This window comes from Pseudorasbora parva, chromosome 2, assembly GCF_024679245.1.
Source record: "Pseudorasbora parva isolate DD20220531a chromosome 2, ASM2467924v1, whole genome shotgun sequence".
NCBI classification, from domain to species: domain Eukaryota; kingdom Metazoa; phylum Chordata; class Actinopteri; order Cypriniformes; family Gobionidae; genus Pseudorasbora; species Pseudorasbora parva.
The window spans coordinates 45,059,465-45,176,442 of NC_090173.1; the positions used below are offsets into that span (position 1 = coordinate 45,059,465).

At 38.3% G+C, this 116,978-nt stretch overlaps 5 protein-coding genes across 10 annotated transcripts; 1 reads left to right on the top strand and 4 right to left on the bottom strand.

The window, feature by feature from the left end:
- Positions 1 to 4,221: 4,221 nt before the first annotated feature.
- nr5a5 (nuclear receptor subfamily 5, group A, member 5) lies at positions 4,222 to 12,883 on the top strand. The gene is made up of 7 exons (XM_067421589.1): positions 4,222 to 4,452; positions 5,064 to 5,179; positions 5,279 to 5,420; positions 6,606 to 7,342; positions 11,694 to 11,813; positions 12,094 to 12,241; positions 12,322 to 12,883. The coding sequence occupies exons 1-7, from the start codon at positions 4,353 to 4,355 to the stop codon at positions 12,567 to 12,569; spliced, it is 1,611 nt and encodes a 536-aa protein (XP_067277690.1). The 5' UTR covers positions 4,222 to 4,352; the 3' UTR covers positions 12,570 to 12,883.
- Positions 12,884 to 13,731: 848 nt separating this feature from the next.
- Positions 13,732 to 67,281, bottom strand: camsap3 (calmodulin regulated spectrin-associated protein family, member 3). 5 transcript variants are annotated; one of them, XM_067421566.1, is made up of 18 exons: positions 66,780 to 67,281; positions 42,662 to 42,927; positions 27,846 to 27,986; positions 27,122 to 27,208; positions 26,850 to 26,882; positions 25,436 to 25,574; positions 25,219 to 25,358; positions 23,237 to 23,330; positions 23,072 to 23,102; positions 22,876 to 22,940; positions 22,631 to 22,667; positions 20,519 to 22,550; positions 20,319 to 20,443; positions 19,548 to 19,831; positions 19,367 to 19,460; positions 19,164 to 19,276; positions 18,719 to 18,837; positions 13,732 to 15,985 (listed from the first exon to the last, which is right to left on the bottom strand). In XM_067421566.1, exons 1-18 carry the CDS (start codon positions 66,910 to 66,912, stop codon positions 15,683 to 15,685), a joined length of 4,236 nt encoding a protein of 1,411 aa, XP_067277667.1. In that variant the 5' UTR covers positions 66,913 to 67,281; the 3' UTR covers positions 13,732 to 15,682. The 5 variants fall into 5 exon arrangements, with proteins under 5 accessions (XP_067277667.1, XP_067277651.1, XP_067277646.1 ...); XM_067421550.1 differs by having other exon boundaries at positions 20,319 to 20,440; positions 22,631 to 22,703; XM_067421545.1 differs by having other exon boundaries at positions 22,631 to 22,703.
- Positions 67,282 to 68,466: 1,185 nt separating this feature from the next.
- On the bottom strand, positions 68,467 to 84,169 carry xab2 (XPA binding protein 2). The gene is made up of 19 exons (XM_067429008.1): positions 84,018 to 84,169; positions 83,487 to 83,635; positions 83,265 to 83,388; positions 82,946 to 83,143; positions 80,483 to 80,617; positions 77,983 to 78,147; positions 77,370 to 77,514; positions 77,141 to 77,292; positions 76,915 to 77,034; positions 76,698 to 76,829; positions 75,099 to 75,230; positions 74,881 to 74,994; positions 74,559 to 74,721; positions 74,212 to 74,402; positions 74,001 to 74,123; positions 73,739 to 73,910; positions 69,159 to 69,285; positions 68,901 to 69,007; positions 68,467 to 68,778 (listed from the first exon to the last, which is right to left on the bottom strand). Exons 1-19 carry the CDS (start codon positions 84,057 to 84,059, stop codon positions 68,717 to 68,719), a joined length of 2,553 nt encoding a protein of 850 aa, XP_067285109.1. The 5' UTR covers positions 84,060 to 84,169; the 3' UTR covers positions 68,467 to 68,716.
- Positions 84,170 to 84,803: 634 nt separating this feature from the next.
- LOC137054459 (uncharacterized) lies at positions 84,804 to 96,314 on the bottom strand. Of its 2 annotated transcripts, XM_067429010.1 has the most exons (11): positions 94,511 to 96,314; positions 94,227 to 94,350; positions 92,511 to 92,686; positions 92,011 to 92,187; positions 91,788 to 91,908; positions 91,541 to 91,701; positions 90,384 to 90,536; positions 88,789 to 88,930; positions 88,383 to 88,693; positions 88,229 to 88,267; positions 84,804 to 85,428 (listed from the first exon to the last, which is right to left on the bottom strand). In XM_067429010.1, exons 1-11 carry the CDS (start codon positions 94,535 to 94,537, stop codon positions 85,033 to 85,035), a joined length of 1,827 nt encoding a protein of 608 aa, XP_067285111.1. In that variant the 5' UTR covers positions 94,538 to 96,314; the 3' UTR covers positions 84,804 to 85,032. The 2 variants fall into 2 exon arrangements, with proteins under 2 accessions (XP_067285111.1, XP_067285110.1); XM_067429009.1 differs by lacking the exon at positions 94,511 to 96,314 and having other exon boundaries at positions 94,227 to 94,501.
- A 644-nt stretch (positions 96,315 to 96,958) lies between these two features.
- Positions 96,959 to 115,701, bottom strand: stxbp2 (syntaxin binding protein 2). The gene is made up of 19 exons (XM_067421621.1): positions 115,596 to 115,701; positions 114,746 to 114,795; positions 114,573 to 114,654; positions 114,286 to 114,362; positions 114,080 to 114,155; positions 113,834 to 113,937; positions 112,845 to 112,999; positions 112,676 to 112,760; positions 111,925 to 112,055; positions 111,722 to 111,829; positions 111,589 to 111,646; positions 108,703 to 108,768; positions 108,526 to 108,606; positions 104,844 to 104,985; positions 104,644 to 104,750; positions 102,762 to 102,860; positions 102,593 to 102,681; positions 98,095 to 98,252; positions 96,959 to 97,859 (listed from the first exon to the last, which is right to left on the bottom strand). Exons 1-19 carry the CDS (start codon positions 115,630 to 115,632, stop codon positions 97,786 to 97,788), a joined length of 1,779 nt encoding a protein of 592 aa, XP_067277722.1. The 5' UTR covers positions 115,633 to 115,701; the 3' UTR covers positions 96,959 to 97,785.
- Positions 115,702 to 116,978: the final 1,277 nt, after the last annotated feature.

A 116,978-nucleotide genomic window follows, 5' to 3' on the forward strand; every position in this document is an offset into this window, starting at 1 on the left:
GTATGTTGCAGTTATTATGATAGATAATAGTGAAATATGTGGAACAATCCAGCTATTAGAAAAAGCAATAAAAAGAATGGCATTTTCTATTGCACACATTTTTTGTTTTATAAACACTTTTGTAGGCCTATAAAAATTTCGTCCAATCATTGCATTTGGTTCGATACAATATCCATACCTACCTTTCAACTTTATTTCCATACCTCGCACCATCATGCACAGACATCACACGTCAGAGCATTTCATGAGGTTATGCAGAGTTTTAGACATTGGCCCCATCCGAAATTACTTCTCTACAGTAAGCGGAAAACATTGTGTGACAAGAGAAGTATGTCCGATTCACAGGCTGAATCGGAAACCGCCCTCTCAACCCTCATTCACTATTCCCTATAGTCCACTAATGTAGTTCACTTGAAGGAGTGAATAAAAACGAGTTAATGAATTCAGACAGTGCATTGTGGGATAGAATGAGTGCACTCAATAATGTCCACTATGGTTTTGGACACCACTACAAATGGATGTGCCTTCAAATGGTTCCCCATTTAAGGATATTGGGGGCGATTTCGAAAAGGATGCCTACTCTTCCGGCGAGATTCTTACATATGCATATAATATTACACGTTACAATCCCATGACAGCAGGCCCTTGGAAAGGATTTGTGAAAGTCAGTGAAGCGATGCAAATGAAGCTGATAGGCCACATGATAATGACAACACGGTGGATGCAGAGCTGTTGAAAAATGGATGTAGCACGTCCAGATTACATTCATACGGGACATTCTAAAATGCTTAACGTGAAAAACGCTTAACGTGGCTTAATGCACTAAGACAGTGTTAAAAACACACCAAACTCAGGAAATATCATATTAATGAAGTATACTATGCACAAAAAATCAGATGAGCCCACAATATGAACTATATATATGCTATATATGCTATATAGAACTATATAATATATATATATATATATATATATATATATATATATATATATATATATATATATATATATGTCAAATAAAGTTTGACATTTAAAAAATATGTAGATAAAAATGGGACAAATAATTGCATAATAATATAGTCATAATAGTAAATTATTAAAGAAAATTTAATTTAATTTTTGAATTTCAGAACATTTTTGTCAGTAAAGTGGTTACTGGTTCAAAATGACTGCTTAAAGAGACCAAAAAAATTGCACCAAAAAATTTAAAATCTGTCAATTTACTCACCCTCAAGTTGTTCCAAACCTGTATGCATTTCTGGTATGTTGAATTCCTACCATGGAAGGAAATGGTGCCCCCAAAGCAGCCTGGTTACAACATTTCTTCAAAATATCTTCTTTTGTGTTCAGCAGAACAAATAAACTCATACAGGTTTGGAACATCATGATGGAGAGTAAATGATGACATAATTTTTATTTTTGGGTGAGCCATCCCTTTAAAGTGCACCAATATAGGCTACTAAAGAGTTCTTTAGAAATAAATAAAATAATCAAATATAAAATACTATAAAATGTGTTCTGTTGCAAGCTTGCATAGGCCTACTTGATTCCATGTTTATTGTTGAGCTGTTGTCATTGTTAAATTGTCACTCTTATCACTACTATCACTCTTTAAATGCCAAGTTCATAAATGATTTTCAAAAACTGATTCAAAACTGATTTGAAAAAAAGCTTACACACAAAATAACTTATTTTCAATATAAAAAGTGATTGTGCATGATTATGCAGCATTATGGCTTTACAATCAAAAATTATGGTTATAATGGAAGTCAATGGGGCAAAAACAGCCACGAACAGTAAAAGAGGGAGAAACAAAAACTGATCCTGTACAAAAACTAACAAAGCATCAAATCTAAAGTTGTTACTAATCTTTGACATGCTCAATAATGTGATAAGAGGTAAAAAAAAAAAAAATCCAGTCCACAATCATTTTTTATATTGAAAATAAGTAATTTTGTGTGCATGTTGTGTTTTTTTCCAAATCAGTTTTGAAAATTATTTATGAACTTGACAAGTAAAGAGTATTTTGTTTTATTATTATTATGGTACTAGATTGGGCCGAAAAGCCTCATAAATTAATAATCGCATTCATTCCTAAACTATGGTGCATTTCCATACTCAGTAATAAATAATACACTATATAATCTGGGCAAACCTGGTGGGATGTCCCCACCAAAGCTGAGACCAAACCTACGCCCTTGGAAGTAGCCTAATTACTTATTCAAAATACCTACTCAAGAGTAGGCCATGTGATTTCAGATACAGTCACAGAGTCCCATAGAGAAACCACAGCTAACTTTTACTTTTACCTCCTGAACCAAAACAAGCAGTTCATGCTGTGTCCCCTCCATACATTAACCGTATTTCGAGATGGCTAACAATGACATTATAGCTTATCCAGCAGGCTTGTGCACAATTCAGAATTTCAGAACTGTCTCCATTCAATTCATGATAACATGTAAACAATAACATTTTTGGAATTGAAGGATGCTGGATCAACGGTGTTTGGAAAGTTGATGGATGATGAAAGTAAATGGATGATTCAGCTGCTGACAGCTGGCGCGATCTTCTGGCGAGACGCAGGAATTAATTTCCCGCAGACCAACCGTAACAGTGTATTGAGGGTAATGGTGGCGAGTTTAAGCCTCGAAGCATTGAAGCTTTTCAGCTAAATGGTTCACAAAAGGGTTCATTTATCAAGGCTTAATTTGTTCACAATACCTGGTGGTCAAAGAGTGTAAAAAAGCAGCTACATAGATGACCTGATACCGTCTCATTTAAAGGGGTGATGAATTGAGAAATCAACTTTCCTTTTAGCGTTTGATATATAAAAAGTCTTGCTAATATAAGAATATCTAGTAAGTTTGAGAGCTGAAAACTTCCTTGTTAGTCAAAGAAAAGCTTTTATAAACACCAGGCCCAGAAAACGACTGTGTGCACATCTTGACGTCATTGTTAAACACCGCCTCTACAGAATAATAAGCGGCAATAAACATGCCGAAGCTATTGCGCTGTTCCTGGTTGTGGAATAACACAGTCTCTGCATAAGCTAGAGTATGGCTGAGTATGGCTCTTCATAATATACTGACATAAAATACTGAGTATGGCTCTTCATAATATTAGGAAGTTCCAGCTCACGTGGGGAAGACATGTGCGCGTGTTCGCACATTTCACTGCGGAATCGTTTGTAAAAGTTTTGTTTCAGGTCGAGCTGGATTTGCAGACATAGAGATTAAAACAATACTTTGACTTCTACATTGGATCCGACAGGAATAGTGCAATGTGACTGATGTGAGTAAACTGTTGTTTTTATATTTAATAGTAGTCCCGGGGCTGTGTGTTTTTCAGACAGGCTACGAAAACGTAAGCCCGTCGGCAGGCCGGTGAATCTCAGTGAAATAATATTCTTTCTTTTTTTTTATCTGGGTGTGCGCACGGTTGGTGCTTACATCCACCGATCGGCCGGGCCATGTAATACAAAAATTATATACCAATCAGTCGCGGGTGGATGAGAAATAAATCATTGTGTGTGTTTGATAAAGACATTTACGAGAGAATGTGTGATCGAGAGAATCATTCTGGTTGCCGCTTTAAAAACAATCCCTCCCTCATGTGAACTGAACTGACAGGGGAGCAGAAGCTCATTAAATATGCAAATCTTATCTAATCCTAGCCGTGGGCGTTTTTACTTCCAAGTTTCCAGTGTGTCACGCCCATCAAAACCAGTGTAGAAAATAGCCTATTACTTACTAGTTATGATGTTTTTGAATGTAAAAAAAACAAACTTTATTACTTGACCTCAGACAACATTATAAAAAAAAATTAAAAGCCAGTTCATGACACCTTTAATACTTTAATGTTTAACACATCCTCAGACTTATGCGTTTCTATGTCAATGCCATCAACTCTGAAACGAATCGGCAGCAGTCAGACTCAGGTGGTACATCTACAGCTCTGTCAGTTGTTTATGTTCATTATTATTGTAATGTTATGTGCTTTGAGATATGAGGTAGTTTAACATGAACTTATTTTAGGAATGGATGGCCATGATTTATTTTAGCATCAGTTCTGTTTGTGGTTATTTTCATATGGTGAGTGTGTGCCCTTCCACATATTCTGCTCCTGCAATGCTCAAGCACCTTTTCAGCATGAATGAGGTTTTGCTTGTTGGGAAGGTGTGACAGACTAAGGTTTATTACCCTCAGCATGGAGCAAAGTCCGACTGAGGGCCTTTACACAGCACCATCTCTGAGACAGCCTGTGTCTGTGCCTGTTTTCCTCCCTGTCCCGGAGGGCCGTACAGTTATGAATGACTGCTTACGGTGACCCATGCCGCCCCTCTCCTATGGACCATGAACATCTCAAACTATCCCCTGGATTACCCCCAGCCTACTGCCTTCCACTCTGTTGGTTACACACAGGACCTTGCGTCACAAGAGGGACCGTCAACATGTAAGTAGAGCTCCGGATCCGAGACACTTTAATATGGCTTTAGCGACTGCTAAAAGGGTAGAGTAAATGTTTAAAGTCACTGACTAATTCACATTTCCATAAGAATCAATTGTTTAGGCATACAGAAAATCATGACATGCGATTTGATCGTGTTGTATAGTTTAGTCATGTTTAGTACATATTGATGACCTGAATCATTTAAGTGAAGTTTTTTAATGCTTTTATTCAACAGATAATTTCTTTAACAAATCTAAAAAAAATAAAACCTTTAGTCAGAGTACTCTTCAGAAGTCAGTTTATTTCTTTTGACTGCTGAAAATGTTAAAGTATAAGGATTATGTAAGCCCTATATGTCAGCGTTTAATCAATGGGGTGATAAGAGACAAGGACTATTTGAGATATAATAGACTGCCTAACAGATTTATCAGATAGACCGGTCATAAAACTGTTCAACCTTACACCCTACTCGTGGACAATATCCATACGGTAGGCTTCTTGATTTCCATTTGCTTTTTCCAGAAGGTGACAAGTAAGACTTGCATTTGTTTTAAGTGGACAAAGGGACCATTAACACTGCCACTGGCATTCACAATTGATGTGATATCCTATAGCTCAGGAATTAAAGCCAGACCCAGACAGTAGGACAACTCGAGAAGAGGGCTGTCCTGTGTGTGGTGACAGGGTGTCAGGATATCACTATGGTCTACTCACTTGCGAGAGCTGTAAGGTAAGGGCAACAGCAAGACTGAGACAAGTACGCAGCTTTTTGTTAATAACCTCCACACTCTTATCAATCTTAAGTAGTAAAGACAAATATTCTCGCCAGGGCTTTTTTAAGCGCTCTGTACAGAACAACAAGCGGTATACGTGTGCAGAGGCACAGAGTTGCCCCATGGACCCGGCACAGAGAAAACGATGTCCCTCCTGCCGATTTCAGAAATGTCTAGCTGTTGGCATGAAGAAAGAAGGTATGGCTGCAAACCCACACAATGATAGTGCATGATCATAAAGTTATGTATATAACGTATTCTTTCAAGTCCTTAGATGTTTAAGTATAAAATGCAGTTACTGTCTCTGATGTATGGAACGATATTCATGGGTAGCTATTCAAGATAACTGATCCTGTTTCCACTTATCTTTGACACCATAAACCACTGCAACAGCAATCTTTGATGACCTAGTAAAGGTACAAATGTGAATACAAGCAAAAAAGTTTAATTATGTAACTTTATAGGTCAGTATCTTTATGTAATGTCAATATTGCTTTACGTTTTTTTTTAAAGAGTCAGTTTTGTCATTTAGAGCAAGTGTTTCCCAACCCTCTTCCTGGAGGTACAACAACAGTCCACATTTTAGATGTCTCACTTATCTGACCCATTCATTTATGGTTTAGGAGTCTCCACTAATGAGCTGAGTTGAATTAGGTGTGTTTGATTAGGAACATTTGGAAAAGTGTGTACTGTTAGGAGGCTTTTTACACGAAAACTGAAAACGCGTGTTTTGTACGTTCATTTCCACAACAACAGCATTTTGGGGGCCTTAAAACGCAAACATTTTGAGAATAGTGTTCAAAGTGCACGAATTTGAAAATCTCCATGTCAGCTAAAAAAGCTTTTGTGAAAATGATGTCATGTGCATGCGTATTATGTGTTCAGTCTATAGGAGTGTTTTTTTTTTTTTACAAAGATCAACTGGCCATGAATAATACAGCAATTTTAGTCATTTTCACAGCTCTGTGTGACTGTGAACGGGGACCCTTTTTGACAACGCTATAGTCAGTATGCAAATAAATGTGAAGGAGAACGGTACGTTTACGGTACCTCAGGCTCAGTGTGCCTCCAGGAACAGGGATGGGAAACATTTACTGTCTCATTTCAAAGGGTGTGCCTTTCGGAGGTCACATTTGACGGCCACATACGTCCTTTTAGAAAATTAACCATTACATCCCAGAGACCAAAATTACAGTAATTTATACCTCACAAGGAATACCTTGTGACCTCTTTAAAGATGTACGCGGTCGACAAATGCGACCTCCGGAGGGCAAAGCCTTCAAAATGAGACCGCTACTGATTTTGAACTCTGAGAATTTAGAGTAGCTGTAAACTCTTGAAAATCATGATGTGTTTATTTATATGTGAAATCACTTGTCACAGCTGTACGCGCTGACAGAATGAGAGGTGGGCGAAACAGGTTTGGACCTCTATACCGACGGGACAGGCAACTGAAAGAGCAAAGAGGGACCTTTCACCAGGCAAACATTGCCCCCTACAGGATCAAAATTGAGGGACCACAAGCGTTGGTACCTGCTGTGTCTCATGATTTTCATGTCATCAACCCCTCCCCTGCTTCTCTCAGCTCTGATAATTACCACCCACCTCAGCCCTTTCATCCCAGTATGAGCCAGTCTGAGTTTCCTATGCTGCTGGACTGCACCATGCCCAGAGACCGGACTCTGTCTGATCCATCCTTACCTTTTCACACACTGTGCTATCCAGGCTACCACACATACCCTACTGACTACAGTCCTGCTTCTGTGACGCCCCCTGCTCCAATCTCTCCAAATGTTCTCTGCACACCTGCACCTACACCCACTACGGCACTCACACCAACCTCAACTCCAAGTTCAACCCCGACTCCAGCACAGAGCTTGACACCCACCTCAACCTCAACCCCAACTCCTAGTTCTTGCTTCCTAAATCAGCTCCTTCAAGCAGAACCAGATGAGAAGCAGCTCTGTATGCGGGTGTTAGCAAGCCTCCAAAGAGAACAAGCCTGCCGAGGAAAACATGACCGTCTCAACACTTTCAGCATCATGTGCAAAATGGCTGACCAGACTTTGTTTGGACTGGTGGAGTGGGCAAGGAACAGCACACTGTTTAAGGAGCTTAAGGTAGAAGAGTTTGCAAATGATCACACTTTTCCTTGAACATCATTTTTCACGTAGCCCCTGTTTACAACTGGTATTAAGATACGTTTTGGTTGATTGGATCAGAAGTGGATGATGATACAGGTGCAGAGGTGTCAAGTAACGAAGTACAAATACTTCGTTACCTTACTTAAGTAGAAATTTTGGGTATCTATACTTTACTGGAGTAATTATTTTTCTGCCTACTTTTTACTTCTACTCCTTACATTTTCACGCAATTATCTGTACTTTCTACTCCTTACTTTTTAAAAATAGCCTCGTTACTCCTCCGTGTTGTTTAAAAAAAAAAACTATGCAGATAAAATCGCGTCATCCGGATAGTGTGAATTTGATTGTGGTTGGATGAGAAGTGTAAACATATACCATTCCAACACCCTATTGGTTACTACGTGATCCATCGCGCCTGCACGATTCAAAGCACAAATCACACACGGTGTTGCCAGATTGGGCGGGTTCCAGCGGACCAGCACGCACTTTCAGTCAGTCAGCGATCAGCAGCAGACGCGCTCATTCATGACAGCCAGGTTTTTAGCGCGATAACTCGTCGTAGATGTATATTCGTGATCGCTATGCTAAAGTGGCATACATACAGTATATATATATAAGTACACAAGCCGTTTCTACAGTAAGGAGTGGGAGAGTGAACAAACTCTCAAACGTGGATTACACCTGTGACTCGAAGACTCTTTATAAATATAATCCTGATTCCTGTCCATCATAATATACACACTCAGGACATCTGCAACTAGCAACCCCAACAGCTGCTGAAAGAGGTTTGAATCAATGATTAATCAGTTTTGACTGGACTAAGTGCGTGTTCTATGAACATCACAAGGGTAACGTTACTGTAGTTTTGTCAGAGCAAAGCTAAGCGCATTGATGTTATTTTTTTGTCGGCGGATTATTGTACAGTATCAATGAATTACGCATTTTGGCAGTGGTGTGTTTTAATGTGTGAAATGCCTGTGAAATGCCTGTTAATTATGTGCTTTTTCCATTCTCTTATATTGGGCACTGTTTGCACTTAAAGTGGCTTCTTCAATAAAATATCATCCCATTATTTTGGCAGTTTTGGTGACCTTTGAGCCCTGCACAGGCCCTGCACAATCCTTCTCATGGCACACTCCTGCAGTCATTAAAATAGTTCAGCTTTGTTTGTAATGTCCAAGTAGTTTATATTTCGTTTAGTTTCTTTCTTTTTTTAAGTTAATTTAGAAAAATGTTTGGATAATTTTTTTTTTTTTTTTTTTTTTTAAAGTGACAATCAAGCAGTCAGCGGCCGACAGTGGGTATGAGGTTAGGGGTGTAAAAAAAGTCAGGGCCCGTAGTGCTCTAAAGCGTCGACTCAATCTGGCAACACTGATCACACATGTAGCCTACATTTACATTCCAATAAAGGTTATTGATAACATTACTTATAGGCAACTAGTCATCATATCTTCCGCTTCAGGAAACATGTTAATGCTCAGCAGTACACATATGGTATATGTCCATTGTACTAAAATGCATTCATTTTCAATGGGTATATATGCGGCTGAAACAGGTAGCCAGTGCCTTCCAAATTTTTTTAACATTAACATTTTAATATAACATTATAGTCATTATGGCCTTTAGAAAAATGTTTTTTTGAGGAGGTGGGGTAGTGCACTATAGGCCCCTGTGGTGTGGCCTAAGCTTTTGTCTTTAATGGCATTTTCTTCCTTACATTACTTTTACTTTTATACTTTAAGTAGTTTTGAAAACCAGTACTTTTAAACTTTTACTTAAGTAAAAAGCTTGACTTGATACTTCAACTTCTACAGAAGTATTTTTAAACCCTAGTATCTATACTTCCACTTGAGTAATGTATGCGAGTACTTTTGACACCTCTGTACAGGTGTAAATGGGGTCTAAAACGTTTCCCGCTTGTCTACTTTCGACTACTTTAAGAATGCATTCGAACGGATTGCTTTCGTAGTGTAGAAGCTCATGTGGTAGAATCTGTTCAAACAGCCGCAAAAGACCGCCTATTCTCTGTCTACTGACCTAATGCGTAAAGATTATGGGAAGTGCACTAGACAGACGTGCTTTAAACTTTGTCGGCTGAAGGTCCAAGTTTGATTTGAAGACAAAAATAACAAGTACAATGTTCTCACCAATCCTGATCTCTTACACACACTCACAGCATTCAGTATGGTCTTGCACCTGTTATAGGAGAAAAGAACGCTGATGCTCTCCGTACATTTTTCTGTAGTCTCATGGTGCATTTATGCGTAAATAATGTGAGTTTATTTAGTCATTTAGATTAAAAGATCTGAAAAAGCCCATACATTTACCCGCCCATAGACCCTTCCCTCAAAGAAATCAGAGCAGAAGTGGTCAATAGAGATGGATTAAAACTGATCTGATCAACCAAAACGCATCTTAATATAAGGTGTAAACAGGGCCAAAGAAACCACCCCTGCCCCCAACTCACAAAACTATCCATACCATAATTCTAAAACCACAGGGAAATTGTTGAATGATAAGAATGGTATACATCTCTAACCCCAACTCTGATTCATTGTTAGGAATATTTTTCCAGAAGCAAAAAAAAGCTGTTTCCACCAAAATTACCCTGGAAAAATTTGTACCAGGAACCCCAGACCTGTTGCTGTCTGCTTTTCTATTGTGGTTGAAAGTACCATGAAGATTAGGCAAAATTACTGTGTAACGTAAGCCTGAGCGCGACTTTCCAGTTTCTGCTGGATTTCGTCCACTGAATATAAGCTTAAAGGGGTACTTCAGCGCAGGGAAGATGAATCTGTATTTAAACTGGGTCATTAATGTAGTAGAAATGTGAAATTATTTTTAAATTTAGTGCTTTCTAGACTGAGAAAAGACTCATGGGGATGAAAGACTACAATTCCCAGAATTGTACAACCCTACAAGGCCACTCACAAAGCCACCAACTAGATTACTGAATCACTGATCACTTTCCCACGGCGACCGCATTCATTTTCATAAAATCAGTTTAGTTAGAGAAAAAACACTACAATTAAAAACTGAACGTGTCTGTTCAATGTGTGGTTTAGCTGCTGGGAGTCTCACAGCCCAAAACGCTGCAGGAGTCAAATATATTGACAGTCATGGATGAGCTCGTGATAAGAGCTGAGGTAAACGCATCAGCGGCATAGATTCACAGTGCATGTTCAGTCTGCTGCGTTTTCAGTTCATGCCTTTGAAAGCTAGCCTGACAAGCCAGACCCACATCAAGATGTTTGGTCTGGAAACTCACCATAGACAGGGCTCAATCCGAGGAGCGGGACGGTTGTCTTTCAAACTCCCTCTGCACGCGATAGGATAGCGCTACACCAACCAGAGCAACGAAGGTGAAGCAGAGCTCGCTGACTGATTTAAACATTCCCCGGTCGGCTAAACTCCGAACACATCTTCCCTTTTTAAGAATGACTTCAGTGCCGTTCTTTGTCCTTTTCTCAGAGAAACGCTTAACTCCAAGTCTTCCAGAGTCGCGGTCAGAGCTGATTCGAAAGACCTCCGCCGTTCGCCAGTTTCTGTGATTACTAGAAGCAAGCAAACGCAACTCGGCCGTCGTCATTATGGCCCCGCCCGCCGACTCTATACACGATGTGATTGGGCCGTCCAGATTTTGAGGAACACAGCTCAGAATGGTATTGAGAGTTCCTAGACACTTGCGGGCAAATTAAATTTGCTGCCGCTAGGGTGCGTCTAGATTTCTAGGCTATTTGAAAGCTTAACTTTCATAGGAATTAGTTTGAGAAGTTGAAAGACTAACTTTGCTTTGCTGGCTTCACCATTTAAACATGAGTGCCTGCCTGAGGCTGCAGCTGTGAGTGTGATCTCCATCCCCCACGCGAGTTGAAAACATGCGGAAATGGCTCCCTCTGCTGGCTGTAGTCTTTAGCCTCTGGCCAACAATTCCTCTGGCGCAAATTGATGATATTTGCGTCATGAGAGGAATTTTTCCAGAAATAAAATGCATAAATCTCTTGTCTCAGGGGAATATGAGGGGGAAGCACAATCATTTGAATATACTCCAGGGTTTCTACTGATACAAAGCCATATGCTAATCGCTGAAGTAACCCTTTAATAAAGCCCAAACATCATTGTCGGTGCATTGGTCATACTTTTTTAAACTCACTGGTGAAAATCGTCTACTAGCATCCCATGCTTGGGACTGGTGTCCAGAACAACATACTTGCTTGTATTTTCAGCATTGATGAGGTTAACCTTTGTAACGCTTTCATACGGCTATGTCCGCCAATTTTCTACGTATGGCTACTGCTACATAACTAGAGTACCGGATCTCTTGCAGGTGGAAGATCAAATGGTACTACTGCAAAGCTGCTGGAGTGAGCTTCTTATTCTGGACCACTTATGCAGGCAGGTGGCTAATGGAAGAGATGGCAGCATCAGTCTGATTACTGGACAACAGGTAAGAACACCTCTTTTACTGCACCAGTGTTACTCAACCCTGTTACTGGAGGCACACCAACAGTTCACATGATGGATATATCTTATCTGGCCTGTCTATTTTAGGTCTTGGAGTCTCTAACATACTGATCAGTTGAATCAGGAATTAGGAATCAGGAAGAGTTGAAAAATGTGTGCTGTTAGTGTACCTCCCTGAACAGGGTTGAGAAGAACAACACCCTAGTTACCCAGTTTAATAAACGTTTAGGAGTATTTCAACTGACTTGTTTTTAACGTACCAGATAGAGGTATCGACCATCCTCAGTCAGGCTGGAGTAACTCTCAGTAGTTTAGTATCCAGAGCCCAGGACCTTGTATCCAAGCTTAGATCACTGCAACTGGACAGAGAGGAGTTTGTGTGTCTCAAATATCTGGTTCTCTTCAATCCAGGTGGGTTTCTTTTCATTCCCAAATGTTGAATCTAAACAATTCCTGTTGGACCAGAGCTGTAAGGGTCATGTGTTTTGCAGATGTTAAATCAGTACTGGACCGAAGACAGGTAGAACAAACTCAAGAGCGCGTAAACAGGGCTTTGATGGACCACACTATGCAAACCCACCCAGGTCACTCTGACAAGTTCGGACAGCTGCTGCTCCGTCTGCCAGAGGTGCGCAGCATCAGCCTTCAAGTCGAGGAATATCTGTATCAGCGCCACCTGCTGGGAGATCTGCCCTGCAACTCACTGCTGACCGAAATGCTTCATGCCAAGCACACATGAGACACACAAGCACACATGAGACACAATCAAAACAAAGCTTGTTAGTGGAAATGCTTTTTCGTATTTGACCTGTGGCGTTTAATCCTTTTGAGCTTTGAATAAGTCCAGATGCTGGTTTATTTCACCACTGGATGGCATGACATAATAAACAAAAGGAACAATTACTAATTTCTGGTATTATGGGTGTATAAGATGTACACACAAACATTTTTAAATACTCACTACAGTTATGGATAATGTCTGGTCAGAAGAAAAAAGACGCATTGAAAGAGACAAGATTGAGTTTCAAATTAAAGCGTGTCTGTATACATTAATATGGTCTGATATTATGAGTATTGTTTCTAGAATGCAGCTAAAGAAGGTTAAAGCACATGAAGCTCATCAAGAACATGTCCGGGTCATATTTCAGTCCCTTGAGAGAAAAAAAAATCAAATTTTAATGACAATTAAGATTCCAGAATTACTTTAAAGCTACACTGTGTAACTTTTTTAGTTTATTCTTAGCTAAAAACACTTAGTTCTTTCAAAAATATATGTGCTCATTAATGTATATTTACTTCTTTCAAGTATTCTCGTAAGTTTATAATATACCATTGAAAATACATACAGGTGAGGGGTTTGAATGCCAGTCGCCATGTTGCTCCTCCATCTTGAAAGTACATTAGCCAATACCCATAAATTCAAGCTTCGCCTTTCGCATTTTAACATTCGATGGCACCGTGGCAAATGTGAAGAGGGGGATTCCCATGTTAATCTTGGACTAAATCGGCCACCGTAGGAGTTAAAACGAAATCAAAATTGAGAGGAACAGAAACTATTATTCACTGGATGGTCTTTTTACCGCTAGATGGGGGAAATATCACAGTGTAGCTTAAATGATAATTCATTTAAATCTTTCAAGAATAATGAAAATGTACTTTTTTTTGGTGGTGGTAAAATATGACAGAGACTGTTTGTAAGTTAACATTTGCTCTCTTTCAAAGATGCATTTTTTGAACGGGAACAGTGTGAACTGGGCAAGAAACCATGGACATGCAATGGAACATTCTTAATTTAAAAGTAAAAAATAAAATTTATATTAAAAAAATGGCAACACAAGCTGATAAAATGTATATAATTGATAGAACTTAAGTAAAATCAATGATGATGAGAAATAATTGAGTACTTAAAAATTATTTTATTTTTCTAAATCCTGTCATTTGGATTTGATTCATAATCAAAGAATTTGGGCGAAAACAAAATCTACCAACATGAACATGGAAACAGTCAAAGGAAAACACAAAACATCAATGTGCTTTCTGGAATGAACAAGTGAATCACCACATTTGCCAGAACATAAATAATAAAAATCTGAAACTAAACAGAAAACTCTAGCTCATCCTTACCCAAATAAATACACCTTAGGTGACCTAACATTCTACAGAATTGCACAGAATCCATTTACATTAAACCATCATGTTTCACCCAACAGTCAAACACATGCAAACCTACACACAGATACACATCTCCCATTCATTTGACACAGAGACATGTAAATCAACCGTTTCAAAAATGATTTGTTGCTCTTTACAAAAATATGTACATCTTTACGGCAAAGTACTTCATCTGATTCTCCAAAGACAGGAGAGAGTGGTCGTTTTAGTGCTTTGATGAAGAGAAAGACTAAATGCCCCTTTTATATAAAAAGACAACTCAAGCCATTCACGAAATTAATAAGGCCAAGTTAGACAGTTCGAAGATTATCATATTCATAGAAACAACATAACCGCTTAAGGCTACAGACACCTGGCTGCTTATCTGCCTTTTATCACTTTCTGTTAGTGTTTGTTTTATATCACTATCTGTTGGTGTTCACTACGTGTATATCACTATTTGCTGCTGCATGTCAGCCAAACAATAGCACTTGTTCACTCAGCTCTGGGTACGCAAGTAAGAGTTGATATCAGATTTGCGTTTATTGTTTCTCGCCATCTGTCTCTTTCTGTCCCCCGTCCCGTTCACACACTCATTCATACCAACACATCCAGCTCTAGTAGTGAAGCAGCAGTGTAGCTTATTCATTGCTTACAAATCTCCACAATATACAAATCATTGTCAAAAACGAAAGAATCAGCAATAAACAGCATTCAAATATACAGTATATTAAATTAGCCTTATTTTTTTTTTCTTGCATCATTTTTGCAGTTACAGCTTAACAGAGTAAAAAGATTTCCTCAATTATTTTTTTGAGCATCATTAATGGAAATCAACAGCATGTTCTGGCATTTTTTTGCACTTTCATTCATTCTTAATTAAAGCAAATGGGATGGAAAATATTTGAGTCTTTAACATGCTCTCCTGAGTTCCTAAAGCTTGAGTAATCCAGTTAGATGAGGTTTGAAGCAGGAAGAAAACAAACATCCAGGTGTCTACGACTGAATTTAGGAAGGAATGAAAAGGCAGTTTTATTAGAGAGCAAGATGGACTCGAAACGGACAACAGTGCCCCTTTGTAATGTTCTACATTCAGTCCGGTAAGACTGAGAGGCTGATGGCGATAAACAGACGGTAAGAAGGCTTGTGTTGGTTTGTGCCCTACATTCATCAAAGAGCAAAGATCCGTTATCATCCGGGGAATCCTTATAACTATCATAGGATCCAGTTCATGGAGTAAAGAAGGGAAGGAGCTGGAGGACAGTAACATTTCTGAGGATCTTTTTCTTTCTATTGTGGGGGACATTCATTTTACTTGAATGACGAGACTGGAAGGTTCATCAAAAGTTTTAACATTGAAATGCCAAGAATCATTTCCCTACAATCTTAGAAAATCAATCAGGCCCTTCTCTTTGAAATATGACTTTTGAGTTCACTTGCGTTGCCTGAAGAAAAGGGCAATGGAGATTTCTGAATAGATATTTGTAACTTGACCTGTAGTTACACAGAGAGGCTTTGCACAGTCATTAGCTATACACCTCTGAGGGCACTTTATTTAAGGATTATCTGTATTAGGGCTTCTTTGTTATCCAACTCTTTCTCCTGGCATATACTCCAATGTACCCCACTGCACTGCCAGAGAAGGGACAGCATCCGTGGTGACATGGCCAGCTCAGGCATAGTTGCATTTCCAAAAAGGCTTTATTTTGGGGTCCCAAGCTTCTTTGGGGTTCCTGGGCGCTTGCGCTCCCATAGGTGGCCTGGAATGGTGAAGGCATCCACACTCATGGACATAGTCTTGGACGGGAGGGCCGTGAACTGCTTGCGGTCCGAGCTGTACTTGTAGATCGACTCCACCATATTGGGACTGATGATCCGCGGGCCAATACCTGTGAGCCGAACCATCTCCTCCGTCTCGGGGTTCATGGTATAAACCGCTCGGAACTGACAGCTGGTGTCCCGGAACAGGATGAGAAAATGGTTTGCAGAACTTTTCTCTAATTCCTTTCTCAGACAAGAAATAACCACAAAAGAACACAATGTGAGACCATTACATAATGCATTCAAATGCATCATGCAAATGTGCGATGGCAGTCGGCTTTGAATCATGAAAACCCAGAGTGCACTAAAGATGTTAAAGGGGTCATATAATGCCATTTTTGTACAAGTTAATATGATTCTTTAGTGTCTATATAAAACCTTTGTAACATGCTTTAATTAAAAATTCTTATTAGTATTGTAAGAAAACTAATTTTACCTGATCAAAAACAGCTATTTTTTTAGCAAGCCATTTCAGTGCATGTGTCTTTAATGCTAATGAGCTTTGCTCACCCCGCCCCTCTGTTCTGTGCTGTGTTTTCCCATAACACACGTGGGGTGTTGCCTTGATAACAGTGGAGGGTATATTTTGGAGAACAAATGTCAACGGGAGTCTCTGAGGACACATCTGTGCAACCGTATCAATTTGAACCGGAGTCGGACCCGGAACAAGATTACAGCTCGAACGAAAATCAACAATTAAGGCTCGAACAGAATGTTTCTGAATGGTTGGTTACTAAACTTAATGTCACTTTGATCTATCTTTGTATGTACTGGCAGGGATGAATGAATATTAGATGCAGTTCAGGGTAGGATAAAACTAATCTCTGTGATGAAGAATGCTACGTGTTTACTGTTGTATACGTTAGGTCAATGTTAGAGCTAATGTCAATAAAACTATTTTTTTTGTTAATTTTGGCTTGCCAGTGATGCGTAACATTATCTATGCAGTGTAATAACTGTTACAATACGATTTTTTTTTACAGTAAAAAACACCGTTGTAAACCATCTACATAGGCCTCTCGCAATAGTCAATAAATCAATTAATCGCACATTTTAAAAAATGAGCTCGATAATTTTTCTGCCTGCGATAATTTCCATTTGCATGCTTGTTTGTTTTCCTCGTCTCTCTTGCTGACGGCGCCTTGTCCATTTGGGAGGTTTATACTCGACGCGCAGCTGAGTGATGAGACATCATGCTCAGCCAGAATAAGATTCGCACGAACTCGAGCTTCTTCGGTTGCGGAGCCACACGCAAAGTTACAAAATTTGACATGCAAACCGCCAAGCAAAATAGGGTCTCGCTCACTCAGCGTTGACATAATTTTTGCCGCATGCACCCTCGCGCTCATGTGGACGCGTCGAGAATAAACAAAGAGCTGCACTGAAGTTGGCAGTTTGATAAATGCTAGGTAATGCTTCAGTTAAATCTTTATGTGCTAATAAGCACATAATTTCTGTAGAGATAGCAACACACAATCTCCTTTGTTTGTGCCATTAATGTCTTTTCTCTTGCTGTATCAAAATTTCATCTTGCTTTCCTCAGAGATAGTCAAGTTCAGTTTGTGCATGATTACATTATATTATTATTATTTTATACTGCATCCTAAATTGTGGATAATTAAGCTATATATCATATGCTGAATTACATTTTTTGGAATGTTAATGATTAAAAGAAAAAAACAACATCAAGAACCATACAGAACCGAAAACTGTGACCCTTAAACCGCGATACGAGCCGAACCGTGGGTTTTGTGAACCATGTCACCCCTAATATGCACCTAAAACACAATCATCTGTTGCAGTTTTCATCCATTTTATTTATTGGATATGGTATTTATTCAAGTGCATTTTTTATAAACAGACTGAGATTGCCTTTTGGTTGTTTTGTTCGTTTATTGTGGATATTTAAAATGTTTTTTTGTTATCAGTGTTAAATAGTATTTAGAAATAAAAGTTTATTGATCTTTGATAAGGTGTACCTGCATTATTATGCCATTATCATTATTTTAGATGAAAATGGTCTAAGAACGACAATATTATCATTTATCGCAATAATTTCTTGGCCAATTTATTGTCCAGCAAAATGTGTTATCGTGACAGGCCAACATCTACATTAAGCTTAGTGCAGTGTTACCACGTCCACGTTAACTTAAAAACCAGCGTACACAGTTTGTAATAACACAATAACCATAACACGTTATTCATTATAAACGTGAGATTATGAATTATATTGAGAACGTCATACATAGAAAGCATGCCGTAATGCAAATTAACTTAACCTGTGTAAACTTTAGCCGCATTCATAGTGAAGAATGCAAGCGATTCAAATGTTACACTCACTTCTTCTGGAGGTGCAACAGAAACACGAATAGTTGGTACCGATCTTTTTTCAGGAGCAGCTTCTTAGCCAAACCTGCTTTATACTGACCCTTGGTTATAAAGCAGTCTGGTGAGAAATGCTCCGCGGTTTGCTCAAACATGAAAGCATTGGCGCTGATCGGGGGGAATATTCCATTCAAAAACAAAACTCAGCCACTGTATCTTCAGTGGTTTGGATTTAGGAACATCAAACTGACTGCTGTGTTCATTATGACACCCTTAGATGCCATTCTGCTCTAGCGTATCAACAATGGTGGACTATGATGATGACAGCTCGCTCGGGGCGGGACAGTGTTGAAACGCTGCTGTCAATCAACAATCGTAGGAGAGGCATCCGACCGTGTGGTGTCACACAGTCGAGCGGCTTGATTTGAAACAGAGGAAAACGTATAAGGAAATAAAATAAAAAAACACTGGATGGATTTTTATCATTATAGGATGGTTGTGTACAGGCACTGCCAACACACATTTCCATACAATCAACTTGTAAAAGTGCATGTACCATTATATGACCCCTTTAACTGAAAGGTTACTCACCTCTACAATCTTGTTTTTCTGTGGTTCGTTGACCTTTCCGGCCAAACAACAGCGTGAGATGGCATTATGGATAATGAACTTATTGGACTTGAAGCTTGGCTCCTTGTAGAGTTTAGGTCCTGAAACAGAAATGTCATTGCTTAAGATACAAATGCTTGATTTGTGAACATGACAAACAGATGCTTCAACAAGAGAAAGCAAGTTCTTTATCACATGACCTAATCTAAACAACCTTAAAACTCAAAATACCCTGATGTTCTTTCAATAGTGTCTCGCAAACCACAATGTTGCAGGATTTGAGGTGTCATTTATTTTTAAACCGTGTGCCACAGGTGACTCACCAAATTCAATACTTAAGGTTGTTTAAATACTTAACCCCAAGTATTAGCAATAGCCTTAAAGTACCTCTTATAATACTGCAAATCATATAATCTTTCTAGTTTACCAGTGTATTCTGGGATGGAACATGGAGACGAAATAGTAGACGCATTTTCCCAGTCCCCATTCTGTGCAGCGAAACGGCCTGGAGATAGCAGTCTGGATGGTGAATGAGAACGACTGTGGAAAGGAATAAATGTTCAGAAATTAGGTCACAAAGAAAGAGCAGGGGTTCTCGACAGAATATATATATATACAGGTCAGATTTACCTTGGAGATTTTCTGACAGTCAGCGTCCCACTGTCATTAGCCATAGAGGACAGATTCATTGTTGAATGTGAGTAAACTTTATTTAATCTAGAACCTGAAATAGAAAAGAGTTGACATGATATATGGCTTTACTTCAGAATCAGTGGAGAGGAAATAAGCTTCTAGATGACCAATGACTTGCCCATAAACCCTTTGGCAGGGCTGCGGGATAGGTCAGAGTCGTCTCTGAACACTGTTTTGGGCCTCTGCTTCTTGACGCCTCTGACAGTAGTGGGTTTCTGACGCAGGACTTTATCCAGATCCTCCATTATTTTCAGCTGATGCCGCCGTTCATATTCCTGGCGGGTGAAGTCTCCACGCCGCTGAGGAGTGCCATCTGGCGGAGGGGTGCGGGGAGGTGGAGGGGTAGAAGGAGTTTTGGGTCTCTCCTCTCCTCTACGGGACTCATCCACTGAAGAAGACTTGCTGTTACACATGGAGAGAGCATTGACAAAGGTAAAATGTTGCAAAGGGATTATATTTGTTATTTTGTTGCCTAAACAAAACTTACCACCATACTGCTAGTGTGTGGTGGTCTGAAATTTTCTATGCAGTTGCTAAGGCGCTACTAAGGTTATACAAGTTTATTCTGGGTTGTTGCTAGGAAATCACTAACTAAAGTAAAAAGAAACAACCTCAAGTATCTATGATGTGCTGCTTAAAGTTGCAACACTGTTATAACTAAGGATTTTCTTAAATTTTTTATTTCAGCTTGGCCTTGTCTCCACATATGCCCCTTTAAATGTAAGGTTTTATCATCTGACAAGGCTAATCTCTTAGAAAGTAAAAGCAAATATAAATAAAGTATTTTAAGAAGTGTCGGGGAAAAAAGTATCTCAATAAGTGTAGATTTGTGGTATCATTCATACCAGACATCATGGTCACTTTCCAAAGCTTTGTTTTTAAGCCTCACCTTGCTTCCCTCTCTTTTTCTTGCTCCTGTCTTCGTCTCTTTATCTCTTCTGCTCTCTTTTGTTGTTTCTCAAGTAATGCAGCTCTCCTCTTCTCCATCTCATCCTCAGGTCGAGCTTCATCCTGCTACACAGTTATATACATGTAAATGAATGCCACACTTAACATCTAAACACATTTTTTATTTGATTCTCCGCTAACCTTGAAGAAGAATCCAACTCCACCCCTCATTTCTGGCTCTGTTTGATCACTCATTGAGTCTGAAAATATATCTTGGCTCTGATCTGCCTCTTCTCCCTCTAATGCTTTGAGAGTAGACAGGGAAATCTCGATAAGGCTACTGCGCTTTCCGTTGAAAGCCTCTGCAGGAATGTCACTCTCAAAAGAGCACTCGGAAGGAGCTCCTGAGCTACTGCCCACACCCTGGCGCTCCTTTTGGGGGAGAACCTGTGACGATCCACCCTCCAAATCCATACTGAAGATTGTATGGTCCTCACTAGAACCAGTGTCTGAGAAGTTGTCCTCTGGTCTGGACAGGGATGAAGCTGAGCGTGACTCACTGGGTGTACCTATGCTAAAAGTGGATGAGTTTTGATCCCTGCATTGCCACGGAGACACTCTTCGTAAGTGAGGAATGTTTTCCACACTTTGAGGGGCAGTTATGACTCGTGTGGAAACGGGTACCTTGGGTTCTGCAGGTCGAGGCAGTTTGGGGCTCTTCGGAGGTGCAGACTGTGCCCTACGGTGGGACGCAGGTGATTTTGGGGGAACAGTTTGACTTGAAATCTTGCGAGATGGGGAAGGAGAAGAGGAGGTAGAGGGCAAGTCACGAGTAGACTCCCTTGACAAACGAGAAGGAGCAGTTGTTGAGGGTTTGGAGCTAGGTGGGATGACCCAAGATTGGTTGTTAGGAGCTGCCTTCTTCTTCATCAGCTGGTTCTGCTGTTCGGAGAGGCGCTGCATATCATTTTGGAGAGAATTGAGAGCAGCACTTAGTTTAGACACAGCGTTGTTGTAATCACCCAGTGGGGCTGTGCCTTTCCCTCCAGGATTTCCAACTCCAGATTTGTCTTTATCTATTGAATTCTCCTGTTGGACAGTGGGCTTGACATTTCCCTCTTCTTCTATTGAGGGCCTCTTTTTCAACTGTTCCTCCTGTTGTTCGTCCTGCTGCTCCTCTCTCTCCAAGTGTGCTAGTTTCTCCTCCAGCGCCAAACGGCTGAGGTCATCTTCTACGGAGGAGGTTCCAGCCTCCCCTTGATGTCCATCCTCCCCATCCTCCTGCTCCTTCTTTAACTGTAGGAAGGCACTTTTTCCCAGCCGCTGCCGGTGTTTGGCAAATATGGCTTCTATACGCTTCTTCTGAGCTTCAATGGCCTTCCGTTTCTCCTCCAGCCTCGCTCCCAGCTCTGACATTTCAGTGCTGAGAGCAGGACTCTTACTAGGACTCTCCTCTGATTTCTTGGCCCATGTAGTCATTTGTGATGCCTGTGGCTCATTGGTTTGTACCTGCTCTGGAACCAGTTTCTTTTTCCTTTCAGCAAAATTGGTCATCTTCACTCCACTATCCGGTGTCGCTTCACCACGTGATCGAGTTATCCGAGGGCCCGAGGCAGGTGTGGCAGGGGTGGAGTGGGTTTTTGGAAAATCTTCAGAAGCATCCGAATCGACGCTTCCATCTCTTAACACGGAGTCGTCATCTCTGGATCCTTCCGAGGGGTGTCTGATGCGGCTGGGCTCTGATGGGACACCTGAGGATCGGTGGTAGAGCATTCCTGAGCGAGATGGGGCTGAAGAGCTGAGAGTCCCTGGGCTGCCATTGTGTCTAGTGTGTGCTGGATCATCTGGTGAATGCAGGAAGAACCCATCTGGTGCCCCATCAGGGTGAAGACGAGGTTCCATCTTCTCTTCATTGTGGATGATCTGCAGTGCCTCTTCAATTGTTGGTAGCTCTCCTGTTTCACTCTCATCAATGCCGTTCTCCTCAGCCAGCATAGGACGAGTCCGAGTGGTCCAAGAAGCTCTTTGAGGGCCATTGGGCCCAGAGGGCTTACTCAGGAAGTGGCTGAGGTCTTCAGGAGGTGTGTAGGGGACACGTGTCATGGATTGACCAGTAGGGTTGAGATTGTCTGAACTGACAGATCGAGTTATAACAGGGTTCCCCATCACAATGTCCACATCACTGTCCAGACCAAAAGGTATACTGAAGGACACGGCAGAGGACAGTGGACGGCTGAAGAGTTGAAATGAAAAACGATTAATTCCACCAGAAAGTATAAAGTAAAATGCATAAACGACACTGAGGTACCTTACCTAAGAGGTTTCTTAGTCCATGTTCGTCCTGCTGCCTCTACATGAGACATTGAGGTAGACTGAGTCAGAGATCCTGATCATAGAGACAGCACAAACACACACATGACTGGATGACAAATACAACATACAAACACAGACCATGCGTTTGCTGCACAAGAATAAACTGCGTGTACACATTTACAATACAAAGAATGGAACAGACACATAATGGTAGCTGATGACTCGGGACACAGCGTTTTCCTCACCTGTTGCTGCAGTCACATGGGAAGAGATGGGCAGGAAAGGCTTTTTGAAGATAGAGGGAGAACCACTGGTACATAAAGAACAAAAAAACATTTTAAGGCATTGATTTGATAAAGGTGCATTTAGGTGATCATTTTTAAAAACATTGACAATCATTATAAAATTTCATCGGGTATAATTTTGAAAAACTTGTAATACCTGTTGCCATTATTGGTCCTTCCAGATGTGTCTACAAAAATAGAACAGTACTTTATCTTACACATCCTTTTTAAACAGACCTAGAATTTTTTTCAACAGACCTAGAATCTAGAAGCTATAGGAACATAAAACATTATTTCATTGAGATTCAAGACATACACTTACCAGTCAGCTCTGTGTCCTGCAGGGGCTGAACAAACTCTGGCTTTGAGACTTCAAACCAATACAAGAGCTCTGCCAGAAAGCTCAGTATGTTTGTCTAGAAAGAGAGAGAGAGAAAAAAAACACTGCATATAAAATACCTCGGGAATGAAGACTTTGAAATTAGCATGAGTCGTCTCATCTAGTCTATCTGCTTTGTCTTTGAACATTAATGGGGGTGTTGAACCAAATTTTCTTGAGTGAATCCTAATTTGCATACCATCTATCCTACATTAAATGGCTTTAAAACTTCATAATCATAAGGTGCAAACAGTAGTTCAAAGGTACTTTCACTTGTATGTTGTTTTGCTCCCTCGTTAATCTTCTTGGTTATTAATTAATCCCGCCCTGTTTCTGCTCTAGTTAATTATCTCTCCCAATGTATTTAAACTCTTAGTTCCCTCAGTTCTTTGTTCGATCTGTGCGTTTGTGTGTAGTGGTTGTTTTCACAAGTGTTTCTATGCAATCTCCGGAGTATTCTTAAGCCGGGTGCACACACACATTTTGCCCACAATTTGGCCATCTGAGACAAATTTTGCAAATCCTAAAAGATTCCTCTGATCCTAGGCTAAAATCTGACATCTTTGATCTTTAGTTTGACATGTTCACCGGCAGCCGATAAATGACCACTTCGATTCAATTTTACTTAATTTCTGGCAGTGTCAAAAAATTTGGCGCACAATCCTGCAGTGTGACTTCTCCTACGACGACCGTCAAATATCACGGTTTTTCAAGACGAACTATGACCAAAACGAGAGCTAGAAATTTCTTTGTAGCCAGCATTCCAGTGTAATGCAGCTCACTGTCATCAAACGTGTCATTCATTGATTATATAAAACTCCGGACGAGTTTCCTTGCGTGCATCCGTTTTCGCGCGCCATCACTATCGTACAGTCTGACATTAATGACAACTGAGATCTTACAGTGGGACATGGCTTACATCAGGGATCATGTTCGTACAGTCTGAGAAGGAAAATTTGCAAAGGACTTTGAAAAAGAAAAAAAAAACGCACAGTGTGCAGGACCCATTCGTTTAAAGGGTTACTTCAGCGATTTAGCCTATGGCTTTGTTCAAAATTAAAAAATAATTTCACATTTCTACTACATTAATGACCCAGGTTAAATACAAAGCTTAATACTATATCACTGAAGTAACCCTTTAGGTGTTAATAAAAATTCAGTAATATTCTCTGCGTTGTGCGTTCTCTACAACCACACGTGATAGGTGCTTGACTGTACTGTTTCTGGTGGGCTTCTTCAGCACATTTTAGTGTGCCACTGAGAAAAATTATAAAACATTTGTGGATATAACGGCTTAAATGGTAAATGGACTGCATTTACGTATATAGCACTTTACATCTTGCCTCACATTCACCCATTCACTCACTCATTCGAACACTGACGGCGGTGCCAGACATGCAAGTCGCCATCCAGCTGGGGTTGGGTGTCTCAACACTTAGGGTGCATCTGAATCAGCTCCCTAGTTCAGTAGGAAGGGCACTAAACAGGGAATCAGCCCATTGACTTATGTCCTGATCAGTGCCCTGACTACTGAAGTAGGCAGCTGATTAAGATGCACACACTTTGTCAGGTGGAACCGGGGACCGCCCCAAACCTCACTCATCAGGAATGGTCATTGTTACTGCTTGGCCAAAAGACTAAACTAACATTGTCTGATTTACCATTGCATTATATTATATTATATTATATTATATTATATTATATTATATTATATTATATTATATTATATTATATTATATTATTAACTACTAACATGCTTAATTGTGCAGCGCTACACATTTTTTAGTGCACTAGCCAACTACATTCTTAAAAGCACATACTATAAAATAGTAAGCACAGTAATTTTTTCCCCCTTATTCTACTAATTGTACTACACTATTTAGAGTCCCTCTCCTCTTTATGTTTTAATTTAGTTTTCTTTATACCTTTAATTTTTCTGGGCTGTAGAGTAAATCTTCCAACACTAGAGGGCAGCAGCTCTTCAAACAGCTGTCACAGAACTCTCGAATCAGCTGTAGGTTGTACAGGCTGTCAGCCACAGACATGGAGTCCTTCATACATACATCTGAAAAGACAAGGAACTAAAATAAATGTCTTACTCATCTATTCAGTGACAGATGCAGAGTTAAGATGTGACCGTACCCTCTAATCTAAGTAAACCGGGACAGTAATGGTGAATAACAGCAGCAATGGCACATCCGTTTGAGAGATCCTTCACTTCATTCACCACAGGAAAACAAGGTTTGAGCTTAGACTGCATCCTGTCCTTCCTGTACCGGATCTGAACAAGAAAAATAATATTTGGTTAAACTGCAATAATGGAGAAAGTGCTATGTTTCTTGTTCAAAATTGTTATTGTGAAATGGTTCATTTTTCATTGGCAGTGCATTTGTTAAACAGTAACAGAACACTATTACAAATCTGTTGTCATACCCAAGATACAAACACTAAATTAAAAACACATACAAATGATAAATCAATCAGAGATAGCAATAAATGTTTCAAAGAAAAAAAAGCAGCCAAAAAATAAAAAATAAACCCTGAAAGAATCCATGCAAACAGTGCATGAAGAAAAAATGTAGCAAGAGGGAACAGCAAGGACGTTGTTAATGGGAAGTGGGACAGCAAACACTCAAGAGACTTAGTCTTCAACAGGTCAAAGCAAAGAACAGAGGCAGCTGTGTGAACAGCCAACACCTGATACATCAAGACCTTTTCCACTTGATACACACAACATACGCTAGCAGATAAGTGCACTAATATCACAAAGACACTTACACTATATTTACTTAAAGCTACACTGTGTAACATTTTTAGTTTATTCTTAGCTAAAAACACTTTGTTCTTTCAAAAATATATGTGCTCATTAATGTAAATTTACTTCTTTCAAGTAATAAAGTATTCTCGTAAGTTTATAATAGTCTGTTGAAAATACATACGGGTGAGGGGTTCGAATGCCGGTCGCCATGTTGCCCCTCCATCTTGAAAGTACATTAGGCAAAGAGGGACATACCCGTAAATTCAAGCTTGGACTAAATCGGCCACCGTAGGAGTTAAAACAAAATCGGAATTGAGAGGAACAGAAACTAATATTCACTGGATTGTCATATATCTTTACACCGCTAGATGGGAGAAATATCACACAGTGTAGCTTTAACCACCAAATACTACGGTATCCTAACCTACAATTTACACGTCATGCCATGTTTATACCTGGTTTATTTTTTTAAATGAATATGATGATGCAGGATGTTAAGACAACTGATGCAACTCTTTTATCTGGTAATAATCTGATAATAAATAATACTGTCTTTGACTTTGCGCTTCAACCAGTATCTGACATTATTATAATGTGTAATTTCTGTCCCATGTTATAAGGTGAGGATCCTAAAATTGAGACCTGATTTAAGGCAATTGCCAAAACAGGTCATAGGATTAAAATTCCATCTACATAACCTTTGCAGTCAGCAGGGGGCGAAATAGACAGCATTATATGGATTTAGGACAGGAAAATGGAGGAAAGTAGGGTGGAATGGAAGACAAGAGAGAGACTTACAGGAACAAGCTTCCAGTACCAGCGGGTGGGACACTGTCAGAAAGGAGTGAAGGAACATGAGAAGAGAAAGAGGCAGGAGGAGAAGTAAGAAGAAGCCAGCGGCTAGGATAGGTATTTAGACAGCAGAGTAGACCTTGTGGGAAAAGACAGTGCTGCTAAGGAAATGAGTGACCATTTTTGTAGAGGTGTAGAGGGTCAAGTTATTGTACACATGTGCCCTTTGAGCTTTTTGTGTGAACAAGTCTCAATGTTTGTTTATGAGTGTTTCTTACCGAAGGCTGAACAGGCTGCGGTTCAGTACTAGGCTGAGACGCGTCATTTTGTGTACCTTCTGTTTGTTCCTTCAATTTTTGATTCAGCTACACAAAAGCAAAACAAAAAACACCTCATGACATTGAAATGACATCAAAAGTAAAACTCAAAAGTAGTCCATGTGAATTTATTTGCTGAAGACCACACCCACAGAGTCTTTTGTGATGGTGTGCCACAGACTTCTATTTTAGGACCAATAATATTGTGTACTGTATTATTATGGGTTAGCATGTACATGTAAACAGGCAAGTATAAATATTATAGGTATAGCTCAATCCAAATAAATATTCTGCTATTTATTTTATGTTGCACTAAACCGGTTTGATTTTCTTTCCACTATTTTCAACAGAATATTCAAGGTGCTTTTCCATGCAATGAAAGTGAATGGAGACGGAGATGGTATAATAGAAGTTGTCAATGTGACAAGTTTTCTGAAGCAATGTGATAGCTTAGCTGACATTTATTACTTAAAACCATCATTTGTGCTCCACGGAAATCAGTCATAGAGATTTGGAACAAGAGTGTGAGTAACTGATAAGTAAATGATGAGGGTACACGTTTTTACTATTTTTTTAAACATTGTAAATGATAGTTTTTAGATTGGTCTGTGGGCTTCTGTGAGTGTGTATGAGAGTCGTTTGAGCTACAAGAAATCTTGTGGCTATGGTTCTTTTCAAGACTCACCGTGTTAACCCAATAAAGCAGGGCTCTGTCCCAGGTTGCATCTGTACCCAGCAGCTCCGATCCGCCGCTCGCCAAGACTGTGCTCACCGTCTCCATGGCACCCACTGCCATTAAGGCATCTATCAACTCCAAGTGGGCACTCTGAATGAATCAGAGGAAACAAACAGGACTGTCAGTCAGAGCACGGAGAAAACCCAGCTGTCATTACATACAGTGGTCTAATGCACTTAATGTAATAATGCTGTCTAGTAACATTCGGAACAGCTCAAAAAAACAAGGCCTTTACTGAAGAGATAAGATGAACGTTTTTTTTTTTTCTGCACAAGAGTGGGTGACACTCAAGATAGAGATACAGTACACAAATTGAATGACTCAGAGCAAAAGAAAAAGTAAAGTGCCATGATTTACATGCATGTGCATTGTGTTGTGCTGTTGAATGTTGAAGCACTGTGCAATTAAGCAGCAAGAACTGGATCAATATTCCGAACTGACTTCCTGTTGTTGTTTTCTTTCCTTTAGTGTTGCAGCAGTATTGTGCCCCTCCCTCCCTCCATCTCTCATTGATATATTGCAGTATGACTCATGTATGTCAGACTTAAGGATACAGGGCAGCTCTGCAGAACAGCTCAATACAGACTGCAAATCCAAACTCCAGCATTCCACATTTGTGTTGCATCAGTGCAAGTGTGTGTGTGTGTGTGTGTGTGTGTGTGTGTGTGTGTGTGTGTGTTGCGGTTTCTCAATGTGAGTGAGCAAAGAAAGGTCACAACAAGGGAACATACTGCTACTTTGGTACCAAATTGTTAATAAAAGGCATATGTACTTGTACCAAAAAAAGACTGACTGGTAAGCAGCTGTCTATCAATCTATCTTTTAAAATATTTAGAACTGACTTATCATCTTTGTCCGCCGTAGTTTACAGTTTCCAACGTCTGGGATGTTGTAATAGATAACCTACAGCGGACACAGATGATGAGTGCTGTTCATCCCCCGGACGCTCGCACCCAAGCACATTAAATACAACCCAACCACATTATCAGCTCAGTCAGGAGAGCACCTTAGCTGAGATAAGACGGTTAAGCCATTAACTACTCTCTCCACTTCAACTACCCATGGTCCAACCTCCTTAGAGTCAGTCTGGTCAATAGGAAATGTACAGGTGACTTGCACAAAATTAGGGTCATATTTTGTATAATAATAATAATAATAATAATAATAATAATAATACAATGTATAAATAGTAACATTTATGCTGAGTTAAATAAACAAAATTATTTTTTTCTTCACACTACATTTATAAACCTAAAGCTTAATTTTGATAAATTATTAATTTGCTATAAATTATGAATTTGTCAGACAGATAGAAGTCAGATAGAGACAGTATAATATAATATACATATTATAATCATACTATATTTTATAATTTATTTAGATTCTGGATAAATATGACCTGGGCTTTGTGACATTCATCCATATAGCGTCACAATGAACACACAATGTCACTAGGGTTGATCTGTTAAGAATAGGGGACATTTGAATCAATATGAGAGAACACTTTCCATAGTCAAAATCAGCCAGAGGGTGAGTTTTTACAATAAAGATAGGACTTTTTTCAAGGACAAAACTAACAGATTTCCTCGTAGTATATGACCGAGACAAACAAGGCCAAAGCCAATCATTCACTATCAAGCTGGAGCAACGGCAGACGTTTTCTGAATGATATTTGACTTCTTTTCATGCTTTTTAAGATGAAAACAAAAGACTTTGACAAAAATCAATAGAACACAGTGCCTTCGACAGTTGTGTTATCAATTGCTGTTTCGTGAACATAAACACCCTCACCTGAATGTCTTCAGTGCCTTTTTTTCCATATTGGCCACGCTTAGTCTGCTATAATCATTAACTCTCAAACCGTCAAAGAGGCCAGAGGAACACATTCCCTTATGCGGGCCGCCCCTCTAACATACATGGCTAATGCTAATATGTCCTAGCCAGTGTCTTCCCTTTACACGCAATACAGGCAGCCACCCATTAATGCGTTTATCCTGTCCAGTACAGCGCTGCATGGTGGTGTGTTTCCGAGCGTGAACTGAAGTGCTGACCTCTGCAGAGTGCCGAGGGAGGAGCAGCCCTGTCGGAGAGCATTTATGCCTCGGCTTCCAGTGACTGGCTCAGCCAGGGGGCCCATGTTTGTGAGGATAAGCCACAGTGGGAGGGTTTCAGACGATATCTGTGCCAGTTTAAGAACAGATGTTTTGGTGCACAGCAAAACGGGACGATGACAGAGTTGTCTTTTTAGTGGTGATAAAAGAGCCAGAGATAATTTTGAAACGTATAAATTAGCAACATGCCGAGGGCACAACAAAAGCACTGTTTGGTAGGATGGAAGCAACAGGGATAGAAACTTGTATTTAAACTAGTTTCAAAAGTTTGGGAAAAGTAAGACTTTATTTATTTATTTATTTATTTTCAGCAAGGATGGTGAATTAAATTGATCAAAATGGCACTAAGACATTTCTAATGTTACAAAATATTTCTATTTCAAATAAATGCTGCTCTTTTGAACTTTCTATTCATCCAATATTTCAACATTGAAAATAAAAATAATTTTCCCTTAAGATATTAGAATGATTTCAGAAAAATCATACGACACTGAAGACTGGAGATACATATACAACAAATACTATTAATACTGTTAACAATAATAATATAAATATTATAAACCGTAATAATAAATTGTACAATACTTTAGTATTTTTGATCAAATTAAGAATATAAGCACTTCTTTCAAAAACATTCAAAAACCTTACCAACCTCAAACGTTTGAACAGCGCAATATTTATTGTATATTTTGGCTAATTTGACAATGAAAAATAGCTGGAAATATGAGTGCCCCACAAAATTCCACGCAAAATAAGTGAAAAAAGTGTTTCTGCAGTTTCTGTTTGATTAGTTAGAAACAACAGACTGCACTGCAGAGGTCACAAGCTCTGCTCTGTTATGTGGTACAGTAATTATACTGTGGAGGGAGTGGAGAGCAGTTCACGACAAAAGAGAGGAATGAAAGCGAGAGGAGACGGGGGGGGGGGGGGGGGGGGGCTTGGATTTCCCGTCCCGACACTCCAGGACTCGCTAAGCCGAATCACAAGTTTCCCTAATGAGAGGGGAGCAGGACCAACAGTAGAACACAGAGCACAACCAGCCTGCCAAATCACCATAACAACCAGTGTGACCCATAATGCACCTCACCACAGCTTTGAGCACTGAGACTGGAGATCCTGAGGTAACACAACAGCTACTCTTAATGACATTCTGCTGTCACCACAAACCCGGGCAGTCCTGTCACAACCGCCAAAATACTCCAATGGAAAGGAAAGCAAAACAAAGTTCACTGTAGTTATTAAAACCATGGGGGAAAATGGATTCTTATTCTAACCCCCAGCCCTCTGTGTCCCACAAACAGTAGGATGAGAGAGCCAGGGGTGCAGCAGGGGGGATTTGCAGGAAGCCCTGCAGCCTCGGATGATATAAACTCATTCTCCAAGCACAGACATGTAAACAAACACACGCTGTATACTGAAAACATTTCTAATGTGGAAATCAAATGTGTTATTAATAAAACCAAGGAGTGGAACACCACAAAGCAATAGTGAATGCTGCAGTCTCACAGTTGTAGAGGAACTACATGAAGTAGACGGCAAAAATCTGACTTCCAAATTCCTCCGATCAGTTCAGGGTACGCAAACTCAAGACATTTATTACATTTCTTATTTCCCCTCGAAAACCTCAAACAAACAAAACAGCAGAAAAAAGTCTGAGGTTTTCATCTAACTACATATATGCAGCACGTGTATCAACAGAATATAGATTTACCGATTATAAACTGTGAGCAATTTGTGGGACAAAATAAATAAATAAATTACAAAATAAAATAAAATGCACCTCTCAGATCAGCTCAACAACATAACTGAGAGGTGGCATGTCTGGTTGATAATATTCAGATGGATGATGACGCCGAGTCTGGATCACAGATTATCACTAATCTTCACAGATCTTTATCCTATGGGGGCTGGGCTCTGCTCTGCACCGCATCTGAATGGAAAATGTCAAACCTGCAGAGAGGTGAACAGCTAACCAGGAGGTCAGAACAATGTGTCTCCAGATGTTCCTTCCTAATTCAAGAGATTATGTCTTCTCTGTTCCCTACCAAAAAAAAATGCTTTCGTATCAAATTGAGTCGCATTTAGCTGTATAGTGCTTCATAAAATACAGATTGTCAAAGAAGCTTCACATCAATAAACAAGAAAATAAGTTTTGCAAAACTAACTATGAATGATATCAATTTCAACATTAAAGCAGCTCTACAGAAGACAAGTGTCATAATTCAGCTCAAATTAGGTCAAAGTTGATTCAATTCAGTTCAATAAATATACAAGAGTATTGAACATCTACCATATCCAAATACCATTGTATTTACAAGGTACCTGGAGTAAACCAAGGTATTATCATGGTGCAAGTCCAAAAATACCATCTAAGTGCATTGCTTTGCCCTTGTCCTATAGAATGCATCATCATCAAATGAGCATCAGGTTTTATTTAGCACTACTTTCTATGCAGGGAGTATGCTGATTTGTTGAGTTTATAATATATAGTCATTGCTAAACATACTAGCTGCTCCAAAGCTATTTACTAGCCATGGCACACACTGCTGTGCCTCCATCCTAATACTACATCATGACCCACTTTCATCATGCTGCTACAGCATCCAGCCAACCGCCCCCACAGCCAGGACTGGGAAGCGCACCACAAGCAGCCAGACAGCACCAGATGAGCCCAGAGCGTCGGCACTGCTCACCAAGCGCATCATGACACCAGCAGGGGACCTGCAGCCGGGAGCCCCAGACAGAGGCAGCAGGGCGCTAAACGTTCACCTGCCTCCAGCACCATGCGATATTAAGCATCCTCAGCACTCAGAGATGGCTCTGTTTGAGAAACAAATATGCAGAATTTAAACCGGGTATAACGGGGGCGAGACTAAGCAAGAACTGGGTCACTGCGGAGAATGGTACAAAAATAAAAATGATGCACCATGACTTGTAGGGCTGTTATCAGGGTCTCTCTTTGCTACATTTGCCAAAAGTTGCAGTCTTTCTAAGCTCTTGCAAAGTCTGTCCACTGTCATTACAAATCAGTGCATCCACAAGCAATTTAAGCTACAAAGCAAAACATTAAATATAACAAAAATATAATAATAAGATTGTAACAAAACAGCTGCAATTTTAAAGGTGGGGGGGGGGGGGTGAAACACTCAGTTTTAGTCAATCTCATGTCAATCTTGAGTACCTATAGAGTAGTCTTGCATCCTTCATATCTCCGAAAAGTCTTTAGTTTTATTATATTTATAAAAGAAATATGGGCTGTACCGAGTCTTTCCGGAAAAAACCGAGCGCCTGGAGGCGTATCGTGTGGGCGGAGCTAAAGAATGACAAGCGCGAACAAAGCGGTGACGTCCTCAAGCGTGGAGAAACCCATCGCTATCTCGGGCTAATACAGATAATGATCCACAATCAAATCTGAGGCAGAAATAAATTGAACAGGAAAAACAGCAACATCAGGATGTCCGTCTCTGTGGTATGTACTGTATTTAGTGGCCTTTGTGTGTCTTTACTCGCATTTTATGAGGACATGATTCGGTTTATGGACTATTGTATGCGACTAGACCTTAGAGGTAGCAAGCAAAACGGTTTTGCACGTCAGACTAGTGTAAAGTTATACAGAGAACAACAATGGAGTAACCGTTAGCGCATTTGAATGACGAAGCACGCGATCGTGTCGTTTACTGATGTTTACTCATGCGACGAGCCAACAGCAGACATTTGAAGCCGTTTTACTCACCAGCTGCTTCCAAAGCAGGACCGAACCTTTATCGCTGAGACCGCTCCGTCAAAAACACACATCTTTGGTATGATTTGGTGAAGTCCTGACAGCAGTGGCGTGTAAATCTACTTTGAGACGCGACTGAAACGATGTTGTGAAGCTTCCCGTCATTTCTGCGTTCAAATCGGTTCAAATGCAGCGCTGCCTTCCTGGAATGCTGTGCTGAAGCGTTGAAGTCGCTCGACGTCACCCATAGGAATAAAGTGGAGCGCGGCGCGCAACATAAGTCTTCACGGAGGACAGGATCTGCACCTGAGAGCAGTGTTTACGGCCGTGCATTTCCTCTCTCGTTCTAGTCACGTGTGTGCGCACCCTACCGGGAGAAGAGCCCGTACGGCCCATACAAGGACCTTCCGATCTATTAATGTCAAGCCGACCCATACTCGAAAAAAACTCTCCGAAACTTGTGAGAAACCGGAAGGAGTATTTTTGACCCAGAAATACTCTATCAAACGTCCAACATTAGTTTTGAAACTTTGTCTATGTTTAGGATGGGAATCCAAGTCTTTAAAGGTGTAAAAAGCTCAGTATGCATGAAACAGCATTTCACCCCCCCTTTAACTAATCGGGTCAAACAAACGGGTTTACAACTTAAATAAATTATTGCACTAAATGCAATTTACACAGAACTTTTTTTTACATGTATATTTTCTTGATCAGGCCCACAAAAAAAATTCACAACCTGTAAATACCTGAAAACAAAATTTGTAGTAAACATCAATATATTGGTAGATTTAGGAACTGACAGAGAAATATCAGACAACTGTAATATCACCTGTCTGATATACAGATCCATCACTAATCGTGGCATTTATATTTGACAACACTGGGGTCTCTTACATAGTTTATTTTGGTTAAATCTTTGAAAGAGGAACTCTACAGTTAATGTAAAAAGCTCAAAGATAATCAAACACTCTAATGATATCCATTAAAGCCTTTCCAGCTGTGAGAGGGACCCTATCTGTGCTACATCAGTACAGGGACTGCTGTCTTTTTCTAGCTATTGTTTTAAGGCCTGATCCCTCGACCCTGCCGCTATTTGTCATCTCCTCCTCTGTGTCTCTCCGCCCACCCCAGCGAGCGGGGGGGATAGCATGCTGTCTTTCAATAACTGTCCTGTCCCTTACAGCTGGATCCAATCAGGGGAATTGCAGGAGAGGGGGAGATGCTTTATGTGCTATAATCCCAGGAAATCAAGCATAAACAAGAGTCACCCCTCCCCAGAAACCCCTTCACCTCCAGAAAACATCCCCCAGTGCTGCAATGAAACCATCCCTTTGCATCCTGATCCATGAAGGTGAATTGATTGTGACTTTTGACCATTGATCTTAACTGGTGGACTGTAGTCACCCAGAGCTCTCACTAGGGGGGTGAAAGGTGGTGATGATTATAGGGGCCCCCTACTGCTCAGAGGGCCCACTAAATCCAGTAGTAAAGCTATATATTCCCTTACTCTTATGAATCATAGTATATACATTTGAATGAATGATCATTCAATGAAAACCACAAAAACATGCAATTAAGTTAAAGACGTTTTGCAAATTTCTTGTCTCTCTCCCCTCCCTAAAAATGGTTTAGTCCGATGGTTATTATTTCAGCACAGTCAGCGACAAATAGCAAAGGAACACAATAAAACCGCAAGTCCCACCCGAGCTAGTGTACAGAACCAATTGATTCGAGGCTGCTCCGAGAACAGGTGAAGTTAGAAGTAAAGTTACAGTTGAAGTGAGACTGAAAATGTGATGAAAAGGAGAGGGAGACCTGCCCTGGAGAACTGCTAACTTGGTATATCAAACCGTTCTTTAAAGGGGTCATATAATGCATTTTTGTACAAGTTAATATGATTCTTTAGTGTATAATTGAAAACTTTGTAGTATACTTTAATTTAAAAATGTACATTAGTTTTGTAAGAAAACACTAATTTTACCTGGTCAAAAACAGCTCATTTTTCAGCAAACCATTTCAGTGCATACAACTTTAATGCTAATGAGCTTTACTCACCCGCCCCACATGTGGGGTGTTGCTTTGACAGTGGAGGGTAGACTGGAGAACAAATGTCAACGGGAGTCTCTGAGGACACATCTTTGCAACCTTATCAATTTGAACCGGAGTCAGACCCGGAACAAGATGACAGCCCCAACGAAATTCGACAATTAAATTAGACTACGTAAACCCACACTGAGAGCCGGGCTGCAGTGCCTATGTTTGCCTGTCGTTGCGTCATATGACGCGTTCTCTGGGAAAAGGCGGGTTTTTGGAGCGTAGCTTAGAACAGGCACTTTTTTTTCTTAATTTCTGCCCGTGGGTGTTGTAAAACATATGTATTCTTATGTATGTCTTTTTAAATTTACATTTTCATACAATATTCTGTATAAATTAAGTTATAAAATTAAATTGAAAAATGGCCTTTAAGCTTAGTGCAGATTTACCACGTCCACGTTAACTTTAAAACCAGCATACACAGTTTGTAATAACACAATAACCATAACGGGTTGTTCATTATAAATGTGGGATTATGAATTATATTGAGAAAGTCACACAAGGAAAGCATGCCGTAATGTAAGTTAACTTACCCTGTAAACTTTAGACATATTCATCGTGAAGAATGCAAGCGATTCAAATGTTACACTCACTTCTTCTGGAAGTGCAACAGGAACATAAATAGTTACCAATCGTTTTTCAGGAGCAGCTTCTTAAACCTTGTTTATACTCTCTGCATTTTCACAAGCGTGTGGCAAAAATGACGTCCTTGTGGAGTGGTTGGGTGCGCAAGACCCTATTTCGCCTGGCGGTGTGCAGCGCTTTTTTGTAACAGTGCACGTTGCTCCGCATCCGAAGATGAGAGAGTTCTCTGCGAATCTAGCCGAGCATGACGTCTCATCACAGCGGCACTTAGTTTGCACATACAAATTAGTTGCTGATATTTACAAAATGAGGCTACAAAAGCTGAAATAAGCCCCTTTAAATAAAGATACATGTTTAATCCAAAAAACAAACAAACAAAACACGAAACTAAAATGTTTAGTGAAATTAGGAAATATTTCAGAGATCGTTCATTTATTAACGCCTCAACCATTTAGGGTGGAGTGCGCGCAGTCAGTGGAGACTCGCGCTACGGAGCCAGGCGAAAGTATAAACAAGGCTTTAGCCATACCTGCTTTATACTGACCCTCGTTTATAAAGCAGTCTGGTGAGAAATGCTTTGCAGTTATAAAATAATTGACATTGATCGGGGTATTATTCCCTTCGAAAACAAAACACAGACACTGCGTCTTCAACGGTTCGGATTTAGGAACATCAAAATGACTGCTGTGTTCATTATTACACCCTTAGATGCCATTCTGCTCTAGCGTATCAACAATGGTGGACTATGATGATGACAGCTCGCTCGGGGCGGGACCGTGTTGAAACGCTGCTTGTCAATCAACAATCGTAGCCTAGGACAGGCATCCGGCCGTGTGGCGTCACACAGTCGAACGGCTTGATTTGAGACAGGAGAAAACATTAGGAGATTAAAAAAAAAAAAAAAAACACTGGATGGATTTTTATCATTATAGGATGGTTGTGTACAGGCACTGCCAACACACATTTTCATACAATCAACTTGTTAAAGTGCATGTACCATTATATGACCCCTTTAACAAAACAGGTTAGTGCACTGTAGGCAGTCAATGTGATGGGGTGCCTGATCTTTTCGCTGCCCGATTTACTTTTGCGTAATAGGACACCTTATAAGAGCCGCCTCCCGTGCCCTCCCGATGGTACTGTCACTTCTCATTACCATACATTGGTGTGACACACACCGTCCAAACAATTACACACTCAATGTCTCCATCTTTTTGTGCCATTATGCAGTTTGTTTGTTTGTTTGTTTGTATAACATGCAGAAAAATGTGTGTCACAGGGAGTCAAGACCTCTGGCTACTGATATGTTTTAAGATAATACAGTAAAGAAAATGTGAATACAACACACTGCTCTCGATGGATGCACATAAAGAACATTTTATAGGCGTATTATATTGCTGGGGCGACCATATAATACATTGTTACTTTAAAAAAAAGACAAAAAGTTTGTTTTATAATTGTATTAATTTGTTATTTGATTAGTTTGATTAGTATTTCATAATTGCTAGATGACTTCATATAATAAGTTATGAAATTGCTTGATGCCTTTGTTATGCCAACGTTGTAAATCAATTTATATAAAATAAGTAAAAACAATAACCTTTATTTACATTTATTTGTCTGTTTTGTTATTTTGCAAGAAATGCTTATTAGGTGCATGACACCAGATGTGGGCTTCCATGTCTCTGCTGTTATCGTATATGAGATGAGTGGAGGGCGGTGGGGGGCCCAAATCAATGTTTTTCAGGAGCCTAGAATTCGTTGCTATGACCCTGGAGTCACTCTCGTCAATAAATCACAGATGCATGTTTTGTCTCAAAACAAACCAAGACTCCTACCTAGACAAGATTTATTTATCATCATAGGCAGTCCCTGATAATATAATGAATAAATAACACACATGAGAGTGCGTTATAGCCAGATGTGACTACAGCATGCATCACCTCATGAGCAGCTGATCATCTCTTCAGCAAGCCGATGTGCGAACTGCCGCCAATTAGAGGCTGACATTTTTTCGGGAATCCCACGGGTCACGGGAATCAGGGGAAATAAAATCACTATTAATCACGTGATTGGAACGGGAGTGGAATTGTAATAACATAATACCATCTGTACAAATATACTTTTTATATAAACTATACGTTTTAATATTGAACTTAATTCAGCCACCGAAAGACTTTAAAATCACAGAAATACGGCCGGGATGTTGTGATGACGCAAACAGAAACCGCGACCTGCACGTGCTGGTCTAAAGCAACATGTCTGCGGCGTGGACATATGTGGTTCTCAGAGCCGATACTGACCTCCCTGGGGCCCTAAGCAAAATTCTGCTAAGGAGCCCTCCTACCTGACCCGTGAGCTATGTAAACCATTTGCCATTGCCATGCAGTTACACCTGACACCTTTAGTGCTCCCAATACAATCCTCCCTCCTTTGAACAGTCAAAGAATAAAGTTCAAACAAATCATATTTATTGAAGAGTATTTTCTATAGAATCTTAAGTACTTGCTGAAGACAGCTTTACTGCTGGTGAATCAGGCTGTACTGGGTCTGTGCTAGTACTGGCTGAGGCTGGATGTGGATCATCTAGGTCTGTGCTTGTACTGGCAGATGATCCAGCATCTCCTCTACGTACAAACTTAAGCAAAGCACCTGCAAATTATAGATAAATTGTATGAGCTGCACCAGACCCATTCAAACTGCATCATCCCCCCCAGATTTCCTTTTATACGATTTGGAAATTTAAAACAATATTTATAGTATGGCTTGGCTCTTGTAATGTTTAACTAACTAGTGATTCAGATATCAAGAATCTCTGTGAGTGATGACATCATTGTTAATATCAAGAATTCACTTTTGTACAAGTGAACATGTAATCCCTGATATCAAAAAGACATTGTTACTAGTAAAAAAAAAAGTTATAGTGAACATTTAATTATTGATATTAAAAATGCATAAACTGTGAATGAATAAAAGCTAAAATGGCTAGCCATAATAATGCATGTTAAACCAATATTTGATTTGGTTATTATTTACAGAGGGATGTGCATCCTTCCATATTGACCAGTATGCCCAGCTAATTTACATTAACATTGCAAATTCAATATAGCCTATAAATCAATAGTCAATCAATGTCAAATGTTCAATACATTGCTTTCCATCTTGCATAATTTGTGCAGTAGTTAAGAGTTTTAACTAAACATTGACTAAGACTAGATAATCATTGTCTTGTTTTAAAAGTATGTAGCCTATGTGCACTTGATGAGGAGGAGGACCATCATGGCCAGATATTGTTCTGTCGGTCTCCACAGATATTTCTGCTGGAAAATGCACGTTTCATTTCGTGCACGCGCATATGAACGCATGTTCATGCGCGACGCAGATCTTTTCTGAGCTGAAGTAAACAAACACCACTGCCTTTTATCGTTTATCAAAATAAAATAAAAAAATAAAAAAATAATTTTATTTCTCAGGCACAAAGACACAGAACACAGCCCTGAAAGCGGCTGGCATTAGCCCGCTAGACAGACCAAGAGATGCATAGCTTGCCTGTCCAGCTTAGCAAGACAACAGAAGAGAGACGCACATCAACTTAAAGGTAGAGTAGGTAAGAATGATCTAAAACACCTATGTCCAAATTTGTTTAAACTTTTTTTATATGTCAATACATAATTAAAATGTAAGTACTGAAAAGGAGAGTATAAAAACCAAATGACTTTTTAAGTAAGGGATAATGTACACCCAGCCGGTTGTTATCGCAGAATAAACCCCGACAGAGTGATCAGGACGACGCGAAGCATAGGGGTCTTGCATCACTCTGAAGGGGTTTATTCTGCGATAAAAACCGGCTGGGTGTACATTATCCCGCTTATTACACGGCTACTAGTCTCAAATAAATAATTATTAGACACAAATTATTGTCTTGAGATTAAATATTTTATTAGCTCTTACGCAAGCTTCCGCGAAGAAGAAACAGTTCCAACCTGCTTTAAGCCTTTATCTATTGCTGCTAAATGTTGAAAATGAATGCTGAAAGGGTTAGTTCGCCCAAAAATGAAACCAAGCCTATGATTTACTCACCCTCAAGTTATCGTAGGTGTATATGACATTCATCTTTCAGACAAATACAATCAGAGTTATTTAAAAAGTCCAGGCTAACGTTAATCCCAGCAGTTGTTGTAATTGTGTATGAAGTCAATAAAAAATGCAGCTGTCCGTCAAATAACGCGCTCCACACGGCTCCGATGGGTTAACAGAGCCTTCTGATTCAAATCGATGCGTTTGTGTAAGAAAAATATCTATATTAAAAACGTTATAAAGGAAACCTGCCTTGAAGTCTTCCATTGTAACCCACGGCTGTTTAAGCCACAAGATGGCGCCAGCGTTAAGCATAGAAGTAGTACCGGTCAAGTAGTACAATAACCTACCGCTGGAATGCGCGATTGACCAATCAGAATCAAGTATTTCACAGAGCCGTGTAATAATCTGTAATAAACACCGCTCATTATTTTCGTTTGGGGGCGAAACAAATGATTGGCTGGGGTGACTGTCACTCTCTCTCGCTACCATGGCGACCACCGCTTTCGCTACAGGATCTGCCCACATGCGCGCAACCTAGGAAGAGCAAAAGTTCACAGTGCCGGGTTTTGCAGTCAGCGAAGGGAAACAATGCAAAAAAACGAGAAAAGGCAATGCACAGAAGGTCTTTGGATAAACACAGAAATCAAACGCGAGTAAATATCGGCGTGGCTTTTCAACGATGGCGAGTACTGAGGGACCTGAAAAACGACTCATTGCTGGCTGTATTTCTGCTGGACAGGTAATCTTTCATTTTGATTATAATATTTTTTTGGTTTATGTTTTCATGAAGCATGTATCAAGAGCACATGCAGCTGCCTAATATAGCTAACATAACAGTACTTAGCATAAAGTTACAATGTTAAACACTTAGCCATTAGTAGAGATGATAAATACTCAATATGCTTAGCTCAAGTTGATCGCAATCGAAATGTAACTTTAGATAACAAAATGCATGTGTAAAAGCTAGCACACCGCATCCAGGAACTTTTTTTAGAACCAAGTTAGCTTTAGATACTGCTAATCAACAATGCTTTCATCATCATGGAAACTCTTACATGCAAAACACAGTATATGTTACATCTTCATTTTCAGTTTAAAAAAAAAAAATCTTGATTTGAACTTAGGTCTGGACTTCCCAAAGTTCAAGAGGCAGATAATGAAATGCATCTGTTGAAATCAGATGAAATCTGTTGCTTTCGTTGATGTGAACTCTTTTGCATCTAGCGTGCACATTGAAGATTTATATTCGTTTTGCAGAGACACTTCTATGTAGCCTAACTAACTAAGTGTAAATGGAACAGTCAATAAATTGAATAGCTATCTACCAACTGCATAGTGTTTAGAGCATCAAGATTTAAAAGAAAATTAATATTCAGTTATATAAATCGAGCTGGATAAGGACACTAACATTGCACCCTCGACACTGTTATTAATAATAAAATAAGCTGATAACATCACTGTTTTCTCCAGAACGACTGTACAGCCAAATCAAATTTTGTTACAATATTGTCCTGTTTAACACTGTGAAGCTGCTTTGAAACAATCATCATTGTAAAAGTGCTATATAAATAAAGTTGATTGATTGATTGTTATTGAACCAATTCAACACTAAACTAATAATGAAACTTTCATCTTATGTAGAACTGCTTATGGCTTAATTGAACAGACATTTCATGATGAATGAACTTTGCAACATTGACACTTATTGAACTGAATTGAATCAACACTGAACTAAATTGACCTGAATAATGACACTTACCTTCTTGTACAGCTGCTTTACAGCTAAAATTTAATTTGTTCCAAAATTGATATTTTATAAAAATTAATACTGTTATTTTCCTGTTTATTAATGTGAAGCTGTTCGCAATAATCTGTATTGTGTATAAAGCACTATAAAAATAATGTGACTTGACTATATATCGACTTTATCTTAGCTAACATCAGAATCAATCATGACTGATAGCCGAGTCTCTCAGGCGGTTCATAGGAGGAGGGCTATTAATGTGGCACACAAGAGCACTTGAGGCTGAATTTCAATTTGACAGCAGACAGCAAGTCAGCTCTGGGTTTTGAGATACAAAAGCTACTGTATCAACTCCAATTTTCTGTTTAATGGAAGTCAGCTCTGCACATAATTCAGACAGGAATGTGCTGACTCCACTCATATGTCTTACCATTTTGATGGGCTTCTGTTGGAGCTCGGCCTCTGTCACAGGGGCATTCTGGTCTTTGGGTGCCAAGCCCTTCCTGCTCAGGACCTGTAGAAGCGCTGTAATGTCTTTGGGGGGCCCCTCGGCCCCCGGGCTTCCGCCCAGGAGCAGGCCATAAGTGCGACAGTAGAGTTCGGGGGACAGCAGCAGACGTGTGACAGGAGGCTTCAGGTGTTCTTGCTCATACTGATCACAGTAGAACGGCTCTCGCAGCTCCACTGGAACATTCTCTGCAGGCAAGAGAGAGAAACAGGATGTGTTCATACTGCATACTACACAGTATATACTGCATACAATTCTGGTACAATATGCAAGCAATAAGACTGCACGACCAACTCACTTTTTTTCTTATATGTGCGAAAGAGACTCAATACTGACATATCAGGTTTTAAATGTAAATAAAATCCCCAAAAAATAATTCTCTGTTTATGTAATCGGTTTGATAAGAGATGTCAGTCGTTTGCAAGCGCCTTCATTGTCCACTAATGCAGCCACGCCCACTGAGTGCGCACTCTTTTGAAAGTCAAATACTGATGCAATCCATGTGAGGGGCGAGATAAACTCCAAGTCTTCCAGAGTCGCGGTCAAAGCTGATTCGAAAGACCGCCGTTCGCCAGTTCCTGTGTTTACTAGAAGCACACAAACGCAACTCGGCCGACATTATGTTAAGCACCGCCCACCGACTCCATACACGATGTGATTGGCCTGACCAGAGTTTGGTTTTTACAGCTCAGAAGTGTACTGAAAGTTGCTAGATGACACTCGCGGCAGATTAGATTTGCTGCCGCTAGGGTGCGTCTAGATTTCTAGGCTACGCCTTGGTCACATATTGCACACTTTGGCAATTAAGTTGGTCAACCAGGAGTGTATGTAGCAATCAGCCATATTAATGTGATTAGATACAGTAGATCTGAGTGACAACAGAGTAATGTAAATAAAACAACAGAACAGTGAAATTACATAATACATATGCTATATGCTTAAGCCAAAAATAGATTGTGTCATAAGGGTAAACCTGATCAACAAACACATGCTACCATGGTATACCTTTGCATACAACTTAAGCAGTGTTTAAGGCATTTACATGGCCTGGGGCTTTTAAAAACGATAATCAAGTCTAAACACGTCTCTTGTGTGTTTATAATGAAGTGATTTTATGATGAAGTGAATAGCTATAAGCATTTTATTGTATACTACCATTCAGGAGTTTGGGGTCTTAATTACAACAACCTGGGAAGACAAATCTAACAAAAACACATCAAGACTAGCAATGAGGAAATGCCCTACAGCCCAAATCATCTGATCGAGTGAGCAAGGGTTCAACAAACTGCACTCACACTACAAGAAACCACCAGAAAACTAAAGACTCTCAGGAGTTGAAGCAGTAGACGTGATGGTGAAGACACTCCTGGTCCAATTTCTGCTAATTGGACGTTTGCTTCCACTCACTACCTCTCCAATAATCGGCTCTCTGGGCAACAGTGACATCACTTTCCCCAGGGTGCACCACAGCTGAGGACACACACACACACACACACACACACACACACACACACACACACACACACACACACACACACACACACACACACACACACACACACACACACACACACACACACACACACACACACAAACAGAGAGAGAGAGCCCAATCTCAGAAAGCCACAGACACTGGAATCGCTTCAAAAGCTAAGCAGTTCAGGGCTGAGGTCTGCAGAGCCAATAAGAGGCAGGTGTGCAATGTCTGCAGAGCGTTTGATGTGCCGTACAATAGAAGAGGTCCAACCTGTCTCTCTCTCATTTTCTCACAAAAAGACACAGACATGGGGCCCTATGATTTCAGCGATGTGATTTACTTATCAAACTAATATTAATAATGATGCTCATAATTATTAAAAACTTTAAGGAATACTTTTTTTAAGGAATATACATTTTTCTTCCATCTTTCAAATTAACAAAATATTTGAATTAATAATAAATTTAAAAAAATTCATTTGACTACTCTTTAAAAGATTAATTATATTATATTAAATGTTTTATGCCTTGATCTGATTTACCACCATTTTTAAATGATCAGAAATTATAGTATTACGATATAGAAAACTATAAGAAATGAAGTATTACAATATTTACATCATAAACTAATAAAATGTACAAAAGACAGCACAAAACATTTAATAGGGCCTATTATTGGAAAAAAAATTATATATATATATTTTAGTTTAATGAATCCAATCGATTAAAAATGCTTTTGGTTATTATTATGTCATTAAACGATTAAAAAAGGAATCCAGAATTTTTTTTTATATACAAAAAGAATTTGTTTAAAATAAAAAATTAAAAAATGATAGGACTACTAAGTACTAAGTATGTAATTTTTTTTATCATTTTAATAAATAGGTTTTTTAGATTTTTAAAAAAATCATAATAATTTATGATTTTAACTGATTAGATATGATTTCGATTTTAAAAATGCAAATAAACCGTTAAAATTTAAATCTGAAAAATTTAAAATGAAAAAAACAGAAAAAACAGAAACGGATATTAAAAATTTATTTTATATGACCCTGAATATGTAATCGTTTCACAACGTTCAATAATTTTTTCGTATATAAAGTTTAATGACTTCAAATAATTAGACATGTTTTTTTTTTTTTTTTTTTTTACTGAAATTTAATACAAAATTTTAATGGGGAAAAAGAGATTGCATGGACTCTACAGACAGACCAAGTGAGGTGTAATCTGAAGCACGTCGACTGGAGAACAATGATCCACATATGTGCGAAACACAATAAATGATTATTATACACAGTCACGCTTTGTCAAGCAGAGGGTTTGGATCTGAGTGTCAACACCTGTGAAAGGACAGAAAAGGGAGACAGCTCCTGGGCTGGTGTAAAACAGTTTCTGTAAACAAGCACCAAACACACAAAAACCTTGAGAAACGCAGGCATGAAACACACACCTCGCACGCCCACTGCGAACTGGTTCTGCCGCATTCACGAATCCACAATAAGAAAGCCACCTCTCCACCACATCCATGTTTAACAAGCAGCCAGAAGTTGTGGAACCAGTTCTACCTCACAGTACAAAATGTGATACCAGCGATGTTTAAATCAATGGACTTAGTATTTGATCTTGTATTTCAAATCAATTCATACGATCAGTAAATACCACCCAGCCTGATGATGCTGATGTGTAATTGTACACCTTTACAAAGAGCTATGCCACCAGAAACACCAAGTCATTGTGTCCTTAAAGTCAACATTTTACTTCCATAATGTGAGTACACTACTATTAACAACTGTGGGGTCACAATATTAATGTTTTGTGTGTGTGTGTGTGTGTGTGTGTGTGTGTGTGTGTGTGTGTGTGTGTGTGTTCTACAACGGGTCACTTAACTCACGGTTCGGGTCATATTACAGTTTTTGAGTCATGGGTTGGATAATTTTTCAAAGTAGTAAAAAAAAATAAAAAAAATAGGTGTGTGTGTGTGTGGGGGGGGGGGGGGAATTACACATTTTTACTTTGTTTTCCATTTATTTAAAGCTCATATTAAGTACTTTGATATCACAGCAATAATCTAGCTTTTAATAAGACAAGTGAACAGTCAGTAAAAATACACTAATTACAAGCATAGATAAATACAATATAACAAAGTTACAAATAAACTAAAGTATGTACTACTAACTGTAGTATTCAGGTACAGAAATGTAATCACTTAATGTAAAAAATTATAGTTTTCACTATTAAAAATAGTTTAATTTTTTTTGTCAGCATTAAATAACAATTAAACCCTGTTTGATTAGCATTAATTACATAGACGGCAGCGTAATTATATAGGCTGCTGTCACTTTAAGGGCTGACATGCGGATCCTCAATGGTTGACGTTCACTAAAGTATATTGGTTTTGAACTGAAAAACCCTTTTGCTGCTATTGAGGTGGGATACGGGCAAGGCTCGGGACAGGTGTGGTAGAATGGGGAGTTTTAAGGGTGGATTTAAAGGGAAGGGAAGGTCAACACTGTAATTATACATGCATTTACAAACAGAGCATTTTTAAACAGAGATGGTGGCCACACAGAGGCAAAACATACGTACTGCTTTAAAGAGCTAAGATAAAGTGGGACCTAATTTTCTGTGTACATCCATCTCTGTTTAAGTGCAAGGAGATGTGAAAGAGGAATCAATTTGGAGTTCACGCATCTGAAACACACATCTCTGTGTGTGCACGCTCATAACAGCACACAATCGAGTTCTTTTTCACATCTTCTTGCACTTAAATTGTATAAAAAAGGCTTGAATGTGCAAACGATAAATGTTCAAATTGCAATATGGATTTGTGCACTCATCAAATCACAAGAGGCTACAATTCAAGTTCAAGCAGATCATGAACCAGTGTTTGAAATAGTTTTTGAGAACGACTTCACAGTGAAGAACTTGTTCTCTGCATGTGCTGTCAGTTCAACAAGCATTTAAAGCCCCACTTGGCTACTTTTGCTCTCGGGGTCCCTCTACAGTTTGGAAAAAATAATGTCCTCAACTACTGTCGTAAGCTCTGTAATCCTACAACAGGGAATGCCATCGCGCGTGCATTTGTTGACATGACAACCCTGATAGCCCTGAACTAGTGATGCGTGGCTCGTCTCATAACCCGCGGACCCCGTATGTTTATTTAATGGTCGCGGGTGCGCGGCGTGTTGTAAAAATATATACAGTGGTGCGGTGCGGGCCAAATAACTTCATAAAAGCGTCCCGCGGGTCGGTGCAGCACTAACAGTTCCCCTGAACACTGCAAGAGGATTTCGAGTTCTTCTGGCGGCACGTGTGAAATGTCTTCATCCCAGGTAACGTTACAGTCAGTGGCATGTTTCAGCATGTCATATGAATATAATTCCATGGGTTTTATTTTTTTCAAACGCCAAATAATCACGATGCTCACGTTTACAAGCCAGCGTCATTATAGTAGTCTATTGGTTACCGTTTTACAGAATCTATATGATACTTCAATTCAATGTTTGAGAGGTAGCTCACCGTAACAAGCATGACAGCATCGGTCGGGCACGCCTCCTTCAGCTCACGCCAACGAGCAAACGCGGGTCACATTTTGATCCTCGTCCTGCCTTTAATCCCATCACTTTTTCGTTTCCTCTTATTGCTTTCCTCCAACAAAACCTTTTCTTTCTTATGTGTCTGTGCTGCTTCGGACATGACTATATTATCCGACGAACAAAGTTGGGCTCGCACGTCTGAATGTAAGGAAGTGTTGGTGTTGGTGGAAGTGACATATATGCCGTAAAGCAGTCGAATTTTGTAGTTCTTTTTGTTCTCGGGTTACTACCCGAAACCCGAAGTTTAAAAGTACGATTAAAAACGATACAGACCCCATCAGGCTATGGCAGACGTGTCATTCAACCTATTTTAAGTCGATTTATCATCACAAGAGTCTTAAAAAATATATTATAAAGGTTGAAAAGTTACCTAGTGCTGCTTTAAGAAGACAGAAGCTCAAAATAAAAGTTTGAGGGTTTAGCTCTTGGAAGTGAAGACAGTATTGGAACTTTACTAGTACTAACTTTACTATTGTAAAGTACAATTATTAATAGGTCTATGCTTATGAAATATTACCCCCGAACCCCTTGAGGTGCTGAGTAGTATCACACAATTCTGTATAAAAAAGAATACTTATTTCAAAAAACAAAACAAAAACATACCAACCTCAGAGTTGTGCTCAATAGTATATTTAAGTGAAACTGGATATAATGGGGATGAGGAAAAAATAAAAGGACTTCATTATATTCAATAAGAACCGATTGGATGATGAAAAGCAGGAGTTCCATAATGGTGCCAGACCTGAAACAGTGTACACCAAATAGCTAACGGTTATCATTATGCAATTGCCAAAGTGACATCGGCAGACAAGGAAAGTAGTTTTAGAGGTGGAATAAATTATGGCTTCATTATGGAATTAAAAGATTTTAAGGAAGCATTCAATTAAAATGTAAACAAACAATAAGCCAAAAAGATAATAATAATAAGTAAATGATGATGAATTTGTACTAAAAAGGGGGCAACAATATATTGCCCCCCAACTGGGTGACACCTAAAGCTCAAACCCAGAATGCAAAGCAGGATGCAAAAGCTGCAGTGACGCGAGATGAGGGTGGCTGATAGAGGATTCATTTCCCTATAGGCCTGGCAGTCAATGAATGACTGGTCTGTACTGCACCTTCAGAGAAAAGATGGGAGAGTAATACCTGAAAACAGAGAGCACGATGCTAAACTAGGTCGGTACTGAGTGGGACAAGTGCTGGATGAACACACACACACACACACACACACACACACACACACACACACACACACACACACACACACACACACACACACACACACACACACACACACACACACACACACACACACACACACACACACACACACACACACACACACACACACACACACACACACACACACACACACACACACACAGCAGTGCTATGGGAAGATTGTTTAAAACTGTACCTCAAATTACAAGCTACTTGGTTAAAACAAAACCAACCCAAATTAACTTGTGCTGAATTTATTTGCAGACATAAAAGAGAGCACACAGAAGCCAAAATGATGCATATTACCATTCAAAAGTTTGAGGTCAGTAGGATTTGTGAATGTTTTTGAAAGAAGTCTCTTATTCTCACCAAGACTGCAATTATTTGATCAAATATACAGTATATTGTGAAATTTCACAATTTTAAATATCTCTTCAATTTAAACTAAATTTTATAGGATAAAATTTATTTCTTTGGTAAAGCTGAATCTTCAGCATCATTACTCCAGTCTTTATTGTCACATGACCTTTCAGAAATCATTATAATATGATGATTTGCTGCTCAAGAAACATTTGATGAAAAAAAAAAAAAATTCTCACTGTCCTCAAAGTGTAAAAAGGTGTTTTGTTTAACCACACCATTCCTCTGTGTCAAAACCAGACACAACCTAACACGAGCTTTGACTCATTTTAATTGTCAAGATGTTTTGGTGATTAAAAATAGCACTACAGGAAAAAAGTATTTAAAATATCATAGTTCCATAAGTAACATCACTACTGCTATTTTTATGTCTATAAACACACTAGATACACGTATATGGGCCCTTTTGCAATCGGACTAGTAGGACAGTCGGAAAAAAAAAAAGTTACATGTAATCAGGTCAATCGGAATATATTGGTGAAATCCAATTTAAATGTAATTTGGATTATAAGGGGTGATTTAAATCTGTTTGAAACTTGTGACATAAATGTGCACAAAAACCTGATCAGTTTATTTAGCATTCATGTAAACACTGTGTTTAGATTTAAAAGGTCCTCATGTAACTAATAGGCCTACTAGTGTCAAATATATTGATATTTCAGTAGACACGTAAATATCTGAAACAGTTCCAATAGTCCTTTTCTGCAGTACACCAATAATAGCTTTCTTACACACGTTCACACGTTCTTACCCTTTCTTCTCTCTGACTGCAAATTGACACACACCCGCTTCCTCTCACTCATCTCATTCACTCCGGTTGAAAAGTGCTTATATTGAACATAATTGTATTCATTCCCACAGGTTTCACACTCACACAACACTGATTTTGTGTTGGAATTGAAGTTTCTTGCACATAAAGCCCCCTCTCAGACAGCTTGCAAGTACCAAATTTACTTGTTTGTAGCTTATTGCACTTAAACGGCCAAAAACATACAAAATTATGTCAAAATGCCTGTCTAGAATTTATTCAGGTAAATAGTCTATTTGGAATAGTTGAAATATTAGAGAATGTTGTTTAACAGTAAATTAGATGTGTGTGTTAGCTCTTAAAATGACAAAAGCCTAATAAATGTGAAATATAACTCTTGACTGAATAACTTTTATAACTTTAATTGTAAGCATTAAGTTGTATTTCATTTATACAATTAAGACTCTCCAGTGTTATTTTACATTTACATTCATTTCTGTAGTAGTTTATTTCTTACCTAAATACTAGGGAATACGGATGCACAAACACCACTTTTTCAGACTAAGTTCAAGTACTTACATTTGGATACTTGCCGATTCGCACAGATACGAATACTTACATTTCTTCTAACAATGTTTTATTTTCATCCAATGTTTTTCACCTTCTGACTGTAACAAAGTAAATATACATCTTGATGCTGTTGCTGACATTTTCAGTCAACTAGCATTGTCATTGTGGTGTTTTCATAAACAAACATGGCACTGTGGCCCATTTCACATAAATATAACCTTTGGATGACACATTGAAGTGGATTTCAGTTCCACACAACAGTAGCAGTGCAACTGAAATTATGATGTCATCATCATATATAGCAATTCATCCTTTTTCGGAAAAGTGAGAGGCAGGTTCTTTTTGATGAAAAGAAGCTTCACTGCATTATTAGCTATGAGCCTGTTTCTGTTTTCATCCACACTGTGACACACTGAGCTAGCGATGTGTGAGGCTAGTCAATTAAACATTAGTGCTGCTGCTAGTCAAATTGAAAAATACTACTACTTTTATCAAAGGCTATGTTTAAATTACCGTTGCAATGTATATGTATATGTATGTATGTATATATATGTGTGTGTGTGTGTGTGTGTGTGTATGTGTGTATGTGTGTATGTGTGTATGTGTGTATGTATGTATGTATGTATGTGTATATATATATATATATATATATATATATATATATATATATATATATATATATATATATATATATATATATATATATATATATATATATATATATATACACTGAAATTAATATATTTATTCTGAAAAGTTAATTTTACCTCAGGTTTCTATGTTGACTTTCTCTGGCGCTCGTGGCGGCTTCAGATAAATGCCCACGAATATGAGGGAGGATTGCAAAAGCTTACACAAAACTTTTCAGGTTTTTTTACATGTCATGTCAAACTATTATAACAATCAAGCTTACTTAGGCTTATTATACGACCGGTTATGAAGAACAATATCGGATTAGGAACGCAACTTTGCACTAGAACGGTTGCTATATAACGGTTTTATTGTGGCAGTTTTACGAGTAGGAGTGCATGAGCACAGTATCGGATCGATACCAACTGGTATCGTGCATCCCTACTGTTAACCCCTAACGGTTACCAAAAGTGTTAGGGGTTAACACTGCTGAATACTAAAACTTAAAGGACAACTCCAGGGAATTTTTAAGTTTATCTTCATTATACCTTTGTGAGTACAGTCGATAGAAAACAAACCGGATTGGTGCTTGCAACACGGAGCTGTTACAGTTAATGCCCAGAGCCCTCACTCAGCTAAAATGGCAGCTTTGGGGGCATAAACGTAAAGGGTGTCTTTGTGCCTCTTAACAGACACAAAATGCAATTAAAATGTCTATCCAACATGAACAGGGCCCTTACATGACAACAAGATGCGTTTAGCCACTTAGCCATTGTTTAAATTCACCTAAATAATGTTTTAGACGGCTAGCTGTGTCTCGCGCTGAAGTCCCGTGGGAACTCAGTTGTAGCCGAAAAAAGGCATGTAGTCCAGTTGGGAAGACCGCTGTGTGCGTAAAGCATGATTATTTTATTACTGCACACCTTTCCTCAAGCCGTGTGTGCCCAAATGGAAGGATAAATAAAGTTTGCATTACCTCCACAGTGGTTGCTCACAGGTGCCTTCGACTGCGGAATGGCATTCTTCAACCGGCCCCGCTGTGTTGTGTCTGTGTAAGTTAGTCATCCTTGTCAAAGCGTTCGCTGCAAATTTTCACATTCTGTTGCCACAATTTGGAAAGGCACAAACGCAAACTATTTCTTCTTCACTTGTGAGCCCGATCAGATCATCACTCTAGTGATGTCTGGTTCACGAACGAATCGTTCTTTTTAACCGTTTCTTTTTAGTGAACCGGGCGAACCAGTTCACCGAATTGGACTGAATCGTTCTAAACGGTTTGCGTCTCAAATCAGGGCTCATCCCACAAGTTACTTTAGTTGCTCACTTTCTGACATGAGTGACAGTCGCTCAGACTAGAAATAAACTAATGTCATGAATTATATTTTGTAACTCCAACCGTTCACTGAACTGAGACATCTTTTGCTGAGAAAACTGATGAGAACTTACGAGCAGCTGATGCTGAGCATGTGAATGTAACTGAATGAGCAGCGGTTCTCGGATCAGCAGTACAGAATCGAAAACTGTTTCTTTCAGACACGGTCAATACTGAGAACCGACGAACAGAGCTTTTTCATACACACAACGCTCTTCCCAACTGGACTATTTGCCTTTTTTCCGGCTACAACGGCATTCCCACGGATTGAGACTACAGCTAGCCGTCTAAAACAGGTGAATTTAAACAATGGCTAAGTGGCTAAACGCATCTCGTTGTCATGTAAGTGACCTGTACTTGTTGGACAGACATTTTAATTGCATTTTATGTCTGTTAAGAGGCACAAAGACACCCCTATGTTTATGCCCCCATAACTGCCGTTTTGGCTGAGTGGGGGCTCTGGGCATTAACTGTAACAGCTCCGTGTTGCAAACACCAATCCGGTTCGATTTTTTTTCTATAGACTGTACTCACAAAGATATGACGATCAAGATAAACTTAAAAATTCACCAGAGTTGTCCTTTAAAGCCATGATTTTTTCTCTCTTTTTTTTTTTTTTTTACTCTTCACGCAATGATGCAATTTGTTTATTTATTTGTTACTTGTCTTTGATTCAAATAAAGCCTCTCTCTCAGGCCCCCTGTGCTGTGTGTAAAGCTGGGCATACACTGTGCGATTTCTATGGGATTTCAGCAAGGTTACCTACTCACACTGTACGAGTAGATCGCATGCGATGTAAAGCCAGAGCTCACGATTGATGTGCTCTCACTGTGCGGTCCGACCGTCGAGCGCGTCTTGACTGCGCACACTGTACGGGTGAAAAATGCGCAATAAAACCCCCGTGGCGACGATAGACCATGGTGTATTAAAGAGAGGTAGCCTATCAAATGCATCAGCTATTGATATCAAGAGTATTTAGAATGTATGTATAAAATTATTATTATTATTATTATTAGAGTAGGCCTACTTTTATTATTAAATCGATATTACATTAATTTGCCCCCCTCCCCCCAACAATAATGCATAATCGACACACTGCATACTAAAATAATAGATTACTCCTCACTATTTAAAAACATTTAGCCCGATTAAACAATGAATTATAGGTCTAATTATATGATTATAATGTCAGAACACTGCAATAATAATGTCCGTCTCAATGAAAAGGCAGATTTATCTCAAAACAACTTGTTTAATACAAAATGGGCCTACTTCTCTTCTATTTTTTTTCTCACAATATGGACCAAAATAGAAATATTAAGAAAATAAATAAGAAAGAAAATAAGGCAATAGGCTATGCGTTATCAGTATGTTGAATTACATTTATCTCTCGTTGTCTGAGAATATGCTCCGAAAGCTTGTCAGATTTTACTTTCACTTTCTGTAGTGAATAATTGACTGCGTTTAAACTGCGCATTGCGTGATATCCACTGACTCGCGTTCATGAAGAAAAAGAACACAATGCAACATGACATTGTGTCAAGATGGAGAAGGTTAAATATTAATTAATATTAAAAAATAAAAATAAAATGTGAAAGTAAAACAAGTAGCCTAGCTAAATTAATGATCAACTAGCTAAATGAATAATATGCACTGGATATATACAACACAAACTGGAGGCACAACAGTTTACTTAATTTCTGCTATTTGATAGCTGCCTACATAATTAAAGATCTCCCCCTTTTCGTTTTTTCCTTAATGCTTTAAAAAATTAAATGGTTGAACTTCTGCTTTCGCGCAGGCGCAGTGAGGGGAAATAGGGCAGTCAGTTCGTGGCTTTGCTTCAACTGTGCGATAACCTCACGAGGGGCGAGCAGAATTTCTGACACGCCAGAAATTCATCCAACCATCCGATTCCCGATTGTGAGAGGTTTGTCGCCTCTCGTTTCCCCCTGTACACTGCACGAACACCTCGCGACAAACGACGCACGATAAACCTGAAAATCGGCCCGACCCAAAAAAGAGTCGCACGAGTCAGAATTCGGCTCGAAATCGGACGAAAATCGCACAGTGCATGCCCGGCTTAAGCGATTGCAACAAAAAACAAAAACAAAACAAATGATCTGTATGGTGGAATATATGTCAGTTTTCCCCAAAGATATCGATGGAAAAATCAATAACTTTTCAGGTACCGTATCAGACTTTGAAATTCCAGTACCTTGACAACACAAGAGGCAACTGTTTAAATAAGGAACATCACAAGTGGAAGAAAGAGAATCAACAATAAAAGAGAGGTGAACACTCAATAAGGAGGAGCATGTCAGATGACAACCACTACCAATGTCCTAGACAATATTATGACTGCAAACATCAGCTTTAAATGTGTAAACATTACCATATCACCCTGCTCTTCCTAGACAGACATGCACTCTATCTAATGTGCTTTTGCTCTCTCTCTCTCCTACATACACGCGCACACGTACGCGCACACACACACACACTCTTCAGTCAATGAAAAGGTGAAAGGTTAAGAGATTCAGGAGGTCTGGCTCAATAGCGGCAGTGGACAGAAGTGTGAAATCGATAAACAAAAAAAGAGAAGATTACTCATTAAAATGGTTTGACTTAAGTCAGCTGAGCAGGACCTCAAAAGTAAACAGACATTTTACATAGAAGTCAGCAGAGACAGAGACAACAGCAAATAGGATGTAGCGTCTCCACACCCACAATTCATGTGGTGACGTGACTGAGGGGTCAGCTGAGCTTTACACTCCTGTCACATCTCAGTACACACAACATAGACAGCTAAAGCCAACACAAGAGCATTACACCTTTAGTATCTGTATCATAAGACCGCCGTTTCAAGTTTCCAGCATAAAGCTGAACAGCCTCTTTACACTACAGAGAAAGGTCAACCTCAGATTTGAAGAGGGTTGTGCGGGGAACATTGAGCATTGAAGTCCATTTTTGTTTTAATTAAAGGCAAGCAAGCATAATCAGAGAACCACACACAACCCTATGACCATCACGCTCTGGTCTACTGGCCTCTCGGGTTGGAAATAATCCATTTAACATGACGAGACACCTTCATCAACTATATGTTATGTGCCTGATAAAAACTATTCAAATAAGACGTAGATACACTGATATTATGCAATAATATACTCAATCAATCACATGGCAGTTGCTTCAATGCATTTAGGGGTGTGGTCCTCCTGGTCAAGACAATTTCCTGAACTCCAAACTGAATGTCAGAATGGGAAAGAAAGGTGATTTAAGCAATTTTGAGCGTGACATGGTTGTTGGTGCCAGACGGGCAGTATTTCACATCTGCTCAGTTATCTGCTCAGTTACTGGGATTTTTACGCACAACCATTTCTAGGGTTTACAAAGAATGGTGTGAAAAGGGAAAAACATCCAGTATGCAGCAGTCCTGTGGGCGAAAATGCCTTGTTGATGCTCGAGATCAGAGGAGAATGGGCCGACTGAGTCAAGCTGATAGAAGAGCAACTTTGACTGAAATAACCACTCGTTACAACCGAGGTATGCAGCAAAGCATTTGTGAACTCACAACACGCACAACCTTGAGGCGGATGGGCTACAACAGCAGAAGACCCCACCGGGTACTACTCATCTCCACTACAAATAGGAAAAAGAGGCTACAATTTGCACAAGCTCACCAAAATTGGACAGTTGAAGACTGGAAAAATTGTTGCCTGGTCTGATGACTACAGCTAGCTAGCTATCTATATATCTATCTATATAACACTATATATAACACACATTTGTTTTCCTATATTAATGATGACATTTTCTTTGACCTAGCCCATTCCCTACCCCTAAACCTGCATGTGCAAAACACTATATTTAATTAAAAGCATGTTGTTTTGGCCAATTTATAAGCCTCTTTAACTATAGCCAAACTTGTACACGCACACAAACTATACTTTCTCTAAAATACACAGAAGTCTTTTTAGATTAACATATTTCTGTAGAATATACATTCTTTACATTTCACAGCAGGATAAGCTGGACTGAAATGTGTACACAGGCGTTCAAAAGTTTTTGATCAAGATTTATGTTTTTAGAAGAAGACTCTTATGCTCACCAAGGCTGCATTCATGAAAAGAAAAAAATATATATTGTGAAATATTATAAAAATTTTAAATAACTTTTCTATTGTAATATATTTTAAAATGTAATTTATTCTTGAGATAAAATTAGTGAATCATTCCTCCAGTCTTCAGTGTAACATGATCCTTCAGAAATCTAATGATTTGCTGCTCAAGACACATTTATGATTGTTATCAAGAAACGATTGTGTAAAACATTTTTTCAGGATTTTTTTATGAATAGAAAATCCAAAAGACAAGTATTTTATATAGAATCTTTTATAATATTACAAATGTCTTAACTGTCACTTTGGATCCATTTAATGCATCCTTGCTGAATAAATGTAATTCATTTCAGTTCTTTCCCCAAAAACATTTATTAAAAAATATTACCGGTCAAAAACGTTTTGAACGTGTGTACATTAAATTACTGTTAACAAGTTTGGAGTTTGAAAGTAAAAAAAAAAAGAAAAGAAAAAAAACTTCTATACTCAGCAAGAGCATATTAAACATTTATAATTATGCAAAATGTGTCTATTTCAAATAAAAACCTTTTTTTAAGGTGCTGTAAGCAAGTTTTTGACTGTACTAAAGCATTAAAATATCATAATATGTTTACAGACATTTAGGAAACATGAGTTCACATACTCGTTTCTCTGAAAAACAGCCAGTAATTTTTCTTTGGAATGTGCGTTCTGTGTCAAAAATTTTGTTTTGGTCTGTGCGATAACGCACGTTGCCAGTTTACACAATAGTATTTCGCCACCACAGGTTGTCAGCTGGTGGAAAACACAGCGTATCCCTGCCATGGAAGTCAGCGAACAAACTGGGTCAGAGATCACAAATTCTACTCGACCTAAAACTCCCCAGCATCCATCTAAGAATCTCTATGAATGGAAGCACATAAAAACACAGATGAAACAACTCATCAACTTACATCTCCTCGCCTTCCATTGCTAATTGAGCTTATTCCTGTTCCATGTCCCCAAACTGGTGGCAACCCGTCTGAAGAGGGGGGGACCGATATTTTTAAACTTGGACTGCAGTACCCATTAGCTGTCATTCCTACAAACAGAACCTTTAACTGTCTAATTCAAAGATAAAAATGATCAGTTTCCACAAACAAATATTAATTAGCACAACCGTTTTTAACACTGAGAACAAGAACTGTTTCTTGAGCATCAGATCATCATATGGCAACGTGGGGGAGAGGACGCTGGCGTCGTCTGTTCACCGCTTCTCCACCCACAACAAATCATGTTAATGTACTATTAGATTTCATTTTATTTTATTTCCTTATGTTTGTGACTAGTCTAACAGTCAGAGCTACAATTGGGACTGTTGCTGATTGCTGGCAGCCACTGAGAAGTCGTTGTTCGTTGTTTCGCCGTTTTCAACCGCTTCTCTAATGTTTACGTTTGAATTGCTGCGGTTGGTTTCTGGTTTGGAGGACATTTGATGTTTCTCGCCGCGGGTGCTCACTGGTGGTCTCCCTTGGGCTTAAGCTGCATGGTGGCTGAAGTTTGCACCGGGCTAGCGTCATCCGGGCTCTCGTCGTCGGCGTCCGGCATGATGTTGGGATGTTCTGCTTTTCGGCTGCGCCGCTGTTCCATCCTGCATTGCGACCGTGGAGCGACATCTGCGCCGGCCTCGGTCTGTCCACAGAAGTGCCCGGAGGAATGTTCTGCCTCCTGCATGGTGCTGCAGCGATCCCCATCGTTTGAATCATCATGAAGAAGACCCATCATCTGGTCTTCAGCTGTCGTGCCTCGGCGATGTCATCGGGACACTGCCGCTGGGAGAAATCTGAAACATGGAGTGGACCACAGTGTGCTGCGGAGCTAACAGAGACTTCCACCATCAGCTGTTTTCTGTTCACCATCAGCTCTGTTTCTGTTCACCATCAGCTCTGTTTCTGTTCTGTTTTCTGTGTTGGTTGATTGTTTGTAGTATTCTATATTTTTACTTGTTATTCATTTTTTTTTTTGTCAGGATCTGTACATAGGTATGCCCACAAACAAAGCGTTCTTCATATCTCTAACAAACACCAATGCAGCAAGCTGAGTCAGCAAACCAAAAAGAAAATGCAAGTGGCCACTTTGGGTCCAACCTTCACCGATAAAAGCAACAAGACGACGACACTGGAATCTCATTATAAATCATTACTTCATATTTGAAGGGTGCGTTCATCAAGCAATTACCTAAACAACATCATAAAGGCCACAGGTGTGCAAGCCACATCACCTGTTGAGTCGTCGCAGTGATTCACTGATGACTAATACAGGCAAAACGCTCACAGGAGCATTAGATACCGCCCGGGTCATTACGACACAAGCCATCTTAAACATCCATGGATGAAGAACACGTTATCAGTGAAACTGTATCATTCTTCCTTGCTGATGTGCGTAAAACCTTTTAAAGGGACTAGATGTACCAGCATCAATGTACGCTTAACCTACTAACAGCCTTGAATGAAATCAGTATCAGATTATTTTATTATTGGTGTACTTGGAACTGAAAGCTCTTACAACTAGGACAGAGCTCCAAGGACTCCAGAATTGAGCTGTGGCTCACAGAATGAAAGTCAAATGAGATTTTTACATTTTCTGTAGACAATATGAGAGTAGCCATGTAAAACTGACACCCAGGATGCTATGATTGATATATTGCCTTAGCACCTTAGCAATTTACGTTGCTAGGGTGTTCTTAATAGTAAAATTTAACAGGAAAATTAATTTGTGCCATCAGTTCACATCATTCTCATACACAAAGAACGCTTGCAAAAAGCACTACTTTTATAAAGACCAAAGATGCCAATTACTTCTCTTTAGTCCGAGCTCACTGACTTCCGCACTCTCGCAAAAAAATTGTATAAACAAAAATCTACCTATACTACACACTAATTTTAATCACTCCAAATTAATCTGATTGATATGAACTAGAGCAGCATGATTAATTAATAAAGGGTTAGTTCACTCAAAAATGTTAATCCCGTCATTAATTCCTCACCCTAATGTCGTTCCAAACTCGTAAGACCTTCGTTTATCTTTGGAACACAAATAAAGATATTTTTGATGAAATCCGAGAACTCTCTGACTGACACTTTCAAAGCCAGTACATTGTTAAAATAGTCCATGTGACTGCAGTGGTTCAACCTTAATTTTATTAAGAGACGAGAATACTTTTTGTGTGCAAAAACAAAACAAAAACAACGACTTTATTCAACAATTTCGTTCTGGCCTGTGCCAGTCTCCTATGCAGTTTACGTTGCATGCGTCGTAATGTTCATGTGAACAGCATTGGCTGTCGAAGATCCCGAGAGCATTGCACTGTTTACAATGGAAACTGCGTGAGGTTGAGTAATTAATGACAGAATTAACATTTTTGGGTGAACAATCCCTTTAAAAGATCAGAATCTTGATTCAAACACTCAAGTGATCTTATTCCTAAATGACCATGATTGGCCTGTGTCTATTAAACCTTTGACAAAATCACAGTTGAACATTCAGATCTGGATTTGCGCTGCCGCTGACCCAGAGGGAGCAGTTGCCGTGTATAGGCATGAAACGGCTTCAAACAGTCTTTTCATCCAGACAATATTTATCTCTGTTACTAATGCGCATATTTATACCCGAAGAACTGGGATAAAAGTTTACAGTTCAGATATGAACACTGATGTCAACAGTAGCGATCAAAATAGAGCAAATCACCTTTAAAAAAAGTAACAGAGTATCAAATAATGATTATATCGATTACGTTGGCACTTAAAATATATATATATGTCAATATCATGTTAAAAAACGCTGATTCATCAAGTAATAAAACAAGTGAAGTTTATGAGCGAGTCATTGAATCATTCATTTAAATTTTAAATAGACTGCAGCGACTAACATTTTGTCAGAACCTCTAGTAAATGACGTTATTTTATTTAATTGTTTGTTCAGAATCGTGATCCCTATTTGAACCCATTTAAAATTCTCAATTAACCCACAATCATGCAGCTCTAATATGAACCCCCGCTAAAATCTTATTCACATATTCGTTTATATACACATTTATTCTGAACAAAAGCTGCCACAGCTTTTACAAATATCTGTTCAGTGAAATTTTGACCGAGCAAATTTCTTCTGTACAACGATATGTTTAAACATTTCTGATTGGCCAATTAGCAAAAATATAAAGTGCTTTTTGATTATTTTATTTATTTTAAATATAAATGCACTGATCACTTAATTTTTTTGCACATGGAAATAAAAGGAGATTGCTTGTATCTCTCAGTGTAATCGTTTTTTGGATATGCAGCAAATACATTTAAAGTAAAACGTTTTTTTTACGGGGGGGGGGGGGGGGTTGTTTTTTGGAGGGATTTAATTTAAAGGAATAGTTCACCCTAAAATGAAAATTCTGTCATCATTCAACCAGACATGTATGTTTTGTGTTCAGCTGTAGAAAGAAACTCATACAAGTTTATGAACAAGTTTCATTTTAGGGTGAACTATTCTTTTAAATATCTTGGAATTATGTGGATTGAAAAGTGGCCAAGATCCTCTTCTTCTTTTTTTTTTAAATAGGGCCGATGTTTCACCTCTAATCATCCTTCTGGCAAAAATCATAAGTCTGAAGTCGGCAATTGATTGATATCTATCAATCTAGATAGATGTCTAGTTAGGGTGATTTCACACTGGCAGTATAGTTTGAAGCAAAAATCCCATGAGAAATTGGTAATGTGAGGTACCGAACCCTTGGATTTACCTTGAATACGAGTGACCCTCCAGTCATAGTGCAGAGTGAGTGCAATCAGATCGGCAAATGAATGTCTAGCAATCAGCTTTTACCTAAAGAGAGTCCATTTGCAAGCCCTATGTCGCACACATTAAATGCAAATGTCGTTCACTTTGCTGCGCATAACACCAAATATATATAATTTTAAATTTAATATATAATTTAAAATATATTTTAAAAGTTGTGTAGTGTATTCTAGCCTTTAGTAAAGCAACAGCACTCTCAGTTAACAAGCTGCAAGAATAGAAGGATCTTTCACGTCCTTAGCACAAAACGGACGCAACGAAACAATAGCAGTCACGCTTGCCTTGGCTCAATCTAATCATCTGCGTTCAGGCAGCACTTGAACTCAAAGCTCTTGCATCTAGGACAACACTCCAAGGATAGATCTTTATTGAGCCGAGTTCATCCAGAGTGAAACTTTGGCTAAAAAACAAAACCCTTGCTGATAACACAGGTAGCAATTAGCAGCACAGCGTGCCTTAAAAGCATGGGTTCACTGCAGCTCAGCGCAGGACCAGGGCTCGCTCACAGTGAGAGTGATGATGTCATCGGGTTCAAGCAGGAAAACAAGTGCAGCGCTGGATGGAGGTCTGAGGTCATGCACGCGCACACACAGAGTCATGTCTCCACGCTGAAATACAGCCAAGCCTCTTTAATCTGGTCTGATTTCTCTCTGGCTCGGCTGTGTGTGACTTTGACCCGAGGGTGTGGTCGCGCAGATCTGTTATTGATGCAGGGAGTGAATACAAACACTGAAGTGCCACATACTGGAGCTCATAGCGTAAGTACACACCAACCAGGTGAATTAAGCAGATTTCAGTTTCTCGCACTCAGGCCAGATCCTAAATACAGTATGTGTCCCGGTTAATCTGGAACAAGAGGAAAATTATGACAAAACATAGAAGTTTTAATGTTTAAGGCATTTTTACATCGCCTTTAAATAAAAGTGATCACATTGTGACTGAAACCAAAAGCTAGACAGAGCAGCCTCACTGCTAAGCCTACTTCTTTCCTAATCAATCCTAATAAGACAGTATCCTGACCGACCATCATGGAGTCTCGTAAACAACAGACCTGAAGCGTTCTCCATAAGGAGCACCATACAAACAGCCCTCGGTACAGGAGACCCGACTTACAATCGATCCCAAGAGAAAAAAAAAACATTGTTTCCAGAAGTATTTTTACCATTTATGTCTTCCATAAATATTTGAAAAGTCTTTGCTAAAGCATTATCAGCCAAACAAGCCAGCTATGAGGTGAATCCAAACAACACAAACTCGGATTTGAAGCAATTTCCATTATTTGAAAAATGGAAACTTGCAGTGGTGAATCGTTTTTTACGCAAAAAAAAGCACTTGTGTCACTTCATTGAGGTCAACAACTGAAATTACTTTAATGATGTCTTTACTTTCTGGGGCTTAAAAGTGGTAGTTGTGTAGACTGTCAACGGAGGGACAGAAATCTCTCAGTCAGAATTCATTAAAAAGATCTTAATTTGTGTCCTGAAAAATAAAAGAAAGTCTTACAGGTTTGGAACGACATGAGGACGAGTAATAAATGACAGAATTTTCATTTTTGGGTGAACTAAGCCTTTAATAGCTTTAATGAGGCAAAGAACTACAATGCCATTAAGCACTGCAAATGACAATGAAACTAAAAACAAATGGTGAAATATACTATTGATTTAAAGATTTTTTTATATATAGAAACAATATATTTTACATTTATTGCAGAATATGCATGGATTAATACTTATGCAGTCTGAGAGCATAGGAAAGAGTGAATATGCAGTGTTTAATAGGAGCCTTAAAGAGATATTTTGGCACATTTTTTTTTATTTGATTATCTGACTGGTGGGGAGATTTCTTTGCAGAATCATAGGTAATGTAGTTTTTAACCAGGAATTTCGCTGTTAAACAAATATTCTAAAAAAGATCTAATAATGCAGGCTGATATGTTCAACAACAGCATATAACATTGATTACAAGCCTTACAGCTCACAGTAGGTCTGTCTTTAAAGGTTTACAAGTAATCGCTAAAAATACGTTTGGATTTTTACTCCTGGAACACAACTGCAGCAGAGCTTAAGCTTGATGTTGATGTTCTCATGTTGCTGAGCTAATGGGGAGAGATACTTTGATAAGCACAAAATACACAGCACAATCTATTTTCAATTAAATTGAACTATTTCTAGCAATACGTTTCACTTATTTTCTTTAATGAAATCTAGGGCAGAAATATCTTATCAGAAACAAAACAGCATAGCTCTAACTTATCTACAGTTATGTTATTTTTGACTTCCCTGATGCCATAAACTTCATGATCTAGAAGAACCATAATAATATAGAGGTCACACAATTGAAACTCATCGAAACCTGTTTGTAGTTGAAAATTACAGACTGCAGATTGAATATTACATTACTCATGCCAACACAAAACATCTTTAATTATCATCTAATTATCCACCCGTTTCAGAGTTAAATATTATGAGTAACATGAACCGTTAAATCGAGGGCTTGCTAAAAACGACTCTAAACGGGCTCAAAATGAGGACTAAAGCAAGTACAGGAATGCAGACTTGCAATCTGAATTAACGGTGGCTCATTGGGTGAACACAATGGGGCTTTTAAAAACAATCCAAGAACACACAAGCACACTCAACAGTCTCCTGCACCCAAAAAGAAAAACAAAGCTTGTGTTTCAATTCACATGCAGGCCAGGGCCTGACAGCAAGACTATCCTCTTCTGACTATGAGAAACCATGATTACACACTGAAAAAAAGACCTAGAAAGATGCATCACCAGCCCTTTTTAAAAACCTGATAACCAATATTGATGTTGAAGCACAATATGGGAAAACAGTAACAGGTTATGTAAGGCTGCATAGCGCATGATTAGTGGGAAATAATCAATGTGACTAATTTCATGGACATGAATCTTACTTTATATGAATGTATAAAATTAAACTGCATATTTTAGACACTGGGACAGGTCACCATTTTAAGACAAGACACTTTGTTTGAGCTTTTTTACTTTCATAATGTCTTCATTCAGACTAGTGCAAGGAACACATCCAAAATACACATTAAATAGTTATTTTATTACACTTTAAACTCCTACAATTTCATATATTATTCTTGTTGTTCATATATTATTCTAAATCACATAATTATTGCACATTTTACTCCTTAAAACGTGGTAAAAAAAAAAAAAAAAAACATTGACAGTGTGCATGTATCCCCTTCTGTAAAATGCTTTAACTCGAACATGTCGACAAAATGAAACAAGAAATGTGAACATGGCCTTCTGAGCAGGGAATTTAAGCAAACGAGTGCATATTTAAATGCATTTTTAACATTGTATCTCAGAAATCCTGCAGTACATGTCTTAATGTCCCGTGATTAGCCAACTGGGGAAGAATTGTTATAGTACTTGCCTTAAAGGTAGGGTAGGCAACTTTCAGAGAAGCTAGCAATAGCAATTTAGCTTTGAAAGCATAAGATCCCAACCTCCCTTCAGAGCGTCTCCAAAGCCACTCCTCCTCCAAAACATGAGCGTGTACAGCAGGGAGTAAACAAAAGCCTCATGAGAGATGGAGTCATGACCTGATGTCTCAAAGCACATAACATCACAATAATAATGAACATAATCAACTTAAAGAGCTCTGACCTGTACCACCTGACTGCTGCAGATTCATTTAGGCGTTGCCGTAGAAACACAATCCAAGTCACGGACCACTCTGTATAACATCACAGGTTTCCTTATCTTCCAAATTACAGTAGTTATGCCGTGAACACAGTATACACTGGTTGTTTTGGTTCAGGAGGAACTGTAAAAGGCGGCTGCTGTCCTGGTTGCGGTGCTCAGTGATTGATGTCTGTCTAACTCTGCAGAGCATGAAACATCATAGCAGGAAACGCACTGATGTCTGCAAGACCAGGTGCCCGCGCGGAGGTATGTAAAAGCATATGCTGACAGGCAGGTAGGACATCCTATCATTGCATTGAGACCGAATTCAATGATTGGACAAACATGTTATGGTCCTACACCTTCCACAGATGAGATACATTTAGACCACTTAACCTAGTAATTGCTATCAGGATGAGACTTTCTACCAGCACAACACAAAAAGATTCTGGAACAAATGGCCTACCCTAAAGTCATTTTAGATGGAGCAAATGATGTCACACTGTCTGCAGGACACTGCTGTCACTGCTTGAGTCATCATGCCACCTTTCCAAGCATCCTTTTATTACTTCTAAAGTAAAAAACAAAACAAAAAAACAATTAAACATACCGAGCACTTCAGTGTAATTATCAACCGTCTGCTCTGTTCAGAAACCCAAGACCCCCATCATCTTTGTGGGTGTATATCAACAAAGGGGTTCGTGATAGTAGGCGTATATGACGCATAGGTGCTTTCAGAGCACGTGCTCACATGATACACATTCATATTCAGGTCAAAACTACATTTATTCACATCATTATTCCCAGACAACACCATGTCTACTGAAATACGTAAGCACGTGCGATCCTTGTCTCATATTAACGCATGGTTATGTATATTCCTTAGCCAAGATTCAATACAAGTGTAATTTTAGTGACTGTTGTAATATTATAAACAATTTCCATCAGAATATTAATGTTCTCTTAGACCAAACGGTGTACGTTTAGACCTTTTAACAGACTATTCATTTGTTAAATGAATGTAGACTTAATGCATAAGACATTGCTGGGCCACAACCAGCAGCTTTCCACCTCACATATATGGTCTTTGTGTTGTGAAAAACGCTGAGTTTACACACTGTTCACCTTCACACATGCTTTCCTCCGCAGACACTGAACAATGAGCAAACTGGTCTCAAAACAGACAGGTGGGAGAGAACACAACAAGATATTTGAGAAGGAAATAAAAATGTGTCAGACTCAACGGACTGCGTCTAAAAACCTAGCCAGCTGCCTATCTAGACTGTGTTTTGGTAGTATTTTTACGCAGTTTTAGGGCTATCATGCAGCCTACACATGTTCAACTGATTCAGAAGGAGAAATTGCGATCTAGGAAGGTAACGTTAGCAAGCACACTAGGGTTTGACACACGGCCACTGTATACCTGCATTGCCGTAGGATTTTGCCAGCAGCCATCCGACACTGGCGCAGATTCTGGCTCGGCTCAAGTCATACTGATCCAAAGGCTTTATGTCCGGGACCACAAAAGTCTTCCTCATTGCATTCGAGTCCACCATAGCGGGTCCAAAACAGATGGGCCGGGAAAACAGAGGAAGGCGATGCGGTGAGGAATGAAACAAAAATCAAATAGTCATCCTTTTCTTTCACGCGACCACAGCATTGGGGACTGTGAAAGGCCGATATTTCTGTTAGCGTTCCAGCGAAAAAAATAAAATAAGTAACGATAATTTACAATTCACTCCTCTCTAGAGCTTCTTTTCATACATCCAGTATAGCTGGCGGGTGTATATGGATATTTTAGTCTGTCGGAACGACAGATTCAGCGATATTCCAGGGGATGTTTCACTATTTTCGACCCCGCTTCAGAGTCCACATCGCTCTAGCTGATACGCTCCGGACTGATTTCCAGGTACTCCATACTCCTGTCAATCAGCCTGCCGGGCGTCCAATCAAGTATCAGAATGTGCGAGACAGCGTTTTGAGGGGGCGGGGCTAAGCATGTGAACTCAAGCAGCAGGTAGGAAGGCGCTATAACTCAAGGAAACAGGTGCAGGACAGGTAGAACTTGCCCAGAAGGGTGCGAAGAGGAAACATTAGTCATTATAAACAGCATAATACATACAACTAGCACGGCATTACAATGCTAAACTGAGTATAGCGTTTAAGGAATAATTTGTTAATATTATTTTTTTCAAACTTGTATTTCGTTCTTCTGCTGAACATACGGACAAGGTTGGTGGTCCCCATTGGCTTCCACAGTATTTTTTTCCCCTACTATGGAAGTCAGTGGAGACCATCAACTGTCTGATTACCGACATTCTTTTAAACATATTTTATGTTCAGCAGAAAAGAGAAACTCATACAGGTTTTGAACAAGTTGAGGAAGAGTAAATTATGACAGAATTTTAATTTTTTTAGGGTGAAATATTCCATTACCTGCAAAAGTTTATTGGGAGGGTTTTCTAATTCTATACATTTTGCCTCACACTAATGAGCATCATGTGGATATTTAATAAGAAAATACTGCAACAAAGATAAGTATTTAGGCCATGGCATAAACCAGTGTATAGACCCTCCTAATAACCAAAACAATGTAAGCACTTAAATGTACTTTCACATAGAATTATTGAGATGTGCAGCTGTGAACAAACCTAACAGAGGACAGAATTCACTGAAGGTCCTGGGTCACATGATGTTAGAGACCACTGCTGTAACTTTGTAAGAAGATTAACTCTCAGAACCATTTTAATCTCATTAGAGAGGAATGGGACATTTGTTTTTACTCTTTCTTTGGTTTTCCATTTTCCTTTGTAGTCGAACCAGCACTTAAAATGTACTGCTCATAACAAAATCCAATTATGGTTATTGATATAAACAAAAACAAAAAAGCCTCAAACACTTTTAAAAGACTACATGTATATCCCATTACACACAAAATAATAATTCATTGCAAAAAGAAAGTTTAAAAGAGACAGTGATCAATGACCAGATGTGCCAAATGTTTGTCTTTGTCTTTGTCATTACTGAAACCCCAGCATTCAGATTCAACAGCTCCACCCATGTGTCCATGCAATTATGGGCATTGCCTTCAGAGACTTGCAGATGTCATGTATGGGGATTGTTCTTTTAATATACAAGTAGAAAGGGGGGGAAAGTGTGCTTTAACATTTTATCTACTCAGTGACATCATGAAAAAATAATAAAAAGCATACCAATGCTGCAAAGTGACACCATGTGGTCAGAACTGGTATTGTGGAAAGTCATTTACATAATTCACATCAGCACCTTGCTAATCATTTTCACTGTTTCTTGGATACTGAATCTAGGTGCTTCGCAATAATCTGTTAAACCGCAACAAATTCAATCGTCCTTTAGTCCTCCGAAGACAGCAGTAGGGACAGACTTCTGCTCCAACTGGACTTCTGAAATGACACGCATGCAAATAATCAGCAACTGTTCAAAGATACATAACTCAAAATCAAAGTGCTGATGAAGTGTTAGGGTCAATAATTGTTAGGGTCAATTATGTTCGGTCTGAACTAACCATCTGGTTCCCCATCCTCTGCATCCTCATCTTCATCATCAATGTCAATCTCATCTGGATTAGCTTGTTTGGCCAGTTCAGCGAGTTCACTGCGAGAGGTGTCACTTCTGTAGAAATCAAACAATTGTCAAGTGATGCAAATAGCACAATAGAAACTTCATTTCCAAAGAGGGCAGAATCGTTTCAATAAGCCTTTGAGCCGGGCATGTGCTCTGATTGATTTGTGCAGCCTGCCTCAGACTAGGGCGCAGTACATACCTGACGAAAAGGATCTTGTCTTTAGGTTTGGGTTTGTCCTGTTCAGCCTCTACAGCCAGTAGCTGCGCCTTCTGCTCCAGCAGCCTCATGTCATCCACTCCGCTCTGCCCCGGAGCAAGATCTGACACTGCAAAACAAAACAACACGTTTACCCACACAGAAAAACCTATAGGCTGTTATATAACCTTAATTTGTGGATTACTTCCAATACCGATTTGCTTACCACGTTCACCTGTAGAAAAAATATTTTCCCATGTAAATATAAATTGTCTTTCTAGAAAATAACAGATTCTGCACCATTCTCAGGCCCAGTGTTATCCCCCTATAATAGTATATAAATCATAAATCAGTATATCGTCTATATATATATATATATATATATATATATATATATATATATATATATATATATATATATATATATATATATATATATTAGGGGTGACCCCTAATAGTCGAAGATTCGATGCATCGATATGCAGGACCAGATTCGACCACTGATCTCATGGTCGAATCTTCACGGGTGTTATGAAACAAGGATCATACCATTTTGGCAATATGGGGGGTGGGTGCTCAATATTAGTGTTATAAAGACGTGTCGCGGCGCTGAGTGATCGCCCCTTTAAGGGAACTGAGCCGGACGTGGCGCGCCTTTAAAATTCAAACACATACACCGACGGCGGCATTCGACGATTAAATGTATATTTCCCTCAAATCGTGAATGTACATACTGATTTCACCCTGTGCTACAAGATACACTCATAGTGCAGCTCTTCTGTCAGAAGTCGATTCAAAATTGAGCTCGCGCGTATGTTCATGTCTGCCTGGTGTGAGATCATGAGACACGGCAGTGAGCTTTGGTTCGGTCCGGTTTGCAACCCGTGCATATAAACGCACTCAAAGTGTTTTTTTCCTCTCTAGGCAGGTATTTTTTTAAGGTTTATTTATCAAAATGTTCTTTTATATATTTGTATGATGTTCTGTGTTTCGATCGCGGCTTTTAAATATTATGAGAGAACAGTTAATTTACAAATGTGTAGTGTAGCCTAGTTTTGATCACTTTATTAAAAGTGGTGGCTGTGTGCCGTGTGTAAAGAAAAGTAAAAATAGTCTTAGCCTCCTGCTGACTAGTGTCCTGCCCTTCCCAACCCGTTTATACCATTTATTTTTTTCCGGTCTATGGTTTACACACACATAGATGAATTGGATTATCGGTCGACCATAGAAAGATTCGAAAATTCTGATTCGAATGTGTAAATCCTTAGTCGGGGACACCCCTAATTAATTAATTAATTAATAAATAAATAAATAAATAAATAAATAAATAAATATTATATATTATATATTATATATATATATATATATATATATATATATATATATAGTTTTTTTTTTAGGGATGTGGAGGAGAGTATTATATATATATATATATATAAATTATTTTTTTACATTTCTATCCGTCGTAGCTTTAACTTTACTTTTCAGTTTTAGTAATTTTAGAACTTCAACCTAAACATGTAAACCTGAGTACTTCAACTTAAAGTCCCAGTGAACCAGCAGCAGCAAAGTGAATTTTCTTCAGTGCTGTGACGCATTTCCAAGCGAAACGGAATATTGAACAGAGGGCAGGGTTTACTTCAGCGCTCCTCCTCTCCATCTCTCACTTACAGCATACTAACGGTTGGAGGAGAGTGGTTAAGCCAAGATATTCAAACCCAAGCCGTCAAACTGCCGCCATCGGAAAGGAAACGCCATTCCAGACTGGAAGTTACTTTTCAGATTTTTACTAAAGATTATAGCGACTAACAATTTTTTCTGTGTATCAACTTGCTAAACAAAAAAAAATGTTTTTTCCTCCTCTCCATCTCTCGCTCATAGCAGATGAACGGCTATGAAACGCTAGCCGTCAAACTGACATCATCTGAGAAGGAATGTCATTTCACTGAAACTTTAAAAGACTTTCAGGCTTATAGGAATTCATAAAAGCAATTTTTGATCATTTTCAAATTAAGTTAATTAAAACACTACTCCAGTTATTAGTGTAAAAGCAGCACCTGTTAAATATATTATATAATTATATATATACATATATATATACATATATATATATATATATATATATATATACATATATATACATATATATACATATATACATACATATATATATATATATATATATACATATATATATATATATATATATATATATATATATATATACATATATATATATATACATATATATATATATACATATATATATATACATATATATATATATATATATATATATATATATATATATATATATATATATATATATATATATATATATATATATATATATATATATATATATATATATATATATATATATATATATATATATAAAATTATTAAACTTATTTTTAAGATTAAACTTTCGCCGTATCCGGTAGGCAAATATCTGAACACACCTTTTTAAGAATGACTTCAGTGCCATTCTTGGTTCTTTTCTCAGAGAAAAGCTTAACTCCAAGTCTTCCAGAGTCACGGTCAAAGCTGATTCAACCGCCGTTCGCCAGTTTCTGTGTTTACCAGAAGCACGCAAGCGCAACTCGGTCGTCATTATGTTGAGCCTCGCCCACAAATTCTATACACGATGCGATTGGCCCAACTAGGCGATTTGGCGTTTACAGCTCAGCCAGGGTATTGAGAGTTGCTAGACGACACTCGCGGGCAGATTAGATTTGCTGCCGCTAGGGTGCGTCTAGATTTCTAGGCTAACATCCAGCATTAAGTATAGCCAATTTAAGTTTGGACACAATGGCCCTCATTTATCAATCTTGCGTAGAAACGGGTGTATATGTTGGCGTAAGATTATGCTTACACTCCTCTCACCGCCTGATTTATGAAACTGTGCGCACCTCTGCAATTCAGGTGTACGCAATACTTGCCCTTGATAAATCCCGCGGCTGAAAACGATCGTCATTAGAATAACACGCCCCTATATATTCAAGTCTCTGCCTCCCGCACGCCCTCATTTTACGCCATGGACAAACAGAAGACGGCAAAGAAACGAAACTTCTCCGACGTGGAGATCGGGCGCGCTCAATCATCTCACTAGTCCACTATTCAGGGCACTGATTAGGACATAAGTCAATGGGCTGACTCCCTGATCAGTGCTCTGACTACTGAACTATTGAGATGATTGAGACGCGCCCATCGAGACCATCACCAGGGAAGTGGAAAAAAACCCGAAATTGTTTTATTTGGGAGTTTAAAGAGTGGGATTAAAGGCGCTCACAAAAACAAAATATGGACCCAAATTACGAGTAGCTACTGTTAGTGTGGAGGTTGAGAAGCGCACTCCAGCAGTTTAAATAGCTGTTTGGATGATAAATTACCATCACAATGCATTATTTTACAGCACGTTTTGAAACAATTAGCATTTAATTTCGTATCACGGCACATGTATTGGGGTGTACAATAGTGATGATGATGTGATGTGGAGTAAGATTCATTCACATTAATAATTACATGACAATTTGTAAGAGTCTTCTTATTAATATTATGATTATTATTCTTAATGACGCTTGTTATTTAGAAGAAAATGCCGTTTTTATTGATTTTATTATTATTTAAAAGAAGAAGGCCATTTTTATTTTTTTGTCAGTCTGAATTATTTTAGTCCCAGTGCGTGCGCAGCTGCCGGGCCAGGCGGGCCTGAAACGTCAGATAAAGCGCACAGGCTCGCGACTGGAGGAATACATATGCCTACAGATCAAACGCTTTGGTAAAGTCACACAAATTAAACATTGACGTTCATGTTACACAAAAATAAACACTAAATGTTGTTGTTGTGGTTTTTAACAGTGGGTCATAATATAGCATATCTTGTCAGTGAGTTTTGTGGTGTTAGGAATTGTTTTTCTGCGCATTTTCCCACTAACTCAAACGTGCGTACACCACCTCCTGAGCTGGCGTAGGATTTGAGCGTGCCGTACGCCAACGTCTATATTGATAAATCTCAAAGTCACCGTGGTTTTGGGTGTACGCAAGGTGTACGCTGGAAATTTGGTGTACGCACTTTTGATAAATGAGGGCCATTATGTTGTATTTCTAATGTCAGACTAACTATTTATCTAACAGTTTAAATGTTTTTTCATAAAAATATATAGATGGATTTTAGGAAGGGGGTCCCTTATAAATGGTTCATCATATTTGAGGGACCTTGGCATCAAAGATTGAAAACCACTGATTTAAGCTACAAATGTTCATGCCTGCTCTTATGTTATAAATAAGGTGGATACTGTATCCAGTCTAGACAGTGTCAGTGATTATAATGGGTTTTATTGGCTTTAGACAAGTGTCAGCTGTTAAAAGCAACTGAACACCAGTGAGCAGGCCTTGATTTGTCGATGTCTTGAATGATTGGTCAATGTCTTCCTCTAGAGGCAGTCATATGAAAATATATTTTCCTATCTGACAACAGCTTGATAACATAATTGCCTTTTTTAATGCTACAAAGACCTCTTACAAGTCAAAAGCTCAATTTAATTTCTCATGTCACAACCCCTTTAATGAATGAAACTTACCCGTTCCAGTAGCATTGGTGGTTGCCTTGAGCATCTGAGAGGACATGAAGTTGACTTGTGTGTTGTATGTGGCCTGCACACTGCGTTTAATCCGCAGCATCTCACGAATGGTGTCCTCATTACCATGGCGAATCTCAAACTCTTTCCAGGTTTGCCAGAAATGAGCGGTCAACTGTTCAAGAAATGGTATGGGAGGGCATTCAAAATCCAGTATCACAGACAATATGATCAAAGTACTGTGGAAAAGTACAGTAAAACCTACCCTGGGATCACAGATCTGAGAGCAGTAAGAGTAGATGGCTCTCGCTCTGTCAATTTCTCCAAGTTTGCTCTCCATGTCAGCAAAGCGCAAGCACATGTCTCTGGCGTGTTCATCTGGTAGGACCTACACCAAACCAAACAAACTCATTACAGCACAAAACATGTTATAATTCCTGATATATTTTTAATGCAATAACAGCTGAGTGGTTTACCTCAATGGCTTTCTGATAGATGGCTCTTGTGTGAGTGACTCCATAAATCTCTGCTGCCCGTTTAATGTAGATGTTAAACATTTGATGGCGCTCCTCTGGCTCTACAGCCGCAGTGGCTCTCTCATACACAGCCATGGCATGTCGCGCCAGACCGTACTCCTCTTCCAGCTTAGCGTAAAGCAGGTAGATCGCTGTTAACAACACAAATTAAATCAGGACCTGGGTTTTTATATCTATTAGCACTGACTATACATTTCCAAAGGAATTATATGGTTATGAAAAACATTTACTCTTAATCTTAAATGAATGCAGCTAATCATAATATTTTGCATTTTCTACATTATTACTTTTGGCATATTTAGCTGGACACCTATCCAGCGCCTGCTCAAACAGATCTCGTGCTCGCTCCAGCTTCTTGCCTCCATAACGGTCGATGAACTTAGTGAGGTACGTGTTCCAGATGTCATGGACATTAGGCCACTTAAAGAGGGCAATGCCACGTTCATATGCCTACAATCAAAATCATATCCAGATTTATTTATAAACAAATATAATTTGATAAATAAATAAACAGATTTGTTAAAGCAACAAAAATGTAAATGTAAAATCAATTCCCAAAAGAATGAAACTATAATGAATAAAACGGAAGGTTATGATAAATTCCATTACCTTGAAGCTATCTTCAAAGTAGTTGTGTTCTTCAAGAAACATGGCATAGTTAATGATGATCTGAGGTGTGGCGATGCGGAGGTCAATAATGCGATCATACACTGCCTTTGTGGACTGACAAAAGCAACAATTCCATTAACACACAACACAGCAAGAATCTTACTGCTAAATCCAGCTTGTTATATATAGTCGGGTAAAAAAAAAAACCAGCAGCATACCTGGAATGTGCCAAGACTCTCCTCCAAGTCTGCAAGCATCGACCAGACTTTCAGGGATTTATATACTCGATTCTGCACCGGTTCTGATGCATCAAAATACTCTGCTTTTCTTGAGGGAATCGCTGTTGCTTTCTGAGAAGACAAAAAGTTTGATGACATGAAGATTCTCACTGATCTCCAACTAAATCAATCATAGCAAAGAAACTGGGCCACAAAACAACTTCAAATATTATAATATAAAATAATTAATAATAGTATTTGTATATTAATAAAATGTTTTCTTAAAATATTTTTGTATTAAAATACCTCTAATTTAATTAAAACGCAGTTAAAATGTACATGTACAGTATTGGCCAAAAGATATATTTTAAAAGGAGGGTACTTCACTGCTGGGAAGATGAATATGTAGGGATCCCGATACGATTTTAACAAACAAATATTGGCCGATGATCATTTAAAACATGATCAAAACACAACATTTCAAATTAAAAGGGCAATCCCCACTTATTTGAAATGTTGTGTTTTGATCATGTTTTAAATCAGCAAAGTTAAAAAAACAAACATTACATTACCTTATAGCCAACTAGCTACGGCTGCATTAGCAAATAATATATATATATATATATATATATATATAAATGTGTGTGTGTGTGTTTGTGGTAGGGTAAATGAAACCACTCCATCCACTCCTCCGTTGAGTGTACTCACCACCGTTTTATTTATTCATCAAAACCAATTCTATGCCATTCTGCATTATGCAGTAAATTTCGATTTTATGACTCATTTGTGTTTGCGTGTCCGCATCGCGGAAATTATTCCTTGCAAAGTTTAGTCCAGTAGTGAGTGAGTGATTTATTTATTTTTTGTTGTTTGATAAACATTAAAGCACAGACAGCAGCGCAGCAGGAATATTACAGTATAATCTTGGATTATACAGCTCAGTGCCTTCACGCAGACTGATGCAGGTCATATCGGCCTTTCATGTTCTAGCCGATATGCCGATGGTTGTAAAAATCAGCCGATAAATATCGGCGGTCGATACAACGGTGCCTCCCTATGAATATGTATTTAAATTAGGTCATTTATGTAGTAGAAATGTGAAATTATTCTAGAAATTGGTGCCTTCTAGACTGAGAAAAGCCAGAAAAGGTATTTTAGCTCATGTGGATGAAAGACAACAACTCCCAGAATGCACTTGCTTTTCTGCCCTGAGGCCACGGCTACCAGTTATCACTTGCCCACCGTGGCACCACCCTAACATTGGTTTAATTTTTATAGTAATAAAATCGTTTAGTTCAGTTAGAGCACAGACAACAATTAAAAAAAGCCTCTGATCACGCAAAATGACAATATTTGTGTCATTGGAGGCTTTTTTTCCAGATATAAAATACATACATCTCTTGGAGGGATATGAGGGAGGGAACACAATCATTCAAACATACTACCAGGTTTCTACTGATTGAAATAATGCTAAATTGCTAAAGTAACCCTTGAATGACCTTACAAGTTCAATTACACCATCAAATTATAAGGAAATAATTTACATTTGTTTATTATTTTTAAATAAAAGGGGCATAGTGGCAGTTCTCTGTCTCTTACCCTTAATATACGCAAAGCCTGGTCATAGTTCTCATGTCTCAGCTCCATCTCTCCATACTCACACCACACCGCAGCAAGATCATCCACCTGTTTGTAGTTCACCTTTGTGGCCTTCTCAAAGATAGTCCGAGCCTTGAAGTTCAAATGAAATACTTAGCCATCAGTTTACAGTAATGAGCTAACAAATTATCAACAAAGTACATGGGAAATTTCTTACATCATCTAGCTGTTCGTTTTCCTCATAGAATCTGGCAAAAGACACCCAGAGATTGTGAGGCTTTCCTGTGGCTTTTATAGGGTCTACTGTTTGCACAGCCTCTGTGTATGTGTTGATGATCTACAGGAAAAAGCAACATTGGATGTGTAAATCACACACAACAGTTACATCGAAACAGTTACAAATATCGCCGGATTTGTAGATGATTGAAAATTACGTTCCCAACCTGTCGAGGTTGGCCCTCGTAGAGTTTGACTCTTTTGTGCCATTCGTGAACGTTGTGAGGGTTCTGACGAAGCAGCACACTGTTTAATAAGAGTGGCCGTCGGGTTATCAGCAACTCAAAACGAGCCAATCGCAACTCCAAGTCAACGTCTTCTACAGTGGGGAAATCAGCGTTTCTGTAAGACCAACAAGGCTTATTTGCTATAATGTCTTTAATAAAAATATCTCACCATCTTCGTCTTGTCCCAGTTCAGACGTGGTCTCCATCTTAGCCGCGATCATACTCTCTTCAAACTGTGCATAGCTGTCGAAAACCTGGGTGAAGTCTCGCACAGTGACTACGGTTAGTATGGCTTCCTCGTATACATCTCGAGCCTTAAAAAAAAACAGGATAGTTAACAGTGTCAACCTGTGCATGAAGAAGGTTAGCATATTCACGCGTCCAAGAGTACGTTTACACAACAACAATGTACTAAAAACAGTAAAGTTTTGTCAAAACAATCCCTGGTCATGCGGATCCACAAAAACTACTAAAACCACTTTATTATCTATGCCAGGCCAACAGATGGCAATTTTACTTTGTAAATAAACACTACGTGCCTATAGACTAAACATATTATATGCATGCACATGATTTCACCGTTTTCACATTTTTATAGTTTACAGAGACCATAACAGTAGTTTTCAAAAACATACACTTTGAAACCCCTTTTAAAAGTTTACATTTTTAGGCCCGTAAAACACTATTGCCATGTAAACGAATCACCAAAACTGATTAAAGGCTTACAATCTTTAATTGGAAACAGTGTTGTGTAAACAGACCCTCAGATTTTACAGTTTTACCTTCTCAAAGTGTCCACTGCGAATGTAGTAGTCAGCTAAAGAACACCAGAGTCTGCCAAGCTGGTCAGTAAAGCGCGTGAGACCTCCTCGGATAATCGCTCCCACGTTTAGTGAGGTCACCTTATCTGGGTTTTGTGAGATGAGGTCACAGAGCTCGTGCCAAAGCTGTAATTACATTTTCAGGTTTTTATTATTCATGTAAAAATATTATTTTACAATACAATATTTGCATTGCTCTTAGAATGAAGATTGAATGAACATATTTTATAATGACCAGTGAATTAAATGCTCCTTTTTAAGCCATTAAATCCAGATCCACAAACTTATGTCACTATAATATATTCCACCACTGGATACTGCAATCTTGTGTGTCTCAATAAGCACAACATTTTCTTTCCAAAGCTGAATTTACCTCTACTGATACTGGTCTCAATCTATCATTTCAGTATTTATACACGTTACATACATTTGTGTCATCAGCATTTTTGTCTTCCAGCGTGAGTTATGCTAAATCATTTAATCAAATGTGACCAAATTCAGATTTCATTATACATCATTTATTAAGGAACAATTATTAGAATAAATCTGTCAAATTCACTACTGTTCAAAGGGGTTTGTAAGATTGTAATACTTTTATTCAGTAAGGATGCATTAAATGGATGAAAGCTTAATGAACCTTATCTTGGAAGTTTTTCTTGTTACAAAATATTTTAATTTCAAATAAATACTGTTTTGAATGTGTCTTTTGTATTTAACTAAGAATGCAAAAAAAGTTTCACGGTTACAAAAAATATTAAGCAAAAGAACTGTTTTCATCATTGATAATGATAAAGTTTTTTTGAGCATCAAATTATCATATTAGAATGATTTATGAAGGATCCCATGACACTCAAGACTGGAGTAATAATGCCTTAAATTCAGCTTTGCCATGACAGGAATAAATTGGGTTTTAAAATTAGGGTTGTCGACGCGTTAAGTTAACATTAAAGTAATTTGCATCACGCAGTCGATCATAGATGTCGGGAGCTTATCAATCACATCTGCACCATGATCTTCACCTGTAACCCTGGTAGGAGGAAATTTCCATTCTAACTATGCAACCTGATGTTTGTGAGTTTAAACATTAAACTGTGGGAAAGTGGTCAGTGATCCAGTAATCTAATTCATCCAAACAGTGCTAATGTAAGGCTAGGCTGATACACCAGAGAGAATAGAGACTCACAGCGCGTTTTAGTGATTTGTTCATTCCAGTGTTTGCTTTGCTTGAAAACACGAGCTCTGTCTGTCGTATTCTGCGATTGTTTCTGAAGAACTTAATTGTAGTGTCGTACAGTAATCGCTTGAGAATCTGTTGATGCACAGAGAACGTGTGCGCGCGATCTCACGCAGCATTCATTCAGTACATTCGTGTTGTTTTCCACACACACTCAGGAGGGATAATGTTTGATTTGTCACGTGTGAACATTAGTGATGACCGGTTCGTGAATGAATCGTTCGTTTGAACCGGTTCTTTTTAATGAATCAGTTCACCAAATCAGACTAAACCGTTCCAAACAGTTCGAGTCTCTAGTAGGCACTGATCCACACATTTCTTAAGTTTTTCACTTTTTGATGTGTCTGACTCTCTCTCTGACTCGAAATAAACCAATATCCCAAAGTTATTCAGTTAACAGTTCACTGACTTAACCTACTGTTAAGAGAGAACTGATGATGATAATCAGCGGGGGGAATATATACTGGGAATGCATGCAGCGGAGGGAGTGACGTTGTTGTGTTTAGTAATAGTAGTCTTTTGCAGTCAAAGCAGTTGATTTAGAAGTTTTTTGGCATCTCCGTGTGGTTCTGCTCAGTAGCGCAGCTTGAGAGGTCTACATTTAAATGTCCATTTACATAACATTTTTAAAACGAAAACAATCTCAATGTTGTTGCATCTACACATACTATACATTATGATGAATTCTGTAAAGGTTCTTTAGTAATGTTCTAATGGTTCTTTAGTAAGTTCTCTAGTAATTTTTTTTCATGGGTGCTTAGGTGCGTACAAATTTGAATTTATTATATTATAGAATTATATGGACTCCTTATATTTGGTTATTTGGTTTCCTTTTGGAGTCTCCAATGATCCTTGAAGCTTGCAGAAAATACAGTTTTTGTAATGGTTACTTTAGTTATAGCAAATTATGACAAAATTAATGTGTTTAATAAGATAAATGGTAACTGCTTAATTTCATAATAAGCTTGCGATTAATCGCGATTTTTAAAAAAATGTATCTATTGACAGCCCTATTTAAAATATAATCAAACAGAAAAGTTACTTTATAATTTGAATAATATTTTAAAATATTTCTGTTTGTGATCAAGTACATGCAACCTTGAAAAGCTTCTTCAAAAATATGAAAACAATCTTACCAACCCCAAACCATTGAACAGTAGTAGCCTATATTTACAATGCAGGTGTGTAGGTGGACAAACTCAAATGTAAAACATGTCATATGCTGACCTGATAATTGGACTTTCCCTCTTTAGAAACAAAGTTTTCATCATTGACCACAGCTGCTAATCGGAGTGCAGCTTCATCCAGACGCCCAACTGAACGCAGGTAATCAATGTATTCCTCTGCATTCTCAGGAGACAACTATAGACAGGACAGAGAAAAAGGAAGTCTATAGGGATCTCTATAAATGAGGCAACAGCATGCAGAAAGAAATCTTGTAGCACCTCAAAGCGAAAGGCTTAAAAATGCCAACTTAAAGGCATAGTTCACCCAAAGTCATCATTTACTCACCCTCAAGTTGTTGCAAACCTGTGTGAATTTCTTTCTTCTGCTGAGCACAAGATATTTTGAAGAATGTTTGTAACTATGGTAGCAAATGGTTGCTCTATCTGCTTCTTCAAAAGTCTTCAAAATATCAACTTGTGTTTTTTTTGTATGCAGAGATTTATGCATTTTATTTCTGGAAAAATTACTCCGATGACGCACATATTGTCAATTTGCGTCATCGGAGCAATTCTTGGCCAAAGGCTAAAGGCTGCAACATACTTTGCAAGAACAGAGAAAAAAGTTCTCGCTCCCAGGGCTGCGAGAACAAAATGGTTCGGGAGTTCTCGCAGCTTGTTCGCAACACATCGCCTGAGCAGAACTTTTTTCTTGCGGGTGTCCGAGAACTATTGTGTGATTGTTCACAATGGTCAGACATTGTGGCCGTGGTTAATGCGAAAAAAACGCAGATGATCGGCACCTGCTTTTCTCTTGTAGTATGGAATGTTCTAGCAAGAACGAACTTTGTTCTTGCCACCTCGAGAAAATGAACAAATGTCTTTGTTCTTGCAGAGTATGTTCCAAGCTTAAAGACTACAGCCAGCAGAGGGAGGCATTTCCGCATGTTATCAGTTCAGCTCGCAGCTGCAGGCATTCATATAAACAGAGCTATGCTGAGCAAAGTAAGTGTTTTAACTTCTCAAATTAATTTCTATGAAAGTTAAGCTTCCAAAATCATGAACTGAAAACGCGCCAGACTGAACACACGCTGTGAATGTATGCAGCGAGCACGGATGCGTTTACCTCAGCTCTCATCACGAGAGCTCATTCATCACGGTGTTATCTGACTCCTGCTGCGTTTGTGCTGTGACACTCCCCCAGTGGCTAAATCACATAACTTAAGTTTTTAATAGTAGTGTCTGTTCTTTAACTGAACTGATTTTGTGAAAAAGAACACGGTTTGGAAAGTGATCACAGTGATTCGGTGGCTTTGCGAGTGGCCTTGTAGGGCAGCGAAGCATTCTAGGAATTGTTGTCTTTCATGCCCATGAGACATAAATACATTTTCTATCTTTTCTCAGTCTTGAAAGCACCAATTCAAAAATTATTTCACATTTCTACTACATTAATGACCTAGTTTAAATACAGATTCATCTTCCCAACACCGAAGTACCACTTTAATTACTTACCCTAATGTGGTTCAACACCCGTAAGACCTCCGTTCATCTTCAGAACACAAATGAAGATATTTGTGTTGAAATCCGATGGCTCAGAAAGGCCTTCATTGACACCAGTGTCATTTCCACTCTCAAGACCCATAAAAGGCACTAAAGACGTTGTTACAAAGTCCATCTCCCTACAGTGGTTATACAATTATTTTATGAAGCGACAAGAATAGTTTTTGTGTTTTAGTTTTAGTCTTTAGCTGACTACTACATCCGCAGTGGACACTTTGAGAAGGTAAAACTGTAATATCTGAGGGTCTGTTTACACAACACTGTTTCAAATTAAAGGAACATCATTATAGAAGTCACATTTTTGTGTACAAAATCTATTCTCATCGGTTCATAAAATGATTGTAGAGCCACTGTATTGAGATGGGCTTTGTAACGACATCTTTAGTGCCTTTCATGGGTCTTGAGAGAGGAGATGATATTGGTGTCAATGAAGGCCTTTCTGAGCCATCGGATTTAAACACAAATATCTTAAATGATGTTGAACGACATGAGGGTAAGTAATTAATGATTTGGTAAACTAACCCTAATCTTAACAGCATTAGCATTGCGTGACTACGTGTATTTAGTGTTAATCAGTGTTACCTGTTCAATTTCCGTACAGTCTAATCATTTGCTTTTGACTACGGATGAATCTCCATTCATCACTGATGTCATTTACCTTTCTGGATTCCAATCCTCCATCAAAATGATAAGTTTAATTTTTCCAGCTGCTGTAAGACAAAACTATAAATGATCCGCGGAAGAACATGAAGTCCTGCTTCTCACATGCTTTACTACTACCAGCCGGACTCTTTCTTTATGTATACAAACGTGACGTAATGACGCAAAGACATGCTTGAACACAGGCTTTGTTTACCTGCTCAAACATTTATTTTGGATCATTTATTACCAAAAAAAGTTATGGACTGCAGCTTTAAACAGACAATCAAGCATGTATATGGTATTCAACATAAAATCTGACCCTTACCTTCAGGTAACGACGGAAAACACGAATAGCTGTTTCTGGGAGAGGCAAGTTTCTGCCAAAGCGAAGATACAAGGGCCAGATGCGAGGATGCTGGGTAACAGGCAGCGCTCGCAACGCCCTATCAAATGTCCGTCTGCTCCGTGTAATTTTGCATTGCGAGACCATGAACTGACAGTAGTCGATCCATATCCTCGGCATCTGAGGCAGAAAAAAAGAATAATAATTCACTTTGCTATAAATGTGCAACCATCAAATCACACAAGAAACTTTGTCAAGCAGTATTCCCGCTAAATAAAAATTAAAAAAACGTCAACTTTACCTTGTGCATAAACACAAGTGCTCTCTCATGACAGTTGTTCACCTCCTCATATGCTGGATCTGTGACACACTTGCCTTTCACCTGTTTCCTCCTCTCTCTCAGGTAGTTGTACCACAACTTGTAACTGTCAGAAAATGGCATAAAAACAGAAACAAAACATAATTTATGTGCATCAAGTACACAGGTTTAATATTAAGAGAAAACAAAATGACATGTACGTACCTTCCAGGCAGCTCTTTTAAAGCTCTTTCATAGATCATATTGAGCACTGATTTCTGAGCATTTTGCTTGTGCTCAATGTAACGAATCCAGCACTTGACTGAATATGGATTCCTGATGATTTCTTCTTCATAAGGCAAATCATCATCTTCCTGCAAAATACACATGACTCTCTCAGTATGCGTTTAATAAACCATAAGATAAATGCAAGCTGGTTACAAGTTACATAAAGGAACAATAAATACTATGAGCAGAATCATATTTGTTCAAAGCAACATATTGTACTAAATTTATATGCTAACTACTGTTTCCCAGCTAGTCTGTTATTAAAACATGACGTTACTCAATGCAAACAACAACACCCCAGTTGATGTTTGACAGGTAACAAATCACATATGTTCCTAATTAAAATCTTCAAACATTATTTTTTATATAGTTATCTTACACTCTCGTAGTTAGCAAGCTAATCACAGCTAGCCGAGAAAAGGCTCGGTTAAATGTCGCGAAACTGTCTTAAGAAACTCGCAAACTTACGAATAAAACGTCTGGCTTTCCGCTAAGCGTCGGCATTTTCATTTGCCCGAGAAAATCCGTCTAATAATGCTAAAAACTCAGTGATATCCTTGACAAAACAAACACTTTCCCAACGTGCTGAGAACGTTGATTACAAACGCCCCGCCCTTTCTGAGTGAAGTCGAATCCTATTGGCTGACGTGACCAGTACGGTGGCTTAGCAGGTTGTGTCAGAGTTTCTCCTCTAGGGGGAGCCTCCAGGGGTGGCAGTGCGGTTTTGAATGGATGTCAATGGAAGAGTGGTGCTCTGAATACATTTTATTTTACTGTCTATGGAATAACCTCGTTAAATTAATTTATATTCTGTACGCTAACCTTCAATTTCAATTTCTTTATTGCAGTAGAGAATAATAGTAAACCACTGATCTAGGCTTTAATAGATTTAACAGATCAGCTAGCAAAGCAAAGTCGATGATGATTTCCACTTGATTGCCACCATGATGATTGCCACCTTTTAAGTTCAGGTTGGAGTGAGAATATTTATTTATTTATTTATTTTGGGGGGGAGATCTATTTCGAACTTAATTCAGAATCAATTCCTATGTAGTATATAGCTTACTGTACATATTATAATATAATATACATAATAAGGAAAAATGAGTTAGTCTTAGCACTATTTTAAAAGTATCTTTGGTCAAATGATGTGCTTGCATTCATTAGTCACATTAGTGTGTGCTTATATAAGTATCAAATTCAGCTAGTAACAGTAGGTATTTTAAAAACACATAAGAAAGCACCACAGAAATATGTATTTATTTATAATTCACAGAAGATTGTCAAACACAACAGAAGCATCACAAGCCTATTCGAGCATCCATCACAGCAGATTTATCTGAATATTGTACGCTTACACTAAATACAGACACACAAACATCATCAATTCCAGTCAATCCATTTACTCAACCACCATGTTTAGCTTATTTGTAAAACTGGCATTCATCCAGGTGATGTGAAACACATGTATTGAACAAGCGTCCTATTTTCTCTTTTCTTTGTTTCCCTCTTTTTTCTCTTTCCTTCCACTACTCTTTCCCTTCTTAGTCTCCTTGCTGGGATCTGCTCTGTCCCGTTCATTATTCTGTTGCAAATGAGCGGTGTGGACTCTTTGGATGAGAGAGAAGTAGTCCTCATATGGGCCGATTGGACTAGCCGCATCTCCTGGGTGTGGAGACGAGGGTCTTGAGTGTCCCTGTCTGGCAGGAGACCTGTGAGGGGACGCAGACCTGGAGCGATGGTTTCTGGGTGGGTTCACATTGAGAGAAAGCGGTCTGCTAGGCCTATGGGTGAGAGGAAGTACTATAGCCTCCCCTGGCTGTCCAATTGTGAGGAAGACTTCCGGGAATGGACACGGCTGATCATTTGCTCCATGCACCTGAAGGAGACACAAAAATAGACATTAGACTTTAGACCAGGGGTTCTCAACTTTAGCATTCCAATCCTAATCAAACACACCTGAAAAAAATGCTGAAGGAGTTTTTAGGATTATATTAGAAATGTATTGGTGTGTAAGTTTGATGTGGACCGAACGTGACCAGAGTTGAGAACGCATTAGACATTAAAGGGACAGTTCACCCAAAAAGGAAAATGTGATGTTTATCTGCTTACCCCCAGGGCATCCAGGATAGGTGACTGCATCTTCAGTAGAACACAAATGAAGATGTTTAACTCCAACCATTGCAGTGTGTCAGTCGTATAATACAGTGATAATAACACTCGTAAGTGAGGTCAATGTACACAGTATGGCGTAGAGATACACACGAGAGATCACTTTCCAGCGCTTGCATAAACTATGCCATGTCGTGTACAGACCTGTTGGACATAGTGGTGTATTTGAGGTAAAAAATAAATAAATAATACTGTTAAAATTATCACAATACTGTTCGGTATCTTAAGACATCAATGTGTTGTCATGAGCCATGTTTTTTTTTTTTTTTACTCATAGAATTGCACTCCATTTACATGCATTATACGACTGGCACACTGCAATGGTTGGAGTTATAATTCTTCATTTGTGTTCTACTGAAGAAATAAAGACACCTGCATGACCTGGGGGTAAGCAGATAAACATCACATTTTCATTTTTGGGTAAACTATCCCTTTAATGTTCAGTCATGAATAAGTAGCCACCTGGAACAAAACAATATTTAAGTCTTTTGTTTACTTTGAGCTGCAAGATCAGCTCATATAGCACTTACTTGAAGGTGCACTCAGTTTTATTTAAATAAATGAACAGCACTTAGGGCAAGTACCTTTTCCATTTCAGCTATTACAGTGGCCTATAGAGAAAGTTGTTTCATTTCCTACAACAGCATTTAAAGGTGCACTATGTAGCTTTTGTCCACTGGAGGGCGCCTATGCAAAACAAATGCGTAGTTTGATGACGCAAAGTGTGAGCGCAGCATCTTGGGAGATGTGGTCTTCTCATCACAGCCGGTGAAAAATAGGACTCGGGCAGAAATCACGTTCATGCATGCGGTTATTAACATTACTGTAGTCTAAAGCAGAGCAGGACCGAGTGTTATGGACCTGAGCACGGCCGCTGGAGCGATTGTTAAACAAATACCCGCCTTGCGAATACCGGGACTTTTATTATGACGGGACGGGACTCATTTGCCGGGCGTCTGCACAGATCCGCTCTTCCGGTTATGATTTTGAGGTGATGTAGCTCTGTTTATCATATTAGACACATTTAAGTGTGTTTAAAACGATGTTATGACGTTACTCCGTGCGTTCAGTTGTTCACACTGCTAAGAGTAAAGCGCTCCTGCCAAATAAAAGCCGAAACCGAGGGTAACGCAGATATGACGCAATTGACGGGCGACTCCCTCAAATGCAATGCTGCAACGTCCCTGTCCTTAGTTAAAATAGCAATTTTCTCACAATTTACAAATAGTTGGAAACATCTGGGATATTGCAGGTACTCAACTGAACAAAATATATAACACTGGCCCAGTGGTTTTTGGATATTTTACTGCAAAAATACTACATAGTTCACCTTTAATAGTAAAAGGTGAGCAATGAACATGACAAAAAACTCAGAGTTGTCTATAGGAATCTCTTGCACTATATTGTGCTATATAATTTTGTCTTCTGAAGCCATATGATAGCTTTGTTTAAGGAACAGGCCCAAATTTATGTCGTTATTTATGTATTATTTATGCCCATCAAGTTAGTTGATCTCGTCATCAGGATAGTTCACCCCAAAAAAATGTCCTTCACACAGAAAAAAAAGGTGTCAACACCTTTTTCTCTGTGTACTCAGGTGATTTTCTTGTTTCTGCCCTTTTTGAGCTTGAATGTTTTGGGTCCCATTGACTTTTATCATACTGACAAAAGCAGTTCACACAAATCTGTCATATGACTTCAGGAGTGTTATATGGACTGCTTTAAAGTGCTTTCATGGTTGTGGGTTTACAACGAAATGAAGGTACTAAATACTGACAGAATTTCTATTTCTATTTTATGTAAGTATTGAATATATTATCTGTTGATTTAGGGAACTTTGTAGTACTTTTAAAATTAAGTGTAGTATTACACTGTAGACCACAGTATTCTTATTGCAGACTGAATATTAGAACTTTCTATTTGAATATTAGAACTTTCTATTTGAATATTAGAACTTTCTCTGTCTGCGTGGAAGGGTGTTCATACTCCAAATTAAGTTCGACCTGTGGGGTTCCCCAAGGCTCTATCTTGGGCCCCTTATACAGTATATTCTCCCACTGAGTTCAGTTTTTAATAGACACTTACTGGTCCCTATAGATTCAGGCTTTTACCATAGCCGGCCCTAAATTATGGAACAGCCTACCACTTTCTATTAGAATAATCTCAACTAAAACCCTCTTTTTGACAAGGTTTATAATCTCTGAGTAAAACGGGACTAGTCTAAGCATCAATCATGTGTTAGTGTTATTTTTTACTTCATACTGTTGTATGTATTTCAGTTTTTTTATTGATATTGTTCATCACAATGGTCAACTACTGCTGCTTTATTGTGCTTTAAAAATATATTTAGATTGAGTCGTGAATGAAACATAAGTAATCGACAGATTTTTCCTCCATGTTGTGACAGTGAGGTGAAACTTACTTGGGATTATACTGAACTAAACTTTTCACAAAATATTCTTTCATTCTTATAAATAAGTTTTGTGGTAAATTATTGTTGTACTTACCTGATGTGGAGGGAAGCGCATGGAAATTTGAAAGGATATCTGTAAAACAAGAATGTGCTTACTATTTATATCAACCACTTCAGCTAAATTTTCAGAAATCAAAAGCAAAAAATAGATGCAGTAGGCTACATGCTAAAAAAAAAAAATCTCTCACCTGCCCAGACATGTCATCATTCTGTAATCTCTCTTTATCTGAGGGTGGGAAAAATGAGGCCGATCTGGGGGGAGGCATGTCTGATTCATAGACCGTCAGAGTGGGAGAGGAAGGTCTGGAACAAACTTTTTTTGGTGCAGCAGGTGACGCAGGGGTCAGCATGATTTGGGGGGCTGCTTTATTTTTCTCTCTCATAGTCCCTATTCCGGAGGGCTGGAGAACTGGCAATGCGCTAAGTGTCACACGTTGATCATCCAGTCGTCCCCTCTGAAACTTGGTCAGTAAATTGAAAAACTCCTCAGGATCTTCCACTGTATGCAACATACACAGTAGCACAGTGTGAAACTTTTGGATTACAGTGATTCAGTGATTAATATTCATAATCATCCAAGCAGACTTCAGTTACCTGTGGGATTTTCATTTGGTTTTTTAGGAGAGGGAGTCCTCTTTTTAAAGGGTTCAAATGAGCACCGTTGGTCATCCATTCGTCGTTGCTGTGCATGATGCACCATGGAAAAAAACTGGTCCTCATCCATACAATTTTTTACCTTAATTATGAGAAAGAAAACACTATATGAATCAATTTTCAGGGACATAATACTATATATTATACTATCCTAAGAAAAAGTAGTCTATGGTAACTGATAGCTACAGATACTACAGATACTGTCAGCTAGATACTGATACTACAGACTTATTTTGAACCCAGAACATCCGTTCATTTCCTTTTCCTGCTCTCCCTCCCTCCCTCTCTGTCACTAGACCGCTTCTCTCTCTCTCTCTCTCTCTCTCTCTCTCTCTCTCTCTCTCTCTCTCTCTCTCTCTCTCTCTCTCTCTCTCTCTCTCTCATGCACACACACACACACACACACACACACACCTGATGCGTTCCATTCGATCGTAGGTCACATGCTTTCAGGCTTGCTCTCACTCTGCCCAAGTAAATCTCACACCGAAGTGCCAAACCTGTTTTTGATATGCACTGTAAACATCTAAGCTTTAAAAAATCCATATGAAATTCAAACAATAAATGTATTTGGCGTTATTGTAGTATAAGAGATCTCTTATGGCAGTTAAAGCCGGAGTCGGCACATGCGCGGTCACATAGTTCAAGGAGCTCTCAATAGTTGTAAACAAACCAGTGCTGTCAATGCATTTTAATGGCTTAAGCGGACAGACAACAGCTTCGCTTTACAGGTATTTGCAGCAATTTTAGAAAAATTAGAAAAAATGGGCAAGCTTAAGGACTTGAGTAAGTTTGATAAAGGGCCAAATTATGATGTCTAGATGACTGGGTCAGAGCATCTCCAAAACTGCAGCTCTTTTGGGGTGTTCCCGGTCTGCGGTGGTCAGAACACAAAAAAAAGCTCCAAGGAAGGAACAGTGGCAAACCGGTGACATGTTCATGGGTGGCCTAGGCTCACTGATGCACGTGGGGAGCGAAGGCTGGCCCGTGTGCCCCGATCAAACAGATGAGCTACTTTAGCTATTACTGCTCTAGAAGTTAATGCTGGTTCAGATAGAAAGGTGTCAGAATACACAGTGCATCACAGTTTGTTGCGTATGCTGACCCCTGTTCACCCCCAAAAGCAGCAACAGTTGGCATCAGAACTGAACCATGGAGCAATGGAAGAAGGTGGCCAGGTCTGATGAATCACGTTTTTTTTTTTTAAATCCATTTTTCTTTAGTTAAAAAGTGACATTGCCAACTACTACTAGACATTTTCACAGACCCGGGTGAACCGGGATCATTTTAACAATGTCTGTCTGCGTAACTTTTCAAGAACCAAAAGAAAGTACATCGCATTTCAGTACATCGCTGTCATGTAAACATACACTGACTATTGTGCAAACTAATCTGAGTACTACAGGTCATCACAAATACAATACAATACAATAAGAATACCAGTGACTACAAAATCTATCAAAATTGAAATATATACAGTAAAACCTCTGTAGCATGTTTAGCATATTCAGTGGTATTATATCACCTCAGCTCACCTCAGAGGAAGGATTAAATGAACCTGATCTCCTGGTAGATTCAGATGGAGGGTAAGTTGGGGATACAGGCTGAGAATATGATTTCTTTGGGGGGGCAGGAGACCCCAGCTGGATTTTGGGAGCAGAGCTGCACTGATCATCTTTTCGAGAGCCCTGCCAAAGAAAAAAATAATACAAGCGTGCCTTGTTATCATGGAGTGCTTTTAAATTAATGATATTCTATCCAGGTTTCTATTTCTGGACATGTACAATTATGAAAACAGGAGAGCGCTAAATGTTGATTAAGATCTTAAAATAAGCCCTTTTTTGCTGGCCTATATGTAGGCTCTTCCCCCTATTATTCCTGTGCATGGTTTACAAATGTATCTCAAAGGGGGACGTTTCATCACATTGTTCATGATTGTCAATGCACTAAGAAAACAAACTGAAACATTAAAAATAAATTAGAATTATATTTCTTTATTTTCACACTCACACACACACACACACACACACACACACACACACACACACACACACACACACACACACACACACACACACACACACACACACACACACACACAATCTTTGGGACTCTCTATAGACATAATGGTTTTTATACTGTACAAACTGTGCATTCTATCCCCCCACACTGCCCCTGCCCCTAAACCTACCCATCACAGGAAACATTCTGCATTTTTACTTTCTCAAAAAAACACTTTTGAAAAGTGGGGACCGCTGACTGGTCCCCACAATGTAGGCGATCTCAGGTTTTACCATCCTTATGGGGACATTTAGTCCCCATAATGTAATATAAACAAGGGCGCGCACACACACACACACACACACACACACACACACACACACCATGTTTTTTTTAAGAAGTCTCATGTTCACCAAGGCTGCATTTATTTAATAATAATAAAAAAACAATATTGTGAAACATTATTACCATTTAAAAATCTGAATTTTGTGATCAAAGCTGAATTTTAAGCATCATTACTCCAGTCTTCAGTGTCACATGGTCCTTCAGAAATCATTCTAATATCCTGATTTTATGATAAAGAAACATTTATAATTGCTTTCAATCTTGTGCTGCTTTAAATTTTTGTGGAAACCATAATACATTTTTTTCAGGATTCTTTGATGAATAGAAAGTTCATTATATTACATACCTGTTTTCTGGAGACCATGGTGAAGAGCTGATCCGATTCCTGAGCTGTCATACCAGGAGGAGCTTGTTTTGATGGCACCAAATTTAGCGTTGCCCGCTGGTCATCTAACCGTCGACTTTGGGTGTTAGTAATGAGTTTAAAAAAATTATCTGCATCTTGATCTGTTTAGGAGGTGTATAAAAGGTTATTTGTTTGTTTTTCAAAGCATTTGTTATATGATTTTGTTGAATTATTATTACAGATTAACCTGACTGGCTGTTATCCATATGTCTAGGTGATGGCGATAGGGGGTTAATGGAGCAACGCTGTTCATCCATACGTCCACGTTGTGCTTGACTAACTAGACACAACAGCTGGTCCTGCTCATGCTGATGGATTAAGAACAAGAATAACAAACCTTTGTACTTTGTTAGTTGGAAGTTTTGAGAATAAGTATCTGACGCTGTTAATAGGATAGCATTCATACTCACTTGAAAACTTTCCATTCTGTCTTGGTCTGATATGGGGTTGAATGAGGCTGATCTGGTTTTGAGCGTGTTATAAGTGTCTGAATCAGCAGGAGGTTGAGGATTGAAGCTCGCCCTTCTCACAGAGCCCGGGGCCCCAGGGGTCAGGGTGTTTTTTGAAGGCATATGTTTCCGGAAACTCTACATTGCAGGTAAAGAATTTTGAAAATACTTTCAATCCTTTTCTGTATACAATAAAAAAAGGTAGGATTTATTTGAAAAAGGCTATGAAAGACTTATTTTACAGTATGTGCACTCACGTGTACATAGGGAACAGGAATGTAAAATGAAATGCTACTAATTTTTCTAGTGAATTTCACAAATAATTACAAAGAATGATGAGTAACAGTGAATTAAATGTCCAATTAGGAAATAAAATGACTAAAACGGCTTTTTATTGTAAAATATGCTCCAATAAAAGTATTATTAATCAGTTGAGCTCCAAAGTTCACTGGAAAACTCACATGAGCTCTGCTGACCATGTTGCAAAACTGATCAAAGTTTGTCTTCAATACATTTCCGTCTTTCGGATCTCTGACCGTGAATGCCTCCATCCCTGGCAAAGAACTAAGCGTCACTCGTTGGTCATCTAATCGCTGGCTCTGACTCTTGACCAGGAACTGGAAAAAGTCGTCGGCATCTGCCGCAGAGCCGCCCAAACAGAAATGAACATGTTAGGCTACTTATACGGCAAAACTCTACAGACAAAACCTTTTTCATGCACAGATCAATTGTGAGTATTTTGGGCTATTGCTGCCATAATACTCAGAAATACACGTTAGCTGCATGACCAAACTGTACAGTTAATCCTGTCAATATGGAATATGGATTTTTTTTTTTATATATTTTCAAAACATTTTCGTTCCCCAGAGGTGCATCTGCTTGCAAAACTATTGTATTCCCTTCCAAAGATATTTGTGTTCTTCATTCACAAACTTAAACATTAACTTTTGTGAGTTTGGGCGAACACTGATTAGAAGCATTCCCCAAAGAAACTTAGCATTCACTTGCAAACATGTGCATTCTTTCGCAAAGATATTTGCATTCTCTGAGAAAAACGCATTGCCTTCATTTGCATAATTTTCCGTTCAGACGCAAACTTTTGTATTCTCTCGCAAAGATATTTGCATTCGCTCGCAAACTGTTCCCCTGAGAAACTTTACATTCGCTCACAAAACCTTTGGCTTCTCTCTGAAAGATGTTTGTGTTCGTTTCGCACCGTTCACTCGCAAACTTTTATATTCTCTCACAATTATATTTTCTTTCATTTCACGTAACTCACTATTTTGTGCACACTCTAGCAAAGATATTTGCATTTGGTCGCAAGCGTCCCCTGAGAAAATTTGCCTGCAAAATATTTGCTCCCAAGAAATTTTACGTTCGCTCGCAAAAACGTCGCGTTTTCGCTGAAAGATACTTATGTTCGTTTAGAAAAACTTCTGCGTTCATTTGCAAACATTTCCGTTCAAACACAAACTTCTGCATTCTCTCGCAAAGATATTTTCTTTCGTTTCGCTACCTTTTCTGTTTACTCGCAAATTTCTCGCAAAGATATTTGCATTCGCTCGCAAAATTTAGCGTTCCCTGAGAAACTTTGCCTGCAAAATGTTTGTTTTACATTGGCTCGCAAACTTTGCAAATTTTCCGTTCAAACACAAACTTTTGCATTCTCTTGCAAAGACATTTGCATTCATTCATAAACTTTTGCATTAACTAGCAAAACCTTTTTTGTCTCTCAAACTTGGGGATTCAGGAAAATAAAAACTTTTATGAATGAAATGCAAAGTTTATATGAATATAAAGTTTATCTATTCCCAATTCCATCATTTTTCCTCCACTATGTCCTTTTAAAGGCTCCATAAGAGGCTCCATAAAAAATAATTATCAAAACCCCTTTGTAAAAACTATTGAATATAATATGTCAACAAAATGAAACAACATTTTTTTTAACCTGGGTTTATCCAATGATCAAATTTCTGATCATGTTTTGATGGAAATGTTTGTGAATTAGTTCATATTTATTCGAAAATGCCTCATTTTCAAATTTATACATAACATTTCAGAAAACTTGAAATAAGCATTTGTCTTAATAGGCTGTGATTAATCAACTGTGTAAATAGAGTGATTTTTTTTTTAAATGTATTTTTATTACCATTAGCAAAATGACAAAGACATCTGACCTGGGCTGTTGGTATGAAGTTGTTGAGGTTTTGTTGGACCCAATGTGCAGCGCTGTTCATCTATTCTTCCACGCTGAGCGTTACTAACAAGGGAAAACAACTGATCCTGTTCGACAGAAACTTGCTGCAAAGACAAAACATTAATCAACTTTAACATTCTTAACAGGTTGAAGTAAACATTGTTAATACTGTTAATTAAGGATTCATATCAATGAAGTAATAAACTAGCAGAAAAGTTATAAATAAATAACTAAAATAGAAAATATATAAACGAAATAGCCTACCTCCATTTTGTCCACCATAGCTGTCATCTCCTACCAACAATCATCATCTGGATATTCTTCTCATTAACAAACAAATATCAATGCATACTTTGTTAAAGCAAGTATTAAAATTTCAGTCATAGTGCAATCTAGTACTTGTGTACAAACTTGCGTGCCAGTTTCTCTCTCCAGACTGAAGTGAAGCTCTCCGAGGATGGATGGATGGATGGATGGAGAGCTTTTAGAAGGTCTTAAGCTTTAAATATAAACCCACACCCATTAGGAACCCTAGATAGGGGCTGTCTTTAATCCCAGATAAAACCGTTAATCCTCTCTATCATGCAGCAATGATCTTTTATCATGGGAGACAACAATTATTTGAGAAGTGACATCAGTATCAGTATCAACAGAGACCTCCTGACATTAGTCTGTGTTTAGGTTGATAATTCTTTGGAACGATTAATGGATTTCTCAAAACCTGCAGACAATAGGCTTAAACAAACATAGGATGATTCTATTCAGGGTCAAAAGCAAACACATGGATGGGTATACAGAGAGAGTGATCCTTATAGAGGAAATTCAGCCAAGCGTTGAGCTACAGGAAGGGCTGCTGGTGTGTGCAAAATTGACCTTACATTTTTTTTTTACACTCAATTCTACAAACAATACCCAACATGACAACATGAAAGAAGTTTGTTTGAAATCTTTTGCAAATGTATTAAAAATAAAAAAACGAATAAAATCACATGTACACACGTATTCACTGCCTTTGTGCGATACTTTGTTGAATGCACCTTTGGCACCAATTACAGCCTCAAGTCTTTTTGAGTATGATGCTACAAGCTTGGCACACATATTTTTGGGCAGTTTCTTCCATTCAGGATCTCTCAAGCTTCATCAGATTGGATGGGGAGCATCAGCACAGCCGTTTTCAGATCTCTCCAGAGATGTTCAATCAAGTCTGGGCCACTCAAGGACATTCAGAGTTGTCCCATAGCAACTCCTTTGTTATCTTGGCTGTGTGCTTAGGGTCGTTGTCCTGTTGGAAGAGGAACCTTCACCCCTATATGAGGTCCAGAGCACTCTGGAGCAGGTCTTCCTCAAGGATGGCTCTGTACATTGCTGCATTCATCTTTTTCTCGATCCTAACTAGTCTCCCAGTTTATTTTATAAAAAACCCAAACATGTAGGCTACTGACCACATTTTTAAAAAATGTCAGTGTAGTCTACACTGCTATACAGATATAAAATCTATCATTAAACAGACTGTAAAATGAAACAAACTTATACTCATGCACAGTTTTGAGGATAGTTACTTTTAAAAGTAACGTGTTGCAATATTGCATTGCTCCCTAATTACTTTCTATGAAAAGTAAAGTGTTTCGTTGTGTTTGTGTTCCTTTATCTCAGTTGGGCTGGACGTTCTTATTTGTTTTTTTAAAAGTTCTAGTTTTGGCACTTTGACACCAGGGGCCTGTACCATGATGGTAGTTTAACAAACTCAGGGTTACAGGATTTACAGGTTTTGAGTTGACAAAACCAAACCATTGTATTAAGGCTTTGTTGGTCCCATGATGCTGATCATCAGCTTACTCTGTCAACTCAGGCTTTGATCCTGAGTTCAGCAGTTTAGCTGTGACATCAGCAGTCAACAGCCAATCACACGCTGTGGAAATGAGATTTACTTCTCGCGAGACAAGCAGTGAGATTAATTTCTCTCATCTGCTGAATATTACATGAAAATATTATTGAATATTATTGAAAATACAATAAAATTATTGGGGAAAAACACAGCAAGAAGCTGTCTATGAGAGAGGACAACTTAAAGAAAAAAAATAGTATGCAAGTAAAAATTATAAAGTAAGTTTAGTTGATAGAGAGAAAATTGAACATTTAAGCTCAGTAAGCTTCTTTTTTTTAAGTTTTATTAACTGATTTTAAAGCTTATTTATATGACTTTATAGGCTATTTATATTAATTTTAACAAAGTGCCTATTAATGATTGATTAACTAAAATGATAAATGTGTAATTGATTAAGGGTATAATAATTACATAAATTATCTAAATCATTCAAAATTATTATTATTATAAATATGCATTGTTAAAAACCATTTGCGATGTAATGTCCTTTAATTTGGAGCAGAAGTGACTTTATTGCATCAGAGGTGTGTCACATTAATCACAGCCGATTGGCCCAATTTCAGGTTGAGATCTCTTATCCAGAACATAACCTGCCCCAGAGCAGGTTAGCTGTGGAGTTTAAGTTACTATTGCGATGAACACAGCTAAAAGCCAAACCACTTTAATGGTACCTAGAACCCAGGATTGGCACAAACTAAGCTTAAACAAATCTAGATAGCCAGCTAAACCAGCTTTATGGTACAGGCCCCAGGAGTGAATTGCATAAGCCTCTACATGTTATTTGTAAGGCATTACACCCAACACTGCTCAAGCATCTCGTTACAGAATGAGGTACAAGCTAAATTTATTAAGAATTGATGACAAATAGACAACAGACAAAAAGGGACAGCGAACCACATCCACCTATATTTGATAACGTAACAGTAAAAGAAAAAAAGTGCACAAGCATCAGAGCATTAAAAAAAAAACACCTATACGGAGATAAAACATTTCATGCCTTCACCAACAGGGGGGCAGAAAATATAACAAAATCTGACTGGAAAACAGAAATGGACAACTTTACCATAAGTAGACATATCTTGCAACTTCCTTTGGTTTTCCACATTGTGCAGCTTTACAGTAGCAGTAAAACAGAACCTCCATAATTAGGCAGGTGGTAAAGCATCCAGTGTGATCATTTGTGTGCAGGTCCAAAGTCGTCTTCAGATCACCTCACCGCTGATATTCAACCCTAATCAAGCTTTTCTGGGTCATGTGATTGTTGGATGAAATGGATATAAACTGCCGGACAGTGGATATATCTGCACATTTTTAAGCTTTTGGCAAAAGGTTCTCAAACTATTTCACATATATCGTCTCGTGTAAATATATATATAATTTTTCTTTTAAATTAAGCATCAGTCATCAACAGCATGAATACACACACACACACACACACACACACACACACACACACACACACACACACACACACACACACACACACACACACACACACACACCACCAGTTTAAATTGGGTCTTTAAAATCACTACTTATATATTCAAATAATCAGTATGCTAGATTTTTTCCCTGGTCATTTGAGAAAATCATAACTTCAGACTATCAGGATTCACATGAGTTCAGTGGGATGAATCTCTTCAGCGATGTACCGCTAAACGGGTGCAGGCTTGTCCAAATCCTTCAGGTCATTCAGAAAGCTGGTTGGAGTAAGAATGTGAGACGATCCTGCAGAAGAAAACCAAGAGATTTTAAACAACACCGAAGACAATAAATGCTGTCTTCAACCCTGCTCCTGGTAACCCACTGCCCTGGAGAGTTTAGCTTCAACCCTAATCAAGCTCTTCCGGATCCCACGATTGTTGGATGAACTGGATATAAGCTTTACAGGACAGTGGGTCTACAGGCGGAAAGTTAAAGACTGCTGTAATGTGCCATTATCATAGCAGAAGTCATCTCTCACCAATCAGAACCTCCCATTTGCCCTCTGTGGCCCGGGTCACTTCATAAGCACTGCGCATCTCAGAATGAGTCACGCCGCCAATCACAAAGATGATGAGGCGAGGGCCGCTGCGGTACTCTGTGGCAGACTTCTTGTGCCAGTGTCCAAACCGTGCGCTGCTGGAATAGGATTCAAGAGTAATGTCGCACCACATGCCAACTAGTGTGTGTCTTTGTAGCTTCTAAACCTCGGCAGGTCTGTGCAAACCATAACTTGGCAATAAAAGATTATGTGTGGTTCATTCTTAATGTATTCTGTCTTGTGTGCATCCATGATGTGAAACTAGATAAAGAAATTAGTAACATTATTTGAGAGACTGGATTCTATGGAAGCTTGTTTTCACCACAGAATAAAAAAAAAAAAAAAGGTAATTGCAAATTTTGATCATACATAATTCTGACTTTATATCTCTCAAATGTGAGATGAAAAGTCGCATATATATTTAAAAATGTTTCATTCTGTGACGGAAACCAGCTTCGATAAAATCCGGTTCAATAAGTACACACCTAAATAGTACTAGGTAGTATTATAGTATTAGGTAATATTATGCCTAAATATTGTTTTTGTGTAGATCAAAATACCATGCTTTACTTTTCTCTTTAATTTTGTCACTTACCTTTAACCTCATAGCATTCAACAAAACATGTTTTAAAAATTCTGTTGGCCTTTCTCGAGGAAGAAAAATAATCATTCCATGTAATATTGTTTCTTTTTTTATATTAACAAATCATTTTTGTATTGAAAAAAATATGCTGAAATATTGCGGGGGATTTTGAAGTTAAGCTTTAAAGATTGAACAAATGAATGAACAAATGAATGACTGAATGACTGAATGACTGAATGACTGAATGACTGAATGACTGAATGAATGAATGAATGAATGAATGAATGAATGAATGAATGAATGAATGAATATACATTTTCAGGTTCAAATGCAACCATTTCCTCTAAATGACCCAAACTGAATTATACTTAAAACTCTGCAATGTTGAACAAATTGCAACATGAATTACATTTCTCCTTAATTTAACAAATGTAGTCAACAAATGTTGTATTTATGTTTCTGTGTAACTATATTAGTACTTATAATGTATAACTTCTAATGTTAATCAAACAACAAATGAAAGAAATCATGCACTGCTCTTGACTGAATAACTCTTGTAACTTCAATAATGATTCATCTTTATTTAATTTATAAAATGAAAATGATTATATGCAATGTTATTTAATATTTGATTAGTATATTACATTTCTGTACCTAAAAACTACTGTTAGATACCTGAAAACACTGTTATCATTATGTTAACACTATTGTATGTATTTGTGCTTTTGCTTATAGTTTTATTATTTATTCTTATTTTGTTTATTTGTATTTGACAAATGTCCTAATTACCCTCAACATAGCACAGACCAAACCCTACAGAAACCGTGACCCTAAAACCGCGATACAACCAAAGGGCACCGTTTCACCCCTATTTTTTAATTCACAACATTATTTGAAGTATCCAACCCATCCCCCACCACTGAGAAATATCCTGATTTTTAGTTAATTTAGCTTTTTTAATGCTTGTTTAGTTCTTATCTTAAATAACTTTGCTGAGAACCACTGGCCTAGAAACTTATTTAGTGTAACCATGGCCGTAGCCAGCTATGAGGTCATTATTTATTAATAAATGTTGTGAAATAAATGCCTAACATAGTATTAACACTACTTTAGTGTTGCAAGGATAAAGCACAGCACCAAGAGCTTCTCATCGGAGCTGCCTAAGCGGTTTGTCACTGCTCATCAAAATATTACATTCACAGAAGATGCTTGGCATGAATTCCAGCTTAACGCTTCTGTAAACGGACAAAGTGTGAGTGCACATATTTAACAGCTGTTTTAGGATAGAAATGTTTAACAACCGACAAAAATAATAAGGTCAACTGATAAAAAATGTCTAATTTTGCCATTCTGAATTATAAATAGGCTTATAATTCAAGCGATTCATGTAACTAATGTATTTTTTTTCTAATTTAACACATATTTTGTCAATGTCAGGGGAAAAGAAACATTAATAAACCTGATTTTATCAAATTAAGCAGAATGTGTAGGGGAGAGCGGGACACTTTCTCAGTTTGTGACCAATCCACTTGAGGTGCAAAGTATTTTTTTCCACATTAATTTTACTCAGCTAGTACAATTATGTGGTTTTATTTTATTAATACAGTGTGTACTTTTTTCTTGATTTACCCTGAAAGAATTCAAGTGAAATGTGACAACATGGCCCATAGGTGGGGTATAGTCTGACATGAGCATATGACAGAATAAATTGTTAACTGATATTATAGAAAAAAATAAAAATAAATAAATAAATAAATATATATATATATATATATATATATATATATATATATATATATATATAGTCAAAAAAAGGGTATACAATTTTTGACAACAAACACATCGTAAAATACCGCTATATAACAGTTCAAAACAAATAAATTAATATTTTCTGAACATTGACTCTCAGTGTTTATTCACCTTTTTCTTATGGTTTCTAACTTCATAATAGTATAGAATATAATTTTTTATACATTTTGTGGGGCCTTCAAATGTCTTAAAAATGCACATATGTAGATCAGAAAAATTGTCTCTTGAAGGAAGGCGAGCACTTCTGCCAATTGAAGTGTGCATTGAGGTTTCGTGCTGTACACCAGTTAGAGAATACCGACCATTTCAGTGCATAGAGCCGCCTGGTTGTGGGGGCTCTAGCTTCAGAAATAGTATTCAGAACTCTTTCAGAGAGGTCCCCGAGTATCTGTTGATGGGCCATACATGAAGGGCCCAGAATTCGGGACGGGAATGTCAGGTTTTCCCTCTCGCCCGCGTAAGGTCTCTCCTCAGCAGAATCACCCATGGGGCTGTGTCTGACACATGAGACAGTTCAGACCCATATTGTTTTTTTTTTTTACCTGGCACGTGAGCCGCTCTCAGGGAGAGAGAGCCCTGGCGATTTCTATAGGATACCACTGACAAGTCTGTTCGGACCAAGACATGGTGAACGTTTATGTACGAAAGGAAAGCTCCAAGCGTTAGAATAAAACGCTTTCATCTCTAGACAGTTATGTGCAGCCTTTTCTCTGATTCTGCCCATTGGCCAGAGACTGGCTTGCCTTGTGTAGGGCGCCCCAACCTAGGTTGGTCACATCTGTCGAGACTGCTTCCCGTTTCGTAATCGTACCCATAATCAACTTGTCTGGTACCAGGTAGTTGCCTTCCAAGGAGCCAGAGCTTTGACAAAGCTTCAAAGTGGTTCACTTTGATGCGAAACTGGCCTGATCGCCATGCATGAACCGGAACGCGGGAATTCAACAGGCGTAGAAGGGGGCACGTGCAATAGACCCAGTTTCAGTACTGCTGATGCTGAGGTCATAATGCCAAGCATCCTCTGAAAACGCTTGAGACGAATGCAAGCACCAGCTTGAATGGCGCTGCCATGCTCTGGATGGAGGGCTGTGACGCAAGACATGCTTTCATGTGTATTGAGTCTATGACTATCCCCAGGGAAGAAATATTCTGGGTGGGAGATAATGAGCTCTTGGCAGTATTGATCCTGAGACCCAAACATTCTAGATGGTTGAGGAGCCAGGAGTTGTGGATTGAGCGTGTCTCTGTTTGGGCTATGACAAGCCAATCATCGAGGTAGTTGAGTATAGTGGTGATCTAGCCTTGGCGGGACTTTAGGGTGATTTTGTGGCATTGAGTTAACAGTGCTATATGGAGGGGTGCACACTGTATCATGGACACACTGCCTACAGTCACTTGAACCAAGGTAACTGGGAGAATGTAAGGAAGTCCGGGTGGTTATGGAAGTCATTTTACAATGCTGTTATGCTCTAGTCTATACCGAGAGCACGTGTGCAGATGAGCATGTTTGACCACAGGCTAGTTGACTGCAATATTTACATCTTCAGTCACCTGAATCAAGGGAACTGGGAGAACATAAGGAAGTCCATGGTGGTAATCCGGCCGCGGCGGGATTTATGAGTGATTTTGTGGCGATTTTGTGATTTTGTGACTGTGTAGTGGACACACTGCCTACAGTGTTGAACATCTCCAACCACCTGAATAGAGGGGACTGGAAGAAGTGATAGAGTAAAAAAGGTGCAAGGCTTGGCAGCCATATTACAAACCGTTGCACAGTGTGACACAGAGTGCAGCGGCACTGTGTTTTGCATAGATACCTTCATGAATAAAAGTTTTCCTTCATATTCTCGAGAAAAGGAGCTTTTCCCATATGCAATATGATAGATCTCTCGAAAGAGAATCTAAATTTTCTCAGCTGAGTATTCCCCCGAACCCCACTAACTACCTCAAATTTAGACCTCACTGATTGTAAAACCTTGCCTAGAGCCCTGAGTGTAACTAATCTGAATGATCACTAATGGATCTTGTGGCTGTGAGACGTGCTGATACCTGACTGTAGTTGATGTGGTGGTGGTGATAGGGGCAGGATCAGACAGGAACGGCCACTGCTTTCTGTCACACTTGTCATCAATGATGTTCTGCAGAGCAAGAGGAATTTAAATAAGTATAATTGCATTCTTATATAATTATAAAAATCTTACAGACAGCGTTTCCTGACCTCCATCACATCTTTCAGAATAGGCGTCCACCGGGAGAGCTGATATGTGGATTCTGTGCGTTCTTTCCTGTCAGGCATATTCTTACCAGAATTAGTGCCCTAAAAGACATGACAGAGGACAATTTGGTCATTTGATATCATACTGTTCTTCAGGTCCACAAAGGGTGCCAGGACATCTGCTTCTTATGAAGAAAATCAGTACAGCTTATATGTTCCTGAATAAAGAAAGACTGAAATTTAAATGAAATATTATCATACACTATTTTTTTTAAAGACATGAATTATATTTTTGGGAAAACAGTGAAGCATTTTTTTTCAAGTATTCTTTAGAGCTGCACAATTAATTGTTAAAACATAATCTGTAAACAATAAGCTGCATAAGCAAATTGTGCAAGAGGTCCAATGAATGTCTGCACTGAAAGCGAGAGGACTGCGTGAGGAGAAAAAAAGACTGTTTTAAGTGACATTACTACATAAAACGACTATACATAATGTTGAATATAATATATAATAATCCAATGCGGAAACATTTTTGGGTCCTGTTAATAATATAACAACAATATTATTTTTATGATATTAATTGAAATAATTTATTTTGGCTCAAAGGTGTCATGAACTTTTTTATACTGTTCTCTGAGGTAAATTTATGACGTTTGCATGGTTTTTACATTCAAAAACATTATAAGTAATAGGCTATTTTCTACGCTGGTTTTGATGCTTTCTCCTGAACGCTGGGTTTTGGATGGGCGTGTCGCACCGGAGACTTGAAAGTAAACGCACTCGGCTAGGATTGGAGAAGATTTGCATATTTAATGAGCTTCTGCTCCCATGTCAGTTAACATGAGGGATTGTTTTGAAAGCTGCACCCAGAAAAATTCTCTGACAGGGCTTTCAAAATGTATTTATCAAATAAACACAATTATTTATTTCTCATCCACCCGCAATTTATTTTTAATTTTTTTTACTTTGCCCGCCCCCGATCGGTGGGTGCTCTTGAAATATCAAGTCGAGAGTGAACAATGCAGATCAAGAAATGAATGTTATTTCACTATTTAAGATTCACCGGCCTGTAGACGTGCTAAAATTTTGGTAGACCGTCTGGCAAACACACACAGCCCCGGGATGCTGGGCTTTGCGAGCCCCCTATAACATTACAGTACATGTCCGTTCTGATCTGATCTCGAGTCACAATGAACCAACAAATTTGAGATTCTCCAGCCTGTGACAGCGTGCTATGTTCTGTTAGACAAGTACACATAATCAAAATGATCTGTAACAAAGCAATACCATCACATATAAAAAAAACATGTTTTACTCACATAAGTGTGTTGCACCATTCCTTTATGATCCAATATAGAAGGCACAGCATTGTGTTTTAATTTCAATATGTCTGCAAATCCAGTGTTGACCTGTGTCTTGTTTACAAACGATAATCTTGCTATTTTCGGCATATTTATTGCTCGGTAACGCGATCAGTTTAGCTCCACCAGTTGGTGGGCGGAGCTACAGAAGTAGGTGTACACATTTATCTGTAGAGGCGGTGTTTCACCCTTCTATTACGTCATTGATTTGAGAGCCTTGTTTTCTGGGCCTGGTGTCTATAAAAGCTTTTCTTTTACTTACAAGGAAGTTTTCATTTTTGAAACCTTTTCTCAAAACATCACCCCTTTAAATATTGCGATAAGTATCATATCTGGAGCTCAGCATCGCAATTTGTATCGAACCGTGAAAGTGTGTGTAGTTACACCTTTTTAGTTTCTTTACAAAAAGTAAGTAACAATAACATATTTCAAATAGGCATTTTACAAAAATGGCATTTAGGCTGGTTCAATAATCCACATTTAAAAGTAAAGACATTAGACATTAGAGCATGTCATCTTACCCCAGCGATGATGGGGCAGCCCAGGTGCTGCAGGTTGGTGATGATGTTACTGTCCTTTTGAACGTTTGCATGCTGGATGAGTTTTGTGAGGTTCTCTTCACCAATGCCTTTGTGTAAAGATGAGTCATTTCTGCTTAATTCATTCAGATCTTAAACTATCAGTTTTCAATAAACTTACACACAAATGTGAGTGTACATACCCTTCTTCTTATGGAAAATGTAAAGCAGTATTATGCGGATTTTGTCGTAGGGTTCAATCTCTGTGTTAAGCAGAACAGGGACAATACTCTTCATAGCATCTTTGAGCAGTTCCCCCTCAGCATCTGAACCCATGGCCAAGTCCTGTAGAGGAAAACACAAAACCACTTCTCAGAACAGGAAAGACTAAAATGTAAATGAATGCAACATTGTCATGCACCATTTTTTACGGACATGAATGATAATTGTGAAAACAATTTTACAATTTAAAATAAGTGTTTTCTATTTGATTTTATTTTAAATTTGAATATATTCTGGTGATATAAAGCTGAATTTTCAGCATTATTGGTCCAGTCTTCAGTGTCACATGATCCTTCAGAAATCACTCTGATATGATGATTAAGAAACATTTGTCATGAAATTTGAAAACAGTTGTGCTGATTAATATTTTCGTGAAAGAATAGAAAAGTTCCAAAGAATAGCATTTATTTGAAACTTAAATATTTTGTAACATTGTAAATGTCTTTACTGTCACTTTTTATCAATATAATGCATCTTTACTGAATAAACATTTCTTCAAAAAAAGAAAAAAAACTGAACTACTGACCCCAAACTTTTGACCCAGTGTTGTATCTTGTTTCATAACTTTTGAAACTAATGGAAGCTGCATTTTAAGTGATTGAGGGATGATGACTGACCAACGAGGAACAACAATCCTTAATGGATTTTTTTGTTTGATAAACTCATTCAGGACTCAACATTAACTTTTTTGCTCAAAATGTCCAAAGTTAATAGTCACTCAACATTTTTACTGGCCACAATTTTGACATCGATACCATTGGGAAAAACGGCAATATATATTTTTTTATATTATTTCATTATTTAGCAGCAGGTTTATTAGGCTGCTGTCACTTTAAGACCTAACACAAAGATCCATTATACTGTTACACATGAATTTTCTTTATCAACTGTTTATTTTCACTTTAAATATAACTGACTGTGTTTTTACGTGAATACTCGCCAAGACATCATCAAAGAACAAATCACAAGAAGAAAAAAAAAAATCAAAGAAGCGAAAAGCAGCGAAAATATCTCAACTTAATACCGAGATGTGGCTTAATGTGCGTAAACTTTGGGTGTGAATCTGTGGGAATGAGTAAAATTAAGCACAATACACGCAACCCTGCAGAAAAATTCAAGCCAAAATGTTAAAATTATTCTAATCTCTTTATTAAATTACGGTTCAGCCACTGTGTAACATGGACGATTTTAACAATGTATTCACTTCATCTCTGGGCCTTGGAAGTGTAAATTAAAAAGCTGTCTATGGAGAGGTCTGAAATCTCTCAAAGATTAACAAAGGTCTTATGGGGTTGAAACTACGGAAGCCCTGAACGGCCATGGATAATATTTTTTTTCTGTCTTGTTATGTCGTGATCACAAGTTAATTATCTTGTGATCTCAAGATAACAAAAGTTGTTTTCTCGTGATCACGAGTTAATTTTCTCGTGATCTCGAGAAAACAAAAGTTGTTTTGTCGTGATCACGAGTTCATATTTTCTAAGTTACACAACTGCGCCACGAGGTGGCAGTATAGAACCAATTAACTGATGGGGTGCGGTATAGCCTATCCACCTTGTGTTGTACTGGTCCAGATTGAACGCGTTGAAGACCTTTCGTGATCACTATAATTTGTGCAGTACTGTGTGCATTAGGCAATTAATATAACTGAATGGTCTAATGTGATTAGTTTGCTATAATAGCGTTTGGTGCGTTACTAAACTTACTGTTAAACTCATTTTGATTTCACTATTCTATTTGCACCTTTTTGTGCATTAAAATGCCATTTTAATCAGCAGCCTAAATAACCGTTAGTTTGCCACATTGTGTCACTCAATGTATCGCCTTGATGTGATGTATAGCCCATGTAAAGATGCATTGCAGCCTAATTTAAATCAGTGATAATGTGCAATTAAAACGATTGTATTTTGTACGAGACTGTATTAACTGGATTAAACGTTTGTTTGTTTTTAGAAATATGGAGTAGGCTACTGCACTGCTTTTTAATGGAATAAAGGCTAGAAGGAAGGATACTAATAACAAACAAATTATGTAATGTTATTTCAAACGAATGAGGAAAATAAAAAGGGCTGAATCGAAACTAAACAATTTTTAGAATAGAACAGAATATTCTGCCATCCTTCTGAAGGATCCTTCTCTTTTGATCATTTAAACATTTTAATTACACAAATAAAATGTTTATTAAGTGATGCAAAGATTTTGCTGAACGATCCAGCGCACGGTTTATTATCCATTGATCAGATGCCCGTGAAAGTTGTGTTCGTTGCTACAGCAACCGTAGACTCTGGGTGCTGTGCAGTATTTCAGAATGAAACTCGTGATCACGAGAAAACAACTTTTGTTATCTCGAGATCACGAGAAAATTAACTTGTGATCACGACATAAGACAGAAAAAAAATATATTATCCATGGCCGCTCAGGGCTTCCGTATGAAACAACATGATGGTGAGTAATTAATAACAGGATTGACATTTATAGGTGAACTAACCCTTTAACATGCATGAGTACTACAAACTCAAAACTTGATAGTTCTGCTCACTTTAACATTGGGAACATAACTCAAAAAAAGTACGTAACTGATATATACCTCAAATTTTTGGGGTTTACAGTGTATTGAAATTTTTTTTGACAACACTACATTACACTGTTTATTATTTTAGAAGCCTTTTAAAAAACTACAACTGTAAAAGTGTATACAGTACATTATATTTAAAATTCAACCCGGCAAAGTGTTTAGTATGAGTGACTGCAGTACATGCCACTGCTGAAATCCACCTAACCATTTGGTGGGTGTTAAATGTCAAGCCCTGAACTCATTTATACATTTTTTGATCATAAAAACATACACATTAATTAGAGAAACTAAATATTTTCAGTGCTTTTTAGTAATATTCAGCAGAATAAGATGTTAAGGGTGTCAAAGAAAAAAACGGAAGTGGGATGTATGTAATATAATGTCGCCGTAAACATATCTAGACTACTAATTGTCTGGATTTTTTTATTTGTAACTTGTGCACAATTCATTAATGTGTTTTTGTTTTTAAATTGATAATATATCCAGAAATTCATAGCCAGATGTTGTAGAGGTAGATATTTATAACAATTACATAAAATAATATAATATAGTGCATCAAAATAGAGAGTTGAGATTATCCATCAGCAGAGCACCAAGTGTTATAAACACAGCACATACAGAACAGCATCAGTTGCAGTCATATCCAGACATTAACCCGCTGGTTATAATACCTCCACACACAGAATGATGCACTTAGTAATAATCGTCCATCTGCTATACATAAAACAGGGAGATGGCCGTACAATGTCTAGCGCTGTTGCCGGTACTTTTACAGATTATGCAATAGCTTCCTGTACATTATTTTACTGCAACAGTTCAAAGTTCAGCGTACTGCATAAATTGAGAATAAGAAGCTTAGAAATAGTAAGGAAAAATAGTAACAGACCCTCTGAAATCAGCCCATAAACAGTATAAACTGTGCATTACATCAGAACATATGGTTAAAAGAAGCCTTACACAATATACTTCACATAAACTCACAAAAATAAACAATAATGGAACCTGGTCTAAAACCAGACAACACTTACCTGCTCCACCTCACAGAGCTTGTCTAATGAGTTCTTGAACTTTTTCATGCAAGCATCGGCGAGGTTCAGATGAGTGGAGTACTGTCAACATCACAGACAACAAGAAGTTACAGTCGTCGTGAATATACAAGTGTCAAGGAAAAAGGGGAGCTGTGTTATGTGAGAAACAAGTCATACCAGGCTTAGTTCTTTCTGGTATTGTGGCATCTTCTTCAGCATCTGAGACAGATCTTTGATGTTGGCCTGAGGGAAGACGTTTCAATGGCACTTTAGTATGAATCATGTACAAAAGAAAGCGTTCTTAAAAAGTTAATTAGTTTGATCTTTTTCATCTAGATTTCAAAAACATTTAGAAAATGTTGATTGATAACCTGATTTCTCTGCATTTAAATATTATTGAAAACAGTTGACATAATGTAAGTACATAAGTCAGCAAAATAGTTTGGACATTTTAATCCAAATATCTTACATACTGCTCCTTTAAAATTCTGATAATAAAAATGATATACACATTTTTTTCCTTTTTCCTTTTTCTTTACGCCTTAAAGTAGCTTGAATAGAACTACACCCTTGCTTCATTTGGTAACCATGAATATGCAAATTACCCCATCTGCAATCAGTCACATGATCTCAGAGATAGCTGTGCTGCGCTCCACTCCACTTTTAGACACGCACTTGCGAACTTCCCTAAGCACTTCCCCTCGGGGGAATCCCCACGCCATTTTGAAGTGCGTTCCACTTCGTGAAGTGGACAAAGGAAGTTTATATGGACAGACCCTTGCTCGATTGTGACGTCACCGCTTATCACGTTTAATTTACCCCACCACAAACAACTCTATGATATTTTAATGTGTGTGTGTATATATATATATATATATATATATATATATATATATATTTAAACACACACACTATAATATTAATTAAATAAAAACACTTTAATGACTATGTTTCTTAAAGTGTCATTTGTGATGAAGTCAAAATAAAAATTACACCTTTATGTACATTTTAAATCATTATGTTTTAACAATCTTTTGTTGTGTTTTACAGACATGCATTTATTTGTAAAGTACTTGATTATAATTTTAACCGTAGTGTGTGATTCCATATTATGTTAATGTATTTTAAATGTAATAAACTTTACAATTTACTATCATTACAAATGTGTAATTACTAATATATTTAAATACATTAGACTTATTTCATTCGGCAGTACATTATAAGTATTACATTAAAAAACAATATAAGTAATTATGAAATTGCACATAAATAAGTACTCAAGTCCTACTTAAGTGTGTCAAAGTAAAAGTTCAGCTAATTGTATTTAATATTAATTTAAACTATAACACAATTAATAAAACATACAATTATGTGCATGAAATCATTACATTCAGTTTGAAGTATATTCTTGTTAAGTATATAATTTACTTAGGTAATCCATTGATTAATGTTAACCAACAGAACTTTATTGTGTGAAGAATTGCCCTTTTTTATTACTTTAAACCATAAAACATCATCAGAAGCTTAGTTTTAACTGTCAGCACAAATACATCTGTGCTTAAAAAGCCTGGTTTAAACCACGATGATCCAATTCACTACCGCCCAATCTCCAACTTACCATTCATCTGCAAGTTATTGAAAAGGGTTGTAGCATCCCAACTGAAACATCATATGCTACACCACAACCTCTATGAGCCATTTCAATCTGGCTTCAGGACACAGCACAGTACTGAAACTGCCCAAATCAAAATCAGGAATGATCTTCTCATGACAGCTGATTCTGGGTATAGCAGCATTTTAATACTTCTTGACCTCTCTGCTGCCTTCGATATGGTATCCCAATCCCTTCTTCTCATTCGCCTCTCAAATCTCATTGGCCTCACTGGTATCCTACTGTGTACTCCTGGTTTAAATCCTCTCTCACCAACAGGCAACAATGCATCACCCTTAAGGATATTTGCTCTGGATTGGCAACAGTTTTACACGGTTTGCCAAAGGAATCGGTACTTGGCCCTCTATTGTTTAATATCTATTTGTTGCCTCTTGGGATGATCATCCGTAAACATGGATTACATTTCCATTGCTATGCTGATGATACCCAGCTCTACATCAGTACTAAGCCTTCCACTCCTCTTCCACCACTGACACTTATCAACTGCCTGAAGGACATAAAGCTCTGCCTGGACAGTAACCTTCTTAAACTCTATAAAGACAAAACAGAACTCTTAGTGTTTGCTCCACAGTCACTTCTTATAAAAGTTGATGACTTCATACTGGATCTGGATGGCTGTTTAATATCAGCATCTCCTCAAGTATGCAACCTAAGTGTCATCATGGACTCTACTCTCTTTTTCCAGCAACACATTAAACACACTACTAAAACAGGCATTTTACCATCTCAAGAACATCTCTAGACTCCTGACTCGATTACTGTAATGGTATCCTGTTTGGTCTGACCAGCAAAGCTACCAACAGATTCCAGTATGTACAGAACTCTGCGGCTAGGATGCTCACTTACACAAAACTTGGATCTCATATTACTCCTATCCTTAAGAAGCTTCATTGGCTGCCAGTTATATCATGGATCAAATATACATTTCTCCTCCTGAAGTACAAATTTCTAAATGGATTTGCACCTCAGTATCTGACTGATCTACTCTCTCTTTACAACCAAGCTCGGTCCCTGCGGTCCTCAGACAAGGACCTGCTCGCTGTCCCAAAGTCCAGGCTACGGATGTTTGGTGATCGAGCCTTCTGTGTGGGTGCACCTTCACTCTAGAACAAGCTTCCTCATGCCATCCGCTCTGCATCATCTCTAGCAACCTTTAATAACCAGCTTAAAACACACCTCTTCACTGAGGCCTATGGACCATAGCTGCTCTGGTTTCTCTCCCTTCCCCCTTTCCCTTTCCTTGCTATTTAAGCGTCCTTGGGTTTTGTGAAAGGCGCTATATAAATTAAAGTTATTATTATTATTATGATTATCTGAACTTCTAGATAATACTGGCAAGTTTCATCAAGTGCAGTGAGACATCATCACTAGTGGACAAAGAATGTGTTAACCTTGTCTGTGTTCATCCTCTTGCTCTCACAGAAGGTGCGCAGCAGCTCCGTCACCTTCCTGAAACAAAACAGTATGTGTGAGCACAAAAGCCCAGAAAACCGACGGGAAGCATAATGGTTGATCTGCTCTTACTTGGTGACGTCTGCTATGTGCATGTGCCGCAGCTGCACCCACAACTCATCGTCCTCGTCCAGTAACACTTCCTTCTCTCGAGCCTCACCGATCCCCGCAGTCTGATACCTGCCAGCAATATGCCACAGTTCATAGACTAACCATAATGATTTCATACAATCGCATGTACCCTTCTGTTTGGGAACTGGCAGACAATCACACACCTGTAAATATCTTGTTCGATGTCCAGCAGGTCGTAAGTCATAGCTTGAAAGGTCAGCTCATGAAGGATTGGAGAGATGGGATCATATCCACGGTCCACTATAAGCAGCTGGGAGCGAGCTTTATCTGTGCCCTGTCAGTCAAACAACGCAAAGACTGTTAAACCACAAATACAGTTCCTTGCAGTGAGCATTTAAGAGCAAGCAAACCAGGGTTATGCATCAGCATATTAGAAGGGTTCCAATGTCAGACTTAATCTGTCAGGCTTAAACAGCTGCTTAATATTGTGTCTGTCACTTTTAAAATATACAGCCAATCTATTTCACAAACATTTCAAAATTAAAAAATGTTAATGTCTTGTCTCTACTTTATTTTTACTTTGTATGTAAAGCTGCTTTGGGACAAGCGCTGGTGATTAGAAATTGAATTTAAAACTAATTTGGTATTTCATCAAATGAAATGTAGGACCAGAGAGAAAACAGATGAGGAGTTCGAAAAAAAGGGTGACAGGATGTAACGGAGCAGGAGCACAAGGAGAAAACAAAAGCAAGATTTGCATTGACACCTACCTCAACCTCAGGAAAATATCAGCTGACACAATAGAACAGGAAAAAAACAGAGAAGAGAAAATAGTCCAGAAAATAGAGTAAGAAATTATATAACATTCAAGAAGTGCCACTATGCTTTGAAGAAACTGAAGAAAGTAGGAAGCTTATATATATATATATATATATATATATGCCATCATCTCACCTCTCCCATATTGGGATTGTCTGCTTTATGTGCATTCAGACGGTCCATCACCATCTCAGCCAGGCTGAAATTCTCCTTTGGGCCCCTTTATAAAAACATAGTTGGTTTACACTTACATGTCAAACAAATCATGCTACACCAGGAATAAAAACAAGGTATTGAGAAGTACTGGCGGTAGCGGATGGCTGGGTATTCCTTCAGTGTGTCACAGAGTGTGGCGATCTGCTCGGCCATGGCCTCCATCATCTTGGTCCTGTCATCTAGATTAGTCTGAGTTGGACTGTAGAAAGTGTGAAAGGAACTAGGGTTGTCCAGAGAAAACACCTGCAACAAAAGTTTAGGCTTTTAATGAGAAATTAATACTTTTATTTAGCAAGGATGAATAAAAGATACAATATGTATCTTTTGACCCTCTAGCAGTTAACCCTTAAAGACCTAGAACATTTTGGGGCGCCTGACATGCCTCTACTTTTCTCGGTTTTTCTCACTCATTCTTGCAGTTAGCATCAAGTGCCATATATCATTTTTTTAAAGAAGAACCTGAAGTTTCCATCTAGCTCATTTTATGTCCCAATTTTAAAAAAAATTATTCTGAGAATGGATTAAAGGGTTACTTCAGCAATTAGCATATGGCTTTGTATCAGTAGAAACCCTGGAGTATATTCAAATGATCGTGCTAGAAAGATTGTTGTACAATAACACTGAAACAAACATTGTTCTTCAGAGAAATATATTATAATTTGAACGTTAGAAAAATGCAAACAATGCAACAAGTTGTGACCAACAAACATCACAAATATACTGAGTAAAACACAAACTACATACAAATAGAGAAAAATACTGACTTTTGTTTGCTGTGCTCTGTGAGAGTGTGCTCTGCACGCGTTTCTGTTTATTTCATGCATGCAAATTCACACCCACTTTCACATTCAGTTTCAGAGAAACATGCGATTGGTGGTTCAAAAGACCAAACAAAAAGGCAGCTGCTTTTAAACAGTCCTGTCTTTATTTTTGTTCACGCACTGTGGCCTGAAGACTGTCAAAGGTTCCAATTACCGCTACAAAAAAACCCCGCCAATAGCGAGCAAGGTGGATAAGCCAGTCTGTGATTAGCTCCTGCAAAATGGTAGTTTATGTGCATATTATGCTGCGACGCACCTGAGACTCGTATGGTATGAAAGCCACATTGATTTCCTTCAGGGTTTTGATGACCTTAGCAACCTTCGACCTTCCAAGCTCAGCAAAAAGCCCATCAGGACAAGCTGAAAGCATGGTGTACAAAAAAATTATTAGTATTAAATTATTGTTAAATAAAAATGATAATTAATACACAAATCCAGATTACACAGAGTAGGCAACCATAATAGATTGAAGCAAAGCTAATAGTGAAATTAATTATCTTACTGTCTGTAAAGAAGATGTGTGCTGCTTTGTATGTAAGGTTGTCTCTTTGAAAATCACTGATTAGAGAATGAATCGACTGGAAGAACAAATATGAGATCATTGAGATCACAAGCTTAAGACTGTAGTATTAACAAAAATAATCCAAAAGAAGTTAATAACATATTAACACTCTCACTATGTGATGTGTGTTAATAAAAATTGCTCACCTTTGGCACAGGGGAGATGAGGTAAATGGCCTCCAGACTAGGAATTGGCTCCCTCCGCTTGTTGATGTCCTCTACAACTGTAAAGAAAAATAAGACAGCTCACATTTTGTTTTCCTAAGTCAAGATAGTTCCTAGTGGTCCATAGGACAACCACCAGTGAAGGGTAAAAAAACAAATTTTGCTACAAAAGCACAGTGGTTCAGTCTAATAAAAAGCACCTTCTAGCAACTTTTGTTGTGGAAACAGTGAACTGATTTTTCAGAGAACAAAAAATGAAATATACTCACTTGTGACACCCTCCGCCATGATGTCAGACATTTTACAGCAAGAGGACAGAATCCGCATGCTCATGTGATCGACGATGAGAACCTAAATAAACATAACAAAGATACACACAATCATTTGGAAATAGGTCAACAACCACAACATTTCAGTCTATTCCATGTACTTATAATATCACCTTCCATTCCCCATCTTTCTTTACACTCTTGATGACGCCACTGAGGATTTCTACAGAAAAACACAATGCAGCCTGGTTAGAGAACATCATGTATTAATGCACCATGTTTAATACAGAACAGATATGGAAAATCAGATATGTATGGCATTTACAGTGGTATGTTTTACGATAAGCTTTCGTTTGCTGAAGAAGGTTACGTCTTTCTGGAGTATTTGATTCATAACAAGGACTAATTTAGTAAGTAAATATAAAAATAATTCAAAAATGTGTTTATTTTTTCATACTTGCAGACTTGTTTCTAATCCAGATATAGTAACATTAAGCTAACTGATGTCAAATTTGGCAAGAACGAAGCAGCTGTGTATGACATGACTAAACGCTTATAACAAATGTGAATAAAACATAAGTCTGGTGAAATGTAATAGTAATGTATCAATAGCGAGTAGGGTGGTGTGCATTATCTCAAAAGTTTAACGAGAAAAAAAGTGACATTTCCTGTGTGTTTTTTATTGTGTCCGGCGTGATGTTGATCACAAGACACATTTTAAATCGTTCGGTACAAACAAGATCGTTATCCCCTCCACTTAGATAAATGGCATTTCTGAGGAGTAAACGTGTTGGGTAAACTTTGTTGAATTTGTAATAAACAAAGTTTAAGTTTCTGTATAAACTTAAGCACTTTCATACGGAAGTTTGGTCCATTATGACGTATCGAGCACTTGCTGTACACCTGTTGCTATGATTACACATCACGACAGGCCAATATATCAATATTTAGGCTCTAAGTTATTATATATAATATAGGCAGTAGACGTTTAAATGCCGTGTAATAAGACTGAATCAAACTTACTCTCGTTTGCGAGCACTTTTAGTCCACTCGGGGCCATCTTGACACTTCCCTGTTGACAGATTCCAGCAGGGCTGTGAAGGCAGAAATGACGGACACTCTTCCACACCCTGATGGACGAGAAAACCCGGAAGATACAATTTAAAATAAAAGTCCTCGACGATCGACGTCTTCGGTACGATGACTTGACCAATATTTTAATATTTTATAGAAAAAAAAACTTTTAAACGTAATTTGTTAATATTTTATCAACAAATAATAAATTATTACTGTTATTATTATTATTATTATTATTATTATTATTATTATTATTATTATTATTATTATTATTATTATTATTATAGCGCTCTCACTCACTGAAATCTGCACTCAAAGCAGGGATGGACGTGTAGGCTAGTCCCAGACGGAATACTAAAGGAAAAATGAAAATAAAGCGGAAATAAATATTTAATTGATCTGCTGATTAGTTTTGAGTGGCCTAATGGTTAAAGATAATCTAAACACAATCTGAAGTTTTAAATGAAAGAAAACATGACCCAGAAGTGGAAACTTTTTTTCTGAGGAGAATTTTCGCTTTCTCCCAGACAGCATCTGGACTGGGAATGACATGTTGCGGTCTGGGATGTGACCATTCGACGGCACTTGGTTATATCAGGCATGCAACTATTTTGCTCAACGGGGTACTGCAATTTTACACGTCTGACATCTGTGTCAGACGTGTAATGTGTTTACTTATTTTCATCATTGATTATTATTGTGCAGGAATGTGTCATTCAGCTATTATAGACCTTTGAACCTGAGAGAGTTTAAAAAATAAGGTTACACTTTATTTTAAGGTGACGTCATTACATTGTACTTACTCAAATAAGTACTGAGAAATATTAATTAACTACATGTACGTTATATGGTTAGGGTTTGGTTTGGTGTTAGTTACTTATAATCATGCATAATTTACTGTTAATATGTAACTATGTCACCTTAAAATAAATTGTAACCAAACACAATAATAATATAGCCTGGTTAAACAACAGTTCTACAATGCATTCGATGTACTTTCTCATGCAGAGATAGACATTACTGCTTGGGAAAAGTACATCGAGACCTTGTTTAAAAGAACTAGTTGAATGACCAGCAAATGACCTTAAGAAATTAGATGTCTAATTTGTTGTAAATATAAATATTGGCTATATTCCTCCAGGAGGCAGTGTTGCACAGCGTTTCCAGAACCTACACAAACAAAGCCTCCATGAAACAGAAACAAGGGACAGTTCACCCAAAAGTGAGAATTACCCCATGATTTACTCACCCTCAAGCCAGGTGGCCTCCTGTCCACTGCCATTATAAAGCTTGGAAGAGCCAGGACATTTTTCTTTATATAACTCATTG

Coding starts and splice junctions, on each gene's coding strand:
- nr5a5 (XM_067421589.1), top strand. CDS start 4,353: ATGAACATCTCAAACTATCCCCTGGATTACCCCCAGCCTACTGCCTTC. Junction 4,453..5,063: donor ACAAGAGGGACCGTCAACAT/GTAAGTAGAGCT, acceptor GATATCCTATAG/CTCAGGAATTAAAGCCAGAC. Junction 5,180..5,278: donor TCACTTGCGAGAGCTGTAAG/GTAAGGGCAACA, acceptor TATTCTCGCCAG/GGCTTTTTTAAGCGCTCTGT.
- camsap3 (XM_067421545.1), bottom strand. CDS start 66,912: ATGGTGGACTCGAATGCAATGAGGAAGACTTTTGTGGTCCCGGACATA. Junction 25,575..26,849: donor GGTACTGGAAGCTTGTTCCT/GTAAGTCTCTCT, acceptor TTTCTTGTTCAG/ATCCGGTACAGGAAGGACAG. Junction 25,359..25,435: donor CGGTTTACTTAGATTAGAGG/GTACGGTCACAT, acceptor TTGTCTTTTCAG/ATGTATGTATGAAGGACTCC.
- xab2 (XM_067429008.1), bottom strand. CDS start 84,059: ATGAAAATGCCGACGCTTAGCGGAAAGCCAGACGTTTTATTC. Junction 77,035..77,140: donor ACGAGGGCCAACCTCGACAG/GTTGGGAACGTA, acceptor TTTTTCCTGTAG/ATCATCAACACATACACAGA. Junction 76,830..76,914: donor AAAACGAACAGCTAGATGAT/GTAAGAAATTTC, acceptor TTGAACTTCAAG/GCTCGGACTATCTTTGAGAA.
- LOC137054459 (XM_067429009.1), bottom strand. CDS start 94,383: ATGTTAAAGTTGATTAATGTTTTGTCTTTGCAGCAAGTTTCTGTCGAA. Junction 92,687..94,226: donor ACTTCATACCAACAGCCCAG/GTCAGATGTCTT, acceptor GCTCTGCGGCAG/ATGCCGACGACTTTTTCCAG. Junction 88,694..88,788: donor ACCAAATGAAAATCCCACAG/GTAACTGAAGTC, acceptor TGTTGCATACAG/TGGAAGATCCTGAGGAGTTT.
- stxbp2 (XM_067421621.1), bottom strand. CDS start 115,632: ATGGCCCCGAGTGGACTAAAAGTGCTCGCAAACGAGA. Junction 108,607..108,702: donor ACCAGAAAGAACTAAGCCTG/GTATGACTTGTT, acceptor TGATGTTGACAG/TACTCCACTCATCTGAACCT. Junction 104,986..108,525: donor AGCTCTGTGAGGTGGAGCAG/GTAAGTGTTGTC, acceptor TTTCCTCTACAG/GACTTGGCCATGGGTTCAGA.